The following is a 115013-nucleotide window of genomic DNA, read 5'->3' as shown; positions in this document are numbered from 1 at the left end:
ACAACAGCTATTCAAAAAGAGGAAAGCTTTTAAAAGCAAAAGCTGCCATTGCTTCTCCTAAGTCATGATAGAAAGTTTACATTAAACTTCAAACTCATTCATGGGGTCCTGTAAAGAACTCTTTTCTTGGCATAGGAATTGGACTGAACCTACTGTTAAGTAAAATGAATAAGTGACATATTGATTGGAGTACAAATTAAGTATTCCAGCTCAGTCAGCATAATAGAGTATTAATTAGTTTAAGCACCGTGTTGGCTCCTTCAAATATATATATATATACATACAGGTTTTGGACTGCAAAACCTGAGAAACAAAAGCGATTACATATTTACATAGAACACTGTTTTTAAGGGATTACATGAAGTGCCCAAATGAAGGATTAACAATGTGCAATGAGGGCTAGCTATTTGATTTAGTTCCAAGAAGTAGTCCATGTGATAAGCACGGGATAGGAAGGACCCCATGTAACAAAGTGACCAAATCCATAAACCCTTAAAAAAATATTAATAATAATAAGAAATAAGAAAGAAAGAATTGACCGAACAGAGGACAAGAACAGAGAACTTTAATATTTTGAAAATGACAAATATGTCCAGGGGTTAAGGGCCAAATAAAACAGAGAACAGCTAGATTTCATTGTCTCTTTCCTCACTTACCTCACCTCTGCAAACTACCAGCAACCCTAACAAATTAGGGCGTTCCCGATATTAGATGCTTACGGTCACAGCTAAAAGCCATAGAGGCTAGATATAAAATTAAAAAAAGTTTTAACCATTCATTTGTCCGCATTGCATGTCTTTTCTTTCTTTTGTCCTTTATAAAAAATGATAGATCGCTGTGGCTTTGACGCACTTATTAACACTAGGAATCATATAGCATTATGACACGTGTCATAGGCTGGACCCTTGGAACACGTGGCTGCCCATTATTGGATTTCTCTTGTTGGCTGTGAACGGCCATATACCCCTTTATTATGCCTTAGACAGTGGCTAATTGCACTTCCATTAAGAGAAAACGAATATTGAAGATCACTCGTATATTTATTTATATAATTAGGACAAGCATGAGAATAAATGCCGGATAAACTAAAGTATGGGCATTAATAAGATGTGTCACGTTTGTCTATATCATAAAAGACCATCAATCATCTATATTCTTATTGTTGCTTCGTATTGGAATGAACACTTTTAGTATAAATAACTTATTAGAATAAGCTTTTGAATGCATATAATCATCTGTTATCTGTAAGCCATTCATATCTATTATTATTGTATTGATAGAGTGTAAGTAATAAAATGCAGAAAGTACTTGAAGTTTGAATGGAGGGACGTGAAGCAGCAGCATCGCCACTTCATTTATACCTATCCTGTCTCTTTGCCTCTCAAGCCACTTGAATTTTCAAGCCAGTAATTGTACTTTTGCTCATGAAAGAATCTTTAATCAATTTACCTTCAACACTTTTTCACATGTTTCTTTTCTAAGGTACTTGCAAAATTGGGCTATGTAATTATCTATTTGCACTCCAAATGCACAAACGGAGTCTAATAATAGTGCTCGGCATTGGCAACGAAGATATGTGTAAATTGTAATTCAGGCAACTTATGCTACTATGCATTACTCTTTTTTTTTTGTGGGGGTTGGGGGGGTTTGAGAAACTGGGTCCCCTTATCATCAAGTGCTACTAAACGTATTAATCATCTGGCACCGTGTGATCCTGTAGCTGATGATCACAAGGTTCATTTCATAGTTCGTTAAAAGGCCAAGTTTGATGTCAAAAGTGTTACAAACATCTTAATGATCTTTGTTCATTCCTCATAATAACAGTAATGATGTTGTGATGGTTTTAGAGAAATGATAATTTTCCATGGCAGCAGTGGCAAATGGCAATGGGCATCATTTGGGTGGCCCTGTATGGGGTGACAATTAGGCCCCCCAACGCGTTCGACGAATTATCGCTGTTATGCAAGAAAAGAAGATCGCATTGTGTATAAATTCAAAAAGAGAACAAGAAAAGGAGGCAGCGTCTTGTTATTTATCACGCGGCCATTCATTTCTATTTCACTTGGAGGTGTATGTAATATTTAATGGGTTTGTTGAAGTATCCCTAATTATCTGGTAAGTGTTAATTTCTTAGCAATTTTTCATTAAGGTGAAAAAGAAAAAAGAGTGGGATGGTCCATTGTAATCTTGTAAAGACAAAGATGGTCTCGTTGACAGGAAAGTGCAAGTGATTTAGGAGTTCATAACAAGATGAAGGAAAACACACACTTGGGTCCAATCTTTTTATTTTATTTTATTTCAAATTTTTTTTTTTTTTTGCAGCACTTGAAATGAATGATTATGCGTGCTTTTACATCTTTGAGAAGACCAAGATAACGAGTAGCTGCTCACTTTATTTCCCGCAAAATTATTTGCTACATGGTCCCTCCCAACATCCTCTACATGCTCTTTCCTGTGAAGCGATAATCACTTCTACATTTCCGCCTTTGCCTCCGAGTTTTTCTTTTTAATTATTATTGTTATTATTATTTTTTCCTTTGGATAGAGGGGAAGGGGGGCTTCTTTTTTTTTTTTTTTTTTTACTTCTCATTTTGGGTGGGAAAGTTTTTTTTTTTTGTTTATCTGTCAGGAGACTAGGCTCAGATACTTTTGTTATGACACGTCATGGTTATATGAGCCGAAGAGCTGCGTCCAAAAATTGGAAGAAAATATCTTCCGGCATTAGACGCGAGTAGGATAGGTGAAAAAAACAGTTACTTCAAAAAAAATTGAACCAAACCGACGGTTCGGGTTTTTTGAAATTTTAAAAAAATGATCGGCTTGTATGAGAAAAAAAATGAGAACTGAAAAAAATTTAAAAATACAAAGAAAATTACGGTTTAAAACTAAAAAAAAAAATCAAATTAATTTAGATTATTATTTAAAAAAAAAAGAACCAAACCAAATCGTTGTACCTCCCTTAGACCTAAGCAGCTTGGATATCTATCTACAGGTGGGAAAAAAAAATGATGCTTAAAACGGATCAAATCTGCCTTTAAAATATTCCCCTATAATAAACCTTCAGATACTTGAATCACTACTCACATGTGGGAAATAAATTGATTTATCACCTTACTAATAATAATAGGTGGTTGTAACAATACATTAATTTAAGCACAACTTTACTTTTGATCTCTTTTCTTTAAATTATTTTTGGTTTTACTTTCTCATGAAATGATAATATTTAAAATACCTATAAATTATTATAAATTTCAACTTATTTTTATTTTTTTAAGAATAAAATTTTTGTATTTTTCCAGCATTTTTTTGAAGAGAAATAGGAAAGTTTACACATGATAAAAATTATCATTTCACCGGCTAATTCGAAATTTACCCTGCATTAATGTCTATACGAGACACCGATTAGCTGCAAATTTGTTGTTTTTGGTCCCCTTCTCAACAGCAACACAGTGACTGGAGAAGTAATAGCAACTAATCATAACAACATGATGAGAATTCTGTCTTGCTGTCTGTAAGAACATGAAATGTCTTTTGTTTGTTCCATATATGCCAAAGAAACCTATCACATTGATTCAATTAATGCTGAAGAGACGAGCCCAGGAACTCCCTATTGTCTTTCATAAGAAATTTTCCAGAGCATTAATAGGCACTGGAGAGTGATACCAAATGTGTATGGCTTGTTCTGTCACGCTCATCGCGTTTTGCTGATGGATGAGTCTTATTCAGTCTTTTGGCATGCCATTCAAATGTAGTTTCGATAAAATGCTGTGGACAACACTGATAACAATGAGAATAAAGATAATAAAAATTTTAAAGATAGTGGAAGAAAATGTTGATCAAGTGACTATGATCTATCATTTTCTATGTCGAGCTCAGACAAACAACGGAGACAGATTCACATTCTTTTGAAAATGGAGCAATCTCAGGAATACAAAAGCCTGCTGGGATTCCCGACTTCATAATAAGCATAATGTGTTGAACCATCACAAACAAACCACATCAAGATCAGCAGCCTTCAACTGATAACCAATCAAGTAAGCCCTTGTAATAGAAGGGAATCTTGAGGTGTGACTCTGTTGCTAGTTTGATCTGAGCAACCAGCAAAAAGGATTTAACCTCATGCGAAATTTCTTGCAAAGTTCAGATACCATGCTTGTTACAATTTATAAAAAAAAAAGAAAATGCTGTTCCTTTTTAAAGGCATGCTAAAAGCTAGCCTACACTGTTTCATTTACCCTAGAACACAATTTGAAGAGCAACTTCTCATGAGGACCATGTGCAGCATGTATAGATCAAATAAAAGGTCTTGCTTTTGGTCCCCCACCTCAATTATTTAGAAAGAACAAATCCGAACACGATATTCCCAACTACACCTTCTGGCTTCCACTAGCATAGTGTACTGCATGTGTGTTTAATGTTTTACATGGGATTCACTTCTTGAATTGCTAATAGATGCAACATTAAATAACTAACTCTTCCTAGATACACAACAGGATTACTAAAGGGAATATTCAATAAATTGGAAGGCCGTTAAATCACCAGCTAATAAGTTTGACAAACAAACTACTTTGGCCATTTGATTCTTTGCTGGTTACACAAACAATTGTAATGATTCTCAAATTTTCTGCATAACAAAAACATGCACTTTACGTATTCAAAATAAATGTGAAAAATTGAATTTCACCGGGAAAAAGTAAATTTCTAACTTAGCTTTGAAGCAAAGAAAAGCATTGGCACATATTAACACATATTCCTCCGAGATTTTTATTTTTTGACCATTAAAAGTGGAAAATTTGAATACACATACTTTCTAACTAAAAGGGGAAGGAGAAGAAGTGTTGAGGCATCCCTGAACAAAATGATTTCAAAATCGACACACCGACACTGTTACACACCATCCGGCTTTACTGCCCTGGCATTGGCAAGCACAGGCAATTAAAATTTGGGCCTCCACACTAAGGCCCGGTGCTTTTTTAAAACTCCCCCCTCTCTTTTCTAAAGTTGAGCGCTTCACACAAAGTACACAGATTCATTTATACAAAGTGAGCTTGTAGGTGTGTGTATATGGGAGCCTCTATGTTACATTGAATGTACTATACACAACCAATAAGAACCACATAAATTGTGGGACCCACATAATTGTGTGGTTCTTATTGGTTGTGTATGGTACATTCAATGTAACATAGCAAAATCCGTGTGTATATAGTGTGTAGTGCCTAGCTTCATATTGAATGCTTTGTTGCTGCCTTACGAGGGATTGCCCTAAGATTTATGGACATGATAACCCATTAAAAGAGTATCAAGTTCAGAAGCATGGAGTAATATTTAAATATCATAAACAGGGAGATCTTTCTTAAGAAGGATGATAATGTAACAGCAACCCTTCAGAATTATCTAAAATGCTTCTATTTTAGTCCCGATTTTCAAATTAACAAAGATACCAGCAAATCATCCAAAATCCAGCTTCGGATCTTGAAGACTGACAATCAGACAAAATGCTTTAACATCCATTCAGCCTAGCGTGCTTGTTTAATGGGCCTTTTCGTTAAATAATAAGCAAGTATATTGTCACCAGATGAATATTTTGTACAGCACATCCCGGAGAAAATTTTGTACAGCACATCCCGGAGACAATTAGACAACTATTACCCCGATCCACCAGAATTAATCAAAATCATTTCTGGGTTGTTAAGCAGACAAGCACAATAATCTTTTGTATGAATGAAACACTAACGGATCGGGATTTGGAAAAATTAAGCGACAGACCAAAAATCAACATGATCTGAAATTACAAACCTACAACTGACATGGATTTAACCATTATTATCTCAAATATGAAGTAAGGAAACTGAATTAACTTGTTCAAAGTGCGAAACACAATCATTTGACTTGTCTCAAATTTGTTACTACGAGAATGAGATAGACATTGATATCAACAACGAGGCTGCTAAAGACAATAATCACAAAAGCAGGTTGTTAACCTTGCTAGAGCACTCTAATAACTATTTCAAAGATGGTTCCTACTAATTGGAACTTCAGGAAATCTGATGGTTACAATGATAAATTCAAAATATATGATTACAGATGAACTTAAAAACTGTTAGTTCTGATAAACTATTGAACAAAATCTGCATTTATTGGATTCTACATTCAGTTTAGTCGTTCACAAATCATTTGAGGACTTCAGTGCTATATGCACGTAAGAAATTGTAAGGGGAAAAAGATGTATCTAATAAAAGAGAATGATGTAAAAATTGAATACCTTATAGGTTTTATTTGCCACTCAGCGAAAATTATCATGTGCAAGCAGGTTATGAGTTTAGAATTAGAAGCATCAAAATTTTCATACCCAAAAACACCAACCTCACAAAATAGGGAATAAAATACACTACAATGAAACCTAAGCAGTCACAGCAGGTGCAGAATCTCCGCCAGATTTCTTGGAATAGAGCAGATTTAAAACATCGGCATGATTGCGGATGTAACGTGGGCATTTGGACAGGAGATCTTGTGCTTCGCTATGCCTTCTTGCCTGGAAAAAGGCTTCAAATAAACAAAGAACCACAGACATGGATGGAAACCTCTTCGAAGTCATACCCTTGAGGAAAGCGATAGCATCATCACTGGTTCCAGACTTTGATACATACTTGATGAATGGATCCACAAAAGGTGGGAAGCCATGATCCTTCATCAAACACAGAAGACTTAATGCATCTTTAAACCCACGCTGAACTAATAAATTCTTTATCAATTCTTTATATGTAGTATGCCAAGGTTTCAAATCATATTCACACACACAGTTATGGACAAACTTGCAAGCATCTATTGCTCTGTTCTTACTGCAATAAGTGTTTACCAACAAATCAATCGCAAAACCAGCATGAGAGGTGCCCTCTTTTTCAACCATCTTTTGGAAACAATCAGCAGCCTTGTCAAGATCCCCAGCCACACAATGTCCTTTAATTAAAGAAACCCACATCTTGTCACCTACATCACTACCTGATGCTTCCATATGATCCATAAACTCATTTGCTTCATCTTTTTTACCAGCACTACTAAGCCTGAATGCAATTTTGCTCTTCATGTTACTACTAGCTATAAACCCACCTTCTTCCATAGCTTTCAAAATCTTATTGCATTCTCCCATCCTACCAACACTAATCAAAGCCTTTAAAACTGAATTGAGCATAGCATCGGTCAACACATTGCCATTTTCTCTGAAGACCCTCACAACCTTTGAAAAAAGTCTCATATCTAGCTGCTTACTGACCACTATTTTGCGTAAAAAAAATGTGCAACAATTCACAGAGGGCTTATTTTTACAAGCCATTGCAAATTCATACAAGTCCACAGCTTCCTTAACCATATTCCTCTCAGAAAACCTCCCTAAAACCTTGACACAAGTCTCCATCTCCATTTCATATCCTTTACTCCTCATCTCATCAAGAATCTTCCAAAACCTATCAATGCAGTCCTCCCTCCCCAAAACACTAGCCATGGCATTATAACTACTCTCATCATGCTTAACAAAACCACTCTCTTCAGCCCATCTGAAAAATATCAATGCTTTCTTTGGCTCATCTCCAAGTTTGTCCACTACAAATTTAACCAAATCATTTGAAAATGTAACATTCAAGTCCCTCAACTGCCTCTCAACATCATCACCCCAGATATCACTTCTAACAACCTTGCAAATCCTAGAAGCAACCTTTTCTATAGAATTATCAATTGAACCAGTGGCAAAAATCCCTTTTAATTTCTCTAAATCGCTCTCTAACCCCTCCTTCTCAAACTTCTCAGTCATCTTATTGCGCACATGACTTGCTACCCCGTATCCTTTTTTCTTCATAACATCAACCAAGCCCCAAAACTCCTGAACAAGCCCATGAACACCCACAATCCTCAACATCAAATTATAAGTTTTCGAGCTCAGTCTCTCACTCTCCTTCTCCAAAACCCAATTAAAGAACCTCCTTGCCTCGTCCGGGCTCGATTCAAGATTCTTCAACACTTTCAACACCATTTCATGGGTGAAAACAACACCACTCAATTCCAATTGTTTGCTAATATCATTAACATCACTGAACTTATAGAAAATATCGCTGACAACAGTAAAATCAGATTCTTTCTGCTCGATAGCTGGCTCAGACGAATAGCTACAAATCATGGGGTTCCTAAAGTTTGGATTTTTAGGGTCTATAAGGTTTATCAAACGAGAATGACAAATGGGTAGTCGAGAAAATCTGCTATAAAAAGTGTGAGAGCTCGTCGGAAGAAGTGAAGACAGTGTGTGAAGAGATTCATGGAGTGTGAGGTTTGGATTAAAGGGTACCTGAAAATAATAAGAAGAACCAGTGAATTGAAGAGACGATCGAGGGTAGTTTCGGAATAGGAGAAAACGCCATTGATGTCTCATTCTCTCTTAAGATTCGATTGATATGCTGGTGAAATGATAGCTGCAGATTCAGAAGGGAAGCATACGAGTGTCTGTGTTTTAGGGTTTTAGAGACGTGTTGTGTGTTACGCGATGTACTTGATCGAAAGATCAATGAACCGGTTCCATCCGAACCCCGACTTGAACCGGTCACAATTTTTTTTTTATCTTTTCTTTTTCTTGAAAATATTTTAATATTGTTGAGCAACAAATTCAATTATGTATTTGATAGAGCTTTGTTAATGTAATCAAAGATAAATTATACATATATAAATATAAGAAGAACCACCTATTAATCAAATGATAAACCACTTTTTTTTTCTAGAATGAACTATTGAATTCACATTTTTTATGTATATTAATGGAGAAGGTTTTCTTTCCAATACTTGAAAATGTGTATATTGTCATAACAGAAAGAGTTATATGAATTTTTGACACAAATGAAATTATTATTATTATTATTATTATTAAATATTAATAAATTAAAATAATACTAAGAACACACACACAAACATGATTCTCCCTTTTGAGCAAGAAGCTCCATAATTATCACTTGGTCTCTCTTTGGCAGAAATAATTTCATTTTATTTTTTGGGATTTTAGATTTTCTTTTATCCTTCAATGTAATTTTCTACACATATATAGTGGCTTTATTCAATGGATTAGGAGATTTTTACATTTATGGATTATAAAAAGCTAATTTTTTCAAGCATTTTAGAAGATTTTAACATGTACAAAATTTAGACAGTTAATCTATGGGAATTCTTTATTACAGAAAATAAAATGAGGGAACATGGTGGTAGAGAGTAAGATTATAGAGGATGATATAAAAGAGTGAAGAAAGAGTCGACTTTGATGGTGGAGGATGATAACAGCAGTGAATAGTAATTTAAGAGAATGAAAAAAAAATATGTCATATATCAGTTCAGTAGAATAGAGCATAAGCTTCATCTTTAGAGCTCAGTGAGTCAACAATCATATAATTCATTTTTAATATCAAAGTTATTTATATGTCAAATTAAAAAATTAAAAGAGAAAAATATTTTAATTTTTTTAATTAACCCCCATTAAATTTATTAAAATAGCCACTATAAAATATAAACACCCGTAAAATTTAAACTTTGACTTTTAAGAAATATAAAAACCTGTATTTTAATTAAAAATGATGATAGCCCACCACCCAAAATATTTTCTATTTTAAAAAATATGGTTAATTCTTCTAGTTTATATAATAATAGTAGAACGAACGTTTTCAGTAATAAAACTCATGAAGAATTATCTTTGGAATCGGATGGGATAAGTGATAGTTTGGTTGTTTATATAGGAAACAATAAATTTAATAATATTAATTATGAGTCTATTGCTTAACATTTTTAAAATATAAAAATGTGTAGAGACTAATTATAAATGTATTAGCAAATATTTTATATATTCAAAATTTTAGTTTTTTAGATTTTATTATTATCTAATTTAACCCTGATAAATTATTTTTCTAGATCTGCCATTGGACTTCATCGATCCTGTTATTTGATCCATATCTCAATTCTCTTGTACGTTAACTTCCCTATGAATTCGCAAAATCAAAAAGTAATCCAGATGGTGAGGAAACAGATTTTACCCTTTCACAACACGCTTTAAACTACATTGAATAATCATGTGATTAAATATTGAAATTGTTCTGTAAAATGAAGGTTATTTTATATATTATATATCATCAAGATCTATCTGTTTTATCTTTTATAGTCGATAACACCTTGATGATTTGATTGATTTTATCCCCTAATCAGGAGTCACTTTTTATTTCTCGTGCTTTTCTGTTTTATTAGATTGATCCATTGAAGGATTTCGGAAATTGATAGTGATCGAATCAACAAAACCAGAAATTTAAAAAAACGATAACATAACAGTAAATTAAATTAAAATAGGAATTGCATTAAGGAAGTACCAAAAGGAAGTACATTCTCTCTAAAAGCAACTCAGGTTGGCTAAATTCAAAAACACTTATGGGGAAATTTAACGCGAGAGAGCTACACAAGAAGAGCCCTCTTCTTTGAAGAAGAACACAGAAACACAAAAAAAAAAAAAAAAGGAAAACACCCTGAAATCCATTCATGCAGCTCCTGTGTTGGGGTCCAATAATCAGCTTTATTTGTTCATCCCAGTTGCATTCTTCACGGAATCAGCGGCTCCCTGTGCCTTTGCTTTCACCTGCTCACCAGCCTACGTACGCGCACACAACAAAAATGAAAAAGATTTACATCAATTCTAAACAATCTTTAAATGTTTGCATCAGAGAGTGACTCTGGAGGTGTATATGTATGAAATAACATTATTGCATGATTTGAAAGTAATATTTGAACCTGATTCATTGAGTCTTTAGCAGATTGAGCAGCATTGCCGGCTTTGTCCATCATGGTATTGGCCTTTTCCTGAGCTTGGCCCTTGGCCTCACCAGCCTGGTAGCTCATCTTCTGAGAATTGTCTGCCATTTTTTATTTTGGTTTCTGGTGGGGTTATAAAACACAAACGTATGATGTATTCAGAGAATGGAGTGAGAAACTTGAAAGTTCAGTGATGGGGTATCTCAAAGTTGGCACAATTTATAGTTTCTAAAGGCTAGTGCTTTGCTTGACATGTGTGCTGTTTGCCTGTTTATTTGGAAATCTGTTTGACACGTGTGAGCATTCGGTTTGGTGAGACTAACACGTGTAACTCTGGCCTTGGGTGAGTGGAATTAGGCCTTTTGACTCGGGAGACGTTTGAGTTATTCAATTCAAAGTTTGCTGAGTCATACAAAAGGGCACTGAGTTTGACCAGTTCCAACTTCTCTGAATAAATTCAGCAGTAGAAGGAAAAATAAAATATTTTGTATTTATAATAATATGAATGTTTGATACATTTTTTTTTTAATTCATTGTATTGGCTACCGATCCATGAATCTTAAATAGGAATTGGGTGAATCAGTTTCTCTTTGGAATAAGCTCAATGCAGCTACCAAGTACCAAATTTTATGGAACAATATGACAAGAACAATATTGTCATATTGTTGTGTATACTAGTCTAATTTGTGAGGAAGTGATGAAAAGACATACAGCGAGATGGATTAGCTTATGCAATTAATAATAAACCCGAGGCCATCCCTAAATAAACTTTTGTTATTTTCACATGAAACAATAATACATTACAAAATAATAAATATGTAGATATGAAATTTGCCTCCCCAAAGTTCTATCTTTCAAATGACAAGTGTAAGGATCATCATAAAATCACATCTTGGAGGCTCAATCTAGACCAAATGAATTTGTCACCCAAGATAAATCCATCATTTAATCTAGTAGAAAACTCAATCCCTATGCAAGTCATTGTAATAATGACATCTTCCACAAGGTCGATTGCCAGAAACCTTCTCCTCCGCTAAGCTCCAATTGACCACAGACAAATGTACAGTGTCAATAAGTTTGACATCAACAAATATATGCCAAGATCAATGAATTGAGCTCAATTGAAGCTTTCCACCATGTGTGGGTTCAAATCCATCCATGTTGTGATCCACTGAAATGAAAGCTTTCTGCCTTTTGATTGAATTCAAAACTTCAGCCTGCGACTTTAAGCATCTCCTAGTTTCCCTTGTGACTATGAATTCCTCAGCTGCATTTCCTTAAAAATATGTTTCGACATTAGGCCTCTGTCAACTACATGACTCCAAAAGAGATCTAAGATCTCATTGTCTTTGGCATAGGAAGCACTAAAAGATCTATAGATTTTTAGAGTTATCATCAACCTTCTCCTATACATATCATCTAAGATATCTGAACAAGCCTTGGGTTCTCCTGCTCTCCAGTAAGCATAAGCTAAACTAGTGTAAATAACACTATCTCCTGATATACCATTCCCTTGCATAAGATTGAACAATCTTTGAGCATAATCAACCTTTTCTTTTTTACAAAACCTCCTAATTAGTGCCCTGTACACTGAAACATCGACACAAAGGCCTCTACTTACAAATTCATCCAGAAGTTTTAATAATGCCTCCTCATTGTTTTTGTTGCAATAACCATCAACAAGCCACGAATATGAGCAATAACTTGGAGAAAACCCAGCATCAAGCATGCCAAATAAGAGCTCTTTAGCAATGTCCATCTCCTTTGCCTTGCAGAATCCATGGATCAATGCCTTATACGTAAATTGGTCAAGCATCAATCCAGCCTCAAGCATCCTGTTTTTCACTTTCATTGCAGATGCTGTGTCCCCTATCTTGCAATAAGCATTAATCAGAGTGTTACACGTGACATTATCTGGTGCAATTTTCTTCTCGTTCATCTCATTCAAGAGCCTATTTGCATCCCTTATCCTGCCTTGTTCGCACAACTTCCTCAGAATCGAATTATAAGTAACAACCCCCGGATACAGCCCTTTAGCAGCCATTACCTCTCTCAACCTCAATGCTTCTTCAAGATCATTCGCTCTACAATACCCATCAATCAAAGTAGTATAAGTCACATGATTCGGAGTGGCTCCTTTAATATCCCTGAAAAGTCTCCTAGCCTCTCTCATTCTTCCCTCTCTACAAAACCCATGAATAAGAGAATTATACGTAACAATATCAGGACTGATCCCTTCTCTTTCCATCCTGTCTTGAACAGCCAATGCCTCATAATGCATTCCTTTTTTACAATACAAAGCAATCAATGTATTGTACGTGAAAAGATCAGCTCTCACATCCTTGAACTCCATTTCACACAGCAACTTCTCCACTTTATCAACATCACTAGACTTGCAACAAGCATGAATCAACACATTGTACAAGTGAATATTCGCAACAACCCCAAGCTTAACCATCTTCTTATACACTTTCCACACCATATCAGTCAATCTATCTTTCGCCAATGAATTCAGCAGCACAGTACAGGCATGCAAATGAGGCATTAAATTATGAACCCGCATTTGATCAAACACCTGTAACGCATCTTGGGTCATTTTCAAATTTGCATAAAAAATCACCAGCCAGCTCAAAACATGAGAATTCCCATCTGGATCATCATGAATTTTCACTAACGCATTCAAAACTGAAGGAGTTGATAAAAAGTCTCTCAGAGCAATTTTCTCGAGCATGTTCTGTGCAGACTTGAAGTGTTTGTTTTTAGTTAGAATGTGAATCATTGTCCAATGAGATTGCAAAGAATGCTTATAATTGGGCACCGCAGATTCAGCCCATTTGAAGAATGCACATGAAAGAGAAGGAATGTGACAGCAATTATAGAGATTTAGAAGCACTTTGTGAATAGCAGTTGAGGTGAGACTTGAAGCTATGTTGGGATTCAAGAGCTTGGCCCAGTGACCCTTTAGCACAATTGCACTAATGGTTTTAATGAATTTGGTGTCACTGTTTAACGCAACTAAGCTAGCTGCCATTTAAAGACAAACAAATTCATTCACTACAGTGGAGATGAAGGAGAGGACTTCTAACGTTACTCCGTCGGGAACCCATCTGAAAACCATTTTCATACTATATCATTTTTTTGTTTTATTAAAAATAAGGGGCCTAATGTTATTAACCCAAGTTTAAAAATAAAATTTTGGGGAAATAGAAACTTGAACCGGGTTCAAACGAAAACGCGGACCCAAGTTACACCCATCGAAATAAAAAGCCTGGCGCCCTAAGCAGTAACCACGGACGCTCCTTCCTCCAGCGCTGTCTTCACAGCAACTGTTAACGGAAACCCGAAACCTGAAACTAGAGAGAAACAGAGATGGGAAGCGCCGAGAAGAAGCAGAGGAAGAAAAAGCCTAATTTCAAGAAGAGAAAAAACTCTCAGCTTTCTGAAACCGGTATGTTCTTTTGCTTAGATTTTTCTTTATTAAGTTCTTTGTTTTCTTTTGATTATAACTCTCGAAAGTGTTGATTTTTTTTTCTTTTTTTGAAGCTGATTGAAAGCTATCTGGGTTTGTTTTGTTTCGACTTTTTGAATATAAAAATCTGTTCTTTTTTGGGTTTTAGCTTGCTAGCATTCATGGTATCTACATTATCCAGCTTGCTATTTTTTCTTTTTGAGAAAAGGAAAAAAAAAGTTCCTTTGGTGCATTTGGATATGGGGCTGAAAAGCTTAGTATAGACCTCACAAGTCAAAGCAAGTAGCTGGAATGAAAGGAATTAGAACAATTTGATTGGGCAAAATTATAGCGACCAATGATGAGAATGTCCTAGTTGTGAAATTGATTTGATATGTATGGTCATTGAATATGTTGAATGTTAGTGATCACGGCCAGTGTCTTTTGATGAAGAATTTGTTTATGCAGTAAATTCACTAATGGTTGAATAACACCAAAAAATCTTGTCACATTCACTAAGGGATTCACTAATCGTTGAATAGCACCAATGATTTATGTTAATATTAGCTAGATGCCATTAATTTTTATTTATTTATTTATTTTTATAAATATCTTCATTTTTCATTTTTACTCATGAAGGAATGTACTCAAATGGACCAGAGTCATACAAGTATGCACTATGATAATTTGCAATAAGAGCCATATATGTTGGTTTATTGCCAAATGACAGTGCTTTTTCCTTTTTCTTTTCTTATTTTCTTTATTTATTTATTTTTGGTCGTTTTCAGATGAAAATTTGATTACAGTAAAAGAAGACAATGAACAGAATAAACCTTCTGGGAAGAAAAAGATAAAGAGGGAGAAAGGAAACAGTTTTGATGTTAGCGATGTCCAAGGTAAAATGGTTTAGACAACTTGTAATTTGCTTCAAAATGACTTTAGATATGTAATAAATATTCTCTTAATCGGGTCCTGTTTCTGTTGGTTCCATAGATAATTCTAATAAAGCAGCTAAAGAGAAGAAGAGAAACAAATCAAAGAAGAAATTAAGAAGAGAGGAGAAAAGTAATGCTACTCCCATCGATGAGGTTGGGGAGCATGGTGCTGAGGATGGAGATGATGCTGACAATTCTAATGGTATGTGATAAAATGGGCCCCATTTACTTTGGGGTTTTTTATTACTTTATGGTGTGTAGCATATTCAACTACTGTATATATTGTTGTGTCTGTATGCGCATGCCTGGGAACACCTTGTTCCCCCTGGTGGATATCTTTTTATTTCCAATGCAATTACCTTAAATGATTTATTTACTTGTATTTATTTGGTAGAGTATTCCTTCCTTTTCTTGAAAGTGTGGTTGTCAGTCTCATCTAGTTTGATTGTGCAGTGAAATTTCTGAATGTTGTCTAGGCATCAGTCATGCATTTTTCCTTTTTTGCTATTTTAACCTATGCATATTACTTTTGATTTTCTTTTATATAGAAAATTTGGTAGCAGGAGCAAGCCAAGTCAAAAAGGAGATTGAAAATCCTGGCAGGCCTGGTGAGAATACTAATAAGAGAAATAATATTAAACCAGTGATACTCTTTGTTTGTTTTTGTTAGAATTTGAAAATGGCTTTGAATTGTCTTGTAGTTATGAAGATATGCTATGGAATTTCATCGAGTTATTCTTTTGGTTGTAGTAGGGAAGTCTAAGAAAGCTAGGAAAAAGAAAAAGAAGGATCGCGGTTCATTGATGAAAGATGAAGAGCTGGAGGAAAATACAAGAGACGCTGATGAGGATGATGTTTATATGATCTCTTCGGGGGATGAGGACTGCTCGAAAGGAATGAAAAGTAAGAAGCATTGAACTGGTGAATTTTTTGTTTTCAAGTGCCATGATTTTGTGTTCAACTCATTGATGCTCATATATGTTTATAGATAACACTCCAGAATTTTAGGAGTCTTTAAACATGCTGCACATACTTGTGAACCAGTAGTTTCTTTTAGTAAACAGTAGCTGCTGGAACTTGCTTAATTTAGTTTTATGACAAATCAGTTTTTTTTTCCCCTGGCTTTTTCTCTGAGCATGTTATATCACTATATTTGATTGGTTTCGTTCTTTTTTATTTGGTTCCTTATGGAGGACTTTTTGACTACAGAGTGGGTTACAGAATACCATCAAAGTAGACCAGGTTTGAAGGTGTTCCAACAAAGAATTGATGAGTTTATTACTGCTCATGAAGCAAAACTTGAACAGGTAATATCCTTTTCTGTATCCCTATCAGTTACTGTTAACCGACATTGAGGTGGAATATTACTTGTCTCATTCAGTGCTTGCATCTTTGCCCTTGAGAATGGTTTTCCACATACTAAATTCAGATAATAAACATGAGGAAGATGCTTACTTATTTCGAAGCTCCTTTTCATCACTGTACCCGCATCGGTACAATAAGCAGTGGAATATTTGTAACATGTGTTTATTTGAAGCTAAATAGATTAGCATATTTTAGCATTTTATTTTCTTGTTTCCTTGTCTTGTTGAGGGAATTTTGTAGAAGTCTTCATATGCATATCTTGTGGTCAATGAGCATTGAGCATTATGCATTTTTATGTTTATTTGTAAACAGGTATTCTTAGATTTAGTCTGTATATTTACTTGAACGGAATTTATATGGTAATGCAACATCTTTATTTATTTATTTATTCTTTTAGTTCCTTATTGTTTGCCCTTAGATTCTCGTTAAACTGTTCTGGCACGTACAGGAAAGAAAAGAAAGAGAAGCTCGTGCAGCAGAAGGGGGTTGGACTGTTGTTGTACATCATAAAGGAAGGAAAAAGACCACAGATGCTGAGAGTGGAATTGCTGTGGGCTCCGTTGCTCAGGCTGCTGTAGAAGATAAGATGGCCAAAAAGAAGAAAAAAGACGTTGGTTTGGATTTCTACCGTTTCCAAAGAAGAGAAGCCAAGAGGAATGGTATAACAAAATCTTATAGACAGTTTATTGATTATTATTTTCTCTTTTCTTTTAGATGATTGTTTGCATAAATGCTAACCATGTTGGTCAGAAAATAAAACTATAACTTAGAATTCGGAATTCTATGGTTCATCACCAGTTAAGGTGATCTGTTCTGTTCTGCAGAATTGGAAAATTTACATAACATATTAAGAAATATTAACATGTCAATGAATGTACACTCTCATAAACACACTTGTTTCTTATAAAACAGTATGCCTGGTAAATTAGCTGTAGTCTTTTGAAAGTGGAATTAACGCATATGTTGACTGGTCTGAGGTCTTCTCCAGGTTTTATAGCCTGCTAATAGAGGCCAGACAGGAAAACATTGTTTGCCTATAATTAATCACACTTGAAACTTCTGCTTCCTACTGTTACCTCCAGGGTTGATTACATCTGTGTTTCACTGGTCAAATCATATCAGCTCCTCAAACAAAACATTAATGCTTTACTTTCTTGCAGAAATCATGCTGCTCCAAAGCAAATTTGAGCAGGATAGAAAGCGGATACAGCAATTAAGAGCTGCCAGGAAGTTTAAACCTTATTGAATGCTGCTGAGATATTATCAAGAGCCAGAAGCTGAAGCAGCTGTTTTTTCCCCCTCAATATTAACAATGTGGGGATTACAGGATTAACCACTCGAAATTTCAGTCCCGTTTTTCATTATTGTATTAATGAACAGTCTTGTTAATGAAAATGTACCATTTTTGAATGATTAGAATTTTGGAACTGAAGATTTTTTATTTCATTATTGAAAGAACGAGTTGTGATGTTTCACAAACCTGGTTGTTCATAGCGTTATGGATGAATTTCCCCATCGAGCTAGTTAATAGAACTCGCTCATAACAAATGACAATCTTCGACGTAACTCTGGTGAATTGCCATTTTCTGGAGTTCCACGTCTATTGTCTTTCGTTTCAAGAAAAAAAAAAAAAAGGTTCCATGCCTATCGTACACCGAGTAATGTTTGGTGATTGTGAAACGAAGCATTTTGCTAGTCATCAACCTGAACTTATGTGATTGGAACTTACTTGTTCATGGTTGGACTTTCATAAAACCAGGAACATATTTCCATCGTGTTACAGAAAAAAAAAAAAAAAAAGGAATTATTTTATGGTTTGTTTTTTTATCGGATTGAGGAATTAGAATCTGTAATCGGAATGATTGACGGCGTTTATTTCGCAAAAATAGAGCAGGAAAAGGAATTATTTTATGGTTCGTTTTTTTATCGGATTGAGGAATCAGAATCTGTAATCGGAATGATTGACGGCGTTTATTTCGCAAAAATAGAGCAGGAATCGGAGTCGGAATCGTGGGACCCACCAGTATTTGGGAATGGGGAATGAGAGATTGATTCCATGGGGGAGCGTGGGAATCAATCTCTCATTCCCTAGAGTTTCTATTTTGCCCCCATTGACATTCAAATTTTCTTAAAATGCCCCTCCTTTAAATAAAAAATAAAAAGCCAAATATATAATTAATTAATATATTATTATAATTAATTAATAAGTATATTATAGTTAATTAGTATATTGATACATTATTAACAAGAATTATTAATAATTGTAATTTTTGAAAAATAATCACAATAATTAAAATATAAAATAATAATTATGACAATAATTCATTAAGTACTTTTTAGTAATTTATTACAATCTAACTCATTCTGATTCTGATTCTAAGATAAAATAAACACATTTATGGCAAACTAACTCATTCCGATTTCGATTCCTACCATTTAAGTAAACAACTTATTCTGATTCTCATTTCCTATTCACATTCCAACCCATTCCGATTTTAGCTCATTCTGATTTCAGTTTAGTAAACGCAGCATTAACATACAACAACTGTTACGTAGACTGACTCGTTTGCTTAGCCGCATGGACAAGTAACAGGTTCCTTGACTATTACAAGCATAATTGTCCATAGCTGTAGTCCCCCACCTACGGCATTTTCTTTGTAATTGTATAATTCGCAAGATGGCAGGTACCAAACATTTGTCCACAAAAGCATAGCTAAATTGATTGGCGAAGTAGAACAAGTAAGCGGTATTTAACAACATAAAAAACAAGCTTCATGAACCTTCATCTTGTAAAGATGCAGCAACTATGAATTGACCATCCAGAAATTTTTTAATGCATTTGCAGAATTGCTGCATTTATTCTTCTTAGATGGGTCTTGAACGGGCCACCCCACCCACCCAGTCTTTTTTTGAGCGAGTAAAGGTAGAATAACAGCTTTAGAAAATCCAACGCAACCGGCCACAATTTTCTTCCTACACAAAACATGTGGTGTCTTTTTGCTCAGTTTTTCCCTTTATTTATGTGGTCAAGTTTGGCAGCTTCATATTCTTCTGCTGCTGTCCAAATGGCTGTTGTGTACGCGTGCCATTACCACGTCGTAAACCTGAATTGCGCAACACGACACGACACTAGACTTCTACTGTTACTGTTTGAGATTTTCATTATTTCCTCTCCAAAGAAAACAATTATTATGTAAGACTTAAATAAGGACATCGCCACCGCACGTCATTTATGGAGAAAATAACAGAAAAACACAAGTTATGGACACCAAAAGACTGGAAAAAGGATTGACATCGCCACCACATCATTTATGGAGAAAATAACAGAAACACACAAGTTGTGGACTCCAAAACACATGAAAAAGGATTGCAAGGTGTAAATAATTTAGAACAAGCTCAACTCATGATGATAGTAACTCTTGAATTGACATGGTAAAGACAGACAAATTTATGATATAATAATATGACTCTTATTATAAAAGAAGATACTGGTTTAACATCTACATCTCTGGAAATCCAAAAACATAAGACCTTGTTCACAATAACAGGAAAAATGCAGCAAAACGGAAAGGTAAAGGCTGCTCAAGCCCTACCATTACATAACCCCACCACATTTTATTATATAAGCGAAGGATTAAAATGAAAAAAACAAACACAATATTATATCCGGGACACTATTTCCCTTCAACTTCCTCGTCCTTCTCGTCCTCGCTCCAACAGCATTTCAAGATTGACCTAGGAGATGTGGAGCAATCAGTCCTCGAAAAGCTGTAGTAGATCAGCGAACCATTATTACCGAGCTCTTCATATATCTTTTCTCCACAAGAATATCCCTTCAAGTCCAGCATGAAGGTGTCTCCATGTTCATCGCCAACAATGTCAGAATGCAGAGCAACAGAAAACTCAGCGGGTTTGAAGCAAGTAAGCACCCTCTCAAGCAAGGGAGTCAACTTCACAACCTCAAAATCATAACCCACAGCCTCAAAACTTGCATAACTGAAACCATCTTCAGGTGTGACGTGGATAGTAGATACTGCATCCCCTTCAATACTATTCATGGAGTAACCACAAGGGTCAAACTCAAAATCACAAATCTCAGATTTTGGAAGAATCTTTCTGATGCCAGAGTCCTCGGTCATCATAGCCGCTGAGCTTTCATTAGTTTTGTAGAAGACAGATGCCCTCTTTCTGTCCAAACCAGTCATGCACATCTCTAGAGTGTAAACTGGGTTTACATGGCTTCCTGCTTCAGCAGAAGCAGAGTAAACATGCCATCTCTTTGTGTTGTCAGGACTACCCATGACAAAAGCTGTGCTGTCCATACCAAACTTGCCAAAGTGTCCATCAAGGACAGCTACTTCCTCAGAGAAGCTACGGTGTGGAAATGGCTGAGCCCCAGCAAATATGAAGCTTCCGCGAGTGTATCTCACAGATCGAACAGACAACGAGAGGGACTCAGATAACTTGAGGATGGCAGGGATTGAAAGAAGCAGCTTGGTAGTCCCACAAGTTTTGATAATAACTTTGTAAGGGTACACAAAGAGGCTTGATTCTGAGAGGACATATGAATCAAGATATTCATTTGACAACGAAGAAACAATTGTGCATTCCGCAGGTTTCAGTATTTCATCCAATTGATGTTTTGACAGAGAGCGGAGGCCCCTACCTCCAGGATCAGCAAAGACACCAGGCTCAAAAAAGGAAACTTCAAGCCTCTTTTCATAACCTTCAAATCCAATTGCAGAGACTGGCAAGGCCATCTTGCCTTACAGAAAACAAATGACAATTGCAAAGAGCAAAGAGGGCAGAACGAGAGAACGAGGGAAGTCGAAAAAGAAATAGGCCAAGTAAATTGCAGTATTAAGACGGCTAAAACTAAAAAAAATTAAAATTGCAGTAGTAGTGAGCTTTTTTTTGGGGGGGTATGGGACAAATTGGACGATCTCAGGATGGTTTGCGGACGCACTGCATAAACAAAAGAAATAATTAATGTCAAAAGGCATTCATGTTATAACATACAGAAGGAATAAAGTTTTATTACGAAATGAAACTCACGTTTGAGTAAGCAGCTGATCTGAACTTCTTTATGCCACCGTGAGGTCGAACGTCTTCAATGCTGTAACCAAGAGGAGCTTCGTAGAATAAGGAACTACTGCTAGACTTCTTCTTACCACCTTTTGACTCCATTAGATCATTCAGCCTTTCTCCTGCAAGAACAATACTACCAGACATCAGCACCCTTATCAGAATAACAGATCTGAATCTGATACCCATGTCCAATCACAGGCAAAACAACTTGATGTAACCAAAGAACTTAAAAAGAATATAGTTTCCTTCTTTTTAAAAAAAAAAAAAAAACTACATAAAAGCATTTGCATATATGCAAGCATATGTACAATAACAAACCAAACAGCAAAGCAATGAAAACAATAGCACCAATCAAAGAAAATAACAATTTCTTGTGTAATTAACCAAAAGGAGAATAAGAAATCTCTAACAGAAGCTTAAAGACAAGTTCTTTAAGCAGGAACTTAATATTCAATAAACAATTATCTTCATACAAGGTATTGAAACGATCTTCACCAGAATCAATACCACAATCAAAATAATCTTATCTTAAAATACCAGACCAAACAAGTAAGGATCTATAAAGAAAGAAAACAAGAAAAGAAAAAACCAATCTGATAAAGAAAGAATTTTGTAGCAAAAAATCTGATAAAAATCCCATCTTTATTTCTTCAAAAAATCAAGCGCGATCGGATTCATCGTTAAAAAGTTCTTCATCAAATCCCAACCAAACACCAACCAACACGACATACAGAGATTCATAGACCGATAAACTAAATAAACAATACGATAAAATAAAGATCAAACGATAAGGGAAATCGATATACGTACAGATAATATAACGAAAACAAACCCACTAAACCAAGAAGCAAAACCCTCGATTCAGAGACCAAGAAAATAATAAAATTCCTTGAGGATTAAAGAAGGGTTGATTTTTAACTCTGTTTCACAAAACGAATTTCGATTTCCTTCCGTCCGTTTCGTTTTCGTAAGAACGAGCTAGCGAGAGCTCTTTATATAGTATTAGCTCTTTGAGAATGCCACGGCGTTTACATATAATTACGGTATTACCCTCTCTTCACATGTGTTATCCGCCGCACCTGAATTTCCTCGAAGACATCGATTGCTAGCCGCTAAGTATGGCATGCTTTTGCACCGCGTAATGACTCATGTGCCCTCCAAGAATTTGTGGACCTGTGAGTGGGATTCGCGTGTTTTTAATTTTGCGCGGCTGCCCTTTCTTTAGCCCGACTCTTCAGAGGTTTCAATGAGGGGTATTTTGGGTATATCATCGCAAAAATATTTTTATTTTTATTATTATTTTTTTAAATTGCATTACAAACTCTTTTTTCTTTTTTTAGGAAAAAAATTGCATTACAAACTCTATATAAACTTAAAACGAAAAAAAGATATCGGAGCTCTTAAATTAGTTATATTTCAAGCATTTAAAAGATTAATAAATTCTTAACAATTATCGTTATGATTCTTTGAACAGAAGTTTTTGAAGATAAGATCTTTTTTTTATTAATTTTTTAATATGATCGTATTTTATTTTAATAATGTGAATGATGGATAATTGCTATTCAAATTCGGCATTAAAGTGCTTAATTAACAAGGTTAATGTGCAGAAAATAAAATAAAAAGATTCCACTTATGGTAATTGAAGTGGATGTCGGCGTGATTGGGATACAAGTCAATAATAATATTTTCCTTATCAAAATGAAAACATATTTTCCTTTTAGACTAGCAGTCAAAAAGCACGTGAAGAATATTAATTTAAAATAGGAAAAAAATTACGATATAATAATAATAATAAGAATACAAGCATCTTCGCTTTGGCGCAATTACAGCCAATAGTTTGTTGCCAAGTATGAGGTTCACTTATTTTTGGAAGGAAACCTGGCACACGTAATTTGGGCAATAGATGATAAGATTAGGATGCCCCCTGCAGATTTGAGTAGTAGACCTATCACATAACGACACCACTATGTTAGCTGTGTTTCTTGTTTTTTCCTATCTTTTTGTATTGTTTTGGTCAGTAAGCGGGGCCCACAGCATCTAAGTGGACCCACTGACTAGGGATGGCAATGAACACCATCCGGGTTTGTCATTACCACACTCAAACTCGCACAAAATTTAAATTATCAAATCCACCCGCAACTCGCAGCAGGTTTTAACAATTACTAAACCCGCAATAATATCCGACAGATTTTTTACGGATTTTCGTATTTAAAATCACAAATGTTTAATATATAAATTTATAATAATAACCTCAAATTTCATATAACATACTCAATTTTATATTTAAACAATATAAATAAAAAAAATTAAAATTTCCACATCAATCCAACACAAATTCTTAAATTTAAGTATAAATTACACAAATTTATTTAAAAAACACAAACTAGTATATAAAAATAATGATTACATTTCATATTATCATTTAAAATAAGCTCCAAGAAAAGATATTCATTTCATTCACCACCATAAGCACCCATCCAACACAATGTCTATAATAATAATTAAGATTAATATTTCCAAATACTAATTCGAAGGGAAATGTCTTTAGTTTTCTTTAGGTTATGACTTTAGAATGGGAGATGAGCCACATACACACATACACAATTTTGAGCCTTTGGCTATTTGGTAATTTGAATAATGACATTATTTTCTTTCTATATTTTTAGATTAAAATTAAATTAAAAATATTTGGAAAAAATATTGCGGGTTTAGTGGATATCCATGCAGGTATCCATCGGATATAAGATTAATATCAAATCCATCCGCATCCATGTGCGGGTTTTAATTTATAATACTAAACCCGCCCGCAATAGGTAAAATTACCCGCAGCGAGAGAGTTTTAACGGGTGAATTTAGATAAATTTACGGATTTACGGATACAATTACCATCCCTACTACTGACTAAGGTGACCCCTTTATGAACCTATTCCAAGGTACAAAATGGCCTTGTTGCCCTTTCAAAGTTTTGTGGATTTTGTTTCAACTTTTAACATTGTCACTTATTCATAAAATAATAAATATAAAATTATTTATTATTTCATTATATTATTATATAAATAAACAGCACGTCATTCCAGATTAAACATTGAAATCTCTAGAATTATTCGTTTATTACTATATTGGGTAGTCACTTATTATTTCCTTATGCTGGTCAAATCAAGATTAATCACATTATTTATTATTGTGCTAATCAAAGTTAGTCATATTATATGTTTCTGATAGATACAAGTGAATTTGTAAGTTTATATATAAAAAGAAAAATGCTCCCTGGCAATGTTACATACAGGTATTGGATTTTATGTTTATGATGTTCTTCTTACCCTAAAGTTCTACTATTGGAAGCTTTTTAAGATGCTGCTGTCACAAAGTTGACTGGTTTTGTAATCGAGTATTTTAGTAGTATAAGTAGGCATAATTAGGCATAAAAAAAACATTCATATTAAACAAGCAATGTACACAGGTACCTCCTCATCTTATCTTTTGAGTGCTAAGTCTTGTCGATAATAGAATCTCATGAGCTGTTTGACATAAAACTTGTTGCCCTGTTTGCCCACCATCATTTTGGGCAAATAAACAAACAAACCGCCACTACAACCTTTAAGTGATTTTTATTTGACTAATCAATCCAAAATAAAAGTGACTTTACAAAAGAACACTTACAAAGCTTGAAACTTGAAATCCTAAATCAAGATTGAGCAGAAATGCCTATAATATCAGAAGAAATTTTGGTTGAAAATTCTCTACCTAATCAACAATTACTGACCTAGACCGAAATTCTCAAATCAGTCCTTGACCTAATCAAGAAATTTCTGACAACTACCAAAAATTAGGATTGAAAAATCTCTGTACAGACATCTATAATTTCATTGACATTTTAAAGCATTCCATCAACCAAGGACCTATTTTCATTCAGTCCCTGGCTCAAGTCAGTCATTAGACTCGCATTTCTTCAAGCATTATAGCAGCCACCTAGACAAAAGAATGAAAAGAATTGGTGTTTAAAATTGATCAGTCATCTTAGCTTCCTCAATCCTCCTGCATGTCTTGCTGTTTCACCTTACCATTAGTTTCTGCGGATTGAACAACTTTTTTGTTCTGCTTTTCGTAAAGGCTCTTCAGTTCCTCCAATCGCTTGGATACCTAACAATCAACCAGTACATTGATATAAGACCAACACATAATTTAACATAAACTACTAATAAACAGTCATGCATCGGAAAGTTACATAGGCTAGAAGACGCTCTTCAAGCCGTATGACTCCTTTCCCATGCGCTAAAGCTCTACGAACTATTTAGATTAAGGATCACCCAACACAACCCAAAAGAGAAAAATAAAAGCAGCCTAATTTACCGGTCACCAAAAAATAGAAAAGCAAATGGTAGTTTTTTTCACCCCAAATTGCTGCTTCAACCAGTTACCTTCTGTGAGAAATTCAGAAAGAAACAATGGCCAGACAAACAATACCAAAGATTCTTAAGGTTGCGGTGCAAATGTCATGAGAATGAATACTTTTATCAGGAACAAACATAGCTTCTGAACATTTCAAAGGACATAATATCTTTACATTCCTAGAAATGAACATACTAAAAATTCTGAATATATATTATTTATGTCAGTCAGCAAGCAGAAAATTCCCAAATTCATATTTTTGTGTCAAAATGGAAAATATTACAAGTATAAAAAAATCTTATAATTTTGTATCCACCCTTTCCTTATGATCAAAGTTCACAACACGATAAAAAAGATGTCATGCATGTATAGCAATTAAATGAGATGTTTCTGTACATCAGCATTGGCATAGATACAAGGAGGAAATGGGAAGAGAGCAAGAGAGAACCTTGATTGAGTAAGCCACAGGTAATAGCTTATCCGGGTCCATTGCATCCTCAGGGAAGTTGCGCAAAGCATGTATGAGCTTCTCAAACGGTAACTTAATCTGAAAATGATTTAAATACCATGTGTAAGCAAAATATACTGTTATTCCAATCTCAAGTAGAGTTTAGGTCCTAAGATACTCACCAAGTCATCATGGCAATATGTCAACAGGGCTAAGCCAACTTTAAAAACAATCTTAACACCCTGTTAAAAGATGATTATATATATGCATTAATTCCAACTTTTGGACCAACAGACAGAAGCTTCGAAAGAAAGAAACTGAAAAAATCATTCACTGACCTCAAAGAGAAAGACATCCCATATTCGAAGAGCCAAATGGAATGGGAAAGAGTATGAGAAAACAGTTATGAACCACTGACTTGCATACATGCTAGGATTTATCATTTCTTTAGTAAAATGCTCTCCAAGCTTTGGCAAGTGCTCCTTCACTAAGTGGTCAAACTGAAACAAGTACTGCTGTACAAGAGGTAGTCCTACCTATTTCATGAGCACGAAAAACAACAGCTCTCAGAAAACAGATATGAGATATCACTTCATCTGAGATATAAAACTACAGATGCAGCTATGAAATAATAATAAAGCATAGATGGGTCAATCACCAGCAGCAGTTCCTCTACAGGTGGTTCTCAATGTCAAAAATGAAGGAAACAGAGGTGAAAAAAAAAAAAAAAAAAAGAGAGAGAGGGGAGAGAGAGTGAGGGAGGGAGAGAGAAACTCCATATAGAAATAAAATTCAGTACAACCAGGACAGAGTAACAAGATCACAGATCTAGACCTTGATGAGCTCAAAGTACCACCCACATCATAGAAACAAGAAACCGCCTACACATACTGAAGGGAGACCTATAATGCATTAGACAGTGAATGCTTTACAGTGTAAGCTCAGGACCTTCAAGGATTCTCCTCCTGCACTACTTTCTAATGCAGCAAGGGTGACAGCAAGGTGCAGATCTTAATAAGAAACTTTAAAGTACCTCAGTAATCAAAATCTGAACAATGAATAAACAATGACTATAAAGTCTTGCTTCATCTAAACATGTAACAAGCGCTTTCAGTTGATTGAAACCCTTAAAATTCTTTCAAGAATTTCTCAAAAACAAAGAATTACCTGATACAATCCTTCCATTGGAGCGTGGACAGCCCCTTTCAGTAATGCAACCATTAACCAAAATGCATCCTCTTCACTCATGTAGAGCAGCAAAAGACCAGCTAGAAAACCCATTCCCTGCATTACCAGCATTACCAAAATCAATATCTGAAACAAAGCAGATACATGAATCATTAAATATATAAAAGTTCAACCTGAACATAACCAACATCTCTGTCATAGACGGAATAAGCCTTCAAAACATTGTAAAGGGATCTTTGACCAGGTCCATGTCTCTGCTGGAAGAAAACATGAGAAGGGAAGGTACGAGAAATATCCCGAATTATATCTAGTTCTGAAGTTGATGTCTCATATATTAACAGTTGCTGCAAGAAAAACAATTTCCATCAACCAAATATTGATTAGAATATATGTGAATGCACATGTAAGAGTACAAAGGAATATGAAAACTATGGTTAATATTCACTAGGTCTACGAACAAAAAGCAGAATAGTTCTTAATAGCACAATAACTTAGCCGGCCAAGGTTTCAGGCAGCTATACATCCATCAAGAACAAAACTAAGCATTTTCTAGGAGAAAAACCAAGTTGATATTAAAGATGCTCAATGAAATCCATTCAACTATCCAACATGATATAAATGAAAAGGGCAGATGGAAAGAATAAAAATAAGGAAAAAGAAAGCACTCAATGATAAAAAAAATGATAAGTTGTTTGAGAAGCTGAGAGTAAGGCATCAGTATTCCTTCACTAGAAGTTGAATATTACTCATAAACATATAAAGATAAGGAAAGCAAATGCTATAGCAGATAAGAATTAATAAATCATCTAATGAAAAGTAAAGACAGTCTTGGAGGCAATATCAAGATAAAAAAAGAAAAGCAGTACCTCATAAACTCCAGGGTTCATGAGCAAAAGATCTCGACTTCCAGAGATCAACTGCCAAACCAGACCCCTTAAACAATCAGGAATACCTTTCCTTATACGCCTTTTAACCACATGAGGTTTTCTTCTAACATAATGCTTCCAATCACTTCCTCCAACCCCAATCATCTTTCTCCATTTTCTAACCTTTCTTTCCTCCCTGAAAAAAATTTGATATTCATCACAAATCATCAATATTATATTATCAGCAGTGAAGAAACAAAGATTGCAGTCAATTCACGAGCATCCCAACCAAGAACAAATTCTGAACTTATTACTAAGGAGGAAGTATACCTTTCAAATTGAATGGCTGACCTGCTCTTGATTACACCTTCATAAGGACTACCATGTTCCTGCTTTACAAAACCAAATCTGTCCACTGGTCTTGGTGAAGGAACCGGCCCAGGTTCGCAGTCATCTATTCTTCTCTTTTCCATTCCACTCATCAACAAGCTATAGCATCCCAAAAGGCAAACAATGTAACTTCCGTTTTGCTTAACATATTGACCCACTAACCAAAGTTTGATCACATACACAATCAATATCTGAAAGGAAAGAAATGAAATCATGATATTGTCTGTGAAATTACGCAACAACCACAATCAAAACATTCGCAAACACTCTTAAGCATACGACTTAGTTGGAATGGTGAACACGTCCAATGCAGACAATCAAACAAGCAGATCAGTAACAACTCATTTCATCAGCCAACGGAAATTAAAATGCAGTGACACTATAGAATTACAACAAAATAATTGTTTGGATCAAATGCAGGAAACAGAAAACAACACCAGATGCCAATATCCGAAATGAAAGGTGCTTAAATTATGCTATGACATGACAACACAACCAAAAATTTTCATCCTTTGAGCAACTTCTTCCGAGGCAACCTCATCATTGGAGCACAAACAAAACGCTCTTTACAAATGACAAATTTAGCTATAAAAAAATCTAACATATAAGCAATAACCTAAAACATCAAATATTGAAGAAAGTAAAGCAAGAGGAACACCATGAAACTGAAAAGTGCAAGTGAAAAAAAAGGAAAAAAGAAGAAAGAAAAAAAAACCACCAATTTTATTGCATCAATAACAAATGGGTCGTTCCTTAATTCAATTAAGATTATTGTGAATTGGAAAATGAATAAAATCAGATTAAATCAATAATCCATGTGCAAAAAAAAAGTTTTTTCGCCAGATAAACAAGAAAACGAACCTGGGATTTTGGAGTTATGAGCAAATGAACGATGGGTCTCTCTTCTTAGTCTTCTATTGATCAAAATATCTATATTTCTTATTAGTTTTTATTATTTTAAGCAAAAATGAATCTAAGAATGGTAGTATTTGAATAACTCCAAACCAATAGGAGAGCTAAGCGCATTCATATACGAAAAGTGCATGATCAGATCAATTCATCTGCACTGACCGGTTGTTGAAATTGACAAAACATTTTCTCGAAAATATTTTTTTTAAAAAAGAACTTTATATATATAATTATATATATATGGACTAAGTCATAATTTGTGCGACTTTAATACACACACATATATTTGTCGTTTTTTATTTGTTTTTTTGGGGTAAATATAATTTTTAGGTAGCAGCTAAAAGAAATTAGTAACGGATTACAGAGCTGTCAGAGCATTTCTTAACCCCAAACAAAACCCTCTCTAAAATTAGGATCAGCAGTTGCATCCAGCCGTTGGGTGTATTTAAATTGGTGGAATTTATTGACATTCAATGGTTGGATGTAATTATGGTACCATAATTACACTATATGTTTCTCCCTAAAATTAATACATAATTGAGTAATATATTTTCTAAATATTTTTAAAAAATTGAACTAAAATTATGAATTTGATAATCATAATTACATGATAACTTTGATAGCAAAATTACTTGTATTGTGGATAATATTTGGTTGTTTTGAAGTTAAGCAGCAAGAGATTAAAATAAATACTTGAGTAGCTAAAATATATATATATATAGGGGAAACCTGTGGTGCAACTGTGGAACCGTGCCCACCGGCATCCAACGGCTAAATGTAACTGTGGCACGGTACTATAATTATACCGTAGCCTGATCCATATATATATATATATATATGTTTGAGTCAAATTGTACTTTGATCATTTCATGTTGCAAAGCTTAAGGAATAGAAATAATTCAAGCGTAATTACAAGTTTAGTAATATTTACAATTCTTAAATATAAAATCGACGGTCATCGATAATGCACATGAAATGAAACTCTCAATTATTTGCTCTTGTGCTACGGTGCACCCAACGTACTACCCAGTGATAACTTACCACGTGGAAACCTCTACGCTGCGTATCGATTGTGTCAAACTTATCTTGTTTCTTCCCTTCACCCGCGACTAAACTGAAACTCAACTCAACTTCTTATAGTTTCCATGTTCATAATCATCAGCTGACAGCAAAGCAGGTAATACCATCGTTGTCCTTTCAACCAAAAAAAAAAAAAAAATCATTTTCAGAGCTCCTTCACGGCCTTCGACATTTCAATCACTAATCACTAATGGCTGTTCTTGAATGTTGTTGATGTATATACGCACATAGTTCATAGCTATTGTTAAATAAGAAAGATGAGTTCTTTTTCTGTTGTTTGCAATAGTGGGTTCTTGGCAACTCAGCATAACTTAGGTGTTTATAGTGGAAAAATCAAGTCTTTGCGGAGATATTCTTACAGTAGTCATACTTCATTTCGCTTTCCTTCAGTGGGATTTTATAATTGTTGCAAAAGTTCACAATGCTTGTTAGGTTGTAACAATAGGTTTAGGAGGTTTCTCAATGGTGGAATAGTTGGAGCTCCCTTGTTGAGCTTTAGTGTTTGTTGTAAGTCTCGAAATGGGGCGTCTTGTAATAGTGAAATTAGGCCGGTAATGAGTGGAAACAGTGGGGATAAAGAAACCCATTTGGGGAAACGAGGTAATGGGAAGTTGAGAAGGCAGTCTTCGTTAAGATTGCGTCCACGGTTGCGGTTATTAGCACTGAGATTGAAGAGGGTTTCGTTGAGGTCAGTGTTGAATGATGTTGTGATGTTCTTGAGGAAGAATATAAGGAGGGTGACTTTGTCCACTTTGATATCTTTTGTATTGGGGATGTGCTATTTATTCCTGAAATTGACAGCATCACCATCAACAAAGGTTGTTCCATACTCGGACTTGATAATGAGCCTTCAGAGTGGCTCTGTTACAAAAGTTTTACTTGAGGAAGGGTCTCGTCGTATATATTATAACACGAATTTGCAGGGCCCTGATACTCAGATTGCAGAAGAAAAATCACCTGTAGTGAGTGAGCCAGTTGAGAATGTAGAAGTAAATCAACCAGTTGAGGATGTAGCCAATACAGTTGCCAAAAATAGTGGTGCAAGAACAGGTCAGGCAGTGAATGTATGGAAGAAATTCTCAAGGAGTCAGTCTTCTATTCCAGAGTGGCAATTTTCCACCAGGAAAATAGATCATGATGAGAAATTTCTTCTTAGTTTGATGAGGGAAAAGGGAATAACATATAGCTCAGCTCCTCAATCTCCATTGGCATCGATGAGAAATATTTTAATAACTGTGATATCTTTGTGGATTCCCTTGTCTCCTTTAATGTGGCTTCTTTATCGTCAGCTTTCTGCTGCTAATAGCCCAGCCAAAAAGCGCCGGCCTAACAAACAGATGGTTGGCTTTGATGATGTGGAGGGTGTTGATGCTGCTAAGGTTGAGCTCATGGAGGTATGCATCTAATCCTTCAAAACTGCATCAAATAATATAAGTTTGTGTCCTTTGTTTATATTGCTTGAAAGTATCTTAGGATCTCATTTAGGTTTTAGCCCATGTTCACTTACTCTATCATGATTAACCAAGTAATTTTCTTCCATTTCTGTGTATTGACATACTCTTGTTTATAGATAGTTTCATGTCTTCAAGGAGCTATAAACTACAAAAAATTAGGAGCAAAATTACCTCGAGGTGTATTGCTTGTGGGTCCCCCTGGAACTGGGAAAACATTGCTTGCCCGTGCAGTGGCCGGTGAAGCAGGAGTGCCATTTTTTACTGTTTCTGCCAGTGAATTTGTGGAGTTATTTGTTGGAAGAGGGGCAGCTCGCATTAGAGACCTCTTTAGTGCAGCACGAAAATGTGCACCAGCAATAATATTCATTGATGAACTTGACGCAGTTGGAGGAAAGCGTGGTAGAAGTTTCAATGATGAACGTGATCAAACACTAAATCAGGTTATCTAATTCGATTTCTTACATATTGCATTAATTTTACTGATTTTGATTGAATTTTGACAAGTCACTTTTCACATTACAAGTATGCTTCGTAATCCAGAAAATAGTAATCAATTATTAGATAATGTTGAGTCATTGCAAAACTTACTCAGTTAAATCTAACTCCACCATTTACTTCTTAAGCCTTGCTTCTTTCTTAGGAAACCTTTTAATCTAGTGGTTATCTGGTTTTAGATTAAATATTTTGTCATACCTAATTCCGTAGAAATTTGATCTACTTATGCGTGATTCTGAATTTTATGTTTCCTCATGGTCTCAATAGCAATGTCCTTTAATCTAAAAAAAATTAGTTTCTGCCTTTCAGTTGCTGACAGAAATGGATGGATTTGAGTCAGATGCAAAAGTGGTTGTTATTGCAGCAACTAACAGGTCAGAAGCATTGGATCCAGCCCTATGTCGCCCTGGTCGCTTCTCTAGAAAAGTGCTTGTAGGAGAACCTGATGAGGAAGGAAGAAGAAAGATCTTGGCTGTACATTTGAGAGGAATTCCTCTAGAAGAAGATACACAGCTTATCTGCGATCTAGTTGCTTCTCTGACCCCTGGCTTTGTGGGTGCTGATCTAGCAAATATTGTTAATGAAGCTGCTTTGCTTGCTGCTCGTGGAGGTGAGTTTGAAGTATATAGTATGTTCAAATTGCTACCTGCTCTATTTCTACCTACAAATTGCATTTAATATCTCCTGCACACGGTAGTCTTTAATCTTCCGGAAAAAATATGACCATCCTTTTGTGACAATTTTCTTCATGTAGTTTCCATAGAGTTGTCTTTCCATTCTTTTCTATTACAATTGTTTTGTAAAACACAACAATCTTTTTACTGAAATTCCTAATGAAGATTAAAACTGTGACCTACTAAATGTAACATAATATCTTTTGACTGTTGCAGGCAGTGAAACTGTGACAAGGGAAAATATAATGGAAGCTATAGAAAGAGCAAAGTTTGGAATCAATGATAGACAGCAGCGGCCGAGTACAATAAGCAAAGAGCTTGGAAAGCTCTTCCCATGGATGCCATCTCTCATGGGAAGAAATGACACAAAACAAGATGGTTTGCAAGGGCCCATGGGCTATCAAACTCTAAGCTGATGTGTGCTTCTTCTTCCTCCTTTTTTTTTCCCCCACAATCATTTACACACAATTCTTAAGGTTTTTCACAGATCTGAATGTATAAGAAATTTTGTTTCTGTTTATAATCTTTTTGCTCAAAAGTGATATACCAATTGAATTCAGTAAGATTATCAGATTTAATACTTTAGTTATCCTTATTTAGTCTCTTCAGTTAATGATCATAAAATACAAATAATGGAAGCAAGCCATCAGTTCATGCCAATATATCTTTTGGGGTGTTGTTGGTCTACCACTCTGTGCAAGGCGGCCCAAAAATGAATTTGGTTTTCATTCTACATAGTTCACTAGAGGCAGCCCAAAATAACTATGCGAATAGACCTTATTGGGTAATTGAGAGGCTCTCGAGTCTCGTCTGAAGGTTGCAAAAGTACACCGAACTTGAAGTTTTACATTTGGAGTATGAATGATTGTATTTAGTATATCCGTTCGATTCTCTTCCATTTTGGAAGGCCGCGAGCGAGCATACTTACCAATTAATGCTTACAAACTATTCACCCACTCATATTTGACAACTAATGATCTCATTCCATTACAGTTCTAGATCAAAAAAGTCAATGCACCTGCAATCTGAACAGACACTTAGCCATTTTTTTTCTGGTTATTTTGTTTTTTGGTTTTTGTTGAAAATCATTTGCCTTGTTTGATTCAGTTTGATACATTTCACAAGCTTTTAAGGCTTCACCAAGTGGTTTCGAGTAATTTTATTTAGCTGACGATCCACGTCTAAATCTTTGGAGGAGGTAGGGACTAAACCTTAATTTGGACTAAAATACAATACTAGAAAAATTTAGATACATATGATAAAGAATTTTCAGTTTAAAATAACCCTCGATTATCTTTTTTATCATTGTTTTTTTCTTTCCGATGACATTAGTGCTTTTTTGTTTTTTTTTTTTGTTTTCTTTGGGTAAAACACTTGACTAAGAAGCTTAAACTCGTAGCAGTTACTCAATATTAGTATTAAATCTAATGAATATTGGATAAGTTTAGGATTCAATATAGAATTAAAAAGTCAAGTCACAACCTCAAAGTGAAACAAATTGATAACTAGTGAAATGAAGATGGATATATATATATTCTACTAAGAAAAAAAAAAAAGAAATTAATATGTATTTAATTAATTGAAATAAGGATGAACACTCAATATTAGTATTAATAAAATCTAGCAAGTTTCTTCCATCTTCTTGTTTTCTTTACCATTCATATAATAATATATGATAGCGACAATGTTTCATGTGACGAAAAAAGTATAACCACCGGCACGGCACCATCTAATTGAACTATTTCACATCCTTTTTGCTTTCACTTTCGTTGGTAGTATTATAGAAGTTTTCAATTATTGGGTAATTTCTACTCATAAACCAATGTTGATAATTGCTATCAAAAAAAAGTTGTCACATCAATTTAAAAGTCGTTTTGTCATTATAATCTTGTTCTGTTGTTACCCCACTTTTCTCCCCCACCGGGTTACACACTCATATATTTTTGCTATTCTGAAACAGCTTCAGAAGTTTTGGAATCTATCTATCTAGCTCAGTAGCTCCTTCAAAGAAGTAGAAGATGATAAAATATCAGTGGTAAACAGCTATTTTTCTACTTTTTTTCTTTTTCATTTTTTTTGTTTTCATTAAATGAGTTGTAAATGGTTGGCCGATTCTTCAATGATTGTCATTTTCCGGAAAATGCTGCGCTTTTTTGTCAGCACTCAGCGTGCATTCGATCAAATTATCTCATGCTGGTTGGTTAAAAGATTTAAGGTACCACTACCCACTTGCTGTGATTTGGACTCCCACTTTGCATTTATGGCCATTGGCACACACTACTTTTGCCAACTTATCTTTGATTTATTTATAATATTGGGTTTTTGTTTTGGGGAGCTTTTGCAAATTATACTATATGTACTTCATTAAAAGTTGAATTTCATTCAAGCACTTGAGATTTGATATCTTGTTTGGAGATTGGCAGAAAGAAGTACGGAGGGTGTTGCGACAATTCTCAAATCAATAACAGTAGTTGGAATATAAAATTTGTAATTCAATTAATATGTCGCCTATAATTAGCTATCATGTGCTATTTGTTAATTAATTTTATTATTCATTATTGATATGTTAATACAGTAAAACCTGTTATTAAATGACAGAATAGTTGTTATATTAACTTAGATATAAAAACTAACTATGTATATATTGTATTAATTGTTTTTTCAACTTATAAAAAAAAATTATGATATAGTCATGTAGGTTTCACTTTTCCCTCTCGGCATTAGGGAATTAGGGAATGGGGTTAGACTCTCCCTATGCTGGAAGTATAAATTTTTTTAAAAAAAAATTAAAAACAGATCAGCTCTAATTAGACGTACATTTTCGAGTTATGCTATCAATTGTTCTAAGCAAGTATAAAAATATAGGTAAAAATAATGAAGATAGCATGTTTGTGTGTGCACACACACACAATGGCTATTCTTCAAGCTTAATGTATGCCAGCCACCTCTATCTGTCCAACCAAAGCATCCTCAGCAAGTCGCAAAAGTCTACAATATTTTGCGGTAGGGGTGGGCAAATGATCCGACCCGAATTGATTTGACTCAATCTGATCTAAAAATTTTCGGGTTCAGATCGGATTCAAATGAAGGCTCTAACCCAATCGGATTGAATTTTGGCCAACCCGATCCGATTCAAAAATTCAAAAAAAAATCAAAACCAAAACAAACATAAATCTTTGATTCTATCCAATAGGAATATATTTGAATCTGATTGGTTCGAATCACATGTTTGGGTTGAGTTCGTTTTACATTTTTTTCAACCCGATTAACCTGAAATTCGATCAGATTGATCCGAACCCAAATTTGCCCACCCCTATTTTTCGGTATTTGTTCCACATACATAGCTCTCGACATAACATTATGAGAAATTTTTAACCTACCCCAAATAAATTGATATTTTGCACCGTGCACCCAAAAAAAAATGACGTGTTGCACCGCATCCCCAATTTCGTTAATTTTTCAGTTAAGTTTAACGATGGAGGGGTAAAATTAGAAGTTCATTCCTTAAATTAATTTTAATGGGAATTCTCTTTATTGCAATTGAAATAAAAACCTTTAAAAAAATTAAATGAGCTAAAAATTTTATTTTATTTTTTCATATAGAGGGGCATTTTTGTCATTCAATCAAAAGTTAGACGGAGCCGCTTAACTGAAAAATTAACGGAATTGGGGGCGATGTGCAACACATCATTTTGTTTGGGTGGGCGTTGCAAAATATTAATTTATTTGAGGGCAAGTTAAAAATTACCCTAGTATTATTATAAGTTGAGTTGGCAAAACGGGTCATCGGGTCGTGTTCGTGTCGTGTCAGCTTCGTGTCGTGTCAAATTTAGGTTGACCCAAACCCGACCCATTTAATAATCGTGTCAAAATATTGAGACCCAAACCCGACACGGAAAAATAATCGGGTTACCCAATAACCCGTTTAATATCTATATATTGAACAAAAGTTACATAAAATATTTACACACTATCATACATACGTATGTACATAAATACATACATACATACATAATTTATCGATATTATAAAATATATATATCTACCAATATATTACACATTTACACTATTGAGGTTTTAATTATATATATATATAATATTATATATCAATATTATAAAATATACATGTCTATCAATTTTTACACATTTACACTATTGAAGCTCTAAATGTATGTAAAATTTTATAAATAAAACACTGTGTTTATATTCACCCTTTTAAAGAATAAAAAAAAGAAAATCATCTCTAATATTTGAGTTTTAATTATAAGAATATGTAAATTATTTTAAAATAGAAAATATAATCGGGTCATTGATCGGGTAAATGGGTCAAGAATTTTAACCCAAACCCAACACGGAAAAAAATCATGTTGACCCGGACCCGACCCATTTAATAATCGTGTTAATTATATATATATATAATATTATATATCAATATTATAAAATATACATGTCTATCAATTTTTACACATTTACACTATTGAAGCTCTAAATGTATGTAAAATTTTATAAATAAAACACTGTGTTTATATTCACCCTTTTAAAGAATAAAAAAAAAGAAAATCATCTCTAATATTTGAGTTTTAATTATAAGAATATGTAAATTATTTTAAAATAGAAAATATAATCGGGTCATTGATCGGGTAAATGGGTCAAGAATTTTAACCCAAACCCAACACGGAAAAAAATCATGTTGACCCGGACCCGACCCATTTAATAATCGTGTTAAATTTAACGACCCATACCCATTTATTTATGTCGTATTCGTGTCGGGTAATCGGGTCGTGTCAAATTTTGCCAGCTCTAATTATAAGCTTTGTTCATATAAACTAATATTAACGACTAATTAAAAATTAATTATCGTCCCGAGTCGTACGAAGTTCTTTGCACATGTCCCCATAGAGAACCAAAAAAAAAAAAAAAAAGGTGCAAATAGCGGTTGTGGTTGAATCCCTGTTCCAGTCATCCAGGGTCCAGCTCTCTGATGGAATTAGTTGACATTGTATACATTACGCACGAATCATTATATATATTCTTTTTTTTATTATTATATCATTTTTCTTGAGCGGGGGTGGACTGGAATCTCGGCAAATGGGATCCAGAGATTCCCCCCCGCCCCTCAAGTGATAATAAGATATGACGGAATCAACAATCGTGTTCGTGTTAATGTCTGCAAAATGTGCGAGATTTCTTGATGCTCGCTCGCTGTGTGATAAATTTGAACCATGTGAGTCAAAGTCAAAGCCAAAAAAAAAAAATGATATCTTTAAAAGTGGTGCTACGAAAAGTACTCGGTTTTATTAAATTTTTATTATAATGGGATTTGGCCTCCACCTCATGTTGAGTCATGGCTTCACCTACCAAAACTAGTCTTTTGGTCCCCACTCGGCCAATTAATTAGTAAATCTGGATGCTTCCACATCATTCTGGCATCAGAATGCGCTGCCTTTCCTCTTGGAGAGAGAAGAAAATTATGAAAGCACAGCGACAGCACATAAGCGATAATAAATGTGGGAGCCCTTTTCTTTCGGAGATTGGAAAAACAAACATAAATGCACTGTACATCAAATTGCGACCCCTTTGCCTGTCACATGCCGTGGTGGATGTGGTGGTACTTTTCGTTGGTACCACTATTTTGGCGTCTTCTGCTCTGCGGCTCGGCAGCAGCTGATTCCTACGGCCTGTACGTTGAAAATTATTTATTAGTTGCGCTCAGAATCTTGAATATTAAATTCACACAATTGATTCGCCTCCTGGTCTTTAACCACAGCCAACAAAAGCAAACACTTGTTATGGTAGTTCAAAAATTAAAGTTACCTGTTTAAAATTGCATTAGTTGACAAAATAAGTTACTTTTGTATATGTTGTGCAGAAAAAAAATAATTTGTTGATAAAAAAAATAGTTTGATATTTAATAATTTTTTTGTTGTATTTACGAATAATGTAGCTGTTAAATTTTATTATGAAAGTGTTGTTTTATTATATAATGACTAAAATAGAAATAAATTAAAATTACCTTTTTATTCGCCTATTATGGTTTATGAAAAAAATAAGATATAATTATATACTATATATATTTGGTTAAAATCAAAGATATGATAGAAGTTTCAAAAATGTATGGTGGTTTATTTAATAAATTATGTATAGAAAATTAGAAAGTCATGCCTGTTTATTTTTTAAAATTTTGTGAAAATAGTGAAAATTATGAAATAAAAAGACTCTATAATAATATCTTTATTATTTTTGTTAAAAGTGTTGTTTAAAAACCATGTTTAACAAATATATAAACATTAAATTTGTTATCATAAACATTGATGTAATTTCATATATTTTTTGTAGTGTTGCTACAAGTGGCATACATATAACATGTGGTTGTTAGTGGGATCACCGTGATAATTTATAATAAAGCAACGCTATCGCGTACATATTACATAGCGTTATTATCTTTAATATGTGTAGCGTAATGTTCACGTGCTTAATTGATGGGCATACAATATGTGTGTCAATTTGAGTATGGTTTTCAAGCCAGAAATTAAGAATTAGAGAATATAACATGTTGATAGAATTAATTGATGCCCTGCTGGTTCTTGTTGGAGTACTATTGGGAATTAATGGTGTGTAAATGTAATTTGAGAAATGGAATAAAATGTGTGGGTCCGACATAATTTGGGAATAAAGAATGAGAATCTCATTCCAATGGGAATTGGAAATAAAGATTCTCATTCCCTGAACTGACTTTCGTATCCCTATAATTTTTTCATATTTCTCGAATTATCCTTATTCAAATCACAATTAATTTTATTATTTTAAATATTATTATTATTATTAAATTTTATTAACTTTATTATTTTAGTTATTACTAATTATTGTTATTTTTATTTTTATTAATATTATTATTAACATTTATTATTATTATTATTAATTTTAGTTTTTTAACTAATATCATTTTTATAATAATATTTATACATGTATCTATTTAATGAAAATTACATTATTTAATATTATGGGTATTTTGATAAATTAATTTTCATTCCCATTTATTTTGCCAAGTAAATATTAAAATTTTATTCCCATTTTTCATTCTCATTTTAGATCATTCACATTCTCAATTCATTCACATTCCACCACATTCTCCTTTTATGAAGTAAAAGCAACATGATAGAAAGCAAAGTAGAATTTCTTGAAATAACAGTACATTAAAACGAGAAAATTCGAAATTACAGATGTTTCTAATTTTATTTTTGTACATTGTTTTAGCATCATCATGAGCCATGATGCTTGATACAACACAATTCAAGTCAGATCCCATCATCTTCACCTTACATCACTGCAGCATTTACTCTCCTCATCAACTCCTTCCTGCGCACCGCCGACAAAAAAGGAAAAAAAAGTTACATTCTGCTTTCAAGATCATCAAATTAAAAGTGGTTTTTTTTTTTAAAGAAAAAAATTCAAGTAAGCACTTTTCCAAACTCAATTTTACCTCATGAGTTGCCTATCGAGATTTGAAGCAGATAAGAATCCCCTATTCTCCTCTGCCCTCCTCAGCAAATACGGTATGATTTTGTCCACAGGCCCAAATGGCATGTACTTGCTAACTTGAAACCCTGCATTTCTTAAGCCATAAGAAAGAGCTTCCGCCATCCCGTAAAGCTGTGCAAATTCCAGCTTCTGGTCCCCTTTGATCCCCAGATCAGTCGCCTTTGCTGCGGCTAGTTGCCCTATTCACAATCAAACATCACATCATTATCACGTCAAGCATTAACATTAAAATAAGTGCTTAAGTAATATTTTGTATTTACCTGATTCCACATTATGGGTAGCAAGAACAACAGCACCGGAGCCGTCAGCAATCTTCTCCAGCATGTAAGAAGCACAATCGTTGTAACAGGCATGAGTCTCTTGAATGCTATTGTGAATAGGAGAGTCAAATCCCAAGGACGCAGCTAGTTTACTTTCACTAGACATATAAGCTCCCCTGACAAGCTTAAACCCCATAGGCACTCCCATTTTCTCAGCAGCTTCTGTTGCAAGAAACAATCTTTCCTTGGCATCCTTCAAGTAAGCCTGAATTGTGTTGTACACGATCGGCTTACCGGCTTTGTTGTTCGAGAGTGCTGCGTTGTATGTCAAGTAATCAATAGCAGGCTGCACAAATGTGTCCTCGGCATCGACTGTTAGTGGCACATTGGCCTCTAAGCATTCTTGGCACAACTTTTGTAGCCTTTGCTGGGCTGATTGGAGCTCATTTTCTTCTTGTAATGTCAACGGTTCAGGTTTTTGCAACGTGTGATATAAGGGGCTGCAATCCGAGAAAAGAGGGAAGTTGTTGAGCTTCCACGGGAGATTAAATGAAGGGTCTCTTTGTTGCCATCTAAGCAAATCGCTCACTCTCTGGAGTAAGCTCATGGGACAAATTGCTGAGATCTTCGCTATCACAAAACTAGCCTGTTACAAAAAAATAAAAAAAATTAGGAACGTCGTTTTGTGGCATGCAATTGACACCAAATGACAACAAATTCACAGCTTGCAATAACTGCAAGGTTTGGACTTTTTCTTTTATTTTTATTATTTATGAGGTGGGCGGACAGGAGTTACAAAGACGTATCGGGTTCAATCTCTCTCTCTCTCTCTCTCTCTCTCTCGGTGTAAATGACTCAAACTTGATGTGCTAAGAAATTTCCCATTTTCCTAATCGCGTGGGGGGAATCTTTGATTCTTTGAATTTTCACAACAATTTTTGTTTTTCCTATTTGAGAATATTCAAGTTGGATTGTGATTGCTTCTCTATCTTTCTAAAGAGAAAATTTATTATTTTTTAATATTAAATTCAAACCCAGCTGTTATGTTGTAGGACCAACCATCAAGCGTCAGCAAGCATGCAAAACTTTTAAGAAAAATGCCACTAGACTAAGCTAGTTGCATTTTGGTTCCTTGTTTGGTTTCTTTTTTTCAGCGTGGCAGTTTGTTCAGCCGCTAAAATTTATTTTCTAATTTATATTAAAGAAAGGATGAAAGGAGATAAAACAGATAACTATTTTCCTAAAGGAACATGATTAACGAGGCGGTATTAGTAAAAGATCTCAAGATTTTAGTTTAAAAAAACAAAGATCTTAAAAAGTAATGCGTATGTGATGAAGGAATTAAAGAGTAGAAAAAAACTTACAGATTCCGGAGGCAGAGACTTGGCAGATTGAACAGTTTGGAGAAATCCCTGCAAATTCTGCTCACACTCAGAGACATCATCAGTATGCTCAACAGCATACACAAGCATGCCTCTTAAACCAGCGTCATTAACTCTCCTGACGCAATCTGTGGCCTCAGGAGCGCTCTCACCTGCACAAAAATGTTCATAAAAACTGTGTCTAACGGTGCACATCACAACTTCACGTGCCAAGTCGATATCCATCAACCTGGAATTCATAACCCAGATGCCGAAATCAACCAGCGGCTCAACAGCCGCCAGGTGAAGGTTCGCAGCTGCACGGGTAAGCTTAGTTGTCGAAAGCAGAGAAAACAGCTTTTCGTGATCATTAATATCAAGAACCGACGAGCCAAGACGGTTCGCGGCCGGTTTCTCGATGGTGGGTTCAGGTTTTTCGTCGAAATTCAACGGCGAAACGGCGGAGATTGAGGTGGTGGAAGCAGAGTTAAGAGCTCTTGTGAAGTAACGGAGGTTTTTCAGAAGCTTTGGTGCTTGGAAACGAATGGCCATATGACTATGGAAGAAAAATTTGATGGCCTTGTTTTTTTTTCTTGTTTTTGCCCTTTGGTTTTGCTGCTGCTACTATATTTTTTTTTTTTTGGATTGCTATAATACCAATGGCAAAGCTTGAATTGAGGTGTCGCCTATGGGGGGGTTTTATAAGAAAATTTCCATGACTTATCCGAGGCTAAAACGGTAAAGTGACTTTGGTGTTCTGGGTACCTTCCTTTTACAACAACACGCTGGCCCTGCGTGGAAATTAAAATGAAATTTATCAACGTAATGTAAGATTTAGTCATTAGTTGAGAGATTTAATGCAAAGTTTAATGTGGGCCGTTGGATAAGAGCCGAGGCGTTTATTCTTTCTAGATAAACATTGATCAAGTAATAGTCATCTTCATCGGATGACTCATAATTGTGTGTATATTAACGTGTATTTGTTGGGGGGTTTTTTCTTTATAATTTTCCCCATTTTCTTTAAAAAATTATAAAATAAGTTTTTTTTTTTAAATTTATTATTGGACGGAGAATTTGAAATAACTCTCCCTGGAGTCTGGTCTGAAGAAAATTTAAGACACCGGGAAGTTTGGTGGGTGCTGACATGGATCTGAGTCAGCTGATTTAATATTTGCCAGTTTGGGGTTTTTTTTGGGGAAGTTTAATAAAGATGTCGGTGACAAAATTGTCATTTTCAACTGTACTACTATACTGTTTTACATTTTGTAATATAACTACTTAATAGCACGACAGTTACATACTTTTGCAAGTAACATGATATTTAGTTTCTATATATATATATATTTTTATACATAAATAATCTTCTGAGTCACTATCAGTCGATGGTGTCTGTATGAAGTTTTAATTTAGCATAATGGGGAGCACTCTTGAGCATTGCTCCAAATTGTACGGTCGGGGCGCCCCAAGCTGAAAATAATAATAATAAAGAACTCAATGGATATTCTACCTTACATGTTGCCCCCTCATGTTTACATATTTTCTTTCAGACCACTAAATTATATGATTGTCTTCATTTGGCCCTCAACGTTATACTAGCTAGCCTTCTCAATTTTACAAATTTTATGTTGTAGATTTCTCAAGTTTATGGTTTCCATATTGTGGCACCGTCGAGGCCAAATATTTTGCTTCTCCTGCTGATGGGAAATAGTATTTTACAACCATATCAATGACTTATTAGGTTATAATTTGTATATATGTGTATCATTTTCACTTGTCACTCATCGGTAAAAAGTTATGAGCTTTTTGTACTAATAATGAAATTTAAAAAAAATAATAATGTAATAATTATTGAGAGCTGTTATGCTTTCATTTTGGGTAGATTATATTTCTTGATGCGAGCAAGATTACCTCGCATCCGTTATATATCATAAGTAACCTCTTCAATTTTTTCGGTTATGCATTTATAAGTTGTTAGTCAAATATGTTAGGTTTTTTATTACAATCTCTATTTTTTTTTAACATATTAAATATAGGGCAAAACTATGGTACCACAGTAGTACCATATCACAACTGGATTCAGCCATTGGATCCAGCCTATAGTTGTCACCAAAACTGAATCCAATGACTGGAGCCAGCTGTGGTATGGTACCATTGTGGTACCATAGCTAGACCCTTAAGTATAATGTATCGTTTCGAAAATGATAACTCGAAATCGGTAAAGTCACTTAAATCTTTACATTTTGTAATCTAACTAATTAAGGGGGTGATTTGGGACCGTTGTATATTAGATAGTTACTCGTAAAACGGAGTAAAATCTGTATATTTATTTAATATTTAAAGTGTACTATTTGGCAGATTAAGAAGTTCCTTAATATGTCATCAATGAATAAAAATAAAATATTACATCAACGACGAAATAAAACTGTCAATTAATGCTTTAAGGAATAATATAATTTATGGTAATCGTCACATTCTGATTGTGTAAGAGTAAAAATAGAAATTCAATCAATCAAAATCAATCACTACATAAAGAAGCCAATAATTTTAATTTGCGGATTTGATTTGATCTGTATATTAAGAAAATGATTTGATTGGTTTGGTATTATTTTGTGACCCAACTAGTCTATACTCTATATATGAGTGAATCTCGTGATGATATCTTTAAAATGATGTTCTTCATTAAAATGGAAAACGTGTTTGGTAGTGCGGTCCCTTAAACCTGAAATTAGCAAGAATGTGTTCATACATTGTTTCTCTGAAATGAGTAAAGTAAGAGTCATGTAAGTAAAAAAAAAAAAAAAAGGTTGAGTTTTTTTTTTAAAAATAAAATACTGTTTTCAAAATTTATCAATGATTATAAATAAAAAAGAGAATGTATTTCTGTTTTGCAAAGCAAGTGTACAAAAACATGTAACCAAGCCCGTGTTTTACTATTTTTCGGTTCTGAAAAATGAGAAACAATTTGGAAAATGCTTTCAAATGTATGTAGCCACAGTTATTTATTTATTTTTTTAAAATAATTGAAAATCAATCCATGTGCACGAGTGATGGGTTTGTAAAACACTGCATGTTCTAAAGCTGCACAAGGATAAGCGCCGCTACACATATTTTGGTGCCTCCCTCCTTTATTCATTTTCATTCATAAATAATTTCTTGCTAAAACAGCAACGTATATATAGTTCAAAATATTTCAATGATTCGACGTCTTTGTTTTCTAAATCACTGGCTAGCAAATTTGTGAAAACACACTTGTCGTGTACAAATCAAACAACACAAAGCTTTAATTAATTACGTGATCATAACGAAGTATACATGCATTCAATTACCAAAAATAAATAATTTCGAACGTGCTAATGCTTTGTAATTCTCCAGTCGTTCAAATTTTCAAGGCCTAAATAAAATGTTAATAACCTTTTAAATTGTATACGATTGTTGACAGTTTCCACCGCATCCCGGGTCCAAGGGCCAAAATCCTCAAACCCCCAACCACTTTGGTGCCAATTGTCATGCAAAGGAACGGTGCTAACACGCTATAAATTTCAGTCGCAATCATGCATGGGACATAACTCACCAAATTAAGTAGAGAACTTCGATTTTCATTCTCATTTTTCTCAGTGTGTGTTTGTTTCTCAAGAAAGAAAGAGAAAAAGTGAAGATGAATTCATCTGAGAACACAAGCTACCAAGCTGGCCAAGCTAAGGGGCAGGCTCAGGTGAGTTTAGCCTAAGAATGAAATTCAATTTTCGTTGATTGGGCAGAATGGTTGATACGTAGGCACACCCCGTTTTTTTTTTTTTTTTTCTTTTTTTCAGGAAAAGGGCAACCAGATGATGGACAAGGTCAGCAATGCTGCACAATCTGCAAAGGATTCAGTCCAAGAGGTGAATTATAATTACTGTTAATTCAATTGATTAATAATGAAATTGTGATCAATGTATATAATTTTGACGCAGGCTGGGAACCAAATGAAGGCCAAGGCTCAAGGAGCTGCTGATTCTGTGAAGAACACTGTTGGAATGAACAAGTGAAGCACATGCTACCCAATAAATCCACAGCCACCGGCATGCATGCTAGCTCTTCTCAAAAATAATTTTTTGTCTTAATTGGTTTTCAATTTGAATTTGGATTTGTAATTTTTTTTCTTTAAGTTTTCAGGGGTTGTGAAGAGTTGATTAATTTTGTGGTTATTTTTCATTCTTTGTTTGCAGTCAATATGTTAGTTTGAATTTTCTTATAAGAAGAGAATAGATGGACCTTTCTTTTTCCGAATAATTAATTAGTAGTTCAATATTTGTAATAGCTAAATTCGATTTTTTTTTTTTGGATAAATCCCCAAAAAGATATCGTTAAATCCCAGAGAAAACGTTTGATCCAAATAATTTTAATTAGTTCCGAATAATTTTAATTAGTTCTTGTAAAACGTTGAGTAATAATAACAACACTAAAAAGATAAATGAATCTGGAAAAATAAAAAATAAAAAACTTTTAAATTTTAATTTATGCTTTTCTTCTACAGCGTTCCTTCATTGATGTTTAATTGCGATTTCGCAATCAATTCTTTAAAATTTGTCGTAGTTTTGGCAGCAACGGACTTTAATGCAAGGCCTTGGACCACCAAAAGTATTGGTTGCCGCAATCCACGCACTGATAGTGATACAGCGTATGGTTGACCGTTGACCCCAGCCGCAGGGACGGCGCCAGCCTCCGCATGTGGGGGCAGCTGCCATCTTAAAATTCCACCCATTATTATAAGCTCTTAACTCCGTTAACTTTATTGAAATGGTCTTGTGAACTTAATTATAACGTGCCTTGAGTAGAAATTGTGATCTCTTCTTAGTCCATTGGTCAATCCATGCATTCAAAGGTTTGAATCCCAACCTCTTAATAAATTCTTACTTGTTTCCCCCGTCATTTGGGTTAGATTAGATATTTCTTCAAGTCAAACTTCAAGTTGTACTATAATAAAATTATTAAGAAGCGTCCCGATATATTTTTTTATTATAAATATCAATTGAGTTCTAATTGTAATATATCATTATATTAAAAAAAATCATTATTAGATTGTCTATGTAAACAAAAAATTTTAATTTCGTTCGATTATGCATGATCCCAAGTGTAGTTTGATGTGCTTTGTGCACTTGAACACTGGAATTTAAGTAATAGTAAGTAACAAAGGTTGAACGTATCTTATATGAGCTAGTTGGTTCAACAGGTGCTCGTTATTGTATTAATCAAAGTTAGTTCACTTATTAAGGTCATGTTTGAAATTGAGGTGTTGTAACTTTTAAGGTACTGTTGTTATGGAAAAAATATTATAACTATTAAATAAAAATTAATAATTATATAGTAAATATAAATTTTAAATAATATTTTTTAAAAAATTCTTAAAGATATAATAAATTTTTATCATACAAGTAAAAAATCATATCAATATAACTTTCAAGATATAGTATATATTGTTTACTAAACATTTTAATGTTGTAACTTTTAAGTTATAGTTAATCAACCTCAATCTCAAATAGAGCCTAATTCACTTAATCTCATTGTTTTGTAACTTATTTTTACTCTAAAGCCCGATTTTTAAATAAATTATAATAAATATAACTTAAAAAGCCTATATTTAAAAATAAAAAATCGATATGTCAAAGAAAAAATGTTGACAGTTGAGAAAGGGCTTCGGGTACCATCGCAGACATTTGAATTGGAAACAATTAGACACACCATCATTATCAAAAGTTCCATGACGTACAACAGTCCTGAAAAAGAAAGCCAATACAAAATGTTTCAACTCTCAATCAGTAATTTTCAGCTACCCTACCATCGATCCCAAAACAAAATTTCCATTTAAAAAAAAACGTTATTAAAATTTTATGGAGTTTCAATCACTTCGCCTTTGGTTCTGTGGTCAGAACCTTGTCTTCACAATTGTGAGAGTAGCTATTTGAGCTCCCACGACATATGTAAGAACTTATTTCTTTCTTTAATTATGGTATATAATTAAGTGAATATCGTAATTAAGTAAAGATAATTTTTTCTCTTTCGAAATGTGAGTCGAATAAACACCCCGTAGACACCCCTCAAAAAAATTTATGGAGTTTCGAATCTCTAGCTCCGAGTAATCTTAGTGCCTGTTTGGTATGACTTATCTAATGGTTATAAGTACTTATTTAATCACATAAACACTTATCATAATTTTTGTTATTGTTTGATTGTTTTTTTGGTTGAGTTTTTAGAGTTTAAATAAGTTATTTAGCCTCTACTAGTAATAGCTTAAATTTTGAGCTTTTGAGAATAGAGGTTGAAAAGTTTTTTTTAAGTATTAAAATATCAAAAATATCCCCTACTGATTTGACAATCTTATTTTATTTTTTTCATAATATAACTTAAAAAAACTTGTCTATTAAAGTAATTTCATAATTTTTTAATAAAAATTCTTATTGACAACCAAACAACTAATTTTTTTTAATGTAAAAACTCTATTTATAAAAGTTCTATTATTAAAAGCTCTATTTAAATAAACTTTACTTGAAAAATTATACCAAACAGAGCCATAGTATCCTAATTCTTACTGCGCCAGTGCAACATTGCTTATTAATGGCCAAAATTATTATTATTACTATTCTTGTTCCGGAGGCTTGGCTGAATGGTTTTACTTTAAACTTTTATAAGACTAGTTACTTCAATTCAAATCTTGGGAGGTACAGGAAGATTTAAAAGATTGATTTGTAAGTTAGTCCACTCCTAAGTATAATGAATTGTGACATTAAAAAATAAACACCAGTGAGAAGGCTTTTCAAAAATTTTGTCCGAGGAGTATATATCATTAGCCTGAGACTATTTCAAGTTGAATTTTTTATTTAAAATTTGGCATAAATTTTAAGTCATTGATTTCATACAATCTATAATCAAGGAACAAAACCTTTATTACCAAGTCTCAAAAATGTCAACCAACTTTTTGAATCAAGAATCAGATTTTATTTCATCAACAGAATTACCTAGTCTAAAGGACCAAAGCCTAAATTTCTCAACCTCTTCTATTTGTTACAACAAATGGCATCACCTAAATGCCCCATTAACACACTATAAACACTTACAAATCCTGGAACCTTAGTCACCAAAGCCGATTAATTAGCCTTTGAGTTTAATTAGTTGCTCAATCAAATTAAGAGAACTGAAGATGGACTCCCAGAATACAAGTTTCCAAGCTGGCCAGACCAAGGGCCAAGCACAGGTGAGTCATACTGACACGTTATGCTTGTTTAATTAATTACATGCTGTTACATTACATGAATCAATTGTATATTTCACTTGTTGATGATGATGTGCTTGTATCTTTCATCCAGGAAAAGGGCAGCCTGATGATGGATAAGGCTAGCAATGCTGTCCACTCTGTCCAGGATTCATGCAACCAGGTTACTAAAACAATTAAAAAAATAATATCATTTACAAATATATGAGAATATGAGAAACTCTATATCGGTAATTGATGTTTGCAGGCTGGACAGCAGGTGAAGGCTCAAGCTCAGAGTGCTGCTGATGCTGTGAAGAGCACTGTTGGAGCCAACAAATGAAGCTGAAGCTAATAGCTGCCACTCCACTTGCTTTGTTTTTGCTTCTGTTTTCCCAAATCAATTTCGAGGTTTTGATGTTGAATCAGTTTGTTTCGTTTATTTTTCCCTACTTCAAGGCACATTTTGTTGCTGTGTTCTTTATCTCTTTGTTTTATGGTACTTTGAACTCTACGTAGAGATCTTTATTAATAGAGTACTACTTCTAAATTCTCCAATCTTTCGCTTGTTTTTCCAAGTTTTATTTGCAATTGCCACTAAATAAGATTGATCAGTGATGATATTTCCCAGTCAGACTGTTAAATCTTTTACACATTACAGGTAGTCGATAAAGATTTTGCCACACTCACCCCCCCAACCCCCCCAAAAACAAAAAAAAAACAAAGACAGACGATTGCATTTAGAAACTGAGAGAAGGGTGGAAAAATCTAAAACTGAGAAAAAAAAAATAGTTGGATGCTTCAATTGTTAACTATGAGAATTTTAAAGAGGGGACAAAAATAGCCTCTAAAAGTTCTGCGCAATGCTAGGCATATAAGCAAGATAGAAACAATTCAACAGAAAGTGCTGCTACCCATTGTGATAATTCAATTTTCATAATTATCTGCAACAGTGACCGAATTATTCACAGATATATTTGATGTTCTTTTCATGATGCCTTCTGAATGGAGTGCGAGGGAAATTATCATTTTGCAATCATTTTTAAATTGCAAGTAATTTTCTTGTTTTAAAATAATGAACTGAGAGTTTAAGGCAAGAAATAGTGACAAACAGATCTGCATTTTGTCATTGAACTGATGCATTTTATTGAGTTTGTATGGTGTAAAAATTACCAACAAACAAATCAATTATTTTGATTTGGGAGAGAAACAAGATCTGGACAATGGCACTAACATCATGTTGTAAGGATTTAATTTTGCTCTCAAAGAAAATTAGCTGTGCATCATGACCCATGTAACTGAGAAAAAATTAAATGACAAAAGAGGGAAGAACTCAACATATGTCTATGCTGACTTTTGTTGGCTATGCTGTAGTATACTGTATACATCAATGATGCCGTGGGGGAATGTTGGATCTGTTGCAGCACTCACAGCAACCTTTGCCACTGAAGTCACATGTACTGGAGGTATTAACAGCGGACCAACAAGAGGAATTGCCGTCAGCACTTTTGCATGTTTCAGTATCTGCATTAAACATGAATTTAATTGAAGAAAAGGGAGAAATAAAAATTGAATAACATAGCCCTCTGCCAGACCCGTATGAAATCTGTCGTTACCAACATAACAGAGTCGTTCTGATTGAACTATTTTCAGAGTGTATGGACAATATGCAACATTGCAAAAAGAATAAGAAAGATATACCGAGAAAACATTTAAAAGGATTGTTTGTTGATACATCACATTTTATCCTGTGTTCCCTAGATCAGACATTCAGACAGCTAGGAAATTTCCTTGGTTCTATAATTTCAATGGTCCATGGATGAGCGAACATCAGTGAGTTTTAAGAAACAGCAAATAGATGGAAGGCATCAACAATGACTATCTATTTCCATGTGTGCTTTTACCACCCATAGGTTCTGCTCTCTAGAAACAGAGACACAAAACTCAGTGAACTGCTGGGTAAAGATAAGAATCTGTTGAGGATAGATATAGATGCCAAAATTTACCATCTCTAATGGAGCCCCAATGACACTTAGTGGTAACTTGATGCTTCCAACCTGACGAGTCCCATGTATAAAGCCAGGCCTCAAGATCACACCTACGTAAAATGAACAAAAGTATTCCCTCTTAGCATTAAGTTGCTCTAGCCATGAGAAATCATTTCATTGATGTACTCATGCCATTGAATAAATAATTCAAAAGGACCTCTAATTACTCATGGTTCTTAACTTTAAAACACCACCTAGCAGCAAAACAAAAGTCTAGAATCAGAGCAAGGAATGAGACCTGACCTCCATGTGGCAGTTCTGTCATTAACTCTTCTTCAGTGGCTCTCTGCATCAGAGTAGATGGACAGAAACAATCATCAGAAAAAGGATTAAAGGGGAAAAAGAATTCTCTAAGCATAGCAGATAAATGACAAATTAAAGTGCAACACCAACTAAAAATGCCCGGCCATGATAAAGAAAAAGAGTTGCAATTTTGAATTTTAATTGGTTCCACAGAAGCAGGGACAGAAACTACATTGTTTCAATTCACAGAACATTTAGTGTTTTACATATATTCAATTTGTGGATGAACATCATAGAGCAAGAAAGTACCTTTCCCTCATAATATCCTCGTAGTAAATAATTTACCAAACCAAAGTCAGCAGCAGAGACAAACACAAACCTTTTTACACCTACAGACAATGATTTGCAAGGAAGTCTTTCATGTCACTCTCAGCACACGGTAACATTGCAATACAAAACTTCAAATAAAAAATTATTCTAGAATGATAGAAGGCAATGCTTAGATAGTTAAAGCAGTTGCTCAAAGAATTTTGGCGTACCTTGCTCTTTAGCAGCTTTTACAGCGTTTATGTTGGCGGTCCCATTAATTTTGTACATATATGAATTTGAGCCGAAACCTCCAACACATGAGATCTATAAGTTCCAAATCAAAAAGCTAAGCATCCAGTTACATATTAAGAATTCATCAACATAAAGATTTCAGTATGTTAAACATAGGAGAAGAGGGAGAGAGTTTTCAGATGTTTATGAAAATATGAGAATCTTGTTGCACTAACATAAAGAAGACCAATGGCAGTCAATAAGCAAACTAGAAATTAAGTTCATAACACAATAGGAAACTCTACAATCCTCCAAAAGATATTGTCCAACTTTGATATGCCTTCTTCAGAATTGTGCCTTTATATTCTCTAGTTTCCAACTAACTACCAATCAGAGCATGCCAAATCATTGGATGGAGACAGGAATATTCTCTTGAAAACAAACTACGGACTATTACCAATTGACCTATTGTGCTTTGCAAAAAAATTAAAGAAGCACTGATCTGCACCACGGTGATAGTATGAATGACCTCATAAAATCTCTACCCTTCATTTTTCTCCTGGATTTTGTTTTGTGGTTATAGGCTTATAATGACCTATGGTAACAGAACTAATCATACCACAGAGTTCACTCCAATCAGCGAATCTTTTAATGAATCAGGTGAGAGCAGATCTCCTGTAGTTCGAAAAGAAAGACAGTATTACATTTAATCAACTATTTGCAATAAATATGCATCTGAAATTCTGAATCTTAGTGAACCTTGATGCCAGACCACGCTTTCGGCCCAAGAATCCTTAAGAGATGATCTCCCAGACCTAGAAAGAAATAGTTCAGTGTCTAAGCATAATTATATGATAACTAAGAAAACGAAAAGGTACTGAATTTTCCATGTGATGTTTATTTGATCACAAGTAAATACAATATGATACCTGCTAAAGCTAGAAACAGTCAGACCACGCTCTAGAGCTTCTTTACAGATATGTGAACCGACAAACCCGTTTCCACCTAAAACAAGTACCTAAACCAAAATGCATATAAGGTCAGAAGGAGAAGAATCTGACTCTATGGAGAAACTGAATTCAAGGAAGCCCTTCATGAGTACAACAAAACTACCTTCTCATTTGAAGGAGGCTTGACATTTGGAGTCTCAGTGCCCTCAGACTTTAAGGGATCATCTACCCTATTTGAACCAGTTGATAATGATCTCCCATTACTGGACACAGGAATTGGACTGTCTCAGCAATACGAGAAACAATGACATATTAGGGCAAAGATACACATTGCAGATACTGAAAATTCCAAAAGAGAGAGCCTTTTGTAGCATAATAGTCCAGGATCTCATTAAAGATGAGAAAAAACCCATATCAAAGAAAATAAACATGCTAAGGGAACATTTTCTCCAACAAATAACAGTTAAATCCAACAAAAATTGGAAATAAATAAAAACCCAGATGACAAGACCATCAGAGACACAACATAAGAACACATAATCTCATCATAACAACAAACGAGTCACGAAAACTTGGCTAATTCACACAACCTAACAAATGTAGTTAACAGAAGCACTCACAAGAGTCTAGCAGTGGAGGTTTGTGAATGGAGCAAACGTGACATTAGAATCCTCTTCATCATATTTAAGTGTTGTGTTGTGCACTTTGTTTCTTCTTCGAGATTTCAGCATAAAGAATCAGAATTGGCGTTTGCTTGATTGATTAAGATTTTGTTTAAAATCTAGCTAAAATGTTTTACCTTTAACTCGCTGTTCAAAAAATACGAGAACACATGGCGGGTAATAGTGACAAGTCGTTGCAAAATCTCGAGTCCACGTAACAGTAAGTCCTTAATACATTTTCCTTTTTTATTATTCATTTAGATTACAATTTTAATTGAAAATTTAAATTATGTATAAAATATAAATAGCATCAGTCCCATTTAGCAATATATTTTGTATAAAATATTTCATGCAAATCAAAATATATATTTAAATCAGTTGCTTTTAGGAAAATGGCATCTAGATCCCCAAATTTTCATTTTTGCTCAAACAACGAGATGTTTATACTGTTATTAGAATAAGTCCCAAACCCTACTGTAATGATAAAACTACTCCTATAATCTTGAATTTTAACAGCAATCACAATGTAAATGTACGTAGGATAATTCCGATTCTGAAGGGTAATTTAGACATTTGATTTGGGAGACAGTAACCTATCTGACACAAATAGATATACTATGCTCTTATTTGAGAAAATGTAAACAATAGGGATCCTAATGTCATTACTCCATTTACCTATTAAATTCGTTTAAAAACCCAAAAACACATCATTTCATTTGCATAAAAGTTCGAACCACTTTTGTCTTCTTCACGCCAGATACAGAAACCAAATTGATTAAAATGTGCTTGAATGATTCGTTTCCCCGATGTTAATCAATTCCCAGGAACCAGTACGAGGTTAAATAAGCTCTGAAATATCAAAATTGATTTTTTTTCCCCATCTTTTTAAGGTAATAATTGATTTCTGATACCATTTTTTGTTTTGGGAAAGTTTATTTGTTTGCATGCACTTGTTAATGGGTTGAGATTAACTTGATTTGCTCCATTTTCTTAGCTTGGGACTAAACTGTTTTCAGTTAATGATGTTGCTGTTGTTTGATTCCTTAGCTTTTGGTTGTTTGTTTGATCAATTTAGCTGATAATGAGAGGATCCCATTTGGAATTTGATATGAATATGACGAAAAATGTTTTCTTTTGTGTGCTGTTGTTTTCTAGCTTGATGCAAGTGGATTGCCTATTTCGTTTCACTTTGCTGAATATTTATTTAAAGCTTGTAATCTGCTGGACTGCTGCTTGCTTTGGTGCTTTACTGATTCCATTGGATTTCTTTGTTGCATATGATTTCTTTGTCGAACCATTGTTTTAATGAAATAAAATCATATGGCCAGATATTCTGAGCTTTTGTTATGATTGGGGTCTGCATTTTATGCATATATTGTTCTTGGTGCCCATGTCTCTAACTTGGACTTAGTTGACTACTAAGACTAGTTATTGAAAAAATTAGGATGCCCCAAATTTTAATCGTATTTTGTAGAATGTATGAAAAAACAATTTACATGGTCTCTGGTTGAAATTTGTCTTTGCTGTGATATTCTTATTTATTTTTCCATTCTCGTTCTGTAGGGGTTAAATAGTCTATCATGATAAGGAAGTGAGCAGCTTTGACAAGTTCATTTCTGTGTTCAATTTTAACCTTACTGTGAAGGTAGATAGAATATAGAAGCATGGGTAGTCCCCATCTGCCCAAGAGGAGAGTAGCATTTGTGCTGATTGATGGGTTAGGAGATGTGTCACTGCCAAGATTTGGGTACAAGACTCCTTTGCAGGCTGCTTATGTGCCGAACCTGGATGCCATTGCATCTGCTGGAGTGAACGGTCTCATGGATCCTGTTGAAGTGGGTTTGGGTTGCGGAAGTGACACAGCTCATCTTTCTTTATTGGGTTACAACCCGCGAGTGTACTACCGAGGACGTGGTGCTTTTGAGTCCATGGGTGCTGGACTGGCTATGTCACCTGGGGATATTGCTTTCAAGGTGGGTTTATTTTCTTGTTTCATATTCTTTTATAATCTTATTGCTGTTATTGATCTCACATGGCTAATCAATAATCAGCATCTTCTTGTAGTTTCTTTTGATTTAAATATTTGGTTAATGTGTTTTAGATTGGTGGTTACATGTCATGACCAATTACCTATGTTTGATCTTCAGTCAAATTTTGCGACCTTGGATGAGAAAACTGGAATAGTTACCAGTAGGAGGGCTGACAGGCATTTTGAAGAGGAAGGACCCATATTATGTGCAGCATTGGATAGAATGAAGCTCCCGTCTTTTCCACAGTATGAAGTTAGAGTCAGGTGCAGTGTTTCCTCTTCACTGAACATTTATATCATGCTCAGCTGTTTCTTGTTAAATTCAATAAAATGTAAAATGTAATCTGTACTTTGAACCCTAAAATTATGTGTTGACCAAGTCCTATGATTCAATAATTATATCCAAAAAAAAAAACATTAACGCTTATGATTCAATGATTCTCTCCCAAAAAAAGAAAAAGAAAAAAAAAAGGCAGTTGAATTTGGTACCTTTGTTTGTATGAATGCAAATTTGTTCCCATGAATCAAGTAGTACAGAACTCATCCATCAAAGTTACAATAAATAGCTTAGTTCTTGGCCTGTACCTGCTTCAACTTTTTGGAAATTAGACATGGACAAGCTTAACAAACAATCTTCTACCACAGGTATGCAACGGAACACAGGTGTGGGGTGGTTGTAAAAGGACCAAACTTAAGTGGCAATATATCAGGGACTGATCCATTGAAGGACAACCGCTTGCTATTGCAAGCTCAGGCACTGGATGATACTGATGAAGCAAAGCACACAGCAGCAGTTGTTAATGAGTTATCCAGGGAGATATCAAAAATTCTGGTTTCTCACCCATTAAATGCAAAACGGGCAGCCGAAGGGAAGAACATCGCCAATGTTGTCCTTTTGAGAGGCTGTGGTATTCGAATAGAGGTGTGTTGTAATCCTTGACTTTTCTGTTTGTCTTTCTTTATTGCAGCTGGCCTTGCTTAGAGAAACTGAACATTAATGTCTCAATCATTGGATGCGATGTCTGGTAGTATGATTTCACTGTCATGGTTCTTGAAATTATTTTCTTCTTTTTCTTCCCTTGTGTTAGAAAGTGGCATTACCTTCCTAGTTGTAAATTTTCCAATTGGAGCATTTTTTAATTTATATCAAGTAAGAATTCTTAGTTATATGATTTTTTTTTTACCCTAAATCGCATATTGCAGGTACCTTCATTTGAAAAGAAACATGGATTATGGCCATGCATGGTAGCTCCTACTAAGATTATAGCTGGTTTGGGCCTATCACTTGATATTGATATCCTGGAAGCTCCTGGAGCTACTGGAGATTATCGAACAATTTTAACTTCCAAAGCAACTGCCATAGCTAAGGCACTCTCAGCTCCTTTGCAATCTTGCCCAAATGTATTTGTACCGGGGGAGGATGAGCATAAACCAGGCAGATCGGATGGCTATGATTTTGGTTTTCTTCACATTAAGGTCTAAATCTTCTGACAGCTATGATCTTGGGTCAATGGCTTTCTGAACTGTGATGATAACGGAACATGGATATTTGGTATTGCAGGCAGTAGATGATGCTGGCCATGATAAGGCTAGCATTTTCAAAGTTAAAGCTCTGGAAGCTGTAGATCGAGCAATAGGCCAGCTAGCAAGACTGCTCTGGCAGGCTGAGAAATCTGGGAAGTTCCAATACTTCCTTTGTGTCACAGGAGACCACTCGACTCCAGTTGAGTATGGAGACCACAGCTTTGAACCAGTTCCACTTGCAATGTGCCAGCTAAAGGATTTTGTGGGTGCTGTGGGTGGGGAGTCTGCTGTCATGGAAATTCCCCCTGATCCATTTCCCCTACCCACTGTTAAGGCTGGTGAAGACCTAACAGAAGATACAAAGATTGAAAAAGAAAGAAGTGAACAGCTTCAAGCATTCAGTGGTGATTCAGTCTGTGAGTTCAACGAGGTTGCAGCAGCAAGGGGGTGTCTTGGGCGTTTCCCGGGAGGAGAGATGATGGGAATTATAAAGACCTACCTTAAACTAAAAGCATAAGCTTTTTTTTTTTTTTTCTTTTCCCCTCCTTCCCAGAAGCTCGGATACTCTGTACCAATGTGTGGTGTTTTGAATAAGATAATTCTAAATTGAATATAACTCTGATCTTAAAATTTCTATTCACCAAAATTTTGGTAAGCATGTTTTGACATAAAAAAAATTTACTTTTTTTTTCTTTTGGCATTTTCAAAGTTTAGCCGTTTTACGTGATTAAATTTACTATATGTGCCCTTTTACCGTTTTACGTGGTTAATGTATTAGACAATCAAAGAAAAAAGCAAAGTTAAAAAAAAGGAAGTAAAGCGCACTTTATCTTTAGTTCTCGTTTTATATCTTCTTCCACTACTGAAAGTCTTGAAGCTCCAGGGCCCCCATCTGCCCATCTCTGCATTAAAGGGGCAACCATTGACATAAGGCAAACACTACCTTACAATCAATGTATGGTACATCCCTCACTCATGAACAGTGTATGAGTGGGACCCACTCACTGTTCATGTGAGGGATGTACCATACATTGATTGTAAGGTAGTGGGATCCTTGACATAAAGGTTTGATCATATCTAAAAGCCAAACCTAATTCCCATTTCTTAATTCTTAAGCAAATCATCACATAAACACACCACATCTCCTGTTCTCTCCTGCACCAAACACACACACACACACGCACGCACGAGGGTCCATGTTAACTTAAGCTTTAAGCCATGTATGTTACAAGGCCTCTTTCCTTGTACAGAAATTCGCCCAGCACTCTTTCAGCAGAGCTACCACCACAAGAGGGTCCATACTCGGGTATTTTATTGATTACAGATGAAGAAGCAGAAGCAGAAGATACATTTTGCTGGGGAACATGTAAACTTAGGGGAGTAAAAAGATTGCCGTTTCCTCAAGACAAGATACTGACAGTTGTTCATTCAAATGATTATCAAGAAACTAGTGTTACTAAAGTTTGGTTCCTCCCAGTTCTCGATCAACCGTTGTCATCCAATCGGTACTATGTTATTAGAGCTAAAGGCAAATACAAAGGGTATGTCCTCGTTCTTAATATTTACATTAACTATAAAATTATAAAAAGGAAACATTTACATGAGAGTCTATGATACTTTTAATATACAAATTTATTTTAATTTGATTCTTATAACGTGTATTTATTTTTTTATAATTAGTTGAAACATACACATGACAAGAATCCAATTGAAAAAAAGTGTATGCACCATATAAATTTTCTCAATATTTGTGGGATATTTAGTATTATTTTATAAATACTATTTTTTTTAACATATCTATATATATATATCAATAGAAGTGATAGTACTTTTTAATTCTTGTAAAAGGAAAATTAAATATACCAAAACTCGGTTGTTACTATTTTTACTTGTTCTAACACCCTCTTTTCAATATTTCACATGCACATTGTTTCTGTTTTCAGCTCACAGGTTTTTGAGTTAGAAAACAAACGTTATTCTCATTTTCAAAAACAAAATTTCAAAAACAAACACACCGCTTGTTTGCTATCAGTTTTTGAGAAACGCTTAAAGGTTGTTTTTCCCCTTTTCTGAAGGAAAACTTGCAAAAGTTCAAGGGAGACAGAGGTGGGTATGTGTTGCTTCAGCAATGTAATAAAAGACATGAAACCAAAGCCATTTGATTTCAGAAACATATACCAGCAGTTCAAGGTTCACCGCTACCACCGACACTCGTTCTTCGCCACGTCAGCAGCCACCACCGACGGCCTTCCTCCAAAGTTTCTCCGCAAGAAAGGCTGGGAGCTTCGCAGCTCCTCCTCATCATCAAGATCATTTCTACGCCGATGGAATAATGATAAACTCAGCGAAGCCCTGGGCCTCGATATCTCTCTTCGAACACAACTCCCAAGCTTAAACTTCCCCATCACCAACAAGCGTTCGAGTGTTAGCATTGTAGGGAAATGGTACTGCCCATTTGTTTTCGTTAGAGAAGAATCAAGAATCAGACACCAAATGAGAAAGTCGGTGTTGTATAAGATGACCCTCCAGCAGTGGTGGGAGAAAATATTCTCATGTGTGAACAATGGAGGGGATGATGCTAATGAAGTGAATGTGAATGTGAATGTACAAAGGGAAGCGAGTTATGTTTATGGCAAGCAAGGTGAGAGGGATGACAGGGGTAGGCATTTAGGGTTCGTGGGTTATAGGGTTTGTGATAGGAACCGTAGACGGCGAAGGTGGAGTAGAGGTGGTGGTGGTGGTGTTGTGGGGTTGAGTTTGGCCATTGACGAGAAGATGAGGTGGCTGCAAGAGGAAGGAGGGTGGGTTCGTGGGAGAGAAAAGGAATTGAGAGTCTCGAGAGTTGAAGAAATTGCTGGTGAAAACGGGTGGCAAAGATTTGGTTGCTTTGTCTTAGTTGAGAGTTTTGTGTTGAGGAGAATGGATGGTAGTTTGGTATTAAGGTGTGATTTTAGGCACACACATAGGGTTCAATGCAAATGGGAATGAATCAAATTAATTTTTGAAATGTTTGTTGGTAGTGGCAAAGGGGTGTATTTTTTTTTTTGAAAGAAAGTAAGCCTTTCCAAAGATTAAAGCTGGAGAAAAATATCTCCAGCGGGAACTGGGCAATTTCCTATCCAGAGGACAGGGTCTACACAATCTAAAGCAACTTTTGCCAAGTTATGAGCCATGACATTACACCTTCTTGGCACAAAAAAAATAGATGTCGTGCTCTGCCCTTTTAAACATTCCTGAATTTCTTCTATGTTCCATGATATTTCAGCTAAGCTGCTCTTCCTTTTCAGAACAAGCTCCACAACTTCTTTAGAGTCTGATTCAATAACAAAATGGGCACAATTTGCTTTCCTCGCTACTTGGATGCCTAGTAGCACAGCTTCAGCCTCCATGTCTGCAACATTACCTTTAAGGGTAGTTCTCTGGGCTGCTGCAGCTACACAATCTCCTCTGGAATCTCTGACCACAGCCCCAATCCCTCCCCTTTGCTTAGATAAATTTGTAGCCGCATCTACATTTACTTTGAAACAGCCAGGTAGAGGAGGCTTCCAAACTTGCTGCCCATTTTGTTGCTGCCCAGCCAAAGCATTATTTTTTCCAGGATTTATCCTCCTATATGACTCCACAACGGCTTCTGCTCTTGTAGCTGAATACAGAGGATCTTCCATCTTTCCTTCAAAAACAAAGCAATTCCTCGAGTGCCATATTGCCCAGCAAACTGCAATTATTTGTTCAATGTCTTTCTTCCCCCTCATCATTGCTAACTCTTGCAGCACACTTAACATATCCTGATGAGCCAACCCCTTAATCTCTTCATAAAAATCTGTCAGCTTCCACACTTTCCGAGCAAAACTACACCCCACCAGAGCATGGAACACATCTTCGCTCATCCTACAGCATCTCTGACACACTGGATCCTGTACAATTTTCCTCTTCCATAGATTTTCTACCGTTGGTAGCACATTTTGAGCAGCCCTCCACATAAAAATTTTTACCTTCTCTGGAATGTCATTTACCCAGATAACCTTCCACATTGTTTTGGATATGTCTGAGCAACTTGGCCTATCTGGGGATTTTAACTTCACTGCCAACTGGTAACCACTTTTAACCGAGTAGATTCCATGTTTATCAAAGTGCCATACCAGCTTATCTGGTCTTGGAGTTTTTGGCAGTGGAGTTCTCAATATTCGTTCAGCAGTTTCCTTTGAAAAAGACTGCCCAATCAAGTCTTCCCTCCACTTGTTGCTTCCATCAATTAACTCAGCCACCACAGCCTCCATTGATAAGCTGGGGTGTGGGTTTGCTCTAGGGATCTCAAAATTTTTTACCCAATTGTTTCCAGAAATTTTTACTTGCTTCCCATCTCCTATCCTCCATCTTAAGCCTTTATGCAACACTTGCCTACCCCACAGAATACTCCTCCACACATAAGATGGATTGGACCCCAGCTTTGCTTCCATAAAGCTAGAGTGCTTGAAGTATTTTGCCTTCAAAATCTGTGCCATTAAAGACTCGGGATTATGCAGGATTCTCCACCCCTGCTTTGCAATAAGGGCTTGGTTGAAACATGAAAATTCTCTGAAGCCTAGTCCCCCTCGTATCTTGGCATGACTTAGTCTTTCCCATCTAGCCCAATGTATGCTTCTGTGAGTATCAGAGGATCCCCACCAGAATCTTGAAATGGCTTTCTCAATATCCTCACAAAGGCCTTGAGGAATTTTGAAAACACTCATTGCATAGGCTGGGATTGCTTGTACAACAGCTTTGATTAACACTTCTTTGCCCCCACAGGAAAATTTCTTGCTTTGCCAGCTGGAAAGCTTGCTTAAAACCCTTAACTTTATCTCATTAAAGAAACTGATTTTCCTTCTCCCCACCATGGATGGAAGACCAAGGTATCTTTCATGTTTTGTGACAACATTCAGCCTAAAAACATTCTTGAATTCCTCCTTTTGAATCTGACTTGTACCTGAGCTAAATAACATAGACGATTTTTCAAAGTTGAAGACCTGTCCCGAAGCTGCTGCATAGCTATCAAAAATGCCCTTTAAAATTCTGCAATCATTGCTGGACGCCCTTGCGAACACCAAACTATCATCAGCAAATAAGAGATGTGTAACTGATAATCTCCTGTTAAACTTCAGCCCTTGGATGAGACTTCGATTTTCTGCCTGAGCCAACAAATTTGAGAGCACCTCCGCACACATAATGAAAATATAAGGCGAGAGAGGACATCCCTGCCTTAAACCTCTTTGAGGGGTGATCAGCCCTTTTGGCACTCTATTGATTAGAACTGAAAAACTAGCTGTAGATATGCAATTCATTACCAAGCTTACCCATTTTTCAGAAAACCCTAACTTTTGCATTGTGTGCTTTACAAAATTCCATTCTATTCTATCATAGGCTTTACTAATGTCAAGCTTTAAAGCAACCAGCCCCTTTTTTTTACTCCTACTCTGTCTTATTTTATTCAAACACTCATATCCAATAACAAGATTATCCGTAATGAGTCTACCAGGAACAAAAGCACTTTGGGTGGGGGAGATGATATCATTTAAAATCTGTTTAAGCCTATTTGCCATTGTTTTAGCAATGATTCTATATATTACGTTACAAAGACTAATAGGCCTAAACTCAGTCACTTTTTTTGGCTTATTTACTTTCGGAATCAAAGCAATGTAGGTATGGTTTAAAGGTGCAAGGTTACCTCCCTCGTTTAATACTTGCAGACAAGTTGTAACTACCCCCTCCTTCACTGAGCTCCAATGCTTCTGGAAAAATGCAGCTGGGAGTCCATCCGGGCCTGGTGCTTTCGTGGGGCACATTTGAGCTAGCGCTTCTGCAACTTCTTCTTCCGTGAAAGGCTGGTCCAAGTAGTTTCCCATCTCCTCAGTAACCTTTGCTGGCAATTCCTCTACAGCTGCATCCATTTGCTCTCGAGAAGGATTTGTTGAGCTGAAAATTTTTGAAAAGTACTCACAAAACAAACATTCCACTTCTTCCTCACTCTCTGTCCATTTTCCGCTTTCATCTTCCAAGCCACGAATCTTGTTTTTGTTCTTTCTTGTAGAGGCCTGGCAAAGGGGTGTATTAATATCTCTTTTATCATCATTTTGTAACCCTATGTTGTATTGTTGACAACTACTTCAATTTGGTTTTGTCTTACATATGAATTATTAGGGATATATATTATATGTTTTCACCATTTATTTCTTTATGCGACATAGACAAGCTAATTAATCAACCTAAGTACTATTTCCTAATTTATAATTAATTATATCTCAAACGATATAATTGAAGGAATTTCGTTCATGGACCAGCATTCGTACTTTTCTTTTTTTCTTTTTGAACAAAAAAAAAAAAAGTGACATTTGTCCAGCGTGCAGTGTCGGTGCAATAATAGACCAAAGTGACAAGTCAGTTAACAAAATCTTACAATAGCGACAGGCTGGTTGAAGTAGCTGGATTTGGATACTCTCTTAATTTAATCTTTCTTAATTTATATTGAAGAATTTGACACATGACAATCAAGTAATTTTATGGTCAGGATTAGATATTCTTAATTTTCCTTAATAAACACAAAAACACAAAATATGCTAGGAGTAAGAGTACTAGTAAAATGACATCAAGGATATTTATTTATATTAACGAGGGTTTTCATATGAAAGATAAGTGAGATCATTTGACAATAAAGGTTTAGGGCACAAACAAGAATCGATTGTTGTGCTCAATCCATAATTATGTTGAATAAGAATAAAAATAATTTTCTTATCAATCATCTTGTTAAGATTCACAATCATCCTCTTGTAATGCAAGAGTGTGCACATATATTACCTTCTCAGCATAAAATTACTCTTTCTCAAGTTAATGAAGTAGACTTGATAGAACAAATTGGGAATCAATTGAAATTTGCGTTTGAGTTTATGGATACACAAGTAGGTGGAAAGGAGTCTCTTGGATATATAAAACTAGATCATAAAAACTATTTAAGATCAAAGAGACAAAAAACGCTTAGCATATGGAAAAGCAAGAAGCGTGTTAAAATATTTTGCCGATTAGACATTGGAAAACCCATTATTCTTTCTTTTCGTACAATTTGATAATGAGGAAGTCATTACAAATCTGACAAATGCTAAAATGATAATCGATTATGGTCATTTTGGAGAGGCTGTAAGTTCAGTATTTGTTGGATTTAATCATCATCAGAAGACTGTTGTATTTTGGATAGCTTTAATATATGATGAGACTATATATTCATTTGCATGGTTATTTAAAACTTTTTTGCAAGCGATGTCAGGAAAAGCTCCAAAAACTATTATTACTTATCGAGATGCAACAATGACAAAGGTTATTTCACAATTGACGCTTAACACATACTATAGACTTTTTATATGGCATATGATGCAAAATGCATTAAAGCATGTAAAGTCTATATTTAATGGTTATGGTCGGGTGAAAAATGTGTTGTTTAATTTTATTGATCAAATAAAGGAAGAACATAATTTATTAATTGTTTGGAATAATGTGCTTGACGAATATGATATGCATAACAATGATCGGCTAATAACATATTTAAGTTAAGCGTCCAGCTATGTTTTTTGAATACTGATTAATCATCATATTACTGCATTACACAGATATTTACAACTGCTATTATAGCAGATATATTACACTGATATTTACAATCAGAAATACATGATTGGGACTTATATTATTACATTGAATTCTGTGAAGTACATGCCCAGACAAATAATCCCTTACAGAAGAGGGATGTCCATACTCCACTCGTATTGCACGAGGGAGAGGAAATTTTTTGAAATATTAAACAAATAAGCACGTTAGCCCCCACAAATGCTTTTGTGGGGGCTTGAACCGCTGCCCTCACAATGCTTGTGAGGGCAGTAGCCCACCACTCCGACCAAGGCCGAAGTGGCGGGTCCAGCTATGTTAGAACCACTAGGTAGAGTACGCATTCATAACTACACAATCAAAGTTATAATGTATTTTTTATTATTTATTATTTTGTGTGTGTAGCTGTGATTTGTACTTTACTTTACTGTAGCTCCACCTCCAAGATAGCCATTTCGTGTGTGGCTGTGATTTGTGCTTTACCTTATAGCAGCCCCAAGATAGCCATTTCCTTAAGTTAAAAGAGAAATGAGTGTTTGCATATGTTAGATGTGTGGTTTGCTGGGATTAAAAGTAATGTACTTAACAAAATTTTTAATGCTAGCTTGAACTATTATTTAAGTCAGACCACAATGTGTCACACTTTTTCATGCATCTTGAAAAAGTGTTGAAAGACAAGTGATATAAGGAGTTAAAAGTGGAATATCAATCATATTTTCTCTTGATTAATACAAAAATATATGTCAAAATGTTGATTTAGGTAAGAGAAGTTTACACAAAGAAAATATTTGAAGATTTTCAAGATTAGTTTGAAAATGTTGTTAATTTATCTATACCTGGTTTAGCGGTAAATGAAGGAATTACTTTTCATAAAAGTCCTTAAAACTTCCTTAGATATAAAAGAATTAATCCTCGACCAAAATGGATAAAGCAATTTAGAACTAAATGTGTGCAAGACATGAATGGATGTGAGATCCAAACAAATCCAAAATGGCAACAAATATTTTTTTATATAGATACTTGTGCTCCATCTTTACCAAGCTATCAAATTCAAGCAGGGCTTTTGATAGCGAAAAGAACTATAATATAGCAAATCTGCATGCAAGTAATCTGGCTAAATTGGTTGAAAATATTTTATAATTAGAAAGGGAGGTGACATGGAAAAAGAATATGAATTGTCCCCTCCCATATAACAAACATACAACAACAAGAGGGAAAGTACAGAAGACTTTAATCTTTCAGTAGCCAAAGATTAAAAAAGAGAGAGAGATCTCATGGTCACGGAAGATATAGATTTAAGAACAATTTGGAAACAACTTTAGCCAAAAGAAAAAAAAAAGAAGGCCAACAATCCATCACAATATGAGGTGCTTCTACTGAGTCTTATTTATCATTTAACTAATCATTTTATTTTTAGCATCAATGTTTGTTTGTTAAAATGTCAATAAAGTAGCTTATATTAATATAGATTTCTAATTTATTGGTTTATAATCTAGGCACCCCAATTGAATCAATTGGATGACCGTACTCCTTATCTATCAACAATCTCCAGTAAATCCCAACTGTAAATATTTTTCAAGACACTCAAGCATCAAACGACAATACTTGAATTTAGTGATTAGAAATTTTTAGTTAAAATTCATGATACTTCTTTTGACATCTTTTATATGTTCTTATCACTCGATTTGCAAGTTTTCAGTTTTTGGATTAAAATGATTTTCTTTTAAATTTTTTTTAAAAAGTTACTTATTGAGATCTTTTTAAGATTTGTCTTTGTCTGCTTTTCTTAAAGAGTTTAGAGAGGAGTCCAAAAGAAAAAGAAGGAAAGCGACGACTGAAAAGTATCGAAGAAAAGAAAAATTAATGCCCGAAGGAAAGGGCAAAAGGAAAAGGAAAACGAAAACGACTAAAGAAAATGAAAAGAAGTTAACGGCAATTTGTTTGTGGCTGTTAGTTAGTTTTGGAATTTTAATTAGTCCAAAATAGTGAGTTTTGTACTTATAAAGGAAAGTTAAGAATACATTTAATTTTGTCCATTAAATTACTTAGTTATTATGTGTCAAAATATCCCATAAAGATTAAGAAAGATTTTATTAATTATCAGATAATCCAAATCTGAAGCTTGACCCACGCCACATAATCCTATAAATTTTAAAATACTTGTTTGGCCTTCAATGGTCTTGTTTCTATTAGCTCAAATTTTGAAGCTGTGCAACGTTGACGACTTATTAATTTGGGCTTCCATCAAGGACTCGACTAGCTTACAGAATCTGTAAGGTACAGACTGCAGCATCAGCCGTTGGATGTGGTTGGATGTGGGGTGAGAAACTAAACAATAGAAAATCGGATGGTGGGATGACGGGAGATGTTTGTTACAGAATCTGTACCATAGACAGGTCCTTCGATCAATCTTGCAAAGTAGCCATGTTAATTAGCTTTGTCAGAGAGGTTGAAAAGCAGCTAATAAGGCCAAAGCACGTACTTCGATTACTTTATACTTTCGAATCCAAGCACCAATCATAGAGTCGTCTTTCCCTGTGAATTTTTTCAAAAGATATTGCTTCAGTTATTCAAATTGAAATGGTCCAAGGCAAATTCAATTTCTCCACTACTACCACATGGTCTTTTACATTTAACGTTAACATACATCAACAAGATGTTGCACCCAACAAATTTAAATGCTGCTTTCTCTTGCAACTGCTTGGGGTTGGTGGATGTAATTTGTACGTGTGATGTTTCATATAATGTAGCATAGCCCTGGCCTTAAAGATAAGAACAAAAAAGTTCTAGGCGGTCAACGAAATTTTCCTCGCCGCACCAGCATCGTCACACTCTCACTTCTAGCTTCTCAGGACAACTGCAGAAACTTTCTGAAAATGGCTGCACAATCACTTTTATATGCAAATTTAAACCCACTGCTCATTTCCGGGTCAACAGGAAACCAGATCAAAGGTAACCGTTCCACTTGTACTGTTCTAATCTGTTGCATGCATTTAATCAATCTTTAGCTGATGCCAAAAGTGAGTTCCAATGTTTCTGTTTTGTTGATTCCTTTGATTGTTTTAAGGTTGTTTAATCATTGGTTCTTGCTGTTGGAAATGCTATCGATTATTCGCTCTTTGTGGACTGTGGTTGTAAATTATGATTAATACATTGGCTAAATTAAGCATGAATCTTTAGAGAGACATGGTGCTACCCGTTGTAGGGTTTTGAGGCATGTTTCTTGATGTCCCTACACTTTGATGACATGAAGCCATCCTCGTTTGACTGGTAGGTTGAGTGGATTTTTCACCAGACAATTAATTATACTTGTAGTGGGATATTTTTTGTGAGTGCAGATCATGTTCTAAATCATGTGCCACAGCAACCTTGATTAGAAGAGAAGTTTCTTTATTGTTCTGATGTGTTGCTTGAATTTGCCTTTTTTAACCACCTTTATTACTTTCAGCTCGGGAACAATTTCTTGGGTCTTTTCCATTGAAGGCAAAGACTACACGCCCGAGGCTTTCAAATGGCTGTAGAGCAAGAGCAGCTGCGAATGCTGTTGCGTTACCGGTTGAAATTCCTTGTCAGTGGTACAATGTGATTGCAGACCTATCAGTGAAACCTCCTCCTCCGTTGCATCCCAAAACTTTTGAACCTGTCAAACCTGAAGATTTGTCTCCTCTATTCCCTGATGAGTTGATTAAGCAAGAGGCAAGCACTGACAGGTTCATAGATATCCCTGATGAAGTTCTTGATATATACAGGCTTTGGCGTCCAACGCCTCTAATAAGGTTTGCTCTGCTAATAAATAATGTATGATCTTTTTGGATATTTCTTTCTGTGCCATCTTTTGAATTCTCTTATGTTCTTAACTTCATTTAGAGCCAAGAGGTTGGAGAAGATTCTAGATACGCCCGCCAGAATTTACTACAAATATGAAGGTGTCAGCCCAGCTGGATCTCACAAACCTAACACTGCAGTTCCACAAGTGTATTATAATGCACAAGAAGGCATAAAAAATGTTGTAACTGAAACCGGTGCTGGCCAGTGGGGGAGTTCACTGGCCTTCGCATGCAGCTTATTTGGTCTCAACTGTGAGGTAGGACAATTTAAAGCAAGTCATAGATCTTGCATCCATTTCTGTCCATTCAAGTAGGTTGAACCAAATTGGATTTTATGTTATAGTGTGGTTAGCTCAATTTGTATAGCTTTAGATTATTCCCTTCTGCATAATGCATACATGTGTGATGTTGTCAATTTTGGAGAAAAATGCGTAGAACATATGGCCAAAGTTGATAGCAAGTGTTTTATGTTCCCCCTTTTCAGCTAGCCATTTGATCAAGTCGTTTGAAACCACACATCCTTATTTCCTCTGTAGTGTAAGCATATTAACTATTAATTGAGTCAGGGAACTGATTCCAAGTTGCATTAGATCCGCACTTAATTCGTTTTCTGAATTCATGTAGAGCTAGTGACATTTTAATTTGAAATCTTTGTATAGGTATGGCAGGTCCGTGCTTCTTATGATCAGAAACCATATCGAAGATTAATGATGCAGACTTGGGGTGCAAAAGTACATCCATCTCCATCTGACATCACTGAAGTAGGAAGGAAAATTCTGCAAATGGATCCATCAAGCCCGGGAAGTTTAGGAATAGCCATTTCAGAAGCTGCAGAGGTTGCTGCTGCAAATGCTGATACGAAGTACTGCCTGGGCAGCGTTCTCAATCATGTCTTGCTACACCAGACTGTCATAGGAGAAGAGTGTATAAAGCAGATGGAGGCTGTAGGAGAAACCCCAGACATCATCATAGGGTGTACCGGTGGTGGATCCAATTTTGGTGGGCTCAGCTTCCCATTCATCCGAGAGAAACTCAATGGAAAAATCAACCCTGTAATAAGAGCAGTTGAACCTACTGCATGTCCTTCTCTAACAAAAGGCGTGTATGCTTATGATTTTGGTGATACCGCAGGGATGACTCCATTGATGAAGATGCATACACTTGGGCACGACTTCATCCCCGATCCAATTCATGCTGGTATTATCCTGTTTTGTTATCGATATGATGAACTAAATTTTATTCGTTTGTTGTTTACTTAGCATTCTTTGTTGCTGCAGGAGGATTACGTTACCATGGTATGGCACCATTATTATCACATGTCTATGAATTAGGCCTCATGGAAGCAATTTCAATTCCTCAGACTGAGTGCTTTCAAGGCAATTAACTTCCCTGTCTCCCAACTTATCAACTGATGCTAGTTATATAGAAAATAGCAGACATGTTTCATGTGGGATGTTCATTTTCTGTATTGCAGGTGCTATACAATTTGCTAGAACTGAAGGGATAATACCGGCGCCAGAACCGACTCATGCAATTGCAGCCACCATCAGGGAAGCCCTCCGTTGTAAGGAAACTGGAGAAGCAAAGGTTATTCTGACGGCAATGTGTGGCCATGGCCATTTTGACCTTGCTTCTTATGAGAATTACTTGCAAGGAAAGATGGTTGACTTGTCGTTTGAAGAGAAGAAAATACAAGAGTCACTGGACAAAATTCCTCGAGTGATTGCATGAAGTGAAGAACAAATGACTGATACACAATGTCGGATGAAATTCAGAACAGAAAGATCATAATTTTTTCTCGTTGTACTTCCGTTGTTCATTATCCGAGAAACTTTGGGGAGTTTGTATAATAAAATAGATTCCAAGTTCTGTAATCAAATGCATTGGTATAATAAAATTGGTGGTGAATGTTTTGTAATACCATAAAATATAATAAAATTTATATGATCTCAAATTTTATTTTTTATTTTTTATTTTATTTTTTTGAGTGAAGTAAATTTCGAATTATAAAAATTAGAACTATTTAAAACTTGAGATGTATAGTACCACAAAAAGGGCTATCTAATAGTAACATCTGGAATCTATTTGTTGTATAATTGGAATGGGTAAAATGTTACAAATATAAATATAAAAAGCAAGTTTTACACTTTAATCTTCAAAATATATGCTAATTAAATTAAATTAACCACCCAAAAAAATAAAAAGTATAATAAGATTTAAAGGCCGTGAAGGCCGGGTCAGTTTGCACGACGTCGTTTTAATGACCTTACGATTTACTCACGCAGAAGAAGACATTATTTTCACTTTTAGTATACAGCGTTATTCCATTTTTTTTTTTTTTTTTGGGGCAACGATACGAACATTGAGCTCGCATACTCTTTCTCTGCCTTTGGCTCTATTTCGCCAGCTAAAGCCTCTGCTATTCCATCATTCACTGACGATTTGCTACTGCCATCTATCTCTATTCTAGTAAGAATAAACTACGTCGTCTCTTGTCTGCGGTTTTTTTTTTTTAAAAAGAAAATATAAAATCCTTTAATTAGGGTTATTTCAAAGTTTTTTACAAGCAGTTTTCTTCCAAAATCTTCATTTGTAAATTGGCAGTCCACCATATGATTGTTATTTAATTTTTTTTTTGTCTTTTTTTTATTTTTCTTAAGTTTCTATTTGAATTCTTGGGGTTTAGTGAAGCATTTGAAACCTTAATTAATAGAAGAAAAATATATTTTTAGTGATTATAATGTTATTTGGTAAGTTCTATCGCTGTGGAGACAGCTTTCATTTCTTGCCTGCTGTAAGGTGATGGTAACATGCAGGAGTTATTCGGGTTTTGAATTTGACTTCAGCATTGTCATTGACGTTTCTTGATTTTGATAATCTTATTGAATTTTACTACAATTTTTTAGAAAGTGGAAAATGGGTTAATTTCAATTGTTTAACCATATGAATTCCTTCCTAATCAGTCTTTGAATATGTGAATACTTCCCATAATCTGTGTGATAATTGCAAACTCTTGACTGATATGCTTTCAAGTGCTTCACATAATTTGTACACTGACGAGAAGATTTTGTAATTAGGAAAAATGTAAACTTTGCATTCTTATCTTATCTTAATTTCAATCTTTTTATTGCTGTAGTTGAGTATGATTTGTCACTGTACTGCTTCTAGTTCTAGAACTTGCCAAGTACTTTCATAATTACATTTCTCATTTTCCCTGCTAGAACCAGCTTGCTTATTGTTGGTATTTCTTGTATCAGGTCATAACTGAGTGATTGAGATGGGAAGCAAGGGTCGAATTCCACCTCCTCATCTAAGGCGTCCTCCTCCAGGCCCTGGCATGATGCATCCTGATCCATTTGTCTCTGGTATGCGCCCCCCAATACCAGGTGCCTTTCCTCCTTTCGATATGATGCCTCCTCCTGAAGTTATGGAACAGAAGATTGCCTCGCAGCATGTGGAGATGCAGAAGCTTGCAACAGAGAATCAGAGGCTTGCTGCTACCCATGGAACATTGAGACAAGAACTTGCTGCTGCACAGCATGAGTTGCAGATATTGCATGGTCAGATAGGAGGTATGAAGTCTGAGAGAGAGCTACAAATGAGGAACCTTACCGAAAAGATTGCCAAGATGGAAGCCGAACTAAAAACTGCAGAGCCCGTTAAGCTAGAGTTTCAGAAAGCAAAGACAGAAGCTCAGAACTTGGTTGTAGTGAGGGAGGAACTTATTGCCAAAGTACATCAACTGACCCAGGATCTTCAGAGGGCCCACACAGACGTGCAGCAGATACCAGCTCTGCTGTCAGAACTCGAGAGCCTCAGACAAGAATATCATCACTGCAGGTGTAATTTTGAGCTTCTTATATCGTCATAATAACAACTTAAAGAAAAATTGACTTGACAAATCTGGTTTAGTGAATGTGAATGCTAATGCTTGTTGCTTGAGCATGTAGAATTGACAAAATGTTCATTGTTCAGACATTATTTATCTATTTCTTGTAGCATCTTAGACAATGCCTAAAGTTGGAGCTCACAAACTGGAAATAAGATGTACACTTATTTTCACGTGTACCCTGGACTTCCTCTTCAGACAAGTTTACTCCAAGGCATTACATTTTGGACATCCCTGGATCTGTGAAAGTTCTAGTCCACAATATTATTTTCTTCATCTTGCTTTCCAACATTGCTATTGCGCTACTTTCCTCAAAATTTGCTCCAAAAATGCCATAACCTTCCATTTGTGCAGGGGTACTTACGAATATGAGAAGAAATTTTACAATGACCATCTTGAATCACTTCAGGTGATGGAGAAGAACTATATTACCATGGCAACAGAGGTGGAAAAGCTACGGGCTGAGTTGATGAATGCTCCTAATGTAGACAGAAGGGCTGGTATTCTTACCATTTCTTTTCTCCTTCCCTTTTGGAGCTCCTTTTTTCATTTTTGTATATTACTAATGTATCACATTTGCAAACATAAGCAGATGGATCTTATGGTGGTGCAACTGGAAACAGTGAGAATGAGACTTCTGGACGTCCTGTGGGACAAAATGCTTATGAAGATGGTTATGGTGTTCCCCAGGTCTGTTGTCTTCCTCGATTTGGTTTTATGTATACTGTTGCTTTATCATCATTCATGGTTGTTAATCTTGGAAAAAATCCGCATTGCAAAGTTGTGCTTTTTAGAATGATGACCATGTTATTTGCTAATATCTATATATCTTGCCATCCCTTGTTTGGTTTCCTTGTGTATGTATTTTCTATCAGAAACTTGATTTCCTTGATCAGATGGTTATCCATCACAGTCATTTTAGTAAAACCAATTATGGGTGTTTGATTGTCACAAGAATAATGTGGATGGTGAAATAAAATTTTTCTAGGGGAAAGAAAATGGCAGTCACAGGTTTGTTAAGGGGACAAACTAAATCTGTTCATCACATAGGTTAACCTTGCTTTTCAACTTATTCAGAGGATGGTCCCGTTGAAGCATGATTCTAGGAGTGATGTTTCAGTACTAGACTGGAAGAAGAAAATTCTATTGCTCTTTTTTTTTTTTAACTGCTGTGAAGACTGATGCCACTCTTTGAAATTTTGTCATAGGGGCATGGGCCTCCACCTTCAGCTACTACTGCTGGTGTTGTTGGTGCTGGGCCTAATACAAGTACCGGTGCTTATGCGGCAACTCAATCAGGAACTCCTATGAGGGCTGGTTATGACATACCAAGAGGACCTGGTTATGAAGCATCCAAAGGACCTGGTTATGATGCATCCAAAGCACCCAGTTATGATCCAACCAAAGGACCCAGTTATGATCCAGCCAAAGGACCCAGCTATGATCCAACAAAAGGACCTGGTTATGATGCACAGAAAGGTTCTAATTATGATGCACAAAGAGGGCCTAACTATGATATACACAGGGGACCCAGTTATGATCCACAGAGAGGGCTCGGTTATGACATGCAGAGAGGGCCTAATTATGACATGCAGAGAGGTTCAGGTTATGAGACACAGCGAGTTCCTGGCTATGATGTACAGAGAGGGCCTGTCTATGAAACACAAAGAGCACCCAGTTACATTCCACAAAGAGGACCTGGATATGATTTACAAAGAGGGCAAGGGTATGATATGCGCAGAGCACCTAGTTATGATCCATCAAGAGGAACCGGTTTTGATGGAGCACCCAGAGGTGCTGCCCCACATGGACAAGTACCGCCACCTCTGAACAATGTGCCTTATGGATCTGCAACACCACCTGCTCGATCTGGAAGCGGGCAACCTCGTGGTGGGAACCCTGCTCGAAGATGATTTTCTTTAGACATCTCAGCAAAACAGATATTATGCAACATCTTCCCAAAGAGGAAGTATGGAATCAGAAGCTATTTTCCCTTTTGCTGGTTCATCTATTTTCTTATCCAGCCCTTGCAGAGAGTAATATCCCCACATTTGAGAAGCATTTAAATGAAGCTGACTGCTGCCCCCATCTTTTTTTTAACAGTATACTGATACCTCATATTTCACTCACCAGTCCTTTTTGGCAATCATTTGGTGCTTCTATTTTGCTTAAATGATTGAAGAGAAACTTATCGGCTGTCAGTAATTGTAGCTATCATGTCAGAGGATGTATTTTGACCTAGGAATGAATGCACATAAAATGGGAGAACGTGGTTGGTTAATTGCTGTGATACTTGATTTACATCTTGAAAACCTAATTCGATGGTAAGCTGGTTCTTATTTTACTTATAGTACGATCTTTTATGTAATAAGAGCTGTGAAAAAAATGCAAAGTTATTCAAAAACTCCAAGCAGCTTATTTTGGATCCATTTATCGTCCAAAGCTTAGGACGATACAATACAGTTCTCAGTTTCCGACATGTTATGTTTTCTTTGTATACAATACAATTTATACTTTATATTACAACGATAAAAGCTACGGCACCTTAATCAGACCCTTAAATTATGATAAATTTTATTCTCGCACAATATCGTAAGAATAAGATAAGAATGTGTTAATTATTAAGTTGAAATATAGTTGACAATAGATAAGTTATGTTCAATATGGTAATTGGATAAAATTTATGTAGAATATACAAGTTCAATTTTATTTTTTTTGTTGTTAAATGATAAATTTATAAAAATACAATTTATTTTTAAAACTTGTTAATTAACTTTAACTTTTTTAAAAAGACTTAGATCGTTATCGTGAAAATTTATTTAAAATTTTTGGTTGTGTATATCATATTTTAAAAATATATAGATTAACATTTAGTATATTATTTACACTTGGGAGGACCAACAATGTTAAAAATCACTTGATTAACAGGACAAAAAGAGAGAAAAAAATAGTATTTTACATAACCTCCTTTTTGTTGTTATCATTAATGTAGTATTTTACATATTCAAAAAGGAAAAAAAGAGAGAGGAAAAAAATGAACCGGTAGCCTCTTCAGTCCGGTCCGATTTAAAATAATAAACCGTGGCGCTCATTTTTTTCTCGAAAAGGATTCAAAACCTTTCAAGTTCCCGGCATTTCGTTCTCCAATGGAAGCTGAATCTCTCTCCTCTCAAATCGATCAATCCGACAGTAGATCTTATCTCTCTGATTTATTTAAGCAATTTGAAGCTAAGAATTATTTCAATTCTGATTTTTTAAAAAAAATTATTATTGATTGTTTTATAGATCGATCCATCGAAGGCATGGAATCGGTGGTGGCGACAGTGAGCGGTTACCATGGAACGGAGCGCTTCAATCTCATCAAGCTCATATCTTATGCCGGAGCTAGTTACGTCGGTGCGATGTCAAAATCAACAACACACTTAGTAAGCTTTCAATCTAACCTATGGATTATTTGCATTTTATATTTAGTTGTATTTTTAACGTATTAGAAAGTACATTATCAACAACACACTTAGCAACCTCATATATTATGCTCTTTTTTATGGGAGTATTAAAGCAGTTTCTATTTGAGAAGCGCTTTTTAAAGATTTAGTGCTTGAAGTGCTTTTTGTGAAATTGCTTTTAGGCTTTATAGAGATTATGATTACGGATGGTTATGGGTTGGGTGATTAGGTGTGTTGGAAGTTTGAAGGAGAGAAGCACAGTCTTGCTAAGAAGTTTAGAACGATTATAGTTAATCATCAGTGGGTGGAAGATTGCATAAAGCAACACAGACGTCTTCCTGAGCGCCCTTATATGTTGCAAAGGTAACATTAGTGCTCTGATTTCGACTGAATTGTGTAAATTTTGATGTACATTAAACACGTATGCATTGATTCTGTGCAGTGGACAAGAGATAAGGCCTCTGTTGCTGGAAGTCCCACTCTTCAATATGAATTCTGACAGGTCCAACCTTGATGACAACTATAAGAACGAAGACACAGATATGGGATTTGAAGTTTCCGAGCTGGCTGGTTGGAAGGGTTCCTTTTTGTTGAACGAGGTGACTATTTATACAAATAAACTCCTTCCTTCTGCTCTGTGTATGTGTAATATGAAAACATAAATGATGCATCTTCTAGCTATAGTAGGCAAGAACTTTCAACGATGTCATGGCATTGGGATGATTAAATGGAATTCAGCTGATGGTAATGGCATTAAACAATTAATTTTAGGTGTTGTTGTGTGCTCAGTAGAAACAACCATTAGATTGAATAATCTAATGCAGTAAATTGTTATTAACAAGGCAATCAAATGATCACATAGGCACAATCTTTGTCTGTAAACTAAAAAAGATTTCATGATTTTGTGCTGAATTTATAAGTTTAGCAGTGTTATTTTAACAATCTTACTGAATGCATCTTAAGCTTTTATGTTTCTATGGTTTATAGGAATTTACATTTCTGATGACTTTCTGAATTTATTTAATAACTCAGAATTTGAACCTTAGGTGCCTTATTAGGAGGTCCAAAACCTGTATTACAGTTTCGTTCAATAGTGTGTGTTTAACATTTGATGACCTGAAACTCAATGTCTATCTTTCTTTTTCTGTTATTTTTATGACAGAACCTGTTACCTAAGTTTGGAAAAAGCGAGAATACTCCTCATAAATGCAAGTCAAAATCATTTAAAAGGGCTTCAAAGCGGGAACAGAGGTCTGGTGCCAGAAATTGTTTTCAGGATCCTCCTTTGTCTGGATTAATTAGGATGGAGGTATGAATACAATTCTACAACAAACTTGGCACAACTGATATGATCATGCTCTAGTTTTTCTGAAATTTCAGGATTGAATTTACTAGTCTAGATTATGCTCTAGCTTCTGTTCATAATTAAATCTATCTTGGATGTTTAATTTTTTGATTTGTTTGCTCATCTGAAGTTATGAATATGTTACCATGAATGTCTTTTTGCTTGAGAAGTATGAAGAGTCAAGTTCAGATTCTTCTATCCATTCTGTGAGAGGGAAAAGGAAAATTTCAAAGCATGAAGAGTCAAGTACTCATTCTTCTTTGCGGTCGCTGAGAGAAAAGACCAAGATTTCCAAGGGCATCGGCAGCAGCTCTTCTGCTAAACCTTCTACTAAGGGGCGGAGACTTGCGAAGTGTATTGGTAGAAATGGTTTGGAGTCTATGCTCTTGGATTCTGACCAAGACAGGGCCCCAGTTATCAGAATTGCAGAAACATCTGATGATGGGTTCCATAAAGATGGGGGAATAAATGAAGGCTCTGAAGATATTAAAGAAATAGAAGAAAGAGATTTTCCAGCTCTGCTGCAAAGAGAGTCACAAGATGGTTGCTCTGGTATTGAGAACTCAAATGGAATGGTCAAAAATACTGATCGAATTGAACACGTTAACCGATCATCTACTTCAGGGGAATTATCATGTGTAATATGTTGGACAGAATTTAGTTCAACCAGAGGGGTTTTGGCATGCGGACATCGATTTTGTTATTCATGCATCCAAAACTGGGCTGATCATATGGTATACATTCTCATCTTTTTCTAGTTATGCATCTCTTTTTCAAATTATTTAAATTTCATGTTTTATACGTGCACGTGCCTTAGTTTGTTTCTTCATTTCTTAATATGTATATGTTATCTCTTGTACGTTATACTTTAACATACTTGGGATTGGCCTTTATGGTATCCTCTGGTTTTTCGAGTTTTGAACAATGAGTTTTAAAGCCTGCAAATCTTTCTATTTGTTGGGCTTTATAAATTTCACTTCTTGCATAAAATTTATTATCCACTATGGAAACCAGTTTAACTTGGCTCCTTACCCCTGATTTTGAAAACTTTCCCCCTGATTTGGCATTTGCGTTTGCCACTATTTTTTTAAATGCAGTTACACATAGAAGTTTCCAAGTACGTGAATTTAAATGGCATTTGGTGACTAAGATTATTTATTCTTTATCTGTTCTACCATATGCTCCTGAAAGTATTGCAACTTTTACCGTTTCTTGTGATGATGTATGCAGGCTTCAGTGAGAAAGATCTCCACTTGTCCTCTGTGTAAAGCCAGTTTTATGAGCATTACAAAGGTGGAGGATGCAGCCACTTCTGACCAAAAAATCTACTCGCAAACAATTCCATGTGCCTGGTCAACAAGGGATGTTTTCATTCTTCCAGATGGAGATAGTGCCAGTGTTCAGGTAAAATTTCTGCTTATACTAGCATATATCGTTCTCCAATGCAATTAAATTTCAATATAAGGTTGAGGTTGATCTTGGGGCTAAGTTGAGGTTGATCTTGGGGCTAACTCTTCTCCTTCTTGAAGCCGTCATTACTTGAAGCATGTATCGAATGCCGTTCTCAGGAACCACAAGATCTTCTCATCAGATGCCATCTCTGCCAGAGTCGATGCATCCATTGCTACTGTATGGACCCTCCTTTGGATCCATGGACATGCATTCATTGCAAGGATCTTCAAATGCTTTACAATCGCAGCAACTTTTAGGTATTCATCTATGAATTGCACATTGAGCAAATTCTTTTAATGCAGCACAGATCACTGGGAAGATTTTAGCTTATATTTTGTACTCTTGGCCCATTCTCGATCTATAAACAATATCGATCAAAAAAACAATTGGCAATTGGCATTACCAGTTCTGAAGCTGTTACTAGATTCCCTGTTCACAAGATATTTTACCAAGAACTATTTTTACACCAATTGATATGTACAAGCAAATAACAATGTAACTTTGATCATTTCTGTGACTCTGTAACAACCCTCTATATATATATATACACACATGCATGCATACATACATACATATATACATATACTTTTATCTACCCTGCTAGTTTGTACCTAGGATCAGAACCCTCAATTAGTGGTAATTGGCTCAAGATTTCAGATTAGTGTAGGATTTTTAAATTTTTACATATGTAATATCTCAGTTTGGGTGACTTGATACAAAAGTGCTTCATCAAGATCCAAACCCAATGGGTCGGGTCTCTTGAGCGCTATCACTTTGAAACTGAGATGAAACAAATTAAGGCTAATCTGGGGACTCAAAAGCAGAAACTCTTTTGGTCAAATAAAAAGATTCTACGATCGGGTAGACTTTAGGAAGCCCCTTCTAACGTGGACTTTTTTTAAAAGGTTTAATTTAATCTCAGGCCTAGCTGGATAAAACTTGAAAGATTCGAATGACAAGGAACTTGAGTAGATTGTTTCTCAAAAGCATATTTGTCGTTTTAACCCTTTGGCATATTCTTTGCATGCCACAGAACACTTGGTGGAAGTCTTTTCTCATTCATATAAAAGCTGAGCTGTGACGTTGCCCACCGAAGCTTCATTTTCATGTGAAGGCACAGACAAACAACTGCCCACATTATGACCAACCTTTTCTTCTTCTTTTGCCTTCCCTTCTCTGCCTCTCTCATCTATCATTTTAACTTTAATTTCAAGGAATACGTAATCCAGCCAGTCCTTTTGCTAGTTGGATTTATTTCAGCATTCATCACTTCCAGCTAACTGCTGACATGAAAGATCACTTAAACAAAGGATTTATCCTGCTTGATTTATTAAATAATTCTTTCATTTTCAAGTAATGGAACAGTTGATGTTGATAACCTCATGGCACTTATCACAGTAGATCATGATCTTATTGTTCGCATGATATGTCTATTGATTAGCAAATGACTTAAGTGTTTTTTTTTTTTTTTCTTCAAAGTTAACTAGTAAGATAGAAAAATAGTATTTGAGGAAATATGAAAATGGCTGGGATTACGAACGTTTATTATTACCTCCTATAGTATCGAAGTTTTAAGTTTCAAATCTGTGAGGTAGTAAGCATGCGTTACTCAATAAAGCACCTTAAATCGTTGGATTATGCCTTTAAATTCGGATAAGAATAATTGACAAGTCAATTTTGTAAGCATTTATAGTTCAATCACTTGCCAACTCGTGTCTAATAATATAACCACTAATACAAACTAACGGTCCAAAGTACCATAAAATAGAAAGAAAAAAATAGGAACTATCATTCTCCACAATTACTCACTTATTATTATGACTATTCTCCTTCTCTTTCTCTTGCGGACAAGGATCTTCTTCTAATATATATATATATTTCCCTTCTTTTAACCTATACTTAGTTTAATGATCGACCAAGATCAAGTTTTGAATTTTAATATTAATTAGTTTTTTCATTCTTTTTTACAATTAAACTAGCCTTTTTCTCTATCTCTGAAAAACCATGAGAGGCTAGGAGATAACAAACTAGTAGAGGATCTTAATTAGTTAACAAAAGAAAAGAAAAGAAATTAAGCAAATTGATAATAAAATAATCTTTTACGAACAGAAAATCACATGCAAAACTCACTCTCAAAAATTAATTGTAAGATAAATGTTAAATATGTTCGTGACCATATGAATACTCATTTAAATTAATATTTTTGCAGCTTATGTGAGATTTAGAATCATCACGTAATCAAATGTTAACAATTCTTGAGTTGAGAAATTAAGAATCAAAATTCCAACTAGGAATAATAAAGCAAGGTTAAATCCAGGAAGCATGATGACCATATGTTGTTGATATGGAAACTTAGATATAGAATATTGAAAAAAAAAGGGAGAGAAATTAAGAGAGAGTAAAGACACAAGTAAATACAAAAACCCTTATCTTTTTTTCTCCCCCATAACATCAACAGCAAGCAGAGGGTAAGTTGTAGCTCTGTTCATAGTCTCTTAAATCATTTGATATTGAGAGACTCGTGTATATATTGTATATAAGTAAATGTATATATGTCAGAAAGCAAAAGTTTTGGTCTTGGGAGAGTCCGCAATCTTCATGGTCTTTTCAATAAGCTTCCGAGCTTTCCTGCTTCTTATTTCGACTCTCATGCTCTCACTCTTTTCAATCTTGTCGTAGAATTTCTTCATCTTCAGTGACCTTATTTTAGACTTCAAGCTCACTACCAACCTTTCCAATCCCATCATCACCATTGCTATCTCGCCAGGTAGATATTCAACTGCTAAGTAACAAGCCTGTTGAACAAATAAACAAGAACCCAGATGAGTAAATCAACTTAGCAATAATCAATTTAACTTCAATGAAAGTGTTGAAAGTTATGGGGGATTATATAGTTGAGAAAGAGAGAGGAGTTACTTGGGCAGAGAAAGAGTAGCAGAGAGTTTGAGAAGAACAAGTGAACAAGAGAAAATGAATGAATTATAACGGTTGGTTGTCACAGAATAAAAGCATTTTAAGTGAAAGTTCGGAAAGGCAAACCACGCAATTCTTTTATGAGAGAGAGAAGCCCCCCTTTTTTAATATATATTTTGAGAAAATTTAGTCCCTGGGAAAATTTTTCGTAATTTATTTATTGTAACATTATATTGAAATAATTCACTAAATAATTTTATTTGATAGAGCAATCATATAGAGCTATATAACAGTGTCGCTTATCATAATATCATTATCGTCTTTCACTAAATTATTAATTTTATATTTGTTTTAATTATTATATTTAATATAAATACGATTGGCGATGCTTGACATAATAAAATTTTATTAAATTTTTAGACAAATAACACGATACGACAGAGATGTGTGTTTTTTTTTTTTTTTTCTCAAGTGACTTAAAATGAATTTTTGTGGGCGGTGTGGGTTTATGCTTTTATTTTTGTTAACAATAATTCTTTGTAATTGCACCAAAATTTTTGGGCTGTGTTATGAACAAATTTAAGGTAGTGATAAGTTCCATCCCATTTTGTCATTATCTCGAGTCCAATCAATATAAAATTGAAGGACCACTATCCTCGTTATTTAAACTGAAAAGCTCTAATAACCCCCCTCATAATGAAAACTCACCCACTCTTTTTTTTTTTTTTTTCTCCCTCCCCTCTTTTCCTTTTTGATAATTTTGTTATTTTAACAATATTTCATATTATACCAAAATCATTTAATGGACATGAATAAGTTATGGATACAATTGAATGAGAGAAAAAATTTAAAAGATGATGAAAAATAATTTCCTTCTCATTGGACATGACTGCATTCTCGGGTAACATAGTGACTAGGGTTGTCAAGGACACTCGGCAATCGGCACGAATTCAATTTGATGGGCTTAGCCCATTTTAGCCCTGGCAGTTTACGGGCTATGCTGGGCTCAGTGAAATTTGAATCTTCAGAGGCCCATCCTTTCAGCCGTGCCCTTCATGGCACGACCCTTCTGATTCTGAATGTAAACCAAGCACCGCAGACCATGATTTATTTGACCTTTGTAGATATTATCAACTGCATTTAATACGATTTGGACTTTTGCCTAATTATAGGTAGATTTTTTAGGCTTGAGGCTGGAGAGTCGAGAATTTTATTTTATTTTATTTTTGGGGAAATTTTAAGAAAATTCATAACCACATCACACATGCACCCAAAAAAAAAAAAAAAAAAAAAATAGCATAATACACACTGGAGGAGCATAAGACTTTGGTACTTGCTTTGAACACTGAAAAAATAAATTGAAAAGAGTTAAAAAGAAAGGCCGCCACAGAATCATTAATTTTCTAATTAAACTAAGTTTGATGACATTAATTTTTATGCAAGTGTGATTTTTAAGATGAGTGATTTGGATGGCCAAAATTCCTTTTCTAATTGTAGAAACGGCACACTTTAAACAGTGAAAGGAGAATTAAACATGCAACGTATAAGACACAAATGTCACGACAAATGACATTACATTTGATAGATTTGTATCATTTTTAGTGCTTTAATAAAATCAGAAAAAGAAGATATTGGTGGTTATGATAATGAGAAGCCAACCGATTTCGATTTTGTTCAGCTTTGAAAGTATGATTGTAATGTAATAACAACAAAGGACATAATACACATATGAAGATGAGAGCAAATTGAATATTATTTTCTTTCTAAATTATGGATGTGGATCCCACTTTTCATGTCATTATCTGCTGATTATCATAATTCATTATAATAAGCTCAAAAAGAACAGAAAAGAAAAGGGTCATATAACATGTAATTGTTGAATATGTTGGACTTTGCTTGAAAAGATTAAATTAGTTGATGGTATAGGACTTGAGTCGGTTACTTGTTTGGGTGTTCAATTAATCAATTCAGTCGTTATTATATAGAAAATAATAGCCTGTTTGGATATACAAGGAGCTTTCTTAATTTATTGTAGTTCTAGTAGAGGCAATTTGTGTATTATAATCAATTCATTTTTGGGGACCATTTTTTTGACTGTGACACATTGAATTACCTATATTTAATTGCTATCCGATTATTACTTTGGTTTACAAATTAGATTCTTTCTCTCCCTTCACGATTAATGGACAGTAAATCTAATCTAATTACCATATCCTCATCTTTTCCTTTTTTTTTTTAATTATTGTTATTTAACATGAGTGGTTATGAATCTTTGAAATAAGTTCAACTGATCATTCTATATTTAGATATTCAAATTTAATTGTATTTATCGTCAAATTAAAAATTTTACGGAAAGATTAATGCTAAACGAAATTAAATGCTGATAAATCACCCTATTCATTCACGGGCAAATTTTTTTTTTTTGTGCTATCAAAAAGCTTGAAGAAAAAGTTGAGGCTAAGAAGAAGTAAAAGCCAAGGTGAAATGAGTTGGAAAGCAAATAATCATTGAGCTCATGGAAAGACAAAGCGAAAATTTTGAAATTCCAATCAAAATCAACAGCTTAAGAGCTATTTAATCACACTGTTGGACCTTTCTTTTTTTTTTTTTTTTTTCCCCAAAAAAACACTAGTAATATAAACTGCTTACTTTAACACAATTTTGGACCATCTATAGATGCCATACGCAATTTGAGTGAGCCGGCTATAATGAATTGCGCATTCTATAAGGATTTATGAGTTGTAAAGTTGATATCTGGCTCTGATTTTGATACCTAATTGTCATATCCAAGTAATCGTTTGCGAATTAACTTTAAGAATTTTTATGTCATCCACAATTCCTCATTTTCAACACAACTTTTTTACATGTGTTAATATGTAAATGAGTTAGTATCTAACTTATAAGTTTTGGTAATAAATGAGGTTTATAATTCTCGTGATAATCAATATCTTTTTATTTGATGAGAGTAGATTTTACTTAATATTTAAGTATAAATATAATCAACGCAGATAGGCTCTGATATCCCTATTATGTTACAATAAAATTGATATAAATTAAATCTCAGCATATAGATGATTAATTATTAAAGGTGAGTATTTTAAAACAAATTTTTTTTTTTTTTTTGATAAACGTTACTTGGAATTGAAGATTCTAACTTCCATCAAATATTAAAGCCTACACAAGCCAATTACTAACGATGTTGAGCAAGCAATCTATAAATAGAAGTTGAGAAGCTTCTTTCAACTTGGTAAATGCTTCTTTAAATATAACTAACTGCTTATGCATTCAAACATTTTAATTCAATTACTCTACTACCAATATAATTAACTCACCTCACTTATTGTTCTTCAATAATTTCCGAAAACTTACAAAAATCATTTTTGGAAAATGCTTGCCATGCATATACATGAATGAGAGGGTGACCACCATTATTATTGCATTTTAATTTAAGAAGATTCCGCCGTCCACGACAAACCAAAACCTACAGAACCTTTAATTTAGTTGTTTTTTTTTTTTTTTCTTTAGCTGTTGTTTTCAATGTAGTACTAGTAATAATATTCGTGATTTTCTTTTGTTTAATTAGCATCAAGAGACGATATTACCCCACCATCCCAAAAAGATATTATAAAAATTAATTTCACCTCTTGATTGTTTCTTTGAACTTACGAACTTTATATATACAACAACAAGGTCTCTTTCTTTTTGCATGTGTCTCTCTTTATCCCTTTTATATATTTTTCTTTCTTGCTAACAAAGATGAAGCATCAAGCCATGGAGCTTCATTTTAGCCAAAGCCCCAGGACCCCAAAAATAGTTTTTACTATAACAATAACCCTAATTATTCTTGCAATCATTTCTCTTCACTACCCTTTATCAGGAAACCCTATTTTTGGTTTTTCAAAATATTATTCTTCTCCTTCTCCCGAGCCATCATCGCCTTCTTCATTAAATAATAATGACTCCGATCAAGTCTCGATAAAAGAAGTCGAAGGTTCAGAAAAATGTGATATATTTTCAGGAGAGTGGGTGCCAAATCCTGAAGGTCCATATTACACAAACACAACATGTTGGGCAATTCATGAGCATCAAAATTGCATGAAATATGGAAGGCCAGATACTGATTTTATGAAATGGAGATGGAAGCCAGATGGGTGTGAGTTGCCTATTTTTAACCCGTCTCAGTTTCTTGAAATTGTTAGAGGAAAATCAATGGCCTTTGTTGGTGACTCTGTGGCCAGAAATCAGATGCAGTCGCTAATTTGCCTCCTATCTAGGGTAAAGCTCTCTCTCTTTCTCTTTAATTATCAACCAATTAAATTCTATCCATTTTTGTGGTACTTTCGTTTTTTTTTGTTTTTTTTGTTCCTTTGTTTTTTCGTCATTTGCAACTTATATAGCACACTACATAAATAGTTTTGGGTTAATTTTAAATTACACATCGTTAATTTACTATCTTTAAATTATTTCGTACTTTTAAAAATCTCGAGCTATCACTATATTTTCTTTACTTCCCTCCATTTTCTTCTTATCTTTTGAATAAAAAAAGAGGTATTTAAATATTTTTAAAAGGAAGGAGATAATTTAAAGTCGACTGTCATGAGAAGATAATTTAAAATTTACCTTAAATTTTTACCGTGCTTAATTTTAGTGGAAACTATATTAATCAGCATTTTATTGGCGTGAGAAAAAGAAGCATATATCTTAATCAGTGTTACGTCATTTTTTCTGGACATAATCATATGTAGCATGACATACTTTCTTTTCTTTTTCCCCCCATAACCTAGCTATAGTTGTGAGATATTTTACCGCTCAATGTCTTTTAATTATTTTTTTTTACACTAAATTGCTTCTGATTTCTAAATTTGGGTTAGACGGACGCTCACTATTTACATTATTTTTTAAAAATTTATACTATGGTCGCTGTTGATTTTTTTTTTCTATAAATCCAATAACCTGTAATTTAATTGATCCGTACTATGATTTTGAATAAGAGGAGGGAGTTAGTTGACCTAATTAACCCAACAACTAAATGAACGATTAGGTAAAATTATGGGGTGGCAGTTTGTGGAATCTTTACTTGCTACATCTACTCATTCCCACAAACACGACTATTTCAATCTATCAATCTTTAAACATTTTAATTTGATTTTAATTTTCTTTTTTTAAAAAAAAAATACCTCTCCTAAAAATTTCAATGCGAAAAATACCAATTTATGCCTTCATTAATTCGTTATATTTTTTAAAAAGGAAAAATTGATTCCCAAGACTCTCCTTTAGAAGTAGAAATTACGATACACCTTTTTTTTTATATATAATTTTGATCAAGGTATACTGAAATAAAATTATAATTTCATTTTTCATTTTTTTTTAAATCTTCTAATTGATGAACTGTTAAACGTTGTGAAGGAGCCATAGCACCTAATCCCATATGGTCCAACACCCCAGCTGTCCAGAAAATAATAAACAAAATTAATTATAAATTGTTGAGAGGTCTCTCTCTCTCTCTCTTTCTCTCTAATTGTGAAGTAGAATTAATTAAATATTAATAATATGTCACATTGCTTGTTGACAGATTCGTTTATGTCACACTTTTATTTTTTAAATTCGACATTCCAACCCATTTGCATATAAAGTTAAGCATGCATGGTTAGATAACAGTTAGCCACTTACTATTCTCAGATTTGGTCTCAATTATTCTATTGATTGGTTGCCCACAAGATCATATCCAAGCTTAGCAACATGCATGGCCTCGTTGCCCACTCAATTAAAACTAATCAAAGATTCTTATACCTACAAACATTTGTCTTCTGATACAGTTCAGAGTCTCTGTAAACTCTACCAACCATGCATGATCTTGTCTTCTACCACTCCATAATTAATTTGTTAACCCCACCTAAAAACTTTGTCGTATGTAATCCCACATATTGCTTCAGGAATCATTAGTCACATTAAAGATTTTAGAGCGCAATTGATCAACATTTATATGTAATTACATGAATAGATAGATAGATATGATATAAAACGAGCCATAATAGTAGATTCAAATTCTCAGTCCTTGTTACTTGCGTTTTCAGGTGGAATACCCAGTTGACGTTTCATACACACCAGAGGAAAGATTCAAACGATGGAGGTACACATCTTACAACTTTACTCTTGCAACATTTTGGACGCCCCATTTGGTGAAGTCCAAAGAGGCGGACTCAGACGGACCCACCAACACAGGACTGTTCAATCTTTATCTGGACGAATTTGATGAAGAATGGACCACCCAAATTGATGACTTTGATTTCCTAATCATTTCAGCAGGCCATTGGTTCTTTAGACCAATGGTTTATTACGAAAACAACAAAATCGTTGGCTGCAAGTACTGCCTCTTAGACAATGTAACTGACATGAAAATGTTCTATGGCTATAGAAGCGCCTTTAGAACAGCTTTTAAGGGCATAAATAGCCTGGAAAATTACAAGGGCATAACGTTTTTGAGAACTTTTGCACCGTCGCATTTCGAAAATGGGTTATGGAATCAAGGTGGGAACTGCGTGAGGACAAGGCCATTCAAAAGCAATGAGACAACACTGGAGGGTGACAATTTGGAGCTTTACATGATTCAAATTGAGGAATTTAAAGCTGCTGAGAAAGAAGGGCAAAGGAGAGGCAAAAGGTTTAGGTTACTTGATACAACACAGGCAGTGTTGTTGAGACCAGATGGTCACCCTAGTAGATACGGTCACTGGCCACATGAAAATGTCACATTGTACAACGACTGTGTGCACTGGTGCTTGCCGGGGCCCATCGATACGTGGAGTGATTTCTTGCTGGAGATGTTGAAGATGGAGGGGATTAGATCGTATGAGGATAAGCTTTATCCAAGTGATAGGAAAATGAGGTTTAGATAGACAAGATTCGGTTCGATCAATTTGTTAATTTGTTTTTTGTTCGATTTTTCTGTTTACTAGTATGGTTCTTTAATTTGTAATTGTTGTGAATTAATTAGTAGTTGTGTATTTGTGTTTGAATTTATTTTAATTTAGTTGGCATATATATAGGAAAGAAGATAATAAGAAATCAAAGTTGTTTAATTTGTGGGTATTTATTTTATGAGTAATATGACGAAATTTTCATGCTTATAGCTGGTGATCAAATTATTTAGAGATTTGATTAAATGAGTTTTCAACAAAGTTAAAGTTTCAATATGTATATATATATTGAATGTAAAATTAATAGTGAAAATAGACATGCAAAATGTATGAACTCAAAAACACAATAAAATTGTTATTTTCTTTTGCTATGCTATAAACTTATGTAAGTTTTTTCAAATATTAATAAATTAAAAAGTCATATTGATTGTTTGTTTGTTCAACTAAAATCTTGATTTACAGTCATCTTTTATACTTTTATACCCTCTCATAATTTTCATTCGAAAAATTAAAAAAAAAAAGTCATATTCTCTCAAAATTTGTTTAATGTCAATTAATGTTAAAATATGGGTGGAAATTTAAATTTAATATAGTGCTATGAATTCTACCGGTGGGCTTGGAACAATGCCCGGCCCAAGCCCATCACCCTGCACAAACACTTCACAGAAACCTCAATCAACTTTCATCACATTTTCGCAACCGCAGGTCCGCACGGACCGCACCCGGGAAAACAGAAGCACAAAATACCGAGCGAGAAAGGAGAAGCACAGAATGGGAAATACGGAGCGAGATAACAAAAGCACAAAATGGGAAGCAGGCAGCTGGGAACCTCCCAATCAAGCTCTTGATGCCCAACACTTTCCAAAACATTAAAGAAATCGCACCCAAGACGATCCCATCAGCCTCAAAGATCGAAATCAAACGGCTTCGAAGTCGACGAAGCCCGCACGCTCAACATGGGAGGCAAGAAGAAGAAATGGGGCGGATTGCTTAATGCGAAACCCGATTACAAGAAGGCTTAAGTCACGTCACCCCCAAGAACCGGCTTCCGCTGTCGCAGGATCTGTTTGCGGTGAGGGCAAGAAACATTGGCTTGATGCCAAACAAGTGGTGAAGGGAGGGAGGGTTTGCTGACGTTGCGGTGGCTGTGAAGTTTCCTTGGAGTAGCTTGAAGTAGAGGCAGAGCCGCAGAGGTGTCTTCGTTTGTTGGGTTAATTAATTAATAAAGGTCCCTATGAATTCTACTTGATTATGAAAATAATAACAATAATAATAGACATTAAAGAAAACATCAACTTTTCTCTTTTTTTCCAATCCAATTTGGTCCTGACCCCTCCAGAGGATCAGAGGAAATTGTTAATATGATTGTGGAGACAAGTTTTAATGATCGTTAATATGATTTTATAGAGGGAACTTTGAGAGTTTTGTATGCGGCGGCTGTAACTGGAAGGCCTCTCTTTCAAAAGCAACCACCACAAAACTGCCAAAATGGCCTGCTTCTTCATTTCAGCCAAACTACTCACATTTTTGCTTCGTCCAAGCAATTTTAATTTCTTGATAGCTTTTGTAGTTTAGTTTTATATCCATTAACTAGTTAAAAAAAAATGAAATAAATGTACGTTATAATTATTGAAAATGTTTTAATAGTACATTAATTTTATAAATAACTTCCTCTCTCTCTCTTATACACTTGTATGTATTTTTTAAAAAATTGAATTATTCTAAAACATGTATACATACAGTGTTTCAAAGTTTAAACTTCCGTGGAATTAAATTATAACTCTATGGTAAAAAAGCATCTACATTCACTGTCTCAACCTCTAATTATCATCTTTTATCTTATTTTTGCCCTTTACTTATGATTTAATTGTTTAATCTATAGAGACATTAACAATTCCACCTTATGAGCAGACGGAAATTAAAGACTCCCCTCTCCATACGTTAAATTAATGTGCAAAAAAAACAGAATATATAGATGATTATTAAACCATAAGATGATAACAAGCCTCCAACATTTTAAAGCAAAGCTATATGATGAAGTCATTGCAATTTTCAATCATCGATTCCTTGGCTCTTAAGCCAAGCCAGAGCAGTAAAAGCTGTCGCCAAAGCTCCCATTTACTTTCAGCTCACGATTGCTTTAGACTAACAACCAGATGTGACTCAAAAATATCCAGGAGTTGGCTAAGTTACGGATCATGCAGTGGCTGCCAACTCCCATGGCTTGTATTTCAATGCTTTTGTTTTTGCTCTCTCCTGAGGACACATGGCTGCCAACCATTGGGTGTGTATATTACATAATCCTTAACACAGCAAGCTCCCAATCAATATCCATCATCATGGTCCTTTTGATTGTTTAAAGTAGTAGTTTACAATAATTTAACGGTAAATATTTCGACAATGATTAAAGTTGTAAAATCCTCCGCGCGTGCAAGCAATCGAAAAGTCCAGTTTCTTTCATAATCACTCTTTAGTTGAAAACCTCAAGAGTGAGGTAGTCAACACTCAACAGTAAAGCTTGCGCCATAAAACAAATTGTCGGTGGACGATTTGGTTTGCTAATCTTAACCAAACCCCTCTAAAAAGATGGCATTAATTTCCTCTGTTTTATATGGATAAAGGGCAACACTAATGGAATCTTTAAAAAGTATTTAATCATAATCTTAGATTATGATGCCTCACTCAAAATTAAATGAAAGATGCATCACAATCTCCACGTTTCAAAGAACAAATAAATTAACTCCACTGCAGCCATATAAATTAACTCCAAACGCACAAGTTTCTTACTTGGCACTACACCATGAAGGCTCATGCCGCTGATCTCAATGGAAGAACCAAACTTCAAATTGAAAACACCCCGAAAATGGTTCTTTTACTCGCCATTATTTTGAGTCTCCTCACCGTAATCACTCTCTGTTTGGACACTCGGCAGTCACCGTTGTCATCTGCTAGGATTAATGTCGGTGAATTGAGAAGCATGGTATTAGAGAAGCACTGTGACATTTTTAGTGGAGAATGGGTTCCGAATCCAAAAGGGCCTTACTACTCGAACGAAAGTTGCCGTCTGATCATTGATCAGCAGAACTGCATGAAGTTTGGCAGACCGGATACAGAGTTCATGAACTGGAGGTGGAAGCCACATGAATGTGAGCTTCCTTTGTTCAATCCAGTTCAGTTCCTGGAGATTGTTAGAGGGAAATCATTGGCATTTGTCGGGGACTCAGTGGGAAGGAATCAAATGGAATCCTTGCTGTGCCTCTTAGCCAGTGTAAGTGTTTTGATCCCTCATTACCACATATTTTCTTTCTTTTGCATAATTTGATAATTTGCTCAGCATGCTCTCATGATAATCACTAGAAAGTAAAGATCAAGTACATGTTACAGGAGGCCAATCCCGAAGACATCTCTCATAAGTACACATCGGAAACCGATTATTTCAAACGATGGTATTACACAGAGTATAAATTTACAGTAGCTACATTATGGTCTCCTTTCTTGGTTAAATCAAGTGATGCAGACCCTAATGGTCATTCTGCCAACAACCTGATGAACCTCTACTTAGACGAAGCTGATGAATCCTGGGTGAGTCAGATTGAAAATTTCGACTATGTGATCATTTCAGCAGGACAATGGTTCTTTCGCCCTCTGGTATACTATGCAAATGGTCAACCTGTTGGCTGCCACAACTGCAATATTAACAACATGACAGCCTTAACCAAGTACCATGCGTACAGGATGGCGTTTCGAACTGCATTTAGAACTCTTCAGAGGCTTAAGAACTACAAGGGTATCACATTTTTAAGGACATTTTCTCCGTCTCATTTTGAGAATGGTGATTGGGACAAGGGAGGAAACTGTGGGAGAACAAGGCCATTTACAAGCCAAGAAGTGGAGTTAGATGGGTATACAATGGAGTTTTACTTGACGCAAGTAGAGGAACTAAGAGCAGCAGAGAAGCAAGGGATGGATATGGGGTTGAAATTTTCGTTGCTTGACACTACTGAAATTATGTTGTTAAGGCCAGATGGGCATCCTAATCAGTACGGACACTCCATGCATAAGAATAAGACAGTGAATGATTGTGTTCACTGGTGCTTGCCAGGCCCGATTGACACATGGAATGAGTTCTTGTTTTATATGTTGAAGATTGAAAGACAGAGAGCAGTTGTGGAGAAGCTGATAAGAAATGCCTAATGTAAAACAGTTACAGGGATTTCTATTTATGTTTATGTATTTGATACCTGTAAAAACATAGACCCCTCATTTATGATATATAACCGAGAAGAATGAAAGTTGCAACACACTTTGCAGAATTGGGATTCTTTTGCTGGCTTCTAGCTAGCAGTTTGGAGAAATTACATGTACAAAGATGAAAAAAATGACAGAAAATTTTACCTTTCTTAATTGGTTGAATTGCAATTCCTTGCACTTGCAAATGCATCAATTGTGCTGTTAGTAAAAAATAAATTGAATAAGATAATGTGACAAAAAGAATCATTTTCGTTAATAAAGATTTATTTTCTATTCATCAGATTACTTTAAATATACATCAACTTTTTGTCAGAGTATGAAGTGTTGTAATAATAATTGTGGGAAAGAAAATTACAACACATCAAATACACAGATAGTAGTTTATCTTTTATTGTGCAGAATCAGGACGTTATTCAAAATGAAATCTTGATGAAGACGGCAATGTGCAAAGCAAGAATGTAGAGCACGAAAGATGATCTGAGTAGCATGAGCTTATACAGGGTTTTCATTCCGGGCCACCAATGTGATAAGGAAGGCTTCTGAGAAATCGTCAACAAAGATTATCCGTAGAAGGCAGATCCCCTATCAGATGTGACTATTTTAAGCCGGTTTCTTGCAGTATCTTCCTTTACGTTGCTCCCCTCAATTCTCCTCCGCAAACCATTCAATGTTTCCAATTCCTTCTCCTTCAAATGAATTTCAATGACAAGGCCTTCGGCTTGTGTCTAACAAAATATTTTATAATTTTCATAAATATACTGAAATTGACAAAGAATGTTCCAAATAATTAACATAACCATTGGGTCAAAAGAAAACTTAAAATGTCACATAGAAGTTTATAAAGCTGACCTGTTTCACTTCTAATTGCTCAATGAGGCTGTGAAGCTGTTTATTTAACATCTTTTCTCGCTGAGCTGTGCAATAGTATTTGCTTATTGTCAAGATCATGAATACATGCAATTACTACCAAATATTTATGGAGATGTACAGAGTTACAAGTGCATTTTCTATTTCATTTTACAAGAGCTGGAATTCTATACACAAAGTTCCCATGGCATTATGAGATGTGAACCATATCAGCAGAGATGGTTATCAATGTCAGGATATGTATTAAGCTAGATAATCAACTCATGCCAAGAAAACACAAGTTGGGAGTAAAGGCCGTAGAATAAATTAATGGTGAAAGATACCTGGGGAAGGCTGCTTCAATGCATCGTTCTGAACTTGTGCCCATTTTTTCTCCAATTCCTGAACCCTCTCTTCCATTGAACTCTGAAAGCATTAAACAATCTTTTAGCACCAAACACAACAACAAAATGACCCAATAACAGTAAGGAAAATGAAAATTGAAAAATCAAAAGGAAAGATGAAACATACCAATTCTTTTTTCTTGACTTCTAATTTTTCTGCTATATCCGACTTCAAAGCATCTGTATCCACTCCAGCTTTATCAGCCAAGATGGATTCAGTAAATTTTCCTGATTTGCTGGTATTCATTGCAGTTTGCACTTTGTCCAGCTCAGCTGCCAGATTGTTTTCCATTTCATCCATTTCCTGAAAAAATAAAAAAGTTAAAACAAAAACTTCTAAGTGTCTTGAGAAAGCAATTTAGTTGTCACTTCTACTTTTACACACACATCAGTTTGTAAACAAAATCAAAACAAATATAGGAAATTTCCCCAAAAATGTTTTCTTCAAAATGTAAAATGTAGTTCATAACCAATATTTAAACAATACTATCAAAAAACAGGTATAGAAAGAATGGAAAAAGCTCATAAATGATGATACATAATTCATGAGAGCAAAAACTATGGTTTGGAATCTTAGCTCACACCTTCAACTTCCTTCGGAGTGAATCTGCTTCCTGAATTTTCTCCTGTATTCTACTTTCACAACTAGATATAGCCTTTTCATATGCAGCATTCTCTTCCTGCAATGTCACCTCTCTCAATTGGGTCTGTATACAAGAATCAGTACCAACAATCAGCTAAAATTGGAAAATATCTACCTATTAGCCATTACTCTTTTATCAAGACCAAATCTCATCCATACATTGAGGCATATGTAAGAACAAGTAATCATCAGATAATGCAATGTCAGAATCATTTTTTAATTTTATTTCTTCATCATACAATGGACTATAAATGCCTTAACCCTTATCTGACACAACTCGAATGTTATCAATCCAATCTGAATACATTATTACATTGTTCAATATTAAGACATCTAGGTTTACATTGAACTAAAGAGAAACCAAGATCAGCACCAAGCTCAAAATCTTGACCATACAGCTCCATTATTATAATAAAATATTACACCAAAACACATTTCTAAGCAAGAATCAAAACCAGAATGAAGAACAGACGTGAAATAACATATCTATATTTTAAAAAACAAAATGCCAGCTTTGAACTGGTACACAATACCAGTGACCAAAACTCAACATCTCCAGATAAAAGAACCACAAAATTTAACAATGCACTAAAAACACAAACTTTAAGAATAAAAAAATAAAAAATTTAATCAGAAAGGAAAAGAGCAAAACCTGCTCACGAGTAGAAGAGTGCGAGCTGAGCTGTTGGCTGAGGGCAGCACTGTAGGCGAGAGAGTGGGCGTGGAGATGAGGGAGGCGTTGGGAGATATCAGGGGGAGGCAATCTGAGACGCAGATCTCGGATCGAACGGCTGAGAGAGGCGGCTTTCTGGTCGAGTTCACGGACGTACTTTTGCTGCTCTTCTGTGAATACTAATGGGATGGATGAATTTATCGCGTCTTCGTTGTCATCGTCGTCCTTGTGGGCTTTTACTACGTCGGCTGCCCATGCTAGTAATCCCGCCATTTCGACTCTCGTCTCTGGGCTCTGAATTTCAGGTGGTGATTTGCCGAGAACTTGCGAACGTTGTTTTGAGGTGAACCGGATGAGTGGCGGCTTGAACCGGTGCGGTCCATTTCAGTTATGATCAGTTAATGGGTTCCGATTTGCTGGGCCTTGGTTTATGTCTTGTTGGTCTGCTGGGTTTACTGGGCTGGGCGCAATATGGACTTTTGCATGATTTATCACTTAAAAAGATCACCCGAGATTTTATCATTATTATTTATTAATACCGATTAGTCTAAAAACAAGTCATTAGCAACAAATGTTGCCCAATTTCCAAGTTACTTCTTTAATCCAAAGCCTATCTTAAGATCGTGTTGGAATTTTGTCGTCCGTTAATACTATCATTGCATATATTTTCCTTGCATCTCAAGCATTATGAAATCACGCTTTGGTTTATACCTTCCTCCATGGTATGGTATACACATTCTAAGATTCGAAAAAAAATAAATAAATAAATAAAAACAACTTTGCAAATCTTGCACTCCTCGCGTTACCCTCACTATTAAATTCCGGCTTCCACATTCTCCCATCTTCACTCCCAAAACCATCCGTCAGTTCCACTATTTTTGCATTTCATCAACCGTCAATCTCAAAACCTCCAAGCCAAGTCATCTTATTTCCCCTCTTCCAAAAGTCAAACCTTGCAAATAAAATAGTCAACTTCCTCCATTTCCTCCTAGTTTCCTTCCACCAAATCACAACCAATCCAAACCCTTATCCCAACTAACGGAAACCAACATAGCTAAGTTACCAAAAATGTTGAAGAAGCTCAAAAGAAGGGTCAAGACAATTATCACAAAGCCCTTTAAAAAGCCCCGAAAACCTCATAAACCCCCAAATACAAAAAGCCCTTCACCTTCAGCTTCACCTTCGCCTCCAGATTCACCAAAACTTGAACCTGAACCACCCCCAACAATGGAGCCTCAACATTCTAAAAAGCTCCCAACTTTCCCATTTCTCTTCCCCAAAGCACAATCCACTGTGCTCCCTGACCCTTCACTCTTCTTCGCGCCAAGCCTTTTGTCGTCTCCTCTCCCCACAAACTCTTTCTTCCAAAACTTCACCCTCAAAGCCGGTGATCAGCCTGAATACATTCATCCATATCTTATCAAATCTTCACTCTCTTCACTCTCCGTCTCATATCCATCTCGGTTCCACAACCCTTCTTTCATTTACCAGGTCTTCAATGCTGATCTCATCATCTCTGCATCAAATAATACCGAACCAAGTTCACGAAAAAGTCATATTATTTCATCTTACAGTGATCTCAGCGTCACTCTTGACATGCCCTCTGCAAATTTCCGATTTTTTCTCGTCAGAGGAAGCCCTTTTTTGACTTGTTCTATAGTCAATAATACCCCAGTTTCAATATCAACTATTCATGCCATTCTCTCTTGTGATGCCAACAATTCATTGACCAAGTACACCATTAAGCTTAACAACAACCAAACATGGTTTTTGTATTCATCTTCACCGATTAGTTTGAGCCAAAATGATGTTTCTTTGCTCACTTCTGATGGGTTTACTGGCATCATCCGGATTGCAGTGTTGCCGGATTTTGATCCTCAGTACCAGTCAATTCTTGATCGGTTCAGTTCTTGTTATCCAGTTTCAGGTGATGCTGTTTTTACTAAGCCTTTTTGTTTAGAGTACAAATTTCAAAAGAAAGGATGGGGTGATTTACTTATGTTGGCTCATCCTTTGCATCTTAACATGTTGTCTATTGATGATTCCGATGTTAGTGTTTTAGAAGATTTTAAGTATAAAAGTATAGATGGTGATCTCGTTGGTGTTGTTGGTGATTCTTGGGTATTGAAACCTCACTCGGTTTCGATAACATGGCATTCAATTAATGGTAATAGAGAAGAATCGTATGATGAAATAATTTCAGCACTTTCGAAGGATGTCAAGGCCTTAAATTCAACTCCTATAACTACAAATTCATCTTACTTTTATGGGAAATTAATTGCTAGAGCAGCAAGGTTGGCTTTGATAGCTGAAGAGGTAAGCTTTCCTGATGTCATACCGGCAATAAGGAAGTACTTGAGGGAGACAATTGAGCCGTGGTTGGATGGTACTTTTAATGGTAATGGTTTTCTGTATGATGGAAAGTGGGGTGGAATTGTAACAAAACAAGGTTCGTTAGATTCTGGAGCAGATTTTGGATTTGGAGTGTATAACGACCATCATTATCACTTGGGGTACTTTCTTTATGCAATTGCTGTGCTTGTCAAGATTGATCCGGTTTGGGGGAGGAAGTATAGGCCTCAAGCTTATTCGCTTATGGCTGATTTTATGAACTTAGGCAGGAGAGAGAACTCAAATTATCCACGTTTGAGATGCTTTGACTTGTATAAATTGCATTCTTGGGCTGGAGGTCTAACTGAATTTGCAGATGGGAGGAATCAAGAGAGCACAAGTGAGGCTGTGAACGCATACTATTCTGCTGCTTTGATGGGGCTAGCCTATGGAGATACGCACCTCGTGGCCATTGGATCAACGCTTACAGCAATGGAGATTCAGGCAGCACAAACATGGTGGCATATTAGAGAGGAAGATACATTGTATGACAACGATTTCACTAGAGAGAACAGAGTTGTGGGTGTTTTGTGGGCTAACAAAAGAGATAGTGGACTTTGGTTTGCTCCACCTGATTGGAGAGAGTGCAGGCTTGGCATTCAACTGCTACCCTTATCGCCAATCTCTGAGGTTTTGTTCTCTGAAGTTGGTTTTGTGAGACAGCTTGTGAATTGGACATTACCAGCTTTAGGCAGAGAGGGAGTTGGCGAAGGATGGAAAGGATTTGTTTATTCCTTAGAAGGGATTTATGACAAAGATAGTGCTTTGCAGAAGATCAGGAACTTGAATGGTTATGATGATGGGAACTCACTCACTAATCTCTTATGGTGGATTCACAGTAGGGGCGAAGTAGAGGAAGAGGAATGCAGTGGAGGCGGAAAATTCTGTTGGTTTGGTCACTACTGTCACTAAATATGTTTCCCTTATGTTTTATATCATGTTGAATAACTTATGAATTGGAGTAAAAAAGTTTAAGCTGCAAATGTGGGGATATTTAATTTTGGGGATCAGTCTGGTTAGCATCAGGTTTGAATTTGTTTTCCGTATTGTGTATTATTTTTTAGTTATTTGTATGTTTATACAAATATAATAAAATAATAGAGATTATAAAGCATTTCTGACTATCATTTGTCTTATTGTTAAATAATATTCTAAAGCCTATAGGCTTCATTTATTCGGCTTCTGTCAAACCAATATGAATGACAATTACTATTCTACGTCTGGAAGTTTTATCCAAGGTTAAAAAGTACCGAAGGCACACTAAAATGCTGGAAACTTCTTGGTATGGCTTTTAGTAGAAAAATGAAAATGTTGATAATTTTAAGTAGATACAAACGAGGAGTTTGTCTATGATACAAAAAGTTTTGAAGTATGCTTGCAAAACCAACCAAACCATCAGACCATTTCAATAGATTTACGGAACCAACTGAACAAAGAGAGAGCAATAATTCATTAAAAAGTAGAAATATATTCACCAAGTGTCTGTTAGATTGTACAATATACTCCATCCACACAGATTCTTTCTAATCACATATTTGATACCTTCTAGAATACGCATGACAATCAAGAAAGCAAATAAGCAATAGTTTATCCTTTTTAACCGTTTGGTAATTTCTTTAATGCTGTTTATCATTTTTCTCATCTCATTCATGTACTCTTATCAATTGGCATAAAAAATCAGCAGCTTCATTTCTCATGATTTTGCTCATAAGCATAACTTCCTGCTATGTCATCTTCCCAGGCTACATATCAGCACATTTTGTCGTCGGTGATTCTCGCTCTATATACACATCAGAGGGAGAGATCAAGAGCAATCAAGAAACGGACAGATTAAACTTTAAGCACTAATGAAGATGGAAGTCCTATTTTCTAAAGTTAATAAAGGTACTACATTGAATTACATCATATTGTGTGCAGCAAAATTATCCTTATAAAGCGACGTAATGCAATTGGAAAACTAAACCCATGGCTGTCTGTAGAGTAATCCGTACTGCAAACCAAACAATAAAAGCTTGGAGCCTTGGACTTTAAAGCAGCATTCTGATAATGCGATAACTAGTTATAACAACATTTTATAGCCTTGACATTAGCTATTGATCATGCATGTGTATCTGCTAACTATCGAAATTTATTTTCTTCTGTTATCTTACCAAAATGACTCTGTTTCCTATACAGAATTAGAAGTAGCTCTGCATTAACTTACATGAAGCCGGTGAAGTATACGCACAGCTCCACATTTATAGAATTTGCATATTTTATGATGCGCGATTATGTAAGTGTCAGATTTTTATTGGGAGCTTGTGATGTGAGTCCCATAATCCCTTAATGAAAACATGACAAACGCACAGTCACACATCATAAAGTTGTAAAACAAAACACAAAAAGCGCATTTTTCAACCGTATGATTAAAAACAATCAAGATATATTAGCTGAAGCTGTACCAGAAGATAGACCTTTTTGAAAGATTACTTTATACCTCAAAAAAATTTCCAAGATTACAAAATGAAACAATTTGAAGAACTACTTGAAAAATTAGTTTATTAATTTTATATTTTACTTGGTTCCGTCGGAAGCTTTTCCCCAACGCCTTCCCGCTTGCTTTTTCATAGTGGTTGTCTTTCAATTTGAGTATATCATCATGAAGCATCATGCTTCTAATCATCATGTATCATTTATTTTTTTTTTTCATGTGTTTTATTTTTGTTTTCATCTTGTCTTTTATTATGATGAGCGATTGCACGTTGAAAATATCATTGGGAGAACTACATTGTAGGACCCACAACTTCTCCAATAATAATTTGACATGTGTGCGGTTGCTTTCTATATTTTTTGTGTGTATATACGCACACGCACGCGCACGCGCACGCGCACGCACACGCACACACACATATAGATTTCGAAAATATTGTTTTTCATTCAAAAAAAACATATTTTGTAAAACATATAAAAAAAACAAAAATTTCATTGCTTTTTACTTTCGAAAAACGAAAACGGTTTTTGAAAAATGTTAGGCTTGGGCTTGTAAGTTCTAAAAATGGGCATGTGATGTGCTTGGTCCAACCCAATATGGCAAGAATCAAGATTTATGTTCATTGTCATTTCCTCCTACATTTGTTTTTCACCTTGTGTAGCAATGTTTTAAAAATTCCTAAACATACCCATTTTACCTTTTTTTTTTTTTCATGAAGGAAAACAATGCCTTAAAAGTAAATTACAGAGTACGAAAAACAAGCACGATGATGGAAATGGAAATTATTGGTTAAAGATACAAAAAAAAGACACTTTTCCAGACACAACAAGAAACCCCATCAAAATTCCAGCATTAGCTCAACAAACCCACAAAGAGCTTTCCAGTGAATGAAGATCCTCGTTATTAACTAAAATGTCAGATTGTCAGTGAATAAATTACCTAACAAATGAAAAACAGATTGGCTTGCGTAATGAATTGATGATTCCTAATAATTTGCTACAAATCGTTTAATTAAATATTTCACAATCAAAACACAGCACGCATGTTCAATTCAACACGGCTTGGCATTCGAACTTAAGGCTCGCCCAGATCCACATTTATACATATATTACTCAAACTTAACATTATTTTTTGTACATTCAACGCTGACTGTAGTTGGGATAAAAGAAACCTTAACGCGGTCTAATTTTTTTTAATTTCTCCCCTAATTTCGCAAAAAATATTTGACTTATATAATAGCACAACTTATATAATTAGTATAATACTCACTGGCAACCACCAGTCCATGACCATGTGTTGTTGTTATTGCTTTTTCTGTTCTTTTCTTTTCTTTTCCTCCTTGTTATCTGGGGCATGCGCACGATACTCACTTATTACTCTCACATTTCTTTCCATTTATTCATTTATTTCCCATATTGGTTCGATCAAGTTTTATATTATTTGGACTCTGCATGGTAATAATAAATTACACAATGGTCTCATAGTGGGTAACGTTAAGAATTACTAAAAATACAAACACACTGTATACACTATGATACAATATTTATGCGGCAAATGTGTACTAATTGATTCAACTCGTAAAATGGATAATCTAAATCCTATTTATACAAAAGGAAAGCAATGGGTTAAGATTCTATTGGGTTAACGGGGTGATTGTTATTATTTTTTATTATTTATTGTAACTTTGTAAGAGATAATGGAAGATTCTTAGATAAAATGGGCATAAATTCTACACTGTAATTTATCTCTTTTAAAGAATATTATTAACAAAAGAAAAAGAAAAAAAGGTAAAACAAAGAATCCAAGTGAGTTTAGAGAAGAATATATAAGCCTGCCCTAGTAATTCTCCGAACATGGTGCGAATGTATGAAATACTGAAATTGTCTGATTACACAACATGTGATGTCAAGGCTCTGCAAAGTTGCCCCCACGTTTGTTTTCCACATTTTGTGGCCAACACTTAGCACCGTCTTTTAGTCTTTACCATTTTCCACGGAAGCAACTTTGCTTTCTTCCAAATTAGCGAAAAAATAGAATTTTCCAGCCAGCAATTTCCATCAACATTGGTAAGCATTTTTTTGTGTCCTCAGTTTCTTGATCTTTTCTTTGTCCCTTTCAGTGATCTGGGTAATGCTGCATTTGATCTTTTCAAAGTGGACTCTTTTTGATCTGTTTGTTGTTCTAAATTTTGTAATTTTTTTATATGGGTTTCGGCCAGTGGAGGATTCTCTCAACTGGGTTGTGTTTATTTATTTATTTACTTTTTTGTAGTGACAGAGTTTTCTTTAAAGCTTGTAAGTGTTTGTAGGTTGTTAAGAGGATTTCAATAGTTAAAGTAGAAAGATTTGAGCTTTTGGCAGTTTTTGCTGTGAGAAGTGTGTTCTATGGACTGAATTTTGTTGTAGATTTTTGTATAGTTGTATAATTCTGAGAAAAGATTTGATCTTTGATAGGTACATTGGACAATTAGCTTTACATTACATATTCTTTGATTCATTTGTTCAGATAAAAAATAATGACTTCACTTTTGCCACCTTCAAATTCATTGCCTTCTCTGATTCCACCACCAGCACCACCACTTGATTCATCAATAGCTACTTCACCACCTCCTACAACATCACAACCCAACCAGACCACTGACTCCCCGCCACCTTCAACTCCTTCTCCTCCTTCAGTTCCACCCCCTCAATCCTCCCCTCCAGCTGTCCTGGCTGTCCCTCCCCCTTCACCACCATTATCACCACCTCCATCAACAACGCCTCCACCAACATCCCCACCACCAGCATCCCCACCCCCTTCACCGCCAACATCCACTCCACCATCACCACCAACAGCACCCCCGCCATCATCTCCTGCTGTCAATTCCCCTCCCCCTCAACCCTCGTCCCCACCACCGCCATTGGATGCTCCTCCTCCTCCTGAAGTCGATCCCTCGCCTCCATCTCCAGCCCAACCCCCGCCTCAAGCCGTGGCACCTTCTCCACCTCCTCCAGCCAATGTCCCAACAACACCTTCCTCCAGTTCACCTCCTCCAGCCAATGTCCCAGCAACACCTTCCTCCAGTTCACCTCCTCCAGTCAATGTCCCAACACCACCTTCCTCCAGTTCTCCACCTCCACCTTCGTCAAATCCACCTACAAGTACTCCTTCGCCTCCTGTGCTTACACCACCACCTCATCCTTCTCAATCTGCTCCTCCACCAGTTACAAAATCTCCCCCGGCGTCTACATTGTCACCACCACCGCCTTCAGTCCCCTCAACCTCTTCACCACCAGCAGTTTCACCTCCTGCTCCTCCTAGTAATTCATCTACACGTGGAAGTCCTAGTACTCCACCTCTACCATCTGTTCCAACTGAGAAACCAACAGCAAAATCAACTAATGGGACCGCTGTATCAGCAAATGCGTCACCAAGGAATGCAGGGGTTTTAGGCACTGGTGGTGCAGTGGCAATAGGCATTGCAGTTGGGTTTCTGGTGCTAAGTCTTCTTGTGATGGCTGTGTGGTTTGCGCATAAACGAAAGAAAAAGAGAGCTGGGGAACATATTGGTTACACTTTGCCGTCTCCCTATGCCTCCTCACAGAAGTCAGGTGATCTACTGAACATTGCTCAGTCATTTTTTAAGTTATGGCCTTATGGTTTTTGATTCTTTAGGTTTTCAATCTTGACTCATTGTTGTTTAGATATGTACTAGCTCTAAGTAAAATCACTGTGATCTTGTAGATGTTGCCTGATTAAATAGGACCTGTAATCAAATGGCTCTTAATTTAGATAAACAGTACTGAAGTGTAATATCATTGGTCAAAAGAAAGGAAAGCTCTTGCTTTAAACTGGATAGTTGTAAATTGTTCCTTCTATGGAATCAAACTCGTTTTATTTTTTTTTTTTTTTGAAGAAAAAAAGAGGTAACGATATGTCTATAACAACATATGAGAGCATGCATAGTGTGTGCGTGCATGTGCACCATCTTTTGTGAAAAGTTGGCAAATTGACTTCTAATGTGATTACTGTTGCTGTACATTCTGGAAATTGCATTTTGAGATGATATTTTTCAGGGAACTATATGCTTATTTGGGTGTATCTTCAATCTAAATTATTGAGTTTATTGCAAAGCAACATGTTGATTGGCAAGTCATACTAATTTCAATATATTCTTTTATTTTTTTTGGCTCATAGTTTTTACTTTTTAGCTCATTGTTTTTGGGCCTGGAATATGAACCGTGGTTCACTACATGTTGTCCATTTGTTTCAGACATTTTAGGTCATGGATATCGAGGTGATGTGCTGCAATGTTCGTTCTAGATTCTCTCTCTACAGGAGAGGATCAAATGTTCTCTGCTTTCTGGAAAAAAAATTGCATGGCTATCTATTCTCATGTTTTCTAATTTGTTATTGTATTTGAATCCATTCTTTTGAGTTTGCTCTTTGGCTAGCTATAACATATATTTAGTGCAAATGAGGCTAATGAACTATAATAATTAGTTTAATTGCATGTGCTTTGCAGATTCAGTATTTCTAAGGCCACATTCTCCAGCTCCCCTGGTAGGAAATGGGTCAAACAGTGGTTTTTCACGTTCACCATCAGAGTCAGGTGTACTAGGCAATTCAAGGTCATGGTTCACGTATGACGAACTAATACAGGCCACAAATGGGTTTTCAGCTCATAATGTTCTAGGTGAAGGTGGGTTTGGTTGTGTATACAAAGGCGTCCTGGCAGATGGAAGAGAAGTAGCTGTCAAACAGTTAAAGATAGGTGGTTCACAGGGAGAGCGCGAGTTCAGAGCAGAAGTTGAGATCATTAGCCGCGTGCATCATCGTCATTTGGTTTCACTGGTGGGATACTGTATATCCGAGCGTGAAAGATTGCTTGTCTATGAATATGTCCCTAACGATACTCTTCACTACCATCTCCATGGTAAGGCATACTTCTCAATTTAGAATTTTAGAATTCCATTTTCTCTATAAGCATTAAATTTCATGTCTTGAAAATAAAATTTAGGATTAAAAAAGGTCCCTCATGAGGTATTTGAATGGCCTGAAACTATTTGATTCATTAATCTTACACCAAAAATTGCTCCTTGTGTAATAGTTAAAACAATTTTTGGATTTTTCATATGCAAATAAACATTTCGTGGTTCTTTTAAGCTTGAGAACCCAGGCTTCAGTTTGTGAATATCCCCACATGAATTATCTCCCTTTTGAAAAATGATAAAATGGTAACTTTCTTGTTTTGCTACACGATTTTGCAGCTGAAGGCAGACCTGTTATGGATTGGGCAACTAGAGTCAAGGTTGCTGCTGGCGCAGCTCGTGGGATAGCATACCTCCATGAAGACTGTAATATTTCTTCTTCTTTGTTTGTTTCTGGATTCATTTATGTCATTGATTGTAAAAAAGCAATCAATACATTCTTATGGTACTTTATCTTTGATAGAGCTTCTCATTGTCGTCTTCCACATTTTGCCGTGCTGGTCCAACATTATAATTTTCCCAATGCCCTTTAAGTATAAAACAAAGACAACTCAATCAACATTATTATGAGCTAAATAACCATCTTAAATTATCTAAATACGTGCATGAGTTAAATGTAAAATTGTGTCTTCCTTATGTTCTCCTGGTCTGAATGTGAACTGCTTTCATTTGTATCATGTGCTGAAACATTTTACTTTTTGATTTACCAGGCCATCCTCGCATTATTCACAGGGATATCAAGTCATCGAACATTCTTCTTGATAGCAGTTTTGAAGCTCGGGTATGCCTGAGTTTTCCGCCTTATTTTTTCGACGAACAATTTACTTTCTCCATCTAAATTTGTAGGTCAGAGTTCATACTCTCAAAGATGCTTTTTTATTCATTTATTTTTATTTTTACAGGTTGCAGATTTTGGGCTTGCTAAGATAGCTTTGGAATTGGATTCAAATACACACGTATCTACACGTGTAATGGGAACCTTTGGGTAGGTGAACTGTTTGTGGCAAAACTTGTAAAGTAATTTATGAACCTTCATTCTTGTGTATGCATTAGATCCTTTTTTACTATGCTGTATGAGCATGGTCAAATGTTAATGCTATTTCTGCAATAAATTTAGAATTACAGACAGACATTAATCTGTTTTATGATTGTTCTTTAGCCAGTGTGTTTATAAAGCACTTGGTTGAATATGACAAAACCTTTTGTTTAATATGTACTGTTATCTTATATCCTATTTATATATATCTGATCAATGGGTGTGATTTCCAGATACATGGCTCCAGAATATGCAACAAGTGGTAAGCTGACTGAAAAGTCTGATGTTTATTCGTTTGGGGTTGTGCTTTTGGAGCTAATCACAGGTCGCAAGCCTGTGGATGCTTCTCAACCATTGGGTGATGAGAGCCTGGTTGAGTGGGTAAGTTATAAAGACCTCAAACCCGCCAGATATTATACCAAAGATTTTGTCTTCCGTTATAACAAAGATTTTTATTTTTTGTCTTCCATTAAAGTAATTAAATAGAGAACTTCTATATATTTGCTAGATAATGACATTAACTAAAGTGAATGGTCAAATGGATACATTCAAAATTTTCTCTTCAGCATGTCCAAGGGCTCCAATGACCATCTTGTAATATAGCTAATGATTATTTCGTGTGTTGTTCAGGCTCGACCATTGCTTGCTGAAGCACTTGAACATGAGGATTTTGAAGCCTTGGTAGATTCTAGGCTGGAAAAGAACTATGTGGACAGTGAAATGTTTTGGATGATTGAGGCAGCTGCAGCTTGTGTGCGCCATTCAGCAACAAAAAGACCGAGAATGAGTCAGGTAAAATCATGTTTGAACGACAAAGAAATTTCCGTTGTTTTTCATTTCTAGTTGAAGTTTAATAACAGAAGTTTCTTTTCTTTACTTAATCAGGTAGTGAGAGCTTTAGACACATTAGATGGAGCATCAGATCTCACTAATGGAGTGAAACCTGGCCAAAGTGGAATTTTCAGTTCAGCACAACATTCTGCACAAATCAGAATGTTTCAAAGGTTGGCATTTGGTGGTAGTCAAGACTATAGTTCAGATTTTTACAACCAATCTCAGACTAGTTGGAGAAGTCGAGAATATGAGGATCGGAGTTCCTATATGCCATGAGTGTGTCTATGGTATACAGAATTGGGGACAAATTTCTGAAATATGATTGGAAACCAGAAACAGCTCGAGGCTCTCATTTGAGATCCAGAAACCAGGTCCTGCTGCTTGATTCTTGTACAAATACAATTGCGATTGTGCATTTTCTTCTTAATTTTTGTTCACTCAGCCAAAAAAAATGATTATTTCTGTAGGAATTGCTGATTTTTTATTCTTTGTTATACATATCGATTAACGCAGCTTCCATTTGTATCTCTATCCGTTAAAGTAATATAGATATATATTTTCTTCCAAATTTCTTTCTTTCAATAATGGTCCTTTACAAATACTAACTTAAAAGGTTAAATGTGAAAAATCATTCTTCTTCCATTTTAGCCATTATACAGTAGACAGACTTTTGGGGATAAAGATCACATCATTATTAGCTCCTAAGCAGAGAGAAGATGGTGATGGAAGAAATGACAGTATCAATAATAGTGAGTGCAGCTGTCTGTACCCAGCTTAAATCTTGCTGCGGGACGAGATATTTAAAATGTTACAGACTTGCATTATCATGTTGTGAGCCTAATCTTACCCAATACTAATCTGAAAAAATGAACCGGGGCCACTATAATTTTGAAGTTATGAAGTTGGACATAATCTTGAAATTAAAAGTGTGAGTAGGTGACCAGGTGATGTTACAACAAGGCCTGCTAGCAACTACAGATGTAAACGTATATGAAGCCGTGGATTAGTAGACAGCAACATTAGCAAACAGATGAATTGGCAGATTGTTATGTCATGCATCTCAACGGTTATCCCGCAAAGAGTGAAACCCCATTGCCGTTTCTAGTGACGGCATTTCTCTTATCCATTGTCAGCTTCAGATTAAAAATCCCAGTTCTTGTTGAAGAACAGCTTGTTAAAAACCTCTATAATTTGAACCTTCTTGGGTCAAAATAACTAGCAACAAAGCTAGCTTAATGCCTAATGTTTTTATGCATGTATTGGGATAACTCGTGGATGGCAACTCATCATTCATATACCTGCCCAGAGCCCCAAAGCCCCAGCTTTAGCATATTCCAACATTCTCCTCAAAGTGGGTCAATGCTTCACTATGTTTAATTCTTTTATCTAATCAAATTAAAACCGGTCTATATTTAGCTATGGTACATATTTAACGACGATAGTCAAATCATATGCCATGATCAATACATGTCTTTATATATTGTTAAGACGTTTTTTTTTTTAAGAGATTATTGCTCATGATATTTATAATCATATAATTATTGAGACCCGTTTACATCAATTCTTATATGACACCGCTCAGATTTTTTAATCCTCTCAAATATTCGAGGGACATCAAATCATATGCCATGATCAATACATGTCTTTATATATCGTTAAGACGTTTATATTTACAATCATACAATTTCTAATATAGCACCGCTCAGATTTTTTAACCCTCTAAAATATTCGAGGGACGTCAACTCCCTTTCTGGGAGAAAGACTATATTCACTCAAGTTTTGAGGCTTCGAGAAATGAAATTTAAATTAACCCCTGCAATGTGTCTGTTGGGGCTCAAACCATTTTCCTCACACTTATGAGGGAGTGGCTCTAGCCACTTGAGCCAAGCCCTAATAATTTATATCGTTAAGACGTTAACCCAACTTTAATAAACAAATTTATTTATTTATTTTTGGGTGGGAGAAGCTCATGAACTTACAAGAGTCATGTCATATTAATTTGTAAATATTTATTTAAATGTTTATTAATTTTTTTTTATCTAAATTTTCGTTTCATTAATAAATGTGAAAAGACACATAATTAAAAGATTTGAGTTCTAATCAGAAAAATAATCTCAAAAAGTCAAAGATTATTCTTCTTAAATAAAATGGTAAAAATCTCAAGCGATACGACAACGTTTAAAAGGAGGCGCAAAAAATAGAAAGTATAATTTTAAAAAACCTCTCCTGAGTTTTGAGGTAGTTACAAATAGATGACAACAATCAATTTATTTGTAAGCACCTCCTCACCATTAGTTAAATTTTTCGTTGACAGTTAGTTGCCTTTGAAAAGACGAAATTACCTTAATGATGTTTGTATACACGACACTACTAAAAATCAACAGTGAAATTTAGAGCCTCAAATCAAATTGCTTGGTCAATTGGTTGGTTTATACAGTGACTCAGTGAGTGATCATTGCCTCTATTTCACATAAACTCCATAAATAATCAGTTGTAAGTCCAAGCGCACCATAGTTCCAACTCAGCTGAGTTCAACTCATCCGCTGTTAAAGCTCCGCTCGAGCTCGAGACCAAATCCGATGCCCTCCTCTCCCAAGGACCCACATTTCCCTACTCTCGTTCAACACCTTGCCGACCTCAAAACCCTTGTCCAAACCTTCATAGATAGCACAACCATAATAGCCTCAAAAGCTTTTTGACTCGGCGAGTCTCGTCTTACTCCATCATTCGAGTCGCTGCACTATCGAGACTGAAATTGAAGCCTGGATTGACAGAGAGCATGTCGAGGGACTCACAAAGGCTTTAAAACATGTGGATGGAGATGGTGGCAATGAGGATGACTTGGTGAGGTTGCTGACTTAGTTCGAGGACCGAGTCTCGCAGGGGTTTAATCACCGGTTGCAAGATTTGGTGCTCAAATCAAATGTTTTTTCATTACTTGAAATGATTATACACTAAAGCCAATGGCATGCATACATTCAACAAATGTCTTTGTGGGTCAATTGTTAATGGCCTAACAATTCAAGCTTTGATAACAATGAGCTCAAAACGCATTCAATTAAAGGCTTTTGGAAACCTAAGAAATTTGGATCTCAGAGCATAGTGACTAAAAAGACAAGTCTCAATTATTGTGCTCATGCCACCAGATGTTGCAAAACTTTTAGTTATCTCACGAATTGTCATAAATGCCCCCAACTACCTAAACGGAAATTAAACGGAGCAAAAACATAAGGGGGTGCTTACAAATAAATCAATTTTCCCCATCTACTTGCAACTACTAGAAACCTCAGGGGAGGTTTTTAAAATTACCCAAAATGGAAAAAAGGAAAATTGTTTTTGTTTTTGTTTTTGTTTTTTGACGTAAAAAAGAAGAAGCAATAACAAAGAAAGAAGGCTCGTTCTTGGTTGTATTCTGTGGACACAAACTTCGAAGAGACGGCGAGAAAGCAAAAACGAAGTGAGAGAGTGAGTGATGGGTGAAGAGAGAGAGGATTCGCAGAAAATCAAAAGAATAGCAGCCGCTGCATACGATTACGACAACGACCCGCGATGGGCGGAGTACTGGTCAAACATCTTGATTCCGCCGCACATGGCCGCCCGCTCCGACGTTGTCGATCACTACAAGCGCAAGTTCTACCAACGTTACATCGTTCGTACACTCTTCCTTTTTCAACTTTTTCCATCTTGGGTTTTATTAAATTATTTCAGATTGTTGTGAATTTTTATCTCCGTTTTTACTTTTTGGATTTCTGATGTTATAATGTTTTGTTCTTGGATACTGTTACCATTAATCTATTTTTGATTGTTTGAAGTGTTGTTTTTATTGTCTCTGCGAACTGTATTTTGTTTTATTTTGGACATGGGATATGGGTTTGTTCAAATGTTTTTGGATTGTTCGTGTTCTATTTGGGATTTGGGATTGCAAGTTGTGAAATTTTTTATCTGGCTTTTAGTGTTTTGTAATTGGAAACTATCGTTTTCAAAATTTGATTTTGATTGTTTCAAGTCCTAGTTTTGTTGGAATTGGGAATGAGATTTGTCATTCCTGATTTGCTGCATTGATTTTGTTTGTTTGTTTTTTGTTTTTTTTTTCCAGTTTTGGGTCCTGGTCATCTTTGGTATTAGTTTCTTTTGGGATCCGTTCAGTATATCATAGGCATTTAAGAAAATAAGTGCTAATCATATTTGGGATGGGGTTTTTCTGTAACTCGTTTTTTTTGGTATAGAATTTACATCTTGGGTTGGAAGATGCTTATTGATGCTTATTATTCACATTATTAGTAAACTTTATGTTGGTTTAGGAGCTTACCTCTGTTTTGGGCAATTTTTCTCCCCAACTTGTTAGTTGTTCTTATAGTGGGATCTTTTCGAAAAGCAGGATCCTGATCTTGTGGTGGAGTCTATGTCTCAACCAACACAAGCCTCAGCATCTTCAACCTCATCGGCAACTGCAAATGACCGACCTCGACAGCGTAACTCTGCTAACCCAGGTAGATGAATAAATGTCTCTGCATGTCTGATTTAATCAACAGAATTGAAAACAGCAGCGGTTTCATTTTTAAGTCAGAAGTTCATTTAATTTTCTATTTTCTGGAAAGAATCCTGCTCTTTTCATTGAATTGAATCCAAATTGATGTTGTAGGGTCAACTACTAGTAGGTCCTCTGGGACATCAACCAATGCAGGTTCAAATACAACTTCTGTGCGCTGGGACCGGCAAACAATACAATTTTCTGTCAATGCTTGGGTAATGTAGTTTCTTTGGTGTACAAGTATGTATATACTTACAAATGCGCATGCAGTCATTTGTACAAGTGTATTAAATTTAAGTTTACAAATTAAGTAAATCCTCAGATTGAGTTTTGCCTTTGGCCTGGCCTGAGTGTTTCTGCTTGTACATTTTTTAATGCAATTGTAAGAAATTGTCAATCCTAGTCCTACTTGGTTGTTAACAATATCAATGGTTTCCTGAGTTCTTCATATTTCTCCTCAAAATTCAGCATTTTTTAAAAACCTACATTTAAAGAAAGGAGTAAATAATAAAATAAATTGAAATAAATGCTTCAACTTTTTTTTTTTTTAATCAATTCTTTTGGGGCTTGATGGACAATACTGCCTAACTTTGATGCGATAGGAAATATTTGTTGAGGAATATCCTCAATTGAGTATCTGGATGGTTTATGATAGTTATATAGTTTGATTAATATTTGTGGAAGTTGTCGAGTTATGAATTTTGTCGTGGATCCTCTCACTAGATCACAAAGTCTTGTTAATCCCTTAAAAGTTATCTATGCAATCTCAGTCAAAATGGGCTATGCTTTGTCCTAGTTCTTGCATCTAATTTGTAAATTTTTAAGCTTACTTCTATGTTTTAATTCTTGTAGGTTTTTGTTGTGGCTATGCTTGCAATATTTCCACTCATACCAAGGAATCTCTCAAATAGGGCATATAGACTGTCATTTATGGGCACGGCGTGTTCCTCTATATATTCTTTGTACTCACTTTATGGGGTACCCATCCATTTTGCCTTTTATCCTACACTTAGTATGCTATGCTGTTTTTCTTTTTAGATTGACCAGTCATGTACCATATGCAGAAACCCAGAGCATGGAATATGCAGGCTTTGCAAGTCTACTTTCAGTCAATAATAGCAACCAAAGATTTTATTTACTTCATCTACTGCCTCTCCTTTGTTACTTCGCATCTTTGCCTAAAATGTGAGTATTGCTTGGTCTCTAAAATGTTAGTCTCTTAGTTTGATTTTCCCTCAATCTATATAGCAGACATTTTCTTGTCGCTTATTTAATATAATGGACTGACTATGTTGAGCTTTGCTTCAGTTGCTTTGATTCCCATTTTATGCCGCTCTGTGGAACATGTTGCGAAGTTCTTAAGGCGTAATTTTAGTCGTTCCATCTTGTACAGGTATGAGACCTGCCGACTCATGAATTTTTGTGGTCACTATAATTTGCCATGACATGAACTTATGTTTGTTTTCAAGTGTTTAGAAATAAATAAATAAATATGAAAATCACTAAGCACTTCATTACGAAGTAAGAGCCTTTGACAGAATAAAAATTCTCAGAGAGCATTTAGGCACATTCCACTTGACGGTATGATTTCTTTGGTAGCTGTGTAGCCTAAGAAGTCAGTAGTTATGGTTTTATGTATGTGTTTATATTTGTAATTTGCATATTGTATGATGTATTATATAATTGAATACATAAAACATTTTCAATAATTTCTCTTTTGGTGACAGGAAATACTTGGAAGATGCATGCGTATGGGTGGAGTCTAACTCAACTACTCTTAGCATACTTACTTCACATGCTGAGATTGGACTTGGCTTCCTTCTAATTATCTCTCTGTTGTCGTAAGTTTCTCAAATCATTTCTTCCTACTTTTTTTGTTTAATTCGGTTCGTCTTACTTTTAATTACTCATACAGGTGGCAGCGTAACATAATACAAACATTCATGTACTGGCAGGTTGGACATTCCACCTCTCTTCTATAGATTGGTTTAACTATTACTACATAGCTTTATTTTCTATGGATATTTTGTGCCACAATTTTTTTTTTCCATGCAGTCTTAACGGTCGGTAGAATGAATATATTATTGCTTTGATATGATAATGATGTATTTTCTTTATATGGTGATCAATGTTGCATTCTATATGTCCCTCTATGTTACCCCAAACTGGATTATATCTGGATGTCCCAGGGTTTCTTTGTTACTCTTTAACATATTATGCCTTTGGCGGTTTCCATTTAAAATTCACTGTCATCATTTATGAGGATTCTTAACATGATGGTGGAATCTACTTTTACTTTTATAGTAGGTGAATGATTTATCATCAGATGCATTTGATAGAGAGAAATTGTAGTTAATGTAGAGAAAACATACGCGGTAATGCATATGAGCTACAGCTATATAACTTAATCTAAAAATGTTCTCTCTGTTGGAAATCTGTCTGGCAGCTCTTGAAACTCATGTATCATGCGCCTGTGAGTGCTGGTTACCATCAAAGCGTGTGGGCAAAGATAGGGAGGACTGTCAATCCACTTGTTTATCGTTATGCACCGTTCTTGAACACTCCAATTTCTGCTATTCAGCGCTGGTGGTTAAGATAGAAGTATTGAGGTGAGCATGTAG

The 115013-nt window shown here is 35.3% G+C and overlaps 21 protein-coding genes across 31 annotated transcripts in view; 13 read left to right on the top strand and 8 right to left on the bottom strand.

The window, feature by feature from the left end:
- Positions 1–6243: 6243 nt before the first annotated feature.
- On the bottom strand, positions 6244–8527 carry LOC18039109 (pentatricopeptide repeat-containing protein At3g02490, mitochondrial). Its single transcript, XM_006430812.2, has one exon. It carries the CDS (start codon positions 8414–8416, stop codon positions 6401–6403), a length of 2016 nt encoding a protein of 671 aa, XP_006430875.1. The 5' UTR covers positions 8417–8527; the 3' UTR covers positions 6244–6400.
- Positions 8528–10345: 1818 nt separating this feature from the next.
- On the bottom strand, positions 10346–11024 carry LOC18039160 (stress-induced protein KIN2). The gene is made up of 2 exons (XM_006430811.2): positions 10795–11024; positions 10346–10654 (listed from the first exon to the last, which is right to left on the bottom strand). The coding sequence occupies exons 1-2, from the start codon at positions 10921–10923 to the stop codon at positions 10580–10582; spliced, it is 204 nt and encodes a 67-aa protein (XP_006430874.1). The 5' UTR covers positions 10924–11024; the 3' UTR covers positions 10346–10579.
- A 544-nt stretch (positions 11025–11568) lies between these two features.
- LOC18039159 (pentatricopeptide repeat-containing protein At5g38730) lies at positions 11569–13929 on the bottom strand. The gene has a single exon (XM_006430810.2). The coding sequence runs from the start codon at positions 13844–13846 to the stop codon at positions 12068–12070; it is 1779 nt and encodes a 592-aa protein (XP_006430873.1). The 5' UTR covers positions 13847–13929; the 3' UTR covers positions 11569–12067.
- A 119-nt stretch (positions 13930–14048) lies between these two features.
- Positions 14049–17990, top strand: LOC18038880 (uncharacterized protein DDB_G0283697). 2 transcript variants are annotated; one of them, XM_024182784.1, is made up of 8 exons: positions 14049–14263; positions 15052–15159; positions 15257–15400; positions 15747–15806; positions 15952–16101; positions 16408–16505; positions 17012–17222; positions 17724–17990. In XM_024182784.1, the coding sequence occupies exons 1-8, from the start codon at positions 14185–14187 to the stop codon at positions 17807–17809; spliced, it is 936 nt and encodes a 311-aa protein (XP_024038552.1). In that variant the 5' UTR covers positions 14049–14184; the 3' UTR covers positions 17810–17990. The 2 variants fall into 2 exon arrangements, with proteins under 2 accessions (XP_024038552.1, XP_006430872.1); XM_006430809.2 differs by having other exon boundaries at positions 15949–16101.
- A 1997-nt stretch (positions 17991–19987) lies between these two features.
- On the bottom strand, positions 19988–22636 carry LOC18038572 (S-adenosylmethionine decarboxylase proenzyme). The gene is made up of 3 exons (XM_024181826.1): positions 22462–22636; positions 21619–21770; positions 19988–21528 (listed from the first exon to the last, which is right to left on the bottom strand). The coding sequence occupies exon 3, from the start codon at positions 21321–21323 to the stop codon at positions 20238–20240; it is 1086 nt and encodes a 361-aa protein (XP_024037594.1). The 5' UTR covers positions 21324–21528; positions 21619–21770; positions 22462–22636; the 3' UTR covers positions 19988–20237.
- A 2604-nt stretch (positions 22637–25240) lies between these two features.
- On the bottom strand, positions 25241–30024 carry LOC18038571 (EVI5-like protein). 3 transcript variants are annotated; one of them, XM_024182380.1, is made up of 10 exons: positions 29794–30024; positions 28873–29123; positions 28543–28738; positions 27850–28020; positions 27656–27772; positions 26827–27024; positions 26671–26730; positions 26489–26587; positions 25713–25791; positions 25241–25620 (listed from the first exon to the last, which is right to left on the bottom strand). In XM_024182380.1, exons 2-10 carry the CDS (start codon positions 29022–29024, stop codon positions 25601–25603), a joined length of 1092 nt encoding a protein of 363 aa, XP_024038148.1. In that variant the 5' UTR covers positions 29025–29123; positions 29794–30024; the 3' UTR covers positions 25241–25600. The 3 variants fall into 3 exon arrangements, with proteins under 3 accessions (XP_024038148.1, XP_024038146.1, XP_024038147.1); XM_024182378.1 differs by having other exon boundaries at positions 25241–25791; XM_024182379.1 differs by having other exon boundaries at positions 25241–25791; positions 28873–29031.
- An 885-nt stretch (positions 30025–30909) lies between these two features.
- Positions 30910–34079, top strand: LOC18039478 (probable inactive ATP-dependent zinc metalloprotease FTSHI 3, chloroplastic). The gene is made up of 4 exons (XM_006430802.2): positions 30910–32315; positions 32492–32815; positions 33180–33480; positions 33761–34079. Exons 1-4 carry the CDS (start codon positions 31179–31181, stop codon positions 33958–33960), a joined length of 1962 nt encoding a protein of 653 aa, XP_006430865.1. The 5' UTR covers positions 30910–31178; the 3' UTR covers positions 33961–34079.
- A 6618-nt stretch (positions 34080–40697) lies between these two features.
- Positions 40698–43470, bottom strand: LOC18039477 (proline dehydrogenase 2, mitochondrial). The gene is made up of 4 exons (XM_006430801.2): positions 42708–43470; positions 41344–41989; positions 41025–41262; positions 40698–40900 (listed from the first exon to the last, which is right to left on the bottom strand). Exons 1-4 carry the CDS (start codon positions 43254–43256, stop codon positions 40861–40863), a joined length of 1473 nt encoding a protein of 490 aa, XP_006430864.1. The 5' UTR covers positions 43257–43470; the 3' UTR covers positions 40698–40860.
- A 2708-nt stretch (positions 43471–46178) lies between these two features.
- On the top strand, positions 46179–46932 carry LOC18039714 (stress-induced protein KIN2). Its single transcript, XM_024182342.1, has 3 exons — positions 46179–46416; positions 46517–46585; positions 46658–46932. The coding sequence occupies exons 1-3, from the start codon at positions 46360–46362 to the stop codon at positions 46730–46732; spliced, it is 201 nt and encodes a 66-aa protein (XP_024038110.1). The 5' UTR covers positions 46179–46359; the 3' UTR covers positions 46733–46932.
- A 3013-nt stretch (positions 46933–49945) lies between these two features.
- On the bottom strand, positions 49946–54564 carry LOC18039713 (uncharacterized protein At1g32220, chloroplastic). 3 transcript variants are annotated; one of them, XM_024181762.1, is made up of 11 exons: positions 54334–54564; positions 53877–53994; positions 53693–53781; positions 53523–53578; positions 53383–53438; positions 52763–52856; positions 52533–52612; positions 52224–52266; positions 51939–52030; positions 51275–51456; positions 49946–50093 (listed from the first exon to the last, which is right to left on the bottom strand). In XM_024181762.1, exons 1-10 carry the CDS (start codon positions 54393–54395, stop codon positions 51277–51279), a joined length of 870 nt encoding a protein of 289 aa, XP_024037530.1. In that variant the 5' UTR covers positions 54396–54564; the 3' UTR covers positions 49946–50093; positions 51275–51276. The 3 variants fall into 3 exon arrangements, with proteins under 3 accessions (XP_024037530.1, XP_006430859.1, XP_006430858.1); XM_006430796.2 differs by lacking the exon at positions 49946–50093 and having other exon boundaries at positions 50924–51456; positions 54334–54563; XM_006430795.2 differs by lacking the exon at positions 49946–50093 and having other exon boundaries at positions 50924–51456; positions 53877–53976; positions 54334–54563.
- A 516-nt stretch (positions 54565–55080) lies between these two features.
- On the top strand, positions 55081–58544 carry LOC18039899 (probable 2,3-bisphosphoglycerate-independent phosphoglycerate mutase). Of its 3 annotated transcripts, none has more exons than XM_024181761.1 (6): positions 55081–55265; positions 56025–56348; positions 56523–56668; positions 57050–57326; positions 57608–57880; positions 57966–58544. In XM_024181761.1, exons 2-6 carry the CDS (start codon positions 56040–56042, stop codon positions 58443–58445), a joined length of 1485 nt encoding a protein of 494 aa, XP_024037529.1. In that variant the 5' UTR covers positions 55081–55265; positions 56025–56039; the 3' UTR covers positions 58446–58544. The 3 variants fall into 3 exon arrangements, with proteins under 3 accessions (XP_024037529.1, XP_024037528.1, XP_006430854.1); XM_024181760.1 differs by having other exon boundaries at positions 56021–56348; XM_006430791.2 differs by having other exon boundaries at positions 55939–56348.
- Positions 58545–58992: 448 nt separating this feature from the next.
- LOC18039900 lies at positions 58993–60934 on the top strand. Its single transcript, XM_006430790.2, has 2 exons — positions 58993–59469; positions 60004–60934. Exons 1-2 carry the CDS (start codon positions 59147–59149, stop codon positions 60914–60916), a joined length of 1236 nt encoding a protein of 411 aa, XP_006430853.1. The 5' UTR covers positions 58993–59146; the 3' UTR covers positions 60917–60934.
- Positions 60935–68159: 7225 nt separating this feature from the next.
- On the top strand, positions 68160–71303 carry LOC18039702 (tryptophan synthase beta chain 2). The gene is made up of 6 exons (XM_006430788.2): positions 68160–68506; positions 69003–69330; positions 69422–69638; positions 70041–70578; positions 70659–70757; positions 70856–71303. Exons 1-6 carry the CDS (start codon positions 68431–68433, stop codon positions 71110–71112), a joined length of 1515 nt encoding a protein of 504 aa, XP_006430851.1. The 5' UTR covers positions 68160–68430; the 3' UTR covers positions 71113–71303.
- Positions 71304–71714: 411 nt separating this feature from the next.
- LOC18039425 (protein FLX-like 2) lies at positions 71715–75819 on the top strand. Of its 2 annotated transcripts, none has more exons than XM_006430786.2 (5): positions 71715–71850; positions 72639–73221; positions 73625–73770; positions 73863–73960; positions 74479–75819. In XM_006430786.2, the coding sequence occupies exons 2-5, from the start codon at positions 72659–72661 to the stop codon at positions 75181–75183; spliced, it is 1512 nt and encodes a 503-aa protein (XP_006430849.1). In that variant the 5' UTR covers positions 71715–71850; positions 72639–72658; the 3' UTR covers positions 75184–75819. The 2 variants fall into 2 exon arrangements, with proteins under 2 accessions (XP_006430849.1, XP_024037684.1); XM_024181916.1 differs by having other exon boundaries at positions 73860–73960.
- Positions 75820–76302: 483 nt separating this feature from the next.
- On the top strand, positions 76303–79918 carry LOC18039424 (E3 ubiquitin-protein ligase RNF8). The gene is made up of 8 exons (XM_024182099.1): positions 76303–76459; positions 76556–76695; positions 76946–77079; positions 77159–77315; positions 77879–78025; positions 78232–78795; positions 79292–79465; positions 79591–79918. The coding sequence occupies exons 1-8, from the start codon at positions 76417–76419 to the stop codon at positions 79768–79770; spliced, it is 1539 nt and encodes a 512-aa protein (XP_024037867.1). The 5' UTR covers positions 76303–76416; the 3' UTR covers positions 79771–79918.
- Positions 79919–86148: 6230 nt separating this feature from the next.
- LOC18039423 (protein trichome birefringence-like 19) lies at positions 86149–89322 on the top strand. The gene is made up of 2 exons (XM_006430779.2): positions 86149–86701; positions 88501–89322. Exons 1-2 carry the CDS (start codon positions 86183–86185, stop codon positions 89320–89322), a joined length of 1341 nt encoding a protein of 446 aa, XP_006430842.1. The 5' UTR covers positions 86149–86182.
- Positions 89323–92054: 2732 nt separating this feature from the next.
- On the top strand, positions 92055–93669 carry LOC18038386 (protein trichome birefringence-like 19). Its single transcript, XM_006430778.2, has 2 exons — positions 92055–92611; positions 92728–93669. Exons 1-2 carry the CDS (start codon positions 92144–92146, stop codon positions 93535–93537), a joined length of 1278 nt encoding a protein of 425 aa, XP_006430841.1. The 5' UTR covers positions 92055–92143; the 3' UTR covers positions 93538–93669.
- A 171-nt stretch (positions 93670–93840) lies between these two features.
- LOC18038385 lies at positions 93841–96490 on the bottom strand. The gene is made up of 6 exons (XM_006430776.2): positions 96140–96490; positions 95429–95551; positions 94972–95148; positions 94785–94866; positions 94444–94508; positions 93841–94319 (listed from the first exon to the last, which is right to left on the bottom strand). The coding sequence occupies exons 1-6, from the start codon at positions 96431–96433 to the stop codon at positions 94155–94157; spliced, it is 906 nt and encodes a 301-aa protein (XP_006430839.1). The 5' UTR covers positions 96434–96490; the 3' UTR covers positions 93841–94154.
- A 537-nt stretch (positions 96491–97027) lies between these two features.
- On the top strand, positions 97028–99589 carry LOC18038468 (probable endo-1,3(4)-beta-glucanase ARB_01444). The gene has a single exon (XM_006430774.2). The coding sequence runs from the start codon at positions 97229–97231 to the stop codon at positions 99461–99463; it is 2235 nt and encodes a 744-aa protein (XP_006430837.1). The 5' UTR covers positions 97028–97228; the 3' UTR covers positions 99464–99589.
- A 3202-nt stretch (positions 99590–102791) lies between these two features.
- LOC18038467 (proline-rich receptor-like protein kinase PERK8) lies at positions 102792–108413 on the top strand. Of its 2 annotated transcripts, none has more exons than XM_024182354.1 (9): positions 102792–103087; positions 103527–104611; positions 105526–105936; positions 106271–106357; positions 106702–106772; positions 106894–106976; positions 107261–107408; positions 107658–107819; positions 107913–108413. In XM_024182354.1, exons 2-9 carry the CDS (start codon positions 103537–103539, stop codon positions 108135–108137), a joined length of 2262 nt encoding a protein of 753 aa, XP_024038122.1. In that variant the 5' UTR covers positions 102792–103087; positions 103527–103536; the 3' UTR covers positions 108138–108413. The 2 variants fall into 2 exon arrangements, with proteins under 2 accessions (XP_024038122.1, XP_006430836.1); XM_006430773.2 differs by having other exon boundaries at positions 103475–104611.
- Positions 108414–111230: 2817 nt separating this feature from the next.
- The window catches only part of LOC18038031 (transmembrane protein 33 homolog), a 4048-nt gene continuing 265 nt past the window's right edge, over positions 111231–115013 (top strand). Inside the window, exons 1-9 of one of the 2 annotated variants that reach the window (XM_006430772.2) lie at positions 111231–111510; positions 112240–112351; positions 112504–112607; positions 113245–113370; positions 113457–113577; positions 113701–113785; positions 114120–114233; positions 114308–114347; positions 114839–115013. The exon at positions 114839–115013 is cut by the window's right edge and continues 265 nt beyond it. In XM_006430772.2, coding sequence (XP_006430835.1) covers positions 111334–111510; positions 112240–112351; positions 112504–112607; positions 113245–113370; positions 113457–113577; positions 113701–113785; positions 114120–114233; positions 114308–114347; positions 114839–114991 — 1032 coding nt within the window. In that variant the 5' untranslated portion in view covers positions 111231–111333 and the 3' untranslated portion in view covers positions 114992–115013. The remainder of the gene's footprint in view (positions 111511–112239; positions 112352–112503; positions 112608–113244; positions 113371–113456; positions 113578–113700; positions 113786–114119; positions 114234–114307; positions 114348–114838) is intronic. The other variant, XM_024182299.1, reaches the window with a different exon arrangement.

Source organism: Citrus clementina, unplaced genomic scaffold (assembly GCF_000493195.1).
Source record: "Citrus clementina cultivar Clemenules unplaced genomic scaffold, Citrus_clementina_v1.0 scaffold_6, whole genome shotgun sequence".
Taxonomy (NCBI): domain Eukaryota; kingdom Viridiplantae; phylum Streptophyta; class Magnoliopsida; order Sapindales; family Rutaceae; genus Citrus; species Citrus x clementina.
This window is presented reverse-complemented; position numbering and strand designations above follow the sequence as displayed.

Bases quoted from the DNA above. Each gene is read 5' to 3' on its own strand.
- LOC18039160 (XM_006430811.2), bottom strand. From the start codon at position 10,923: ATGGCAGACAATTCTCAGAAGATGAGCTACCAGGCTGGTGAGGCCAAG. The intron at 10,655-10,794 runs GTTCAAATATTA...GCGCGTACGTAG, and splicing joins CTAAAGACTCAATGAATCAG to GCTGGTGAGCAGGTGAAAGC.
- LOC18038880 (XM_006430809.2), top strand. From the start codon at position 14,185: ATGGGAAGCGCCGAGAAGAAGCAGAGGAAGAAAAAGCCTAATTTCAAG. The intron at 15,807-15,948 runs GTGAGAATACTA...TTTTGGTTGTAG, and splicing joins TGAAAATCCTGGCAGGCCTG to TAGGGAAGTCTAAGAAAGCT. The intron at 17,223-17,723 runs GTATAACAAAAT...ACTTTCTTGCAG, and splicing joins AAGAGAAGCCAAGAGGAATG to AAATCATGCTGCTCCAAAGC.
- LOC18039425 (XM_024181916.1), top strand. From the start codon at position 72,659: ATGGGAAGCAAGGGTCGAATTCCACCTCCTCATCTAAGGCGTCCTCCT. The intron at 73,771-73,859 runs GTATTCTTACCA...TGCAAACATAAG, and splicing joins TAATGTAGACAGAAGGGCTG to CAGATGGATCTTATGGTGGT. The intron at 73,961-74,478 runs GTCTGTTGTCTT...ATTTTGTCATAG, and splicing joins ATGGTTATGGTGTTCCCCAG to GGGCATGGGCCTCCACCTTC.
- LOC18039478 (XM_006430802.2), top strand. From the start codon at position 31,179: ATGAGTTCTTTTTCTGTTGTTTGCAATAGTGGGTTCTTGGCAACTCAG. The intron at 32,816-33,179 runs GTTATCTAATTC...TCTGCCTTTCAG, and splicing joins GTGATCAAACACTAAATCAG to TTGCTGACAGAAATGGATGG. The intron at 33,481-33,760 runs GTGAGTTTGAAG...TGACTGTTGCAG, and splicing joins TTTGCTTGCTGCTCGTGGAG to GCAGTGAAACTGTGACAAGG.
- LOC18039159 (XM_006430810.2), bottom strand. From the start codon at position 13,846: ATGGCAGCTAGCTTAGTTGCGTTAAACAGTGACACCAAATTCATTAAA.
- LOC18039713 (XM_024181762.1), bottom strand. From the start codon at position 54,395: ATGATGAAGAGGATTCTAATGTCACGTTTGCTCCATTCACAAACCTCC. The intron at 53,782-53,876 runs GTAGTTTTGTTG...ATTTTGGTTTAG, and splicing joins AGCCTCCTTCAAATGAGAAG to GTACTTGTTTTAGGTGGAAA. The intron at 51,457-51,938 runs GTAAATTTTGGC...TGTTTAATGCAG, and splicing joins TTGGGGCTCCATTAGAGATG to ATACTGAAACATGCAAAAGT.
- LOC18039702 (XM_006430788.2), top strand. From the start codon at position 68,431: ATGGCTGCACAATCACTTTTATATGCAAATTTAAACCCACTGCTCATT. The intron at 69,331-69,421 runs GTTTGCTCTGCT...AACTTCATTTAG, and splicing joins CGTCCAACGCCTCTAATAAG to AGCCAAGAGGTTGGAGAAGA. The intron at 70,758-70,855 runs GCAATTAACTTC...TCTGTATTGCAG, and splicing joins TCAGACTGAGTGCTTTCAAG to GTGCTATACAATTTGCTAGA.
- LOC18039899 (XM_024181761.1), top strand. From the start codon at position 56,040: ATGGGTAGTCCCCATCTGCCCAAGAGGAGAGTAGCATTTGTGCTGATT. The intron at 57,327-57,607 runs GTGTGTTGTAAT...CGCATATTGCAG, and splicing joins GCTGTGGTATTCGAATAGAG to GTACCTTCATTTGAAAAGAA. The intron at 57,881-57,965 runs GTCTAAATCTTC...TTGGTATTGCAG, and splicing joins TTGGTTTTCTTCACATTAAG to GCAGTAGATGATGCTGGCCA.
- LOC18039477 (XM_006430801.2), bottom strand. From the start codon at position 43,256: ATGGCCATTCGTTTCCAAGCACCAAAGCTTCTGAAAAACCTCCGTTAC. The intron at 41,263-41,343 runs GTAAATACAAAA...GATTGTGAATAG, and splicing joins TACCCATAATGTGGAATCAG to GGCAACTAGCCGCAGCAAAG. The intron at 40,901-41,024 runs GTAAAATTGAGT...GGCGGTGCGCAG, and splicing joins CTCGATAGGCAACTCATGAG to GAAGGAGTTGATGAGGAGAG.
- LOC18038385 (XM_006430776.2), bottom strand. From the start codon at position 96,433: ATGGCGGGATTACTAGCATGGGCAGCCGACGTAGTAAAAGCCCACAAG. The intron at 95,552-96,139 runs GTTTTGCTCTTT...TCTTGTATACAG, and splicing joins ACTCTTCTACTCGTGAGCAG to ACCCAATTGAGAGAGGTGAC. The intron at 94,867-94,971 runs GTATGTTTCATC...TAATGCTTTCAG, and splicing joins AAGTCAAGAAAAAAGAATTG to AGTTCAATGGAAGAGAGGGT.
- LOC18039109 (XM_006430812.2), bottom strand. From the start codon at position 8,416: ATGAGACATCAATGGCGTTTTCTCCTATTCCGAAACTACCCTCGATCG.
- LOC18039900 (XM_006430790.2), top strand. From the start codon at position 59,147: ATGTATGTTACAAGGCCTCTTTCCTTGTACAGAAATTCGCCCAGCACT. The intron at 59,470-60,003 runs GTATGTCCTCGT...CCTTTTCTGAAG, and splicing joins GCTAAAGGCAAATACAAAGG to GAAAACTTGCAAAAGTTCAA.
- LOC18038571 (XM_024182378.1), bottom strand. From the start codon at position 29,024: ATGAGTGGAATGGAAAAGAGAAGAATAGATGACTGCGAACCTGGGCCG. The intron at 27,773-27,849 runs GTTGAACTTTTA...CTGGTAATGCAG, and splicing joins GAGATGTTGGTTATGTTCAG to GGAATGGGTTTTCTAGCTGG. The intron at 26,731-26,826 runs GTCAGTGAATGA...ATCTTTTAACAG, and splicing joins GGGATGTCTTTCTCTTTGAG to GGTGTTAAGATTGTTTTTAA.
- LOC18038467 (XM_024182354.1), top strand. From the start codon at position 103,537: ATGACTTCACTTTTGCCACCTTCAAATTCATTGCCTTCTCTGATTCCA. The intron at 106,773-106,893 runs GTATGCCTGAGT...TTATTTTTACAG, and splicing joins ATAGCAGTTTTGAAGCTCGG to GTTGCAGATTTTGGGCTTGC. The intron at 107,820-107,912 runs GTAAAATCATGT...TTACTTAATCAG, and splicing joins AAAGACCGAGAATGAGTCAG to GTAGTGAGAGCTTTAGACAC.
- LOC18039423 (XM_006430779.2), top strand. From the start codon at position 86,183: ATGAAGCATCAAGCCATGGAGCTTCATTTTAGCCAAAGCCCCAGGACC. The intron at 86,702-88,500 runs GTAAAGCTCTCT...TTGCGTTTTCAG, and splicing joins TAATTTGCCTCCTATCTAGG to GTGGAATACCCAGTTGACGT.
- LOC18039424 (XM_024182099.1), top strand. From the start codon at position 76,417: ATGGAAGCTGAATCTCTCTCCTCTCAAATCGATCAATCCGACA. The intron at 76,460-76,555 runs GTAGATCTTATC...ATTGTTTTATAG, and splicing joins TCAAATCGATCAATCCGACA to ATCGATCCATCGAAGGCATG. The intron at 78,026-78,231 runs GTATGAATACAA...TTGCTTGAGAAG, and splicing joins CTGGATTAATTAGGATGGAG to TATGAAGAGTCAAGTTCAGA.
- LOC18039714 (XM_024182342.1), top strand. From the start codon at position 46,360: ATGAATTCATCTGAGAACACAAGCTACCAAGCTGGCCAAGCTAAGGGG. The intron at 46,417-46,516 runs GTGAGTTTAGCC...TCTTTTTTTCAG, and splicing joins AAGCTAAGGGGCAGGCTCAG to GAAAAGGGCAACCAGATGAT. The intron at 46,586-46,657 runs GTGAATTATAAT...ATTTTGACGCAG, and splicing joins CAAAGGATTCAGTCCAAGAG to GCTGGGAACCAAATGAAGGC.
- LOC18038572 (XM_024181826.1), bottom strand. From the start codon at position 21,323: ATGGCCTTGCCAGTCTCTGCAATTGGATTTGAAGGTTATGAAAAGAGG.
- LOC18038386 (XM_006430778.2), top strand. From the start codon at position 92,144: ATGAAGGCTCATGCCGCTGATCTCAATGGAAGAACCAAACTTCAAATT. The intron at 92,612-92,727 runs GTAAGTGTTTTG...TACATGTTACAG, and splicing joins TGCTGTGCCTCTTAGCCAGT to GAGGCCAATCCCGAAGACAT.
- LOC18038468 (XM_006430774.2), top strand. From the start codon at position 97,229: ATGTTGAAGAAGCTCAAAAGAAGGGTCAAGACAATTATCACAAAGCCC.